Source organism: Diabrotica undecimpunctata, chromosome 9, assembly GCF_040954645.1.
Source record: "Diabrotica undecimpunctata isolate CICGRU chromosome 9, icDiaUnde3, whole genome shotgun sequence".
NCBI classification, from domain to species: Eukaryota; Metazoa; Arthropoda; class Insecta; order Coleoptera; family Chrysomelidae; genus Diabrotica; species Diabrotica undecimpunctata.
The window spans coordinates 110,644,863-110,776,297 of record NC_092811.1 but is presented as its reverse complement, the minus strand read 5'-3'; the positions used below and the strand labels follow the sequence as shown (position 1 = coordinate 110,776,297).

General features: G+C 33.2%; 2 protein-coding genes across 4 annotated transcripts in view; both read left to right on the top strand.

Annotated features, from left to right (window-relative positions):
* The window catches only part of LOC140450400 (glucose dehydrogenase [FAD, quinone]-like), a 115,339-nt gene extending 105,734 nt beyond the window's left edge, over positions 1-9,605 (top strand). For 2 of the 3 annotated variants that reach the window (XM_072544009.1, XM_072544007.1), the window contains exons 8-9: positions 1,263-1,479; positions 2,543-2,840. In XM_072544009.1, the coding sequence (XP_072400110.1) occupies positions 1,263-1,479; positions 2,543-2,820 (495 nt within the window). In that variant the 3' untranslated portion in view covers positions 2,821-2,840. Of the gene's footprint in view, positions 1-1,262; positions 1,480-2,542; positions 2,841-9,231 lie in introns of those variants that run through there. The other variant, XM_072544008.1, reaches the window with a different exon arrangement.
* A 32,191-nt stretch (positions 9,606-41,796) lies between these two features.
* LOC140450399 (glucose dehydrogenase [FAD, quinone]-like) lies at positions 41,797-130,002 on the top strand. The gene is made up of 9 exons (XM_072544006.1): positions 41,797-42,029; positions 69,544-69,632; positions 76,459-76,695; positions 95,144-95,478; positions 103,288-103,579; positions 117,862-118,038; positions 123,511-123,707; positions 127,699-127,915; positions 129,493-130,002. Coding segments are annotated over exons 1-9 (1,839 nt in total). The 5' UTR covers positions 41,797-42,027; the 3' UTR covers positions 129,786-130,002.
* Positions 130,003-131,435: the final 1,433 nt, after the last annotated feature.

The window sequence follows — 131,435 nt, the reverse complement described above, 5'->3', positions numbered from 1 at the left end:
AAGATATGATTTCTGCATAAAGATGTTTAATTATCGAGAAGTTTGTATTTGATTTGGGGTACTTTCTTAGTGTTACGTCAATGTAAGCGGGTTGTCCATGGAGGAAAAATTGCATTTGTATACAGCAATAAACTAAGTTAATTCAAGTTAAAATTTGTGACTTTAATTCTTTCTATTAGAGATATACAATTTGTTGTCTTTTTAACAGAGATAATGCCAGGGCGGAAAATTTAAGAGAAAAGAGGATGTTGGTTTTGAATTGAAATTTTGTCAATGTAGTTTAGTGATAATTGTTGTCGCCTTATGTTTAGAGGTAGCTCTTTAGCTAAAACTTGTAGACTACTAGTGGGACTAGTTCTAAATGCACCAAGTGCCAATCTCAAAGTTGTAGAGTGAATACTGTTAAGCTTTTTTAAGGTAGTTTTGCTTGCAGCGTATAAAAAATGCAATTGTAATCTAGTTTACTTCTAATGAGTGATTTATATAGTGTGATTACTATTTTAGTATCAGCGTCCCAAACTTTGTTTTGAGTATATTTAACCTAGATTGACAGGAACGTTGTAGTTTGTTGATATGCAAGTTCCAATTTAAGCTTTTGGTAAAAGTTAAACCTAGAACATTAACTTCTTCTGATTGTTTTAATCATAAATTATTTAAAGTTAGGTCAGTTGAATATCGAGATCTATTTTTATTAAAAATTATGCATTGTGTTTTTTCTGTAGAGAAGTTAAACTCAGTTTTAAACATCCAATGTTCAATGTCTGCATAGATGCACTGGCTTTACTAGGTGCACTAATTTAATGAATAACATTATTCATAACAACTAAGAATAATGTTGGACTTAGTATGGAATATTGAGGGATTCCATTATCTAATGTTCTTGTTGAGCTTTTTAGGCCATTTATCCTAATTTCTATTGATCGATTAATAAAAAAAATTGTTTACAAATGCTAGTATGTTACCTTGAATCCCGTTATCGCTTAGATTTTTCAAAATGCAGTGTCTCCAAATTCTCTCAAAAGCTATATCAAAAAATGCTGCAATCAATTTTTGGTTGTTTGCAAAAGCTTCATTAATTGAGGATTGTAAAGTAACGTGGTTATCTGACGTCGATCTGCCTCTTCGAAAGCCACTTTGATAACGAGAAAGGAGATTATTATTTTCCAATACAGAAGGATTGTAGTGTATTTAGGATTAGCCAATAACTATAAATATTTTTCCTAATTTGTCAAAATGATATATAGTTTTTTTTTTCATTTTAGTGTACTCCAGTATTACTTCATCCAAAATCATATGGTTCAATAAAACTAAGGTCGAACAATCCGTTTGATGCTCCGAAATTTTATGCTAACTATTTTTCAGATCCAGAAAATGAGGATATTAGACGGTTTATTGTAGGTATACGGGAGTTCCAAAGAGTTAACTCATACCCGGCTTTACAAAAAGTTGGTGCTAAATTGGTCGAGACGCCAGTACCAGGTAATATCATAAAATTAAAGTAGGTATGGTAGAAATATTAAGGTTTATAGTTTGTCAAAACAATGTAATTGGTCCACAACTGAGCATTACTACTGAGCGTACACCCTAAAGACTTTGTATACTTACTATTCCATTCGGACAGTACATCTTATTGAAGCTCAAAGTGTACATAAAACTGTACTGTACATAAAATATCGGAAAGCTTCCTAGTCATTAAAGGACTCAAACAGGAATGCAGAGTATCTCCAGTGCCAGTGTTATTTAAAATATAAATTGATGAAGCTTTGAGATGGTGAAAACAGAAATGTAAGAGAATGGGACTGCCGATAGGCGATAAAATACCGTACATACGCGTGTACACGCGTAATTACATTACGCTGGGTATAAAAAGTTATTGCACAGGACAAGTTCATATCAAAGTTTTTTGTTTGATCAGACAAATGTTAAGGGTAATAACAGAATAACGATTTCTGGTAAACTTTTACGTGAAACTTAAAAAAACCGCAATTAAAATACAGTTTTCTAAAAGAATTGAATACTATGAATGTTTTACGCGTGAATTTATTAAGTGGTTTTAGAGTTTTCAAGATAATTGCAAAAACGTTGAAACTGATTTAGGCCGTGGTTACTATTTCAAGTGTAATCACGATCTTACCATCGATTAAGTATTCGTGCGGTTGTTAGATGTATTTAAATTAAAATAGAACGTTCACTTTCGGTACTGTTTTTTTGGCGAAAACTATATAAAAATCTTATTGATAAAGTATTTTGGCCATCGACTTTTGTAGGGAGACAGTTTGCGTACCTATTCTTATAACCTTTTTTTAGACTGTGGTCGTAATCATCAGATTGCAGAATATACAAAACCCTGCTTAATTCCGTTCTCTTCCTGATTCTATTCCTATTGAAATCCTATTATCGAATTCCATGGCATTTATTTTATTTATCCACAATACAATTCTCTTCCTGATTCTATTCCTATTGAAACCCTATTATCGAACTCCATGGCATTTATTTTATTTATTCACAATACATATTAATTTAAAAAACATTTGTATTTAAGGCTGTGAAGGTATAGTTTTTAATACCGACCAATATTGGGAATGTGCATTGAGAACTATAATTGGAAGTTATTACCATATGGTAGCAACATGCAAAATGGGTCCTGAAACAGACAGTGAAGCTGTAGTTGATAATAAATTAAAGGTTTATGGAATAGACAAACTAAGAATAGTAGATACCAGTGTGATACCTATACCTCCGTCAGCTCATAACATGGGTCCAGGTTACGTCATCGGAGAAAAAGCAGCAATTATACTTAAAGAGTTTTATAATATTTAAGATTAAATTATTTATGATTTCTTGTTTCTTCCTCGTAATTTCTTAATTTTTTCTATCGCATCATATTTTAAAGTTTTGAAATCTATACAAAAATTATACAAACTCATCACACCTACTAGAAACTTTAAAATCATATACTATATACAATTCAGAGTATGTTTTTCATGGAAAATAATATATTACAAAAAAGAGAGATAGATATTGCAATATATTGTCTTACCTAAGTTTAATTCCAAGTTATTCAAAGGACTACAAAGTTAAACTCTCTAAAAAATTCACGCAAAGTAAAAAATCATCATTAAATATTAAAAATTAGGCCAGGTTGTAGCACTCAGTAAACCAAACTACTAGGAAGTAGGCTCAGGATACCTCAGGATCAGTTGCCTTCTAGACACAAGAAAAACTATATGGAAAGACTAATAAAGTAATAAGTATAAAAAAACGAAAGAAATTATAAACGTATTTACATATACCTTATAAACCTTTAATCATAATTAAGATAGAGATATACGAACATAAAATGACGTTTGGTAAACGTCATTTTATGATATTTAATAACTACATAGATTAAAATACACTAAATTGTAAAGATGAAGTCGTATAAAACATTTTGAATTTACAATTAAAAAAATAAGGGTTATTTTTTGATATAAATATCTTATCTCCTAAGTTGGACCAACAAATACACTTTCACAAAATTTTATTGCACTCGGTTTAGTGGTTTTTGAATATTAGCTTGGAAAAACATACTGACAGTGAAGATATATACAGGGTTGGCCACTCAAAAGAGTGTATCCTAATATGGTAAACAGGTCGTTTTTTATTTTAAAGGGGTCATTTTTAAAGATATAGTTATCTGTCAAGTGTCAGCCCTCTCCCTTCCAGCACCCACAAATCTTAAATATGGAATATATCATGAGTGGCATATTGTTAGACAAGTATTTTGTTGGACGATTCAGACATCCATATTTTTTGGACATTAACTCTATTCTTATGAAAAAATATCAGTTTATTGAAAGTGTTACACCTTTTAAAATCTAAACTTAACGCCTATGTTTTGGTAGTGTCAATTTTCGGTAATATCAAAAACTACATTAAAACGAAATGTGCAACATTAATAGGAAACTTTATTAAATGTAACGTACATAAAATTAACTAAATTTTAAATTAATAAATTCATAATTTCACACAGTTTACTAATCAACTCTTCAGCTATAACTATTTACTTAAATGTTCAAAATGATATCCACTAACGTTCATACAATTATAAACTCGCTGCTCAAAATTACGAAGAAAATTTCGAATCATTTTCGTTTTCTTAGTTCTTCCAATGAAGCTGGAATTGTAGGTATAAATCTTGCTTTTTAAAAAGCTCCATATGAAGAACTTCAGGAGAACTCAATCGGTGATGTTATTCCCTATTTAATAAGCCACCGATTGATGTTAATTAATAATAAAATTAAAATGCGTTAAAGATCCCGTTCATTTTTAGAATTTATTGTAAATAAAGGGCCTATTTTCCGATAATAATTCCAAATACTCCTAGTGTATTTTATTTTATTATTCACACAACAAGAAAAACATTTTTCCTATAAAAGTCAGTTTCTTATTTAGTTTTGAAGTTATAGTTCATATTAGTTTTAAATTAAATTAAATGAAATTAAATTAAAGTTAATTTAAATAAATTATTATAAAAAAAGTAAGCCTCATAAACATTTTTTATACAGGGAGTGATCCTGCACAAAAAATAATGACAATCTTTTCTAAATGATGCAAATATTGCTGAAGAAATTGACCAAGAGAATGAGGATGAAATTGGAAAAAAGTACTTTTGTGGGAAAGATCGATCAAAGTGGGCGGTAAATGAACCTGTAAGGAATGTGCGAACACCACAACATAATATAGTCATAACCCTATCAGGATTAAAAGGTCCTGCTCGTACTCTAGGAGATGAAGCCTCTCCAGAAGATATATGGAACCTTATGATCTCTAAAGCTATGATAAATATTAAAGTGCAGTATACAAATATAAAGATTGCCGAAATTCGAACAAGATTTGCTGTAGAGACACGAACAAATTTGAAAGATACGGATAGTACTGAAATATGAGCTTTGATGGGGCTACTAATATATACCGCGATCTATAAATCTAATGATGAAGATATTGACGCCATGTTTACTGCAGATGGAACCGGAAGATAGATTTTAAGGACTGTCATGAGCGGAAAACTATTTGGTGTTTTGATAAATTGCTTGAGGTTTGATGACACCACATCTAGGAAAGAAAGACTAAAAGAAATACCAGCGGCTTATATTAATCAAATTTTTGAAATGTTTTTTGAAAATTCTTAAGATATATTTACCATTGAAAAAATTGCGTGCATTGATGAAATGTTAATCTGGTTTAGGGACCGGTGCAAGTTCCGGATGTACATACCAAATAAGCCACGAAAATATGGCAAAAAACTGTTGATAACTGATGTTAAGACTTATTTTGCCTATAATGGGTCTATATATATATATATATATATATATATATATACATAAATATATGTGTATATATATATATATATATATATATATATATATATATATATATATATATATATATATACGTCTATTTCCCTCAAGTTACTGAAAAACTTATTAAACTGTACAAACATAATAACGTGCCAGAACACCCTTGTCCCTTTTGGAACAAGTCAATGTCATCTATCACATACCTTGTGCTGAGTGTGACTCGTGTTACATCGGTCAGACAGGGAGATCACTGAGGGGGCATCTTACGACACACCGCAGTGATATTAACCTATCCAAGCATACTTCTGCTCTTGCTCAGCATGCTATTAACACAAATCACAACGTAACGAAAATGATCATATAAGCCGAATGAAAACAAATATAGTAGTAAAGACGGAAAGAGACGGTTTCCCAATAGGAAGACGATCAGTAAGAAGACCACGAAAAGAATGGAACGACAACTTACTGGAGGCACATTGAAAAACAGACACAGTCATATCTATATAAAAAGAAGAAGAAGCAAAAGAAGTTGTGTCAATGCATTTGTCATGTCTAATTGTTTTAAAAATGATGAAAATAAATCCCGAATCAAATTCATTAAGGCACTAGCAAAAAGCCTGGCAGGATCTTTTATTAGGAAACGATCATAGAATTAGCTTAGATATAAGAAACTCGACAAGAAGAATACTTGCACTCGAAGAACGAGTAAAATTTCCACCCGAAGAAAAATTAGAGATTCGAAAGATATTTTACTTATGCTATGCTATTATAAAATAATCGTAACGAATATAAATGTTGTTTAAAATAAATGTAGTTTACCTGTGGTCAGAATTTTTTTACTGAATAAATTTGTTTTTGCATAAAAATTATTTAAAAACATTTAATTTTTTTACTGAATAAATTTGTTTTTGCATAAAAATTATTTATTAGTATTCCCTTAAACCACATATATTCTAAACTTCGCAGACAAAAACACATTCTAAAGGTTTGTTATAATAACGAGAAATTTCAGTACTATTTTAAAATAAAGGTATTTTAATAACTTTCGTTTATATAATACTTACCTATATACCTATGAGCAAATAAAGTTCATTCAGTTGTAACTTATTCCAGTGAAACTTTTTTAAATACCTAATTTTTTTTATTTTTTAAAAAGGAGTCCGTGGGACCCCACATCATACTCAATGTAACTGAACCTCACTGGTTACGGGTTAAGAGGTACTTATTTATCGTTTTTGCCATACAATCAAGAATTGCATATTTATGGCCTCATTTTTGAACGAAACTTCTATACTGGCGTTGTATTAATTTTCTCTATAGTAAAATGCATGGGCAAGCGCCACGGAAGTAGCATCACGACACAGTATCACGAAAGTAGCGCCATAAAATGAGTTTCACATGAAAAATGCGGTGTAAACAGTTGAAACAGTCTATTTACACGGGGAGTCCGTTGTGTGTCGGACTTTAGTTTCTTTTTCAAAATTATGAATTTGGAAACGTGCCGTCCTACACATCTAATATACGGCATAGGAATCTCAATTAGCAAGAACATGGTATCGGAATGATAGTTCTTAATATTCTTGTGTATTTTGATCAACATCATCAAAGCTACCTCTGTGCAACATTTCAGTAAATTTAACTAAAACCACTTTCGCATAAGTAAATACGAAATACACCAGAAATATTTGCACAAATACGACAACCAATGAGGCTAAGAGTTGAATCTTGTGTCACGTTTCAGAGAGATCATTTTGAACATTTTTTGTGGCTTATTTCAACTTTTATTGGTGATACTTTCTGTTGTTCTGATCTAATGATATTAAATTAGATATTTCTTGAGAATCTATTTAAGAAATAAAAAATTCTCATTATTTTTTTTGCATAGAAACGGCGCCCCATATGAAAAAAATTTGAAAATAATTTTTAATTTGAAATATATCAGTAGCGTAAAAATTTTTTCTTAAAAAAAGTTAAGACCATTACCCGTATGCGCGCCAATGATAGAAATATAAAATTCTTAGTTGTATGGCAAAAAAATTAGCAACAGCTACCCCTTAAAACCCACCAAATTTACATTTAGACATCTCAACCAGTCTCAAAGCGTCAGTTTGTAATCAAACTTTCAACTCCCCGTATTTCGGAAGACGAAGCATTTGCGGATATACGTTTATATAGCAAACTGGGGTTTTTTATGCAGGATCACTCCCTACAGTTTGTTTTACTTATTTACTAACACCCTGTATATTTTTCAAATATGTATTATTCAAATGCACTAAACTAAAACAATTGATTTCTTAGTCTTGGGGCACTGAGAACTTTGATCAGCATGACCAAAACTACCTCTCTGTAAAGTTTCTGCTAAGTAAGTTTTTATGAATAAAAGACTTACAGAAAGGCAAGATAATACTGAAGAAAACGATACATTGCTTGTTATACATGTGACGTTTTGGTTGCCATAGTAAATCTGTAACATTTAAGGCAGCTGAAAACAATTTTGACATTTCAAATGATGGATTTTTGGGTGTATTCCAAAGGAATCATGGCCAGTGGTCTAATTCAGTTCGTTACTGTTTACTGTTGGTCCATTGTCGTACGGTCGGACCATCCTCCGAGGTATTCGGAGATTCTTGATGACTTCCTACCGCCACTCTGGATAAGGAACGAAGGTTTTTCGCCTCCATTTTCTTGCTCGTGGAGTTTGTGTGTACTTGATTCCCACTCGGCGAGAAGCTCACCGGAGGCTCTGTGGTCAGCAAGGTGCCACCGGCAATGCAGAATACTTTAAACAGTTCGAGTTTTCTTACATGAATAATATATATTTGTCTTACATTAATATGTCTAGTATTCTGAGCCCGGTGGATGCCTTGGATCTCACAGAGAGAGAGATATATAGGAACGTCGGCGGAGTGTTGACTGTTCGACGGCCCTTCACTCCGTACCGCCACCTATCGCGAATTAATTTTAAGCTCCGTAGGGATCTTCAAAGCGAAGTCTTCTTAATTGGAAGAAATATTCACTCAGGTAATAATAAAGGCAGTAATAATTGAAAAGGCACTCGGCCAACAAGGTATGGCTGGGCCAAGATGTAGACCGACTTGATCCCGATCGGAAAATGCGCTGTTTGCAACTCCGCAGCGATCTTCCGTCGGAAGGTCAATAATAACGTAGGTAATAAACCGTTTGTTATTGGCCGGCCAGAGTGACAATCTTTGGTCTGATTGGCCGCTCTGGCGACACCATCTAAGTGCTTCATTAGTCAAAATTAACCCATGCACCACTTATGAATATATTATGTTCGCCAATTCCTCTAGTATTATCTCGAGTTTCCAGAATTTATTTTTCTCTGTTATGATAATGAGAATTTGAATGTAGATTGAATATCTTAATCATTTCTAAGAAACTTGGTGCTTTTTAATAAAAATGTACCCTAAAGCTAACGACACGAACGCCTGTAGGAAGAAAAAGCATAGACCGACCGCGAACTCGATGGTTATATCGAGTTGAGACCGACTTAGGAATACTAGAGATCATAACATGGCAACAACTTGCCATAAACCAAACAGAATGTACAAGAATCTTGAAGCAGGCCAAGATCCACAGAGGATTTTCGAGCCAGAGATGATGATAATGGTACATGTACCGACAATATCGGTTTATTTTATGCATTATTGGTTGTGTATTATCAGCAATGCATAAAAATTGTAATATTAGTAATTTTCAATCGGATTATAGTAACATTGGTAAAAATAACATATATTATTATCTCGATTGATTTAATTATATGATCTAATAAAATATTAATTATTTTAAAAAAAATATTGGTTAATGTGGTGGCGGTTGAGACCAAAATTTTAATTATTAAAAATATTCTACTCATTTATTTATATTTAAGGTTGTGAAAAAGAGACATTTAATACGGACAAATATTGGGAATGTGCACTAAGAACAGTAATAGCCAGTTATTACCATATGGTAGCAACATGCAAAATGGGTCCTGAAACAGACAGCGAAGCAGTAGTCGATAGTCAACTTAGGGTTTATGGAGTAAAGAAATTAAGAGTAATTGATACCAGTGTGATACCTATACCACCGTCGACTCATAATATGGCACCAGGTTATGTCATCGGGGAAAAAGGAGCTGTAATACTTAAAAAATTTTATAACATCTAAGATTACATAGTTTAAGACATTACTTTAATTGCCATTTTATGTAAAAGACATGTAATACGTAATAAATAAGTGTAAATATATTTTTTATAAAAATTACAGAGCGTTATTATTTCCCGCTAAAGAAGATAAAAGAATGGCTAGTACGAATGCAGTCGATAAAGATTATATTTATGGACCTTACCAGGACCTATCACAATGTTTCCGCATATAAAATGTTAAATGTTTTGGATAAATCATAAAATATTGTTACAATAGTTAAAGCCACATAACAAATATACATAAATACAACTTCGTATAATAAATTTGGTGACATACTGAACAGCTCATTTAAAATATCTAACGGGCTACAGTGGTATTATAATAATCTCCTATTATGATTAACATTGGATAAATCACTCTTCTAGTGGTGACGGAAATGCAATATGTGGAAATTAATAGATCGATGATCACAACATATATGTTATACTTAAACTCCGAATTCGGACAATGTTCCAAATTTTTACTCACTTCGCGATGTGGACAAGGTGAATTGCCCACGTCGCGAAGTGAGCATTTTATTAGGACATTGGCCGAAGCGAAATACCCAGAACGCGTTGTGTTGTGTTAACACATACTTTTGCTCGCTGTTTATAGTATAAATGTGATATGATCCTGAGGTCGTTGTAGTCAATCTTCTTTGATTTCAGGACATTCAATATTTATTCATGTCGTACTTTATCGAATGCTTTATTATAGTCAATAAAACATGCGTGTATATATTGATTAACGTCCAGGCATCTTGGTATCAGTATATTAAGTGAAAAAAGAGCTTCCCGCGTTCGTATACCTTTGCGAAAACCAAATTGTGTGTCATTAGCGTCTATATCCAGTTTGTGATATATTTGGTTATGAATGACTTTTAGTAGTAACTTTAGCACATGAGACATCAAGCTAATGGTGTGACAATCGCTGCATTCTCTTACATTTTTCTTTTTGGGGAGACAAATAAAAATCGACAGGAACCACTCTTTGGGTACCTGAACACCTGAACTATAAATTTGGTTCAAGGGTGTCACTAAAACATCAATGTGCTTCTCATCTAGAATTTTTTCATAGGAAGCATGCCAGGTGCAAGGCTTTTCCCACTCTTCATTGTTTTTAATGCGTGTAATATTTCTTCTTTTGTAATATATGAACCTATTTCTTCTGACGTAAGTTCTATGTGCTCCAGATCTCCTCTTACATCATCGAACAGTTCGTCGATATATTCTGCCCATCTTTGTACTTTCTCGTCCTTCGATCTCTTTACATTTATCTTCAAAGTATTTTCCTTTTACCTACTTTATCATCTTCCTGATCTCGTGGTTTATCTCTTTGTATATATTGTCTTTGTTTTTAAATGGTCTCCGTTGTTCCATCAATTTGAGTATCTCGTCATTCGTCCATTCTTCTTTTCTCCTTGTGGAAGTCTTTAGTATTTCTTTACAGGGTTCCAGTAGACAATGTTTTAGTCGATCCCAGTACTCGTCCATATCATTGGTGTTTGTTTTCAATTTGCTGCAGTTCACATGCAGTTCATGTTTGAGGCATTCTTTTACCTTAGGTTCTTTAAGTTTTCTTGTGTCTATTGTAGGGATTCTTTGATGTCTTTTAATATTCTTAAGAGTAAGTGTAATCTTGGCGATAAGTGGATTGTGATCTGAGGCCACGTCTGATCCGGGATATGCTTTCACGGCTTTAACAGCATTAAACGACGTAAGTAATCTATTTTACCCACGTTGGGTTGTGGGTGTTTGTAATTTGCGCAAGCGCCATAAAGCCTCCAAACATAACCATGCCCTACACTAATTCCATAATAACAAGTAAAATAAAATAAAATTTTCCTTGAAATTCCACTTATTTGAATTAAAAAAAAACTAAACAGTAGAATACAAGTATCTTATTATTAAAAATAGAAAAAAAATATTAACTGTTTTCATACATTATATACGTCTTTTATATGTGTCTTTTTCATACATGTACTTCAATGTTTATTACAGTTCTTTTTAGAAAATATTCACTGTATTTGTTAGCACAAGAAGTGTTACCGTTACATTTAGTTGCGTTTTATGTTTGATTTTACACATTTGCAAGATTTGCCCGAACAATTCTTTCTGCATCCACATCTGATGAAACCTTGTTTAGACCCAGATGACATCATTGCTTCTATACAGACATTGAGCTGTTCATTAGGTACATCGATGTTATTAATAAATTCAAAAGGAATTACCTGGAACTGGTTTCTAGAAAACTGTTTTTTAAAAACTCCATGCTTTGTACCAAGAGTATAGTAATCATCTTTCTTATGTATTACAACAGCCATTACATTTCTTGGAGCTAGTCGACCCCGTTCGACATCAGGAATGTTTACCAAAACGTTATCGCCGACTGAAACTGAGGTTGATTTTCTTTTAGTAAAGAAGCTGTAGAGAAATGTAACGAAAAAGAAAGACTACAAGCCAAGCATGACAATTTTAATGTACACAAAAAGGTAAAAGAAATAACGTGTACTTTCAAAAAGCGAACACAAATGAAACTCATAGACACCAATGGAAAATTAATCATTGACACCCAAGAGATGAAAGACAAATGGAGAATATATTTGGAGACACTTTTTCAAGATCAAAGAACGGATTATAGGCATCCATTTCCAGAGAGGATGACGGGCCCGGACATACTTAAATCCGAGGTAGAAGAAGCAATAAAACGGATGAAAAGCAAGAAAGCTGTAGGGCCTGATAATAACGAAGCTGAATTTTTAAAACTCTTGGAGAAAGAAGGAATAAATTGGATCACGGCTGTCTTCAATAAAATATACAATACAGGAATCATCCCTGATAAATGGCTAGAATCAGAATTCATAGCGATACCTAAAAAACAGGGGGCTAAAAAGTGCGAAGAATATCGAACAATAAGCCTAACGAGCCACATGTTGAAACTGTTTCTTAGAGTCATCCATGGAAGAATTTATAAGAAGTGCGAGGAACAAATATCGGACAGACAGTTCGGCTTCATTAACGCAGTGGGTACCAGAGAAGCACTTTTCGGAGTACAGGTACTGATTCAAAGATGCAGGGACATTAACTGCGACGTACACGCGTGCTTGATCGACTATGAAAAGGCATTTGACAGAGTTTAACATCAAAAGATGATAAACATTTTAAAAGAAGCAGACCTGGATGACAAAGACCTCAGAATAAATTCAGAACTATACTGGAATCAGACCGCATACATGAAAATTAACGGAGAAGAAACAGATCACATAAAAATACTACGTGGAGTTAGACAGGGATGTATCCTATCGCCGTTGATATTTAATATGTACTCAGAGAAAATTTTTAACGAGGCTCTTTACGGAATAGACGAAGGCATCCTTCTAAATGGTGAAAGAGTAAACAATGTTAGATATGCCGACGACACCATGGTGATAGCAGATAGTTTAGAGGGACTTCAGAGGCTAATGGACAGAATAAACGAGTACAGTCAACAGTACGGACTAAACATTAATACCCACAAAACGAAACAAATGATTATCAGCAAGGTGAATGTAAATGGAGCTCATCTATACATTAATGGGACGCAGATAGAGCGAGTAAAACAGTATTGCTACCTGGGAACTATTATAAACGAACAGTGAAGCAATGTACAGGAAATAAATATGAAAGGCAAGAACGGTCTTTAACAAAATGAGCACCATCTTCAAAAGTCACAACATATCCCTAGATACAAAAATGAGACATTTGAGATGCTATGTTTTCTCTGTGTTGTTGTACGGGGCGGAGGCATGGACGCTTACAGACACCACTAATAAAAAACTTGAAGCATTTGAGATGTGGCTTTATAGAAGAATGCTGAGAATATCATGGACAGCAAGGATCACGAACAAGGAAGTTCTAGAAAAAATGAAGAAGGAACCAGAGATTGTGTTTACGATCAAACGCATAAAATTGCAATATCTGGGACACGTTATGAGAAATCAGCTCCGTTACTCCCTGCTGCAGTCTATATTGCAAGGTAAAGTCAAAGGTAAGCGAGGACCCGGTAGAAGGCGAATATCATGTCTGCGGAATATAAGAACATGGTTTAAGAAAACCTCAACGCAGCTGTTTCGAGCCGCAGCGAGCAAGGTCATGATTGCCAATATGATTTCCAACATCTGAAACGGATAGGAACCATAAGAACAAGAAGTTTTAAAATTTTGGCTACCTGACTTTTTAATGCAGTTACACAGTTTTCTCGTGTTGTGTATATGACAGATTTTCTTAAACAAAGAGTGCACAAAGGTACGTCTAAGTCTCCGTTATTTGAAACCATCATAAATGTGCTGACCACATTCAAAACAGCTGTTTGCTTTGTCACAATCAATATCACAGAGTGTTAACTTATCGCTGGACATAGTTTCTTTTTCTACGTGATTATTGTTTTCCACAGCCCTTATCACCGTCAAAATCTCCAAAGCACCTTCATCCACAGCATTTATTTCTTCGTTATCTTCTTCAATAAAACTTCTTATAAGCTTAGAGAACTCTCCTTCTAGTTCTTTCTCAGTAGTTATTTTTGTACGACGTCGGCTGTCAAAAAGAAATCTAATAATCCATTTTTCTGCGGTGAAGCATTCATTGCCTCATAAGGAGTTCTTCTGATCCCACTGTGGTAACTGTTGTTGTTAGTATTCTGAATGATCCTGAGACTATTTGTCCATCCTGAGGTGTTGTTATCAGACATCCAAGCCACAAGTCTAACTCGAACGTCTCGACCTGCACGTCTGAACCGTGAGAAGCGGATTTCGGCGTTTGCGCAAACTAGAAATGCCCACAACCCGACGTGGGTAAAATAGATTACCCACGTCGGGCTATTGGAATTATGGTTTTGCTCAATCTCCGGTGAATGTCTTTATTTTGGCAATTGAGTAATTTCGTGTACCCAGAATGCGGTCTGGGTATTTCGCTTCGGGCAATGTTCGAATAAAATGCTCACTCCGCGACGTGGGTAACTCACGTTGTACACATCGCGAATTGAGTAAAAATTTCGGACATTGTCTGAATTCGGAGTTTGAGCGTTACATATACACTCTATATTATGCTGACCATCAGAGTATTTTTGCTCAGGTATATGATTAAATGGCATGTAGTAGTTAATGTTACTAAAACTGAATATTTACGTAAAAGTCCAATCACAATGATTGTGAATTTAGTTTTGAATTTACTTTTTATGGACTTCTCCTTCTGACTTGACGCTTACTCAAAAAAAAATCTACTGAAAATGCTTGAAAGAAAAGTTCTAAGAGTATGGGGCCATAAATGACAGAAGGAAATGATTTTTTTTTAGGTATACTACTTATACCAAAAACCAAATATAAAAACGATTAAAATCAACAGATTAAGAAGGGTAGGCCTTGTCTGAAGGATGAAATATAAACAACAAGTCCAAAAATTAATGTTTGAAAAACCTGTGAGAAACAGACAACGGGAAAGACCAAAAAATCGCTTTCTGAACAATATAAGTGCAGATCTTTTAGATCCATCAAGGTATGTAAAGCTAAAAAAACAAAGTTTTAAAGGGATGTTTTAATGTTATGAAAAGTGGAAATGATAATGCTCATATGGATGAGTGGAGAGCCAAATAAGGATAAAATTAGGGATAAATGCAACGAAGATGATTATGAAGAGACTCTTTTACCGGTACACCTCCTTTCCTCATGATGCGTTACCATTTAATTGAATTCATTAATTAATTGGTCATTTATTTGCAATATCTTACCAGATTCCCTATTCGAAGATGTATAAAATAACACAATGTTGCTCCAATAAAGTAAACAACAAAGTTCTTGGAAGCGATAATCGAATTTATCTTAGTTACAATGTAGCTCAGACTAGAATATCAATAAATGAAAAGATTATTACGAAAATATGTTAAATGGTTGTGGTTACTATTATTTAAAAACCGTCACTACAAATTCGTGTAATGAAGCTGTTTTTTTTTTCTAACTTACAAATAATTTACTAAAACGAACACAATAATATATGGAGAGCATTTCGTTCCAATATGGACCTGCAAAGCCTCGTACTATTAACAAAGATTTGATTTTTACGTGGATCTGAGATAAGGCAGTTAAAACTTAGCCTACCGAGTCAAAAAATTTGTAAAACTATCCCAAGACTTTGTCATGAGGGAGGTGTTTTTGAAGAGAGGTGACTTTGTCATGAAGGAGAGAGACGATGCAGTAACCAGAGAAAAAGATGCGAAGAGTTAATACGGTTGAGAATAATATGAGCTAGGTACCTTAATTGTAATTAATGAAGTGAAGGAGTATGCTGAAAAAAGGAGTATGGTAGGTACATAAGCAAAAAAAACCATGGTAAGTACATAAGCAAAAGCAGATATGAAAGGTTATTGAGTAAAATTAAGAATGTGTGGAGGTTACGAAAACTACTGTCGATGGATGGGAACAAAGTTACGGTTGAGTGAAGTCTGTCAATTGACACAGTTGGGACTGTTTTTCATGTCCTTCTGTCAATGTTTTCTAAATCTTTATACAGGTCTAAACGTAATAAGTTTATTTGTTGAATATTATGAATTAATTAGACCCTTTCAGGAATCTTATGTTGATGTTTGTTGACTTTTGAGTGGTGTGAAAAGGTAGATGTGGACTCTCTCTTTGAGTGTTCGGAGGATCTGGTGAATAAAGATCTGAAAGTTCTACCAATATACAGTGTAGGTAAAAGTTTATGGTCGGTATGTACTTTATGTGAGATGGAGTGAGAAACACCTATTTAAAAAGAGAGAGGTATATTAGGTCAGCCCATTATATCGTCGAAATAGCATTAGTGGGACTAAGAAAAGAGGAGAAGTTCAACGTTGCCAAACTTATTGGTTTTATTTGACCTGTTGTCTTTTTAGCATTTTTTCAATTCAATTTTTCAAAAATATTTGTTAGTTTTTTCAGGATTCGAAAAAAATGAATACATTTAAAAAGCATTGGCCTTAAATTTTGCGCCTACGTTCTTATCGCAACTAAACCGATTTTCGTAAACAATAACTATGATTGTTTGGCAGTAGTTTCAAGTGAGAGAGTACCTACATAAACAAACATAATGGCTATTATCGTTTATGTGTATATTTATTGAAGTGAAAGAAACTAATGAAGAATATATTTATTTTAACTTGAAAAATAAACTAAACAATACAACCCGATATCAGTAACTGTACTACGTCGGATACTATGGATGTAAGGTTACCGTTTGCTAAAATTTTATTGCAAGATTCTTGAAGGCAGCGTACCATAACAATCACTGAACTACCCTTCAAGTATTTTTGGCCACTCATGTTCTTGTTATTTCTTTAAAAGGCCGTAAAATTTGGGAAAATTGAGAACAAATAATCCAGTCTTCATTATTTAGATTTGGTCCAAGTCTAAGTCTGTATTAACTAATACAAAAGTGGAACGGATTGCCTCTTCTAACTCGGTCATTCTTTTTAACATGTAATAGGTGAAGTTCTACTTAGTTTCCACGTCTTGGATTGGCCGTTTGGGAACTTTGTTATGTTGTAATTGATACTTTAAAAGCCTTTCTAAAGATAAGGTACTTTTTTTGAAATGTGTTTTTTTAGAAACTGAAATTTGAAATTAGTGAAATAATTTCACTAATTTCAAAAGCGATCTTTTCTGAATTATGGTTTCCAGAAAAATGGCAGCAGCCTAATAAAATCGTTTTAAATTCTAAATTTTCGGTTAAATATTGTCCTGTTAATGCGATGTAACTCTCGGTTACTCCATATGTCCAAAGGTCAGTAGTAATACAGATATTTTCTACTTCTTTAACAACTTGTGATCTAATAATTTGCTTAGTTTTGGTATAACATTCCTGAAGTAATGAGCCTGACGTAATGAACAAGTTTTTCTTGTTGGTGGTTTGTATCCAGGAATCCACCCTGCAAACTTTTTAAAAGCTCGTTCTTCAACTATGGAAAACGGATGAAACGAGTCTTTGCATAGGTTTATTAAATCCATATCTATTTGTTTCTTTTGTTCTAAACTAATATTTTTATTAATGGAAGTATCCATCACCTTTTGACGCTTGGGTGGCGGTGGCAGTATGTCAGTACTTGTAGTAGAAGTAGTCGAAACGGACAGAAATGCGTCAGGAGAAGTTTCAATCATTGCAATATTCAGAAAGTGGACCATAAAAGCTGCATCTTCTACAAATGCGCATTTTTTGAAAATAAAATTATTATTCTTATACTAGGTCAATCATTTTGACTAAGAAAAATAATTCATAATTGAATATTTACAATAAATAAATCCTTTGACGAACTATCAATAAAGATTTGAAATCGAAAATGCAGATCAATCGTAAATCGAAACTCATTCATTAATCCGAATACCTAGTTATAAAAAACAAAAGAAAGAGTTAAGAAGCTGGTTACTTCTATAAAAAAAGAAAAAGAAGATTGTACTAGTGAAAATCAACCAGTACAAGAAAAAGAAACTGATAAAGATGACTTAAGTCCATGGTGTATTTTTGATGAATTTATTAGACATGACTCATCTAAACATACACCTGTATCTAGAGATATAAAAGAAGTCGACATGTATTTGTTTGATGATATTACCCACAAAAAATTTCGAACGGTAATTGTAACTGTCCATTACAGTGGTGGAAAAACCATCGCCATGTATATCCTAACTTAACCACTATATTCATAAAATATTGTAGTATTGTAACAAAATCTGTTCATTGTGAACACATGTTCAAAATCTGGTTTAATTTTAAACAAAAGAAGAAACAACAAGAAAAGTGGAAAAACGTATGTTTTTAAATGTCAATTTAGACGATTCGCGATTTAATAATGTGTCATGTAAATGTAAGTACTATTTGTATTGTCTAATTTATTTTTTAAGTTATAATAAATATATCCTTCGTTAGTTTCTTTCAATATAATAGCCAATATGTTTTCTGTGTACTCGCTTATTTGAAACTACTGATAAACAATCAACTAGTTACAGTTTACGAAAAACGGTTCCGATAAAAATGTCAACGACCCACCTCTAGTTTCTTAGGATAGGAACCAGAGATATGTATATCTCAGATCGGAACTAATCGGAACTAATCGAAACTAATCGGAACTAATCGTCTTACTACTTGGCAATGGGCAGCAATAAGAAATATAGAAATATGGAGGGGAGACCAAGGGGAAATATGATTGTTATCTTTGTCTGTTCGCTGAAAATATGATTTTATATCTGCGTTAGATATCCTGTTAAATTTTATCATACCGACCATAAACTTTTACTTACACTGTATGTAGCATCGCAATCTGAACAAAAGAGTTTGTATACACCACTGTGGTTATTGTAATGTATTGGATCCTTAGTATTGGTTAAACTCTTATTGAGGGTGTTATTAACTTTAAATGAAATTCTGATGTTGTCAGAAGAAGTAATGATGATTTGTTAGATTCTTTCGGATAGTTTGGTATAATGGAACGGTAAAGAAGCATAAATGGGAGAAACATTGGAAATTAAGAGAAAGACAGATTGTTGGACGAGTCTAAGCTCTGTTTTGGGTTGGAGTGTATCTATAATAGATAGATCATAATCACTGTTAACTGCAATTTGTTTAAGTGTGTGTAATTCTGTATTAAACTCAGAACTAAAGAAAGTGGTATAGAATGTATTCTATGAATAACACTGCGAAAAGTAGAGAGCTTGTGTTACATTGGATCGTTTGAGGAGAAGTGGATAACGGGATCTGTTTGTGTACGTTTACAGTAGATACAATAGGTGAAGTAGTCATGTAGTCTGGTAATGGATAAGTCAAGAAAGTTAATAGAGTTAGAAGTTTCTAGTTTCTAAAAGTAATTTTAGGATGGATTTTATTGATTTTATGAAATAACTTGTGGACTGATACGGAGTTACCTAAAATGAAGTCTAAGTAGTCATTTACGTATCGGAACCGGTGTAGAATCTCAGGATTTTTTGTGACATGATTGGGCTCTAAATTATACAAAAAGACATCAGCTAAGAACAGGGATAAGCAACTACCCATTGCTAAACCATCAGGTTGTTGATAAAAGTTGTTATTGAAAATAAAGTAATCTTGAGACAGACAAATTTTTCGAATATTTAAAATTTATAAAATATTGATAGGAGAGATAGATTTATTTTTAAGGATTGTGTTAACCAGACTAATAGATTTATGTTTGGGTAGTGAAGTGAATAAATTGCTAATATCTAACGATAGCATAGCAATATTAGAATTAAGATTGATAAGTTGAAGTTTTTCAACTAATTGGTGAGAGTTAGAAATTGTGAATTGGAGGGTGAAGTTTTTTAGGGTAATAAGAATAAATTTAGATCAAATAGAAACTGGAGCATTGATGAAACTGACAACTTGGCGAACAGGAACGTCAACTTTGTGAATCTTAAGTAAACCATACAGTCTGGGAATGAGCGGATTACTGGGGATTTTATGGTACGGTGCTTCTTGTTCAGAAAAGAAATTCGAGAATTGTTTTATTTTGTTTTTGATTTTGGAAATGAAAGATGTAGATGGATCAACTGGGAGTAGGGTGATGTTGTTGTTGTCCAAGAAAGAAGTGACTCTATCAATATAAAGTTGTTGTTTTAAAATAGCAAGACAATTGCCTTTATTAGCTTTGCTGAAAATGCGATGATGATTTTTGATTGAATTTAAAGTGATGAGATGAGACTTTTTTTATTAAGAGACATATTGGGGAATATCAAGATTGAAGATGTATTGTTAATAGAAGTAGAAGGTAAAAAGGACGAAGGAGATGCACTGTTACTGGACATTAGATTAAGAGGAAAGCTTGGTTTTGAATCTGCTAATTGTTTGAATGCATTAGTTTCTTATTAAAGTTTTTTGTGTGAGAGAACACAATGAATCCATACTGGACCAGCTAAACATAAAGAAAAGACTAAGAACACAAATATCAGAACAAATAATAAGCTATTTTGGACATGTGCTTTGAAGAAATGGTCTTGAAAAACTCACCATCCAGGGAAAAGTAGAAGGCAAAAGAAATAGAGGTAGATCTCCCACACGATATACGGACCATATTGTTGCTACCATTGGCGCTCCATTGTCAGAATGTGCTAGAATGGCATAAGATAGAAAAACGTGGAGAAACATTGGGAAATTTAGCTAATAGCTTCATGATATCACGATACCTGCATCAGGTTAATGACTAAAAAGAAGAAGAAGTGTGAGAGAAATGGACAAATTTTTTATGACAGTATCTGTCTCAATTGAGAGGCTCTCTATATTTTTAATACATAATGTAGTAGGGACGGAGTGTTTGAGACCAAGGTTTAGCAGTGTTAGTTCTTCCGTAGAAAATTGAACATTCGAAAGATTTTTGATCCCGTGATGAAATCGAAAATTAAATTTTATTATAACTTTTCTTGAATTTTTCAGTGATTTCATCTGTTATTTATTTATTTTATTGGAAAACTTTTTTTGCTTCTTAACTGCCAAACCTGGTTTGTGAATAAAATTTGTGTTTAACATATTTAAGTGTATTTATTTAGAACGGACACGTAACATAAATATTTTTCTAATATCCACTTCAATTGTTGAGCAGTGTATTTACGCTTGGTAAAGAATACATTTATTGATGCCAAATGTAATTTTCATAAAAAACATGATCTTTCAACAATGTTGGTCTTTTAATTTTTAGCTGTTTTCGAGAAATTCAAGAAATAATTTATTTTCTTTTATATATCATAATAGATCCACTGTAACTGTTATGTGATAAATGAAAAATTCTCACTCATACAGCATCATAATTGTATTACTTCTGATCTTTCAACTATGTAACCTATGGTTAAGAAATATAAGAGAAAGTAGCGTGTCCGCCTCATATTAAACATATTTTGGTTTTGAGTTTACGTAATACTGAGATGTCAATTGATAATTCCTTCCTATAGAAATATAATGGTATGCAGGAAGTGAATTAATTAATTTTTGTGTATTAAATACATAATATTTTGGTGTTGTGTAAAACTAGGTTAATATTGTATATATTTACAAAACATGTATTAGCTAAATAACAAGAGCCATTTGTGTATGTTACATTTTTTTATACATTTATCCCTTTTTACATCCTTATCTTTATCAATAATTATTGGAGTATTAAACTTTAAAAAGTAATATTTAAAGTTAAATTAAAATTATCCTGAAGTAAAATTAGCCCGAACTAGTAGATCTGGATTATCTAGCTACGGAAAGCTCGAAACTGAAGTGGAAGATCAACTGAAGAGAGCAAACGAAGCCGCAGGTGGCCTGATTGAAACAATGTGGAGAAATAAAAATATCGGGACCGAAATGAAAGGCCGAATTTACAAAACGGTCATCAGACTACTAATGACATAAGCGACAGAAACACGATCTGATACGGAGAGGACAAAAAGGGTGTTAGAAACATCAGAGATAAAAACACATGGGTAAGACACTATGGGACAGATCTAGAACTACAGATATACGACGCAGATGCAAAGTGGAAAACATTAAGAATTTGGTAAGAAATAGAAAAGTAGAATGGAACGATCATATAAGCCAAATAACAATTCCCAATATAAAACGATCAGTGCGAATAGTACGAAAACCATGAAACGACAACGTACTGGGGGCACATTGACAAACAGATGGAACAAATGATCAACTAAAAATTGATGTAAAGAACATAAGATACTCTCGAAAGTCAATCACAGCATCATTAATAACGTTACAACTTTTAGTCTTTGCCATGTTTATTATTGCTTTTCATGTTTGTCGGTCCTGTGCCACTATTTCTCATTACCCTACTACCATTTTCTACAGATCCCCCTGACTGCATTTTACCACCTTTTTCTAGGCCCTCCTACAGACCTTCTCCCATCTGGCCTTTCCCAAAACACATTTATTTAATAACGGGATAACCGCAATAACAGTAAAAATGCAAGCGCACGAGGTGACGTAAGTTTTTTGGTGGCAGAATTGGTCGATAATAAATTAATAATAAAATAGGAATTTTAAGAAAATAATTAATTGATTTAAACTGATACGAATAAAAAATATATATAAGAAGTCAAGGGAAAAAACAATCATAGTCCACTTTTGGCCGAAATTGAAATGACGAAGTTTTCTAGTGATGAATACATATTACTTTCGGATGGTATGTAGTAAAAGGGAAAGACATTCACAGTCCTTTTATTACAAATGTTAAATGAAACGGTGTACTGAGAAAGAATCATCGTAGTCCGCGCGCTGCGAGGGAATAACCGTCAGGGTCCGAAGGCGCCTCCTCTCTGTCTCAAAAGGTCGGATCGGTTGCAACATTACTGTGATTCTCTTTCTTAGTTTAGCGACTTTGTTGGTGTGTTCTAGTTTGCCAGTTTATTCTATTTGAACAATAGTAAAGTAGTAAGCACATATTGATTAAAATGGAAAGTAGTGGTAGCGATTGTAGTGATGTAGATGTGGGGACTACTGCTAAAAAAGAAGAAGAACAGACTTCTGTGAGCCACTACTCACGAGGTAGGGTCATATTGCAAGCGCCACCATTTTCGTTGTTTTGGGAACGTCAATGAAGCCGAAAGGCAACGTATTTTGACTCAATTCAATGAGCCTGCTAAGTATGACGATCAGAATTCTTTTCGATTAGCCAATCCTTGATTTGCCTTTTGTTCCACAATTTTTTTTGGAAAATCAAATTTGCTTTAGTGAGTGGTATGACGCGTTATCCAAAACGACAACGTTTTCTTTGTCTTTCTGCAAGTTTGGAATTAACGTCTTCTCAAACCATTCTTCATACAGATCCCTGTCTATTTCATCGTGGTAATCAGCGGTTCCCTTCTTGGCCAAGAAAGTTAATTCGGTCTATGCTACAAAATCAGTTTCGCTTCTAGCATGAAGAAGAATAAACCGAGGACCTCTTTGGGTTGGAACTTTCAATCCAGAAAAAAAAATAAAATAATCCAGCAGTAGCATTTTGGAAAATTTAAGTCCGCTTCCGAAACCCCCCCCCCAAACAAAAAAGACTTGTCGAAAAAATCAAAAATCTCAGATATTAACAGAAAGGCCTAACAGAGAAAAACTTAAGATGTAATTTAAAACAAGAAAAGAAAGGTAATATTGTTTAAACAAGCGTTAAAATGGACAAAGGAGAAAAGAGAAAACCACGAAATTGAATGGATGATCTCGTGTCAAATGAAGATGACTTCTGTTTATTATGTGGTGATGGTAGCAAAAAAGACGAGGTATGGTGTGTTATGTGTACAGCAGAGTTCTCAAACAAAAGTTCTCAAAGTTTTATGTCGACGAATTCAAGTGCGTACAGGGACACCCAATCTTGCTTCTTATTCCTATCGTGATATGAGTGGCCCTGATGGAGACTTTCGTTATGTGCAAGTAGGTTTCAAAGCATTTTTATCCATTTATGGAATTTCTGCTTTCCGAGTGCAAAGAATTCGAGAATCACTGACCTCAACCGGTATTGTACCATTAGACGCTAGAGGAAAACACGGAAAGAGGCCCCACAAAGTTTGTGAAGATACTATCGTCAAAGTGATAGAATTTATTGGTTCCTTGAAATAAAGAAAATCGCATTACACCCGAAAAAAAGTAAGAAAACTTATCTCCCAGAAGAACTCAACATAATCAAGTCATACATACTATGTACTTAAAAACAATCCCGATAATAAATTATCGTATGACAAGTTTCGCAAAATTTTTGACACAAAGTTTAATATTGCATTCGGTTTTTTCTTAGAAAAGACACCTGTATAAACGCGGAAATATCTGCCCTTTCGCAGAAACTAGATGCCAGCAGTGATGAATATTAAACCCAAATCTTGGAGAAATTACAAGAAAAAAACAACGAGAAACAAGTTCATCTTGCGAGAAGTGAAAAATTTTATTCTGTGAAAAGAAAATATCGAAAATTAGCCTCAAAAGCAATCGATACCGAAACCATAACCATAGACTTCCAAAAAATTTTACCAACCCCTAATGTAACCTCAAACGATGTCTACTATAAACGGCAACTTAATTTTATAAGTTTTAATGTACATGTATTGGCCGATTCTACCTCTGTTTTCTATACTTATGACAAATTGGTAGCAAACAAGGGGGTTGACGATGTATGTTCGATGATTCATCACTTTGTGTATAACATATTGTCATCTCAGATTCAAAATTTGATAATATTTTGCTCTTGTGGAGGGCAAAATAAAAATTACACAGTTTTCCGGTTCCTTCATTATCTAGTTCAGACAGAAAGACGGTTTGAGTTTGTGAAAGTAATTTTTTCCATCTAGACTCAATTTATCTTTCACAAGACTATTTATTCTGGGCCATTTTCAAGCTTGCTGTTTGAATTCAAAGTTAAACGAAACCCGAAAAGAAAGTTAAGGAAAGCCCATAATATCACAACTCCGGAAGTTACTAGCCACAATCATCCCGAAGCTTTGTACAGCGGCCCACTTCCGGTCAAAGCTGCTAAGTTACAAGATCTTCTCCACTTGACCAAACATTTGGAAAACGTAAAGTCTAGAAATATCTACACTAATTTACAGGGTACTGAACAGGAGGAAAGTTCGGAGGAAGAAACATTTTGTGACGCAGAAGCTTAAAGGTACTGGGGAAGAACGTTCATGGTCCAAGCCGGCACACTCAATTTTTTGTATGATGTTTCGCAAATAAAATATTTTTTGTCTTCTCTTGATTTTTGCTCTGTAAACATGTCAACGTATCACTTAAAAAATTTACCTATTTATACGGTTGAGTTAAAACAATTTGTTTTAATTTAAAACATTAAATTACGATTTCCATGAAAACTGTTTTTGTGGACTCAGATTGTTTTTCCCCCTGATTCTTTATAGATATATACTAAAAAAATAAGGCTAATAAAATATACAAATTTGTAGTGGAAATGATTTTTTGTAAAATCCTCTATAATAAAACTTTGACATTACTTTGTTTTAAAATGACTAGAAAAAATGTTAAGGACCAAATGAAAATTTGTTCAAAAATTTTTGGTTATTTTTGTTAATAACTTTTTTATTTACGATTTTACCATAAAAAGTAGTAAAAATAATTTTTAGACAATTTAATTTCCTACAAATAATTTTTAATAACATTTTTGTAGGGTTGTTAGTTTAGAAGATACAGCGCGAAAACCCTTTCCCCACTTTTTTTAAGATGGCGGCCGGGGGACAAGGTTGGCGCTCCTACAAGCTTGAACTTAAGCTAATACTTACTCTCCCAATATATTAAAAAAAATAAAATTATTGCGTCCTTTAAGAATGTTGTATAACTCCACAGTACAATGTCACTTTCATCGGCACAGTATAACACTAATATCATTATACACTAGTATAACACTAATGTCATTAATACCTACAAAATATCAGACCGTAGATGTCAAACCACAAGATTCAACCACAATCAATTCCACAAGATTGGTTAACGTCTACGTTTGTGACTATACCCAAATCAAAATACGCAAAAAAATGTAACGACTTTCGATTAATAAGTCTCATGCCCCATATTCTGAAGCTATTTCTAAAAATTATCCATAACTAAATTTACAAAAAATGCGAAGAAGATATGGGTCCGGAACAATTTGGCTTTCGAAACGGTATGGGAACTCGAGAAGCTTTGTTCAGTTTCATTGTTCTCATGCAAAAGTGTCGGGATCAACAAAAAATGTCTACTTGTACTTTATAGATTATGAAAAGGCTTTTGAGAAAGTCAAACACGATCAGCTAATAGAATGCTTACAAAAAACGAATCTGGATCCAAACGACATTAATACAATACGTGAACTCTACTGGAACCAAAACGCCGCTGTCAGAACTGAATTGGGTGATACTGAAACCATAAACATCCAAAGAGGAGTTAGACAAGGTTGTATACTATCACCATTATTATTCAACTTTTACTCAGAGGACATCTGCTCTAGATGAAGCACAAGAAGGAATAAAAGTCAAAGGAAAAATCGGGAACAATATCAGGAATGCCGATGATACAGTACTGATTGCTGGCCATGAAGAAGAACTACAAATTCTGTTAACCAAAGTAGTGCGAGAAGGAGAACTATACGGCCTTAAGGTGAATGTAAAAAAACCAAAACAATGGTAATTTCAAAAAAACACACACCAGTTATAAACATACTAGTCAACAACAATCTAGTTGAACAAGTGAAAAAGTTTAAGTATCTAGGCTGTTGGATACATGAAACCTTAGACCAAGAACAAGAGGTTAAATGTAGAATAGAACAGGCAAGAAACACCTTCTTAAATATGCAACAGTTACTCACTACCCGTTATCTTGATTTGTCCCTACGATACTGCATGATAAAGTGTTATGTATATAGTGTAGTATTACACGACGTGGAAGCTTGAACGTTAACAGTCAGCTCGTTACGACGTTTAGAGAGCTTTGAGATGTGGGTATTTCGTCGTAGACTGAAAATTCCATGGACCGACCGCGTTAGAAATGAAGAAGTTTTTAGACGTATGAATAGAGAACGTGAACTCACAGAAATTGTCAAGAAGCGTAAAACTTCTTATCTTGGACACATATTTAGACACGACAGGTATAACTTCCTTGTAGCCTTTAGCTGTATCTTGAGTATAATGTTTATATCTTACAAATAAAGACATCTCATCTGAAGGCAAGTTTTGGTATCCTGTAACTTTACAGATAAGCATAAAAAATATCATTTACAAGGAGTAGCATATTAGTCTACTTCCGACAGGGAATAATATGTATAACAAAAAGATAAGAAAATTAAAGGCATTTATAAATAAATACAACATTGTTTTAAATTCAGATCAACAAGAAGTTATTATTATTTACTATGTTAAAGAAACAATAATTAAAATATTAAGACATTCATCCATTATTTTAAATCATTTTCCTTAATCATATGTTGCTTTCTGTGAGGACTTTCACACGAATTTAAATAAAAATTATGAAACAGCTTATTTAAGGCCAATGATTTTCACAACATTCTTATAAAAGAATACCACTCGCATACACTACTATATCAATAGGTGTTTTATTTATAACGAGCAGCTACTATGCGTGTTTTACATAATAAGAAATCAATATTTGCAGTTATAATCAATTATTTATTAGACAATAAAATATGTGCTTATGATTCGCAGCATTATTTAAACTTTAAGACCATAATCGATGAGTAGGGGAGACCGGGGAGAGTTCGGACCATTTTTAAAAATTAATTTTTATTAGAAAAGTGTATTGATATATTTACCTTTTAAAGTAGTTAACTTAAGCTTCCAAGGTTCAGGCATAACCAATCAAGAGCAGAATATATCAAATCAATAAATTAACAACAAAAATAAAAAAATATTGCAGGGGGTCATTTGTCCGAAGTCTCCCCAGAAACGGGGAGACTTCGGACTAGGAACTGGGAGACTTCGGACAGTACTGGGAGACTTCGGACAGTACAACATATGTTACTTATAAAAATGTATTTAAAAAAAATAGACATGTTTAGATATTAAAAAATTAATGCAATGAATAATCTTCTAAATCTGTATTAAAATAGATCATATTTTCATATCTTTGACGTGTATCTTTCAAGGGCTTCGGTAAAATACATTTTATGTCTTCAAATATAACAAAAGCATCTTCTTCAGTGGAGATAAACCGATTAGAAGTGGCATGTTTTTTATAAAATTTTACGTCGTATCCTTTTATCTGTTTTTCCTGAATTTCTGCAACATAGTGCCGAAATGTAGCTGGTGTTTTTCCATAAACTCTGGCAATTATAAACTGACCATTTGCAATATTTGTTTCTTCTGTATCCACTTCGTCATCTTGCTCTATGAAGTCAGAGGATTTTTCATTGCTCATTATGTCTTCAGAGGAAGAAGAAGAAGATGTTTCAACAATTTTTTTAGTGACTTTCTGTCTTTTTTTAGGATTTACTTTCCTTGTAACAGATCGTTTTAGTTTCCTGTTGGCAATTTCGTCTTTTTCTGGAGTATCCGTGGCAATGATACATTTGCCCTTAGGCCTCCCTCTATTTGATGTTTTACGTTCTGGCGCCTTGGGAAACGGTCTAACCATTTCTGGAGAAATGATGTTTGGAGAAGTTGAGTGACTCGGAGAAACTAAAACTTTGCTTGGCCCCGGTTTGGACAAGCTATCAAAATCTCTTTTTCCGAGTTCCGGTTCTGTAGTAGGCATTGGTCTATCTGTCACGTAAGAAGATAAGAACTCTTCTTCTCCGAATATATTCCTGTCAAAAGGCCAAATACCTGTACACTTGAAACCACTTTTAATATTAACTGGATTGGCAGCTCTGTCCCAAGCAGAAGAACAAATAGCAGGCAAGTCATATATAGAAAGTGTCTGACCAGGATTAGACAACATCCAGGAATTAGCACCATCATTAAAAAACTTTTTGAAAGGACCAAACACTGTTCGGTCCAAAGGTTGTAACTTATTAGAAGTATGAGGTGGTAGTGTCAAAACAGTAATTCCATTTTCTTTGCAGTAATCAAGTCCCTCCACTGAGAGATGGGACTCGTGGTTATCCATGATTAGTAAAATTTTATTAGTATCAGAGCAGAGTGTATTTTTGACAACATGTTTAAGTACTTTCAAAAAATTATCACTTGTCATCCATCCTGAAGGAGATACTAATCCTAAAGCAACTTGAGGAACCCCTTTTATCATGCGGTTTTCATCAAAACGTTGCCGTGGGAATACCCATATAGGAGGCAATGCTTTTCCATCAGCAGAAATTATGCCCACTTGTGTAACTAATTCTCCACGTTCACGTGAGGTCACCTGCCCTATTTGATGTTGACCTTTTCTTCCAATTATTTTAGGTACACGCTGAACTGTAGTAACCCCAGTCTAAAAAATAAGTGATATTAATTATCAAAATAACTAAACAAAATTGTTAATTGACTCACTTCATCTAAATTGAAAATCGCTGAAGATCCAAAAGAATGACGACGTAAAACTTCTTCTAATTTATTTTGAAACGTCTCAACAGTAACTTTGTTAAAACTCGTCATTCTAGCGAGACTAGTGGCTTCAGGTGTTCTAATAGATAGTACAGGATGACGTTTCATGAAACCTGAAAACCAGTCTGTTCCAGCTTCTTCATTTTCGCTCCATGTAGTAGGCATTTTAACATGGTTTTTCTTGGCAAATTCAAAAGCTAAACGTCTTGCAGCTTTAGGCGTTAGTCCATGAAACATGGAAGAACAATCTAATAAATATTTTTCAAGCATTTTTTCCATTATATCGGTAAACACTTGAGATTGCTTGAAATTTGGAGAGAATGTTACGTTGTCTATACCCACAGCTCTAGCTTTCTTTATGTAATCTAGAAGACTAGATTTAGGAACGCCGTAGGTTTTGGCGCTATTCCGAATGCTCAATTTGCCGTCAAGCACCTCTGATGTGGCATTTTTCATAGTGTCTGCAGAAAATTGTCGTTCTGTTACCCTTGTATATGTACGGGGCATTATGAGCTGTAAGAGAAAAATAGAATAACTACAGATCAGGGGAGACTTCGGACACACAGGGGAGAGTTCGGACACTGTGTCCGAACTCTCCCCTAATGCAAACATTGGTAATACAATGGGTTTATAAAAAAACTTACCTAAATATTGCAACAACATAAACGCAAATTAATGAAATAAGTATAGTAGATTACAGCACCAAAGTTTTATACGTGGTAAGTCTATGTATTTTAAAATATATCTTCTGGATTGCACCGATATTTTTAGAACAAAACTCGACAAAACACTTCACAATAGATAACTCTGTGACTACGACCGAAATCACAGCTGTCAATACATAACCTATAATTATGTACAAATAAGGTTGTGTTTACCAAATGACAACAGTGCATCTTCAAAAATGTGCGAAATTCAAATGTGTCCGATGTCTCCCTGTGTCCGAACTCTCCCCGGTCTCCCCTACCAGAAATGAATGAGCTCTAATAAAGGCCACATAAACGCGTGATTGATGCATTGCATGCACTATCTACACAAATTATATTCAAATTTATTGGGTGATTAATATTAGCTACTATATTTACCTTACCCTCTACACAAGTCAAAGAGAAAACCAAACGAACTTGGAAGCGGCCGCATAACGCAAAATCATCAACCAGGGTTCAGAGCTCATGTCAGAGATCACACTAAGCGAAATCCAAGACGCAATGAAAAAGATGAAAAACAACATAGCACCAGGAGAAGATGGAATCGTAATGGAAGCTATAACGATGGGCGGACGTGCCCTTCTCAACCAAATAAAAATTGTTTTCAACCTTTATCTAACAGATTGTTGCATACCGGAAACATGGAACAATGCAGTAACAATTTTACTACACAAGAAAGAGACAAGGCGCACCTAGAAAACTATAGACCAATCTGCTTATTGAACCACATCTATAAAATGTTTACCTGAATAATTACGACAAGACTAGAAAAAAATTTGGATTTCTACCAGCCTCGAGAAAAAGCTGGCTTCCTCTCAAAATTCGGAACAAACGATTACCTATAAACAGTAAAAACCTTAATAGAAAAATCGATAGAATATAACAGATCACTGGTACTTATGGGAATTGGACATTATTGTGATTATTGTGAACAATTGGATATTATGGAATTAGACAGCATTATAACTGCTCTAAACAATAGTAGAATAGACTACTGGCTTACAAAGCCAGTACAAACATTGTACACACAAACAACAACTACATTATACTACCAGAGAAATTCATATAAAGCGAGGTGTGAGACAGGGCGACACTCTCTCACCTAAATTATTTATAATGGTACTCGAATACGCCTTTAAAATGTTAAAGTGGGAAAATAGAGGAATAAAACTAGACGGGGAAATGCTCAATCATCTGCGTTTTGCCGACGGTATAGTACTTATTACCGAAGATTTGCGTGAAGTACAACAAATTCTACAAGAACTAATAAACGTATTTTCAACAATCGGTCTAAAAATGAACATCAGTAAGACCAAATTTATGACAAATTTGGTTCCCAGCGAACACCTAATCATCCAAAATCAAGTGGTAGAATTGACAGAAAAGTACAAATATCTCGGTCATGAAATCAAAATAAGCAAGAATAATCAGACCTGTGAATTTCAACGACGAATAGAACAGGTACCACAAGACCTAAGGAAAAGAACAGGTACCACTGATGTCGTCGAACGTATAGCCGACCTGAAATGTAATTGGGCAGGTCACACAGCAAGGCTAAAAGACTCAAGATGGACCAGAAAACTAATTGACTGTCGCCCAATAGAAGACAAAGGCAGCAGAGGATAACCACCAACACGCTGGTTACACGACATGAAACGAATATCCAAGAAATGGTATCAAGACGCACAGAACCATGATAAGTGGCGAAAAAAGGGAGAGACCTATGTTCCGCAGTGGACAGAAGAGGTTGCATGATGATAATGATGATGACTATATTTACCAATTAGCTTGTTATCTCATTTATACACGCTCTTTATGAGAACAATTACTAACAGACTGGGACATGAGCTGGATTTTCACCAACTACTAGAGCAAGCCGGAGTTAGGAGTGGTTTTAGAATGAATGCCGACCTACAAGTTATGATAAAGTGCAAGTAATAACAACTGTTCGTAGAACATCATACGATAAGGTAGATATTCTTGTCGTATAAGCCAGTCGTGACATCTCTGAGGGTTCTCATCTGCGTGGTACGGAAGGTCGGAAATATTTATATAAATCGAATCTTACATCTTTTATTGTTACATCTCACTATTTACAGATTCATGATTGATTAACAGCATACTTAGTTGACGATGATACGCGGTTAACTTTGAATTCGTCTGGTGTGACTATTCACTACACGTAACCGGGATAACATCGATTTAATTACAATTAACGATTGACTAATCATCTATTATTATTGACCTCGATTCCTTGTCTAGCTACTTTTATATTATATCAATCTGTGAGTCCCAGTAACCAGCCCCATTAACGAGTCGCCTCGTTACTGGGGCAACTGTCGTTAATATTATTATGCTTAACTTGCAAGGTTTCGCTTTGCTGCAACCAATGTGTTTTATAACAGACAAGCATATTTTATATAATGTGTGTGCTCTAGATTTCTAATTGTCCTAATTAAAATAGTCAACAACTATTTCATTTTTTTAAGTATTTTTAAATCGTTGTATTGGTTTCGATACTTCTAGTTTAGAAGCTCTAGAGTTTCTGCAAAAAGTCGCTCTGATGAGTCCTGTTAGGATGAAATATATATTTCACTATACGTGAAATCAAACCTTAACTGTCTTTCTTTTAAAAGTAATTACGTTTAGATTACTCATATTAACAAACTGTATTTAGATTTTATAAGTAGGTACAAAAGAACATCTTACTCTTCGGCTTTCAAAATACTACTGTCCGTTAGTGGACTACTGTAGCAAGCTGTAGTTTGGAAATTAAGAAAGAAATTATACTGCATACTTACATGTGATTTGGAGTAAAACAAAACTCCAAATGAGGCTAGCACGGAAGCGGACCGACAGTGGTAGTGGCGACGATACGACACGCACCAGCCGAAGTGAATGGAAGGAAATTGACAGACAATCAACGACCCACTGATGATTTTAAAGCCAAAAGAAGAAGAAGACTAATGTATGAAATAAACACATTTTCTAATAACGCGCGGAATGCGTTCATAAAATATTAAGAAAAAAAGTTGAATATTAATTGACAACTAATAGTTACTTTTGCGTTCAAATATATATTTTGCGGTACTGACAATAGTGGAAAAGTAGTTTAAAACTCTAAGAAATGACTATATTAATAATAATAGAAAGTACAGAAAGAAAAAGTAAATACATTTTTGATTACCAATATTTCTTGTGATTTATCTCAAAATTAAATAGCACATTTGGCATATATACAAAAAAAAAACAAGAAAAATAAAAACTGTATGCATATTTTTTATCTTAAGTCGAAAATTCTTGTAATAAAATACTTAACAAATTTAAAAACAAAAAAAAATTAAAATGTTTAATTTTCATAATTAAATCACTACCTATTTGCACTGGATAGATTTTCTTTAAATGACTCCATAAATGCATTAGCCAAATTGAACATTCGTACTCACATAAGGGTCGACGATCTGAAAAATACACTGTGGTAGCCTTGAAGTTCTCGTTAGTAGTGGACTAGAGATAATTGCGAATGATAAAACATGTCTTCTGTTACAGAATACAAAAACGATAAAAGCGAATCAGTGCCGGTACAAAAAAAAAAAACAAACAAACATATAGTGTCCTATGGAAAAATATATTAAAAAAGTTTATAAACTATTCAATCATTTTTAGGATTTACATGTCTAATTCAGTAGGGCACATTGTTTTAGTTATACGGATATACGAGCAAACATTTCTCGATCCAACGTTTTTACCTTGTTTAGGCTATCGCGCCTCTTCAAGGGCAGTGGCCATTTGTTGGTTAAAACGTGATTCTCATGTTGCCGCTCTCCGAGACAGGGCGTGGCAGTAGCTATAAAGCAGGAGTGTCAGAAGAATTTCCACCTTTTGGATGCCGTATGGATCAAGCCCGCTACCAAGTATAAGTTTCATGGGAAAACAGTCCTTTTCAGATTGTTGTTTTGTTTGGTTTTAAAAGCGTGGAGGATAGCTGTGGCTATGTCCTCGCCTAGGATTAGGTATCGTTGTGCAATGAGATTGGGAAACCACAGAAAATAAATCTCCCCCTGTCCTTGTGATTTGAATTCGACTCTTAAGGAGTTTGTGGTTTGATGTTTGATATTATGGATATGTGTGTTTACGAAATTTTTGGTATAGTTTGTGTAGTTATTGGTTGTGTGTTGATGGCTTTTTCTTGAGGTGTTTATGTGTTTATGATTGTGAGCTTGGTGGAGGTAAAGTGTGTATGTGGGTAAATGATAAGTATATATTTGGATGATGTGTGTGGGTAAATGATAAGTGTGTATCGGAGTGCATGTGAGTGTTGTGTTGTGTGTTTATGTGCGGAGTTGGGTGAAGGTTTGGTTTATTGAGTTATTATAACAGGAGGTAGATATGGCGTACACATACAGTTGGGACATCTTGGATTAGATATTTCGGAGCATGCATTAGATCTGTTTTGTTGTCCACAGAATGGACAGATAAATGATTTTTCTGTGTATTTGTTGCTTAACATTTCTCGAATGTTTCTCCCTCAAATCTGCACTAATATTATACTATCATCACGTGACATTATACCGTTATAAACTTTACATGTTTGTCATTTTTATTCAAATAAGTATTTTTTTAAATTTCGTTAGATTTTATTTATTGGTTAACTTTCTGTATATATAGAAAGTCTTGAGATAGTTTGGAAACTTTACCTACTGAAAATGGATTAATCTCTCCTACACTATTGCGGATCACCCTGATTAGTTCAAGCAGTTATATTTTTGACCTTTCAAAACATCAAATTGATGGAATATCAGCTATTCAGTCCTAATTTTAAAAAATAATTCTTTTTATTCTCACCCATTAAAAATAAATTGCCTGTCTACGATTCTCGAGCGGTTGACGTTCCACACATCAACATGTGCCCCTTTTCGGAAAAACGAACAATAAGGGTTTAGATCTGAAATATCATATACGGAAGTTTTATTTATTATGCGACAAATATTGGAAATATCTATTAAATATAATAGACCAGCATCTATCAAATATATCAGATCTGTGCTACAGGGGAATTTCGCAAAATTTAATTAAAACAATCAAATATACTCATAAAAATATACAATTAGAAAGCAAGTAATCGGTGAACTTACAAAAGTATACTTCTTCTTAACGTGCCCTATCAAGTCCCCTTGACGTTGGCGATTACCATGGCGAAACTGTCTCTGTCTTGAGCTATTCTAAAGAGTTGCTCAGCTTTCCTCATTCCTGTCCACTCCCTGATATTCTTCAACCAAGAGGCCTGCTTTCTACCAATTCCTCTGCGTCCTTCGATTTTACCCATCATAATAAGAATATTATATCGGTCTCCCCTTACTACGTGTCCAAAATAGGCCATCTTTTTACATTTGATATTATCAAGCAGCTCGCGAGCAGCATTTGCTCTCTCAAGGACTGCCACATTTGTCAACATAGCCGTCCATGGAATTTTTAGTATACGTCTGTGCAGCCACATTTCAAAGGCATCCAGACGATTAATGGTGGATATTTTTAATGTCCATGCTTCGATACCATATAAGAGGACTGACCAAATGTAGCATTTAACCATGCGATTTCGAAGTTGAAGTTGCAAGTTATCATTACAGAAGAATGACATCATTTTTCAAAATGTCGTGGGGGCTATCTCGATTCTACGTTTTATCTCTTGATCTGGATCTAGTTGTTGAGTAATATGGCAACCAAGATAATTAAAACTGGACACTCTTTGAATTATATGACCATCAACATATAATCGTGCATCTTGATGTGCTAAACGGCTAAACACCATGTGTTTTGTTTTTGAACAGTTTATGTTTAGGCCAAACTCTCTTCCCACTGTATCAATGGCATTTAAAAGGCATTGTAATCCATTCATGTCATCACTTAAAATAACTGTATCGTCTTCATATCTGATTGTATTTATCAGAATTCCATTAACTTTCACGCCCCATTCCAAATTATGCAGCGCTTCTTTATATATTCTATCTGAATATAGATTAAATAACAGTGGGGATAGTATACAACCCTGTCTGACACCTCTTTGTATTTTACATATTTCTGTTGATTTTCCGTTTATGCGAGCTGTCGCTGTTTGACGCCAGTATAACTTTTCTATGAATCGTATGTCTTGACTATCAATTCTTTTACCAACGACTTTATCTTTTAATATTGTAATTAATTTGTGATGCTGTACTCGATCAAAGGCCTTTTCATAGTCAATAAATACAGCAAAGACGTCTTTCCTTAGATCTCGACATTTCTGCAGTAATACATTTAGTGCAAAGAGGGCGTCCCGAGTTCCCAGTCCATTTCTGAAGCCAAATTGTGTTTCATCCTGGTCTTCATCACATTTATCTCTGATTCTACTGTGGATGATGCGTAGAAATATTTTCAAAGTGTGGCTCATAAGGCTTATCATTCTATAATCGCTACAGTTTTTCGGTCGTTGTTTTTTTTGGTAGTGTTATGAATTCGGACTTTAACCAATCTTCAGGGATATCACCAGTCGAACAAACATCATTGAAAAGCTTGACCAGTATTCCAATGTTTTCCTCATTTATAAGCTTTAACATCCCTGTCGGTATGTTATCAGGGCCAACGGCTTTCTTGTTCTTTGCTAACTTTAGAGCATGCAGTATTTCTGATTTTAGTATTTCTGGTCCTTCACCTTCAACTAAAGTCTCCAGTTCTTCGGGTCTATCATCATTATACAGTTCACTTATATAATTACACCAGGTTGTTCGAATTTCATATTCGTCTATTATCATTTTTCCCGACGAATCGGTTATAGTATGTGGAGTTTTCTTATGATAAAGACCAGCTACTTCTCTAACTTTTTTAAACATATTAAACGTATCATGTTTTTCATTCAACTTTTCTACTTCCTTGCATTTATCCTCCATCCATTTTTCTTTAGCCACCTTTATTTTTTGTTTAATTGGTTTCTGTTTTTCCTTATATTCTGTCTTGTTACCTTTCAGTTTCCTTCTTTGCTCCATTAATTCCAGAATTTCATCAGTCATCCATTGTTGTTTTTTGTGTCTGTGTAACGTTGTTGAATATTTTTCTATTACTTTCAAGGTAAGATCTTTAAATGTGTTCCATATTTCTGTGTTGTTTTTTATTGATTGGTTTCTTTAGCTCATTGTTTAAGTCATTTTCTATTAACGTTTTGTTGGATTGAGATATTTAATTTGGGTGTTTTGGGGCTTTCTTGGACTTTTTTGAGCTTCACTTTGATGTCAGTTATTACAGGGTTATGGTCTGAACCGATATCTGCACCAGGATATGTCGTTACTCTGGTGACGCCATTCTTAAACCTCTTGTTTACCAGAATATAGTCTATCTGATTTCTAATATGTAGTGAATTATTACAAAAGTATACAGTGGTATAAAAAAAAATAATAATAATTTTTGATCCTTCTACTATCGTCTCTATGATCTATCCTCTTGGTCCTCTTCTTCATCGTCTTGTAATAAAGCTTCTTCTGAAATCTGCGGGCCCAAATCGTCATCGCCTTCCAGCAGACTAGAATCAATCAATTGATCTTCATCAACATCTGACAGCATCACAGTTTTAGTTGTTGTAGTGGAACTGCTGCTCCTTTGTCTCTTTAATTGTTTATTATTCTTCTTCTTTTAAGGATACCTCTATGTTCCGAACGTTGGCGATCATTTTGGCTATGATGACTTTGTTGGATGCTATACAAAATAGCTGTGTTAAGGTATTTCTATACCATGCTCTCAGGTTAGCTAGTGTTTGTTATTGATCCATGTTATCGATAAGGTCCGATCCTGGAAATGCTTTTCTTTAAGTAGTGTCATTTCGGCGTCTTTTCTAGTTTTGTAGGTTAGTGTTATACTAGCAAGTGAATTATCCACCTTATAATCCACAACTTTGCTATATTGCTGAAAGTGATTCAATACGCCCTCTTGTTCATCAGCTTCATATCCAGATACAAGCTATCTTGTCGGTCAATGATCTACAGTGTGTTTTTGGAAAGTAGCAACAGATGCAGGTGGTACTACGATCCCACGTACCCACAGGTCGAGGTTTTAAATTATTCTTAGACCACAAATGTCTTCCAGGTGTATATCTTCTGGCAATACCTCGTTCTCTGGTGAGTTTCAAGTTGGCGACACGTGCTCTAAGTTCTAACATTTTCTTTTGAATTTCAGATGCCTTCTTGTTGTTTATTATCAAATCAAACTTGGTATCAAGCAATTTCTTCTGAGTTTTTATTTTGGTTTTTTTTGGGTGGCGTGCTCTTAATACATAAGGCAGCAACCTCAAGATCTTTCTTAATTTCCGCCATTGTTTTTTGTGTTTTTTAATGGTTTTTTAATATCTCGCTGAGGACCAATAGGAAGTTTTTCTAGTTTCTCTATTATAACCTTCTTCTGCGACAATTGTTTCTCAAACAAATCCTGTTTCTTTTTTCTTAAGTCGCTCTGAATTTTTAAACGTTGCTTTCTTTAAACTTCTTGGTTCTTCTTGACCTTCTCCTGAGTAGCGATCAATTCCTGGTTTTTCTTAATGACTTCCACGGCTTGTAATTTGCTTTCTTCCTTAGTTGTAGGTTTCTTTTCTTCTTCGGCAGAGGGAGTTGTTTGATTAGAACAATCAAATATACTCATAAAAATACACAATTAGAAAGAGAGTAATCGATGAACTTACAAAAATATACAGTGGTATTAGTGTTAATACTGATATCCAGACGATGTTTGCCTGGTAACGAGAACTGGTAACTGAAGACGATTTTCAAGGGCTCTTATAGAATTGGACACAAAAAGGAAAAGACAAACTTAAATAAGGCAATAACACTCTAAAAAACAAAATGTATGACTGCTTAATATACGGTATAAAAATTGGGGAGGGAAAATGATAGAACAAACAATGAATGTTTTCTTTTGTCTTAAAATATTTGCTACCCCCTTCCCTTTTCAACGAAACCTCTTACGTCACGATCCGGGACGTGCCCCGCCCACCGGCACATCTGTCGGCATATCCAAGGATGCTGATTTTTCCCACGGTCGGCAAAATTTTCCTAGGCCCAACCATCATATCTCTTACTATCAAAATCGGACAAATACCAACGAAGATACGATATAGTGCCTTTTTGGCAATGTCGTTGTGTTTTTTGTCCCAAAATATTTGCTACCCCCTTCCTTTTCCAACAAAACCTCTTACTTCACGATCCAGAACGTGCCCCGCCCACCGGCACATTCAAGGATGCTGCTTTTTCCCACGGTCGGCAAAATTTTCCTAGGCCCAACCATCACATCTCTGGCTGCTATTAAAATCGGACAAATACCAACGAAGATACGATTTAGTGCCTTTTTGGCAATGTCGTTGGATTTTTTGTCTCAAAATATTTGCTACCTTCTTCCTTTTCCCACAAGATATCTTTTGTCGGGATTCCGACACGTGCCTCGCCCACCGGCCACACCTATTACCACACGGTCGGTAATATTTTCTCATGAAAAAACACTAAAAATTACAAAAAAAAATATTAAAAAAAAGCTTTTTTGTGATTTTGTTTTTCGTACTTCGTGAAAAAAATATTTATTGTATTTAATCATCACACAAAATTTCAATAAAATCGATGAGATGATTTTGACACAATAATTTTGCAATCTAAATTTTTTGAAAAAAGTAAATAATTTTCAAAATTATGCAAATACAAAAGAGAAATTTTCAGATAGCAGAAAATTTTATGACATTTAGAAGGGCATTTAAGCTTTCAAATTCATTTTAAAAAATTAAAATTTGTTTATTACGAAGCCCAGAAACATTCGTTAATAATAATTGAATTTTTGAGCCAATGCACAATTAGAATAACTTTTTAAACTGTTGACCAAATGATAAATGTATTAAACAAAACAGTCCTTATATCCTTATACTATATATATGAATCGGTTTTAAAACGTCTTGCGACGTTGTCCGATGCCTAATTTCCATGATACTCTATCATCCCATTGACTCTCTCTAAGATCTCTTGCGCTCATTGCCTTCGTTACTCCCTCTCTCCAAGATTTCTTGGGTCTTCCTCTCTTTCTGCGGTTTGGTGGTATCCATTGCATAATTATTTTTGGGAGTCTTGAGTTATCCATCCTCTGGACGTGTCCGTACCATATCAGTTGTTTTCTTTCTATGTCTGTTGTTAGAGAGCCGTCAACCCCCATTCGCTGTCTTATCTCATCATTACGTATTCTCTCTCTGCGTGACACTCCTACTGATCTTCTAAAACGTTCATTTCTCCTGTCTCCAGTTTTCTTATGTTGTTTTCGGTTATTTGCCAAGTTTCCGCTCCGTACAATAGACTGCTTTTAATAAGAGATTCGTAGATATTGTGTTTATTTCTTTTTCCTATTTCATGATTCCACAGTACGCTGTTTAGACAACCTATTGTTTTTCTGGATTGTGTTATTCTTCTCTTTATTTCTTCATCATCTTTCCCCGTTGTGTCAAAGACGATTCCTAGGTATGTGTAATGGTCGCAGGGCATGATGATTTCGTTATTTTCTAATGTGATGTTCGATAGTTCGGAACCTATTGGTAGGTATTTTGTTTTTTCTGTCTTAATTTCTAGTCCCCACTTTCTATATTCTTCTTGTAATTTCCTTGCCATGTACTCCAGATCATCTTTATCGTTTGCTATAACAACCTGGTCATCAGCAAACTGCAATGTATACAAGCAAATCTCTCCAAGGTCTCCGCCCATGCCTCTGCATTTTCGTTTCCACTCTTTCAATGCTTTTGCAACATATATTTTACACAAGGTCGGTGATACACAACACTCCTGACGTAGACCTTTATTAACCAGGAAGCTTTGCGATAGTCTGTTTCCATTTTTTATTTGTGATGTTGACCCTTCATACAAATTTCTTAAGGCTTTTATTAAGGTGACACTAATATTCGTCTGTCGTAACACGTTATAGAGTTTGTTTACAGGAACTGTATCGTACGCCTTCTGCAAGTCAATAAACATGAGGTGGGTTTCTTGAATTTTGCTCATTTTTTTTTCTATTAGTTGTTTGAGGCAGGAGATATTATTATGATAATATCCTTATACTACTATTGTAAATAGCGGTCAACTTTGATGGATCATAACTAACAAACCAATCACCTGTTTTCTTAAAAGAAACGTCTTTTAAAGTACTTTCAAATGTCTGTACGCTTCAGAAGTACGCTTTTTTCATTACTTTTTTGATTTCGCATTTAGTGATTTCAGATTCTAGAGGATAAAATATTATTCCTGTAATTTGTATAATTTCTTTTATGTTTTTTTTTCTATCTAATTTTTTATTTTACCCCCATTTCAGTTTCCAAAGAATTACTTACGTGTTTACTTTATCAAAACAATAACAACATATTTCTGATCCCATTTGTGTGACGGATAATTCATCAATCGACTTCAATTAACACACTTGGTTATGTGAATGGTAGTTCTCCTTTCTTTTTTATAATCAAAATGCCTAAACGAAATACAGTAATAACACTCCTATCATTATGCAACGTAGCATAGAGAGTGAAGGTACGCACATTTCAGTTGCTAGTCAATGAATACCGTACCGAAGACTGACCACCCGTTTTCATTATGGTTTCCAAAGCCGCGCTACTGGATTTTCGTATTTTAAACCAGTATTTTTGTCCATCAAGATCATCAACCGCGATAACTCATATGGTGTAAACAGTTATTTTGGTGTGATTTTTAGTTTAGAAGTTTGTGATATTAGTTTTAAGTGAATCACAGAGATGTAAGTACAAAAAAAAGATGAAGACTATTTAATCGCTTTCAGTATAATCATTTTGACAGTTTTCTACTAAAAAGATATTTGCACAATTTTTAAAATATTTATGCTTTTGGAGACGTTTTATCACGATTTATAAAATATTCGAAAATTTCTTGTGTTAGTAATAGTTTTATAGGTCTTCTTCTTCTATCATTTTTAGCTAGGTAGTTTATATAAATTTCTTGCTACTATTTGTGAAAGCTATAACGTAATCTTTTATCAGACCTCCAATAATTATACGGACCACAGATATTTTCTCGTACCATCTTCACTAACTCAGTTTTCAGTTTTTCCACATATTTATATATTATAGTGGTACTTTTGTAGCCTAAAAATGCAAAGTGTGGTTTCGCATTATTATCATTAATTACTATTTAAATGGGAATAAGCCACAATTAAAGGTTAAAATACGTTTATTGACGTTTCAATTTCCACTTCGGAAATCGTTCTCAAAATATTTTTTGTATTTTGAGAACGATTTCCGAAGTGGAAATTGAAACGTCAATAAACGTATTTTAACCTTTAATTGTGGCTTATTCTCATTTAAATAGTAATTAATTTAAAAAGCCACAAGAAAATAGCTTCAGAACAATATTAAGAAACGCATTATTATCGTGGTCTTCTCGATGTATACGAAGTCCAGGAATTTAGTATACATATTAGACAATATACTAGATTTTGTAGGGTTGATCCGTTTTTGCGAAATCCACTTTGTTCGTAAATTATTAACTTATTCTTTTTAAGAACTACAATAACCTTTTCTTGTAAGTAGTAAGTGAAATTGTACTATATGACGCCGGATCAGTTCGTGATTTGCTTGGTTTAATAAGGGAATAATTGTAGCCTTCGTCCATTTTGAGGGACATTCATGGCTGCTCCACATTTTGTTATAGAGGTTAAGTAGATATGGAACCAGAGAAAACTTATGGGAATATCATCGGGTCATTGTGGTTAAGAGAATTATCTTCTATAGCGCTGAAATCTGTTACATGTTTTTCTCTATGTTTACATTTTGTTATAGAGGTTAAGTAGATATGAGAAAAGAGAAAACTTATGGGAATATCATCGGGTCATCGTGGTTAAGAGAATTATCTTCTATAGCGCTGAAATCTGTTACATGTTTTTCTCTATGTTTATATACCTAAAAAAAATTTGAAATAGCTATTGTCACTAGAGTGTTTTTCGAAATGGATTTCAAATAACTCAACAATATCAATATTAGATGATAATATATATTTAGTTCTGTATAAGATGGTACTTTCTTATAACTTTTGCATTCAGATCTTTTCCTAACATTCCCACATACAGTGCTTATAGACATAGAGTTAGTGATATTAGACAGAAATGATTGCCAGGATTTTTTCTGCTTGCTTTTGTAATATATTTAGCTTGAGCTCGTAATTTCTTATATTATTTAATAATTTTTAATAATAATTTTATTTACACTCAGCCTTCCACCATAGAAGCGAAGTTCTTTTAAAAATATTTGTTTTGTCTATGTGATTTATAGCAGCGGTATATATTATTGATAAGAATGAGTTTAGTAATTAATCGATATAATGATCTGCTGTGGTTTCTCTTAAGGTTTGGCAATTCCTTTGGATATATTCTTTAAATAAAGAACAATCGGCAATCTTTAAGTTCTGTTCTTTGTCATACGCTTGTTTGAAATTTACAAAAACATGATGTATTGAAATTGCAGTACTGTTTGAAGTTCTTAATTTTTTTCTTTTAAATATCTGTTTTTGGTTGGTTCTGTTATCTCTTTAATAGTTGTGTCGTTTTGTCTTCCATTTTCATGTTTTGTTTTTCCAGTAGATCTGAGAATTTTAGTGTATGGTCACCTTTATTATAGCGAACCGTAATTACTGTTTTAAACAAAAACGCTACTTACAATATAAAAAGTTAATGTATTAAAATTGATTATACATACTAAAAACTTTTACTATAATTTTAAATAATAATTTAATAGTTTTGAACTTGTTCCTGTATTATACGAATGGAATTATATTTCTCTTATAACTAGTTTGTACAACTTTTGTTAGTCTATAGTCGTATAACCTAAAGCGATTGGTAGATAGTAGTTACAGCGACTGTCTTGATAAATCTCATTTTGCTGGTCTAACAGATTAACATAATAAGACGATACCTACCACTCAAATTATTATATCCTTTATTTATTTTTCAAATATAAAGTACTTTTATTCGGTCATATTCTAATTTTAACATTAAATATTTTACTTAGAGGAGAAATAAAGAGAAACGAGAGGCCTACACGAAGTAAAAAACATTAAATACTACAGAATCCCGAGACACCTGTAGAAGAATACGAAATGAAACAAAGCCGTTGGTAAGAAAAACAAAAAAATTACACTGGGAACAGTTTACAAAAAGGATGGAAAGCGACTTCTACGGTACACAAAAACAAATATGGAGATTCATAAGAAACCAATGGAAAGAAATGGCAGAATTGAAGGAATACAATAACATAGCAGCAAACGAATGGGAAAGATACCTGACGGAACTGTTTAAAGCAAAGGAATAATAATCCACAGAATAACGTACCTGAATTAGGAACACGAAATAGAAATCAGTTTAAAGGAAGTAGAAATAGCCATAAATTCACTCAAAAATAGAAAGTCGCCAGGACCAGACGAAATAACCAACGAGCTTCTAAAACACGGTGGAGAAAGTATAACCCTAGAGATGACAAAACTTATACAAAAACTAATATTGCACTGAAGATACCAAACTCATGGAGAAACAGCATAATGATACCAATGTTCAAGAAAGGAGATAAAGAAGACCCCAACAATTATAGAGGTATAAATCTACTGAACACCGCACTTAAGCTTACCACAAAAGTCCTAACCAACAAAATCAATAAACTAACAACTTTATCAGATGAACAACAAGGATTCAGATCTGGAAGATCCTGCGTAGACGCCATATTTGTACAAATACAAATCACAAAAAAGGCCATCGAGTACAATAAACCAGCATATATATGTTTTATAGACCTGACAAAGTCGAAGACGTCTTACACCTACTGTATAAAAGAAACATACCAATCAATATTATACAAACCATCGAAAACATCTACTTGGATAATCGAATACAGGCAAAGGTAAATAGAAAACTAACACAGTGTACACCAGTACAAAGCGAAGTCAGGCAGGGTGACTCGTTAAGCCCACTTCTCTTTAATATAATAATGGACGAAATAATACAAGCAGTACGTAAAGGTCATGGCTATAGAATGGGGAACAAAGAAATGAAAATATTATGTTATGCAGACGCCGCCGCATTAATCGCCGAGACAGAAGACGAACTTCAAAGATTAACACACATCTTCAATATAAGACCTGACACATCTAAAACGAGACGACTACTAGAAACAACAGAGATGAAAATACTCCGACGAATATCAGGGAAAAGTCTGTTGGATAGGGAGAGAAGCGAAAACATAAGAAGAGCATGTAATATAGAAGACATAAATGGATGGGTAAAAAAACGGAAACAGGAGTGGAACGAACATATTAGTAGAATGGCAGAGGATATAGGATAGTACGAATAGCACGAGATAAGTCATCAAATGGACGAAGAAGTATTGGCAGACCAAGAAAAAGATGGTGCGACAATTTAAACAATTTGGGAGGCTAATATTGAAGAAGAAACAGGCTTTAAAGCCTACATACAAGAAGGAAAAAGAAGAAGAAGAGAAATAATTAAATTATTTTGGACTTTTTTATATAATTATCTCAACCACAGAATATATTTAATTAAAGTAAAAACAGAAAGTGAGGTCATGATCTTTTTCGTTACAATTTTAATTTATTCCCAAGTATATCGATACCCACTTTGAAACAATTGTCTTATCCATCATGGTTATTTAAATATTTAACGAAATCCTTTTTGGATGATATCCATAATGTCACTTGCTTACAAATTAAGTGAAATAATACATGTATTCATGCTCTGAATAATATTTGCAACACACTGACGACAACATAATAATACAAGAACAGTGTTGGAATTATAATGAAAATTTAGTCTTACATACATATGGTTACATTAGGACCATCATATCTGATGGAGATAAATATTATGAACAATTATTTATTGATATACATATGGCTTATTACATTCTTGTCTGTCCGGCAAGGTATTATCTGATTATGAAGTTTAAAGTATTTATTTTTATATTTTTTATGATTTCATCTAGCATTAAATTCTTAAATGTCCCATATTTTGCTTTTCTTCTTCAACTTTCCCTCCTACCGGTTATTGGAAATCATTATTTATGGAGTTTATGAAATTCCTTGTGCAGACTGTCCCCGATCCTATATAGGCCAAACAAATCGTAGAATCCAAAATAGGATTTATGAACATTCCATTTCTATTTGCAATTCCGATTCAGTGTTAGCTCTAGGTCAACACCATCTTCATACAGGTCATACAATTTATTTTGAAAACTCCAGAACCATAGCCCCCATCCGCTTCTATAAACTAAGAATTATCCGAGAAGCCATAGAAACTGAAAAAAGGTCAAATTGTCTCATTAAAAAAGATGAAGGCAAACGGTTACCTACGACATGGAGATCTCTCATAAAGAAAATGTCGTCTGCTCCACCCGCCAATCCCCACGCTAACCTAATGCCAACCTTCACCCAAACCACTAGTGGTGTGCTTAGTGGTTATTTTTGAAAAATCGTTATAACCGTGGTAGTTATTTTCGGGTAACTGTTATTTTAAATAGTTACCAGTTATTTAAGAAATTCAAGTCAAAGTCTGAGCAAATTTAAAGCTGGATTTATAGTTTGACAGACTGTAAACGTAGATGCACTGGAAAAGATCAACATAGAATTTTGTGTACTCTTATTTATAAATGAACGGAAACGCTTGACGGAACGTAGGTGAGACGCACTGCAACGGAAGTGCAGGAAGGGTTTGGAAGAGTTGGCCAACTTTCATCTCTAAAACAGTGCGTTACTTGCATCTGGCCAATCATGGGGAAGAATTTTCTGCTGTCAATCAAAGTGTCCCGCCCTCCATTTTGTAAAGTTGTTTATCAACATATTCGAATTTTGTTGATTATTTGTAACAATAGACGGTAAATTAATAATTTATAAAATATTAATAATAAATAATAAAAGGATATCATAGTATCATGGTCACCAGCTCTAGCCACTGTTTCTACTCATGCGCAAAAATTCCACTCCGTCGATTTATAAATTGAGATAATTTTTACAATCCGTTTGTTACGTCTCCAGTGCGTCTACGTCTACAGTCCGTCAAACTATAAATCCAGTTTAAGTTAAAATATTTTGGCATAATCTAGAAAAATAAATGGGATTCTAATAATTTAAATATTAAAACATTATCGTCAGATTAAGAAATATATCGATTAGGTCAATCAACTAACAATAAAATCGAGATGTAACACCACTCACAAAAGTAACAGACAATCAAGATATTTAACCTTTAAAGAACTTGTAATGAATTGTGGATATAATACCAATTTGTTGACATACTCGCTATCTACATGCCCAACTGAACCCCCCTGGACAATTAATACTCCTACTATTAATACATCTCTAGTAGCTTACCCAAAGAATACCACAAATCTTACTCTCGTTCGTACATTATATAAAGAAATTCTATCAAAATATGACAATTATGTTAAGATTTTCACCGATACATCAAAAACCAAAAATGGCTGTGCCGCAGCCTTTTTAACAGATGATATCGAATATGCTATACGAATACCTACTTTGTGCAGCGTATTTACTGGTGAAGCTATTGCAATTTTAAAAGCACTTGGATTTTGTCAAAAATATACAGATACTAATCTTTTGTTTATCTCAGATTCATTATCTGTACTCCAAAGCATCAAACAAGTCTATCCAACACATAAAATCATCCAAAACATAAAATCGATGCTTCATTACTTACAAAACAAAAATGTAAACATTCACTTCCTCTGGAGACCATCACATATAGGTATTTCAGGTAATGAAAAGGTTGACGCCTTAGCGGTTAAAGCAACCTCAAATGAAAGCATCGATATTGTCAAACAAATTCCAGTCACAGATATCTACCTTAATATCAAACAATACTGTACAGAAGTTTGGCAGCGATGCTGGGATTTAAATAACTCAAATTTTAAAGTAATTAAACGCTCTATCGGTGTCCGGCTTCAACTTCCAGAAAAAAGGCGAGAACAGGTGGTTATAAATCGCCTAAGAATTGGTCATACAACATTAACCCATCAAAACTTATTAACGAAGCAGCTACCACCAGAATGCACATAATGTAGATGCCAAAAAACAGTCCAACACATACTTACAGACTGTCCACTTTACTCATATGAACAAAGCACCAACAACATTTCTGAAGAACCAGGTCAACTTAAAAATATATTAAACTGTAACTTAACTCAAATATCTTAAGGACATTAATCTATTTCATAAAATGTAATTTTTCTTTTAGTTGGTAAATTTTTATGTTATCTAACCTTATAATACGTACACTACCATATATATTGTAATAAACTTCCGCTAATAACCTTTTACGGTTGATGTGGCTTTTTGAAAATAAAAAAAAATCGAGATGTCATTTATTCTTATTATAATTATCATCATTTTTTAATAACAGAATTGGAGCCTAAAAAAATTAGTTTTTGCACCCTTGTTGAACTAAGTCTGCTTCGTCTATTAGCCAACAATTGACTGGCTTTTGAAAATAAGCCTTCACAGGGCACCGATGTAGCAATAGCACAACATTTTTCCAGAACCATCTTGCTAATGTAAGGGTAGTTGAATTTATTATCACCCCACTAGTTTAAAGGGGTTTGCTGTCTAGGCAAAATGTCTGCTTCCAAATAACGTTGAACTACGATAATAGTTGCCATACCTTTCGGGTTGATTCGCGGCAACTATTTTTTTAAATGGTGTCCAAACTGAGGTTTCATCATCATCTTCACTATTTTTCCGTTCCATTTCTTTCTCACGAGGCTGGTTTAATTCATGAACTTCTTAAGATATAAGTTTTGTTGTATATTCTGTAACTTTTTTTTAATTTTCCCCATAATTTTGGTTAAAGAATACTATAATATTGAAAAGGGGGTCCAAAAAGGTACATATAGCTAATGTTTGGCTATTTTTAATATGTTCAAATCGTTCTCTTTATCGCCTCTCTTCATATATATTTAATCGTTGTTCTCTCCGCGTTGCTTTAACGAGCTTAGTGGAGTTTTAGACTCGGAGAATAACTTTCCAATGGTGTTAGTATTTTTTAGGAATATTTTGACGGGTAAGTTTTTGAATAGTTTAGTAAGCTTGTTCGTAATTTGTGGGAAATAGGGAAGAGAAGCATATTTTGTGGCTGGTTTTGGGGTTAACAGGAATTGTTCGTCTGTATGCTATTGGATATGGAGGATAGTATTGCACCGTTAGGTGCTTCTGAAATAGAATGACCATAGCTTTTAGAGAAAAGATATCTGTTGATGATGGATATGGGGTAAGAGTTCTCAATGAGAATGGATTTGAGTAAATCCAAAGATTCCCTCTTGTACCACGTATGGGTCAACGTGTGTACTCTAAAGCTAAGAGCTTTATATATATATATATATATATATATATATATATATATATATATATATATATATATATATATATATATATATATATATATGTATGTATATATATATATATATATATGTATATATATATATATATATATATATATATATATATATGTATATATATATATATATATATATATATATATATATATATATATATATAAATATATAACTGTTTTGGATGGGTTGGAGTCAATAATAGGGCTATTGGTTAACTATTTTTTTATTCTCGAGCTTTCAATTGTGTTTACAATTATTATCAAGAGCTAAAAAAGACAAAATACTTACAAGGTTGAACTAAAAAGAAAAAACAATTTTTGTTAACTTACCAAATAAAAATTAGTTTGGTAAGTAAAAATCACTGCTTACATGTTCAAAATATTTAATAAAAAAATGTTTTTATCTAATAAATGTTTCTCTGAAAAATTTTTTTATTTATAAATTCAATTATTCTTATATTAAAAAAAAAATGTTTTCAAAATTATAAAATTTTTTCAGAGAAACATTTATTAGATAAAAACATTTTTGTATTACATATTTTGAACATGTAAGCAGTGATTTTTACTTACCAAACTAATTTTTATTTGGTAAGTTAACAAAAATTGTTTTTTCTTTTTAGTTCAACCTTGTAAGTATTTTGTCTTTTTTAGCTCTTGATAATAATTGTAAACACAATTGAAAGCTCGAGAATAAAAAAATAGTTAACCAATAGCCCTATTATTGACTCCAACCCATCCAAAACAGTTATATATTTGTTCCAAACGAGTCACAAGTACTTCTTTTTTCTTATATATATATATATATATATATATATATATATATATATATATATATATATATATATATATATATACATAAAAAGGTTTTAGACTATTTTTTTTAAATTGTGTTTTAAAGAAATCAGATAATTAGGTACAATCAAGTTATTTTGAATTAAATTTTTGTGTAGGAGTGACTAGCCACGCGAAAGAAGGAAGGCTTATTGAAAGTCCTACTTTAATTAAGTTTTTGTTAATGACTGGTAAGCGGTATTCAAAGAATAATCCCTTTATTTTTTGTTTTTAATGGGAATCATTACTGAACCAAAATCAGATATGAGTAATAAAATATCAGCCTCTTGAAAAATTGTCGCTAATACAAATTTTGATACTTCTACACTTTTCTACGGAAAACAATAATAATTGAATTAAAAAAAATGTATAAACCAAGTTCAGTCAAAATATTTTACAAAGATATCAATTTCTGTAAAAATATATTTTCAGCTATTCGACAAATTCATTTTTTGCAAAAAAAATTGAAAAACACATTTTTTATATAAGTTTTTTTTGTAAAAGTTATAAATCTCCTACCTTAATACAAACATCGTATTATAATTAGTAGATCATTAACCAGGTGTAAAGTAGCTTACCTGAAACAAAATAGTACTAATTAGTAACCACATAGATAGCTACAAATGAAATAATAATGTAAGGTATGATCGACCAGTGCATGGACGTGTTTATACGTCCATGGTATTTACTAATGTTTTTCAGTCCTTCAGGATAAAACTCATTATGGATAAACCCACTGCTTAAAACTAACTTATAACAAATATTTACAAATCTATGTACAGGGCGTTGCAAATTTATGTGCCCGCGTTCTATAACAAAATAAAATTTTTATTCTCTTTGATATAAAATTTTAAGAGATAAAATTTTAAGATTTCAATAAAATATATATTACATGTGGAACTAGATTTTATTTTCCATAGCAATCAACGTTTCGGCAGGAAACCCTTGCCTTTGTCAAGATTCAAAACGTAAAACGGGACACAGACATTAATGAACTCTGTTAATGAATAAAGTTGTAGACTACTCAAATAGACTGGCAGGATGTCTAAATAACACTATATGGCGAAACAGACTCACTAACACTGAGATGAAGTCAAGAATTTATAAGGCCAGTGTAAGACCAATAATGACATATGCCTTAGAAGCAAAACTCAATACAGCCACAACGCAAAGACTGCTGGAAACAGCAGAGATGAGAGTACTGAGAAGAATTACATGAAATACACTGAGAGATGGAAAGAGAAGTGAAGACATTAGAAGAAAATGTAACGTACGAAGAATGGAGGAGAAATATCGGACGACTGCGCAAAAGATGGAGACTTCCATAGAGGTATTAACTCGCCATTAGACCGGAAACAAAAAATGACAATGAAAAGTTCTTAATTATTAGGCTGCACTATAAGATCTTCGGTAATTTATCTAAACAGAGAAAAATATGCAAGTTTTCGTCCTGTGGGACTATAACATTTTCTCTCCTGTTTTAAGAATTACTTTCCTAAAAAAACAAATATCTTGAAATCGCCTTACACACTATGCTACATGCAACAAAAATTGTTGCTAATGCATTACAATGTCATAACAAATATTATTTTAAAGTTTGTTTAAAAGTTTTGTATCGATAAAGTTAAAAGAATTGAAGCCGTGTATATAATTATTATGACTATACTTGTTTCATTAAAACTGGTTAATCTTCGGTGAAAGTTAATGGTATCTAATTTTTATTTAACACATAATAAGCGAAGAAAAAGTGCTGCATGTTAATTATATATGTATATACGCAGTGCCCACGTACATAAATAAAAAATCACTAATTTTTCAGTTGAATATGTAATGTGACTGTCATAATTCATTTTTTATTGATTGCAATCGTAATAATCATAGAAAAGGTGAGTGTTAATTGTAAACGTAAACACAAATTAAACAAATAATCACCATCCTTCATCACCAATCCGTATATACTCATCTTAAACAAAAAGGCTAAATATTATTTTATATTCTCAAAACTTTTAACTGTAAAAAATACTTTATTATATCTAAATAGCTGGTCTTTGATAAAGAAAAATTTTGAATATTTAAAAAATTTTTGTTGATAGGTTCATTGACCCAGGATGGTAATGACTGTGAATATATAATTAAATGAAATCATTGGAATCGAAGTTTAATAACAGCAATTATTACATAAAATATATTTTTTTTAATTATATTTTAATTTTTTGGTATGATTATATTTTTGGGAGAGGATTTTGTATAATCGAATCATCCTGAAATACTTCACACCTAAGAGAGCGGCGCCAACACAAACAAAAATCAAAGTCGAAGGACTAAATACGGAGTCCACGGAATACTTATACAGAAAAAGAATGACGGAAAAAACTCAAAAATAACATAATTAACGCAGCAACAAAATCACTTGAAGAGAGGAAAGAAACGAACACTGACATATCAAACAAGAAGATGGTTTAGAGAGGAAATGAAGACAAAATGTAAAGAAAAGAAGAAAACCTTTTTATAATACAGAACACAACAAACACAATAGGCATATAACCACTACAAACGAATCAGAAATGAAACGAATACTTTAGTTACACAAATAAAAAGGGAACACTGGCAGAGCTTCTCAAAACAGATGGAACACTACTTCTTCTTCTTCTTCCTTTGCCCTATCCGTTTCGGACGTTGGCTATTAACAAGGCTATTTTGACTTTGTTTACGGCACCTCTGAACAGTTCGGTCGATGTTAGTCCGAACCATTGTCGCAGGTTATGCATCCATGAGTGTCGTCTTCTTCCCGGTCCCCTCCTACTGTCGATTCTTCCTTGGACTATTAACTGTAGCAGACGGTACTTAGTATGCCTCATGACATGTTTGAAGTACTCAAGCTTCCGTTTCTCTACGGTGAAGATTATTTCTTTGCTTTTGCCTATTCTCTGCATTACTTCCACGTTAGTGATGTGGTCTGTCCAGGATATCCGAAGAATACGGCGATATATCCATAGCTCAAAGGATTCTAGTTTCTTCAGGGTGGCTTCCGTTGTGGTCCATGCCTCTGCTCCATAGAACAAGACCGGGAAGACATAACACTTGACCAGTCTTAATTTTAGTTCCATTGAGATTTTGCTTGTGAACCACTTTTTCGTATTGTTGAACGCGTTTCGCGATTTTTCAATTCGTGATCTTATTTCTGTTGACTGATCCCATTTTGTGTTGACTGTGGTTCCAAGGTATGTGTATGTCTCCACTTGTTCTATTTTTCGGTTGTTTAATGTCAATTGCATCGGAGGTTGTTGTGTTCTGCTAATGAGCATGCATTTAGTTTTGGTTGTATTGAGTTCTAAACCATATTCTTGACTTGCTGTGTGTATGCTTTGCATGAGTCTTTGGAGCTCGTTGCAGTCATTTGCGATAATAACTGTGTCGTCAGCATATCTAATATTATTGATTACCTCTCCGTTTACTTTGATACCCTCCGAAACTTCTCCCAGTGCTTCTCTGAAGATTTGTTCAGAGTATATATTGAACAGGAGCGGCGAGAGGACGCATCCCTGTCGTACACCCTTTTTAATATCTATCTTCCCACTGTGTAAGTTGCCCATCTTTATCTCAGCACTTTGGTTCCAATAGAGACTGGTTATTATGCGCAGATCCTTGCCATCAATATGCATCTTCCTGAGCATTTCCATGAGTTTATCATGTTTGACCTTGTCAAACGCCTTGGAGAAGTCGATGAAGCACAAGTGGACGTCCTTGTGCATGTCTCTGCATCTTTGAATTAAAACTTGCAGACTGAAGATCGCCTCTCTTGTGCCCAATGCGCTTCGGAATCCGAACTGTGACTCCGATATATTTGCTTCGCATTTGTTATATATTCTATTGTGTATGATTTTGGTGAAAACTTTGGTAATGTGATTTATCAAGCTTATTAAGCGGTGTTGATCACAGTGTTTTGCACTTGGTGTTTTAGGTATGGCTACAAAGGTCGATCGAAGCCATTCCTCAGGAATCTCCCCTTTGTCGTAAAAGGTGTTAAAAAGGCCTGTCAGAAAATCGAGGAAGTGGTCATCCGTTTCGCATAGGAGTTTTATGATCTCGCCCTGTATGTTGTCGGGACCTGGTGTTTTGTCGTTTTTTAGCGATGAAATGGCTTTTTCCACTTCAGACCTTAGTATTTCGGGTCCAGTCATGTCGTCATCTTGGTCCACTGTCGCTCTGCGTTTATCGTTAAAAAGTCGTTCTACGTAATCTTTCCATATGTCAATGAGCTTCAAGTCGTCTGATATAAGGTTACCGTCTGCGTCTATTAGTGTCGGGTGGGGATTATTGGTTTTCTTTTTAGTTGTTAATTCTTTGATCTTTTTGTGCATGTTGTGGTAGTCATATCTTCTGTCGCACTCTTCGATTTCATCGCATTTCTCCTTCAGCCAGCGTTCCTTCGCTTCCTTTATCTTTGATTTTATATTGTGACTTGTTTCTTGATACTTCACTTGATTTTTGCATTTGTGTTGTCTTCTTTTTTCCATCATATCAAGGATTTCATCCGTCATCCATTCTTTCTTCTTTACGCGCTCCTGTAACAGAAGTGTCTTGTTTGTCATTTCAACAGCTCTTTTTATTTCTTCCCATTTAGCAACTGCGTCTTGTGCTGGTTCACTCAAGTTTCCAATGTTTCTTCTTAAGGATTCCTGTACTTGTTGTTTAATGTTGGGATCCTTTAATTTCCTAATATTTATCTTGGTTTTGTTAGGCTTCCCTTCTATACGTTTTAGTTTGATTCCCAGTTAACCCACCAATGGGTTGTGATCCGATTGAGCGTCAGCCCTGGGATAGGTTTTCACTGATGTGATTGAGTTTCTGAATCTTTCTGGTATGGCAATGAAGTCGATCTGGTTTCTTACATTTGTTTCTTTCGAGTCTGCTGGCGACTTCCAGGTGTAAAGTCTGCGAGGGGGCAGTTTAAAAAAAGTATTAGTTATCAATAGTTTTTGTTCCTGACAGAAGCGTATGAGACGTTCCCCTCTCTTGTTTCTAGTTCCTAATCCGTGACCGCCCACAACGTTTGACACCTTACCTCTGCCGACCTTTGCATTGAAGTCGCCCATTATTAGTGTCACTTCGTTTTTCTTGGTCATTCTCATCAGGGTCTCCAGTTGTTGGTAAAATTCTTCCACAATCTCGTCATCTTTGTCTGCTGTTGGTGCGTATACTTGTATGATATTTAGATCGAGTGGATACTACTTCTATGGAATACAAAAAGAAATATGGAGAATGATCAGAGGACAAAGAAATGAGATAAACGAACTAATAAAAACGAAACACATTCAGAAGGAAACATGGGTAGACTACTTTCGATCCCTATTTGCTAAAGGTGACGATAATGAACCTACAACACCAGAGGTGACGACAAACGAAGAAATAAATATTGAGGAGGAAGGAAGGAAATTAAAAAATTGAAAATCACCAGGAGAGGACAGAATACCGAACGAAAGTTCGGAGGACCAGACCTGACTAAACAACTATTAAAACTAATCCAAAAAATAATAGAACAAAACAGAATTCTTCAAGAATGGAGATCAAGCATCCTAATACCTCTCTTTAAAAAGGGAGACAAATCGGGCACGGAAACTTACAGAAGAATTAAAGTGATAACAAATAAACTGAATGAAATTATAACACTAGCAGAAGAACAACAAGGTTTTAGGTCGGGAAGATTATGCACCGAAGCTATATTTATAATAAGGCAAGTGCAAGAAAAGTCTTTCAAATACAACAAACCGACATATCTATGTTTCGTGGACCTTAAGAAGGCATTTGACCGGGTCAAATTAAAGGACGTTATCCACTTACGGTACTTAAGAGAGATACCTCTAGGAATAATTAAAACGATTGAAGATATCTACCAAAACAACACAATAAAAGTAAAAGTATAAGAAGAACTAATCGACCATATTGAGGCTGACAATGGGATGAAACAGGGAGATTCTTTGAGTCCTTTATTGTTCAACCTGATTATCCATGTAATAATAAAAATTAAGAACTGAAAAAGGATGCCAAATGGGAGAAAAACAACTTAAAATATTCTGCTATGAAGACGAAGCAATACTACTCTCTCAAACTGAAGACGATTTACAACGTATGCTGCAAAAATTTAATATAACCGCCAGAAAATTTAACATGTTAATTTCCCTAAAAAAGACAAAATGCATGGTTACAACAGCAAATTTAGTAAGATGTAAATTGAAGCTAGAAGGTCAAATAATAGAACAAGTAATGGAGTTTAAATATCTAGGCATCACAATAGCTAGCTACGGAAAGCTCGACACTGAAGTGAAAGATCAAGTGAATAGAGCAAACAGAGTCGCAGGTTGCCTGGATAAAACAGTAAGGAAAAATAAAAAGATCGAGAAAGAATTCATCAGTATGGTCATCAGACCAATATTGACATATGCGACAAAAACACGAGTTAACACAGAGAGAATAAAAAGGATGTTAGAAACAGCAGAACTAAAAACAGAAAAATTGATGGTAAGACACTATGGGACAGAGCTAGAAGTACAGATATACGACGTAGATGCAAGGTAGAGAACATCAAGAACTAGGTAAGAAATAGAAGAGTAGAATGGAACGATCACATAAGCCGAACGACAACAAATAGAGTAGTAAAGACGGCAAGAGACGGTTTCTCAATAGGAAGACGATCAGTAGAAAGACCACGAAAACGATGGAATGACGACTTACTGGGGGCACATTGAAAAACAGGCAGAGTCATGTCATACATAAAAAGAAGAATAAGATTTTGTATAAATAAAACTCGTAGTCATACTGTGAAAGGCCTAACAGAAATAACATAATAGTATATCCCTATCATAGTTAACATAAGTAGCCTATTAAAAAGGAATGACCGAATGATCCTTTTATTTTTTTGCTAATATCCATTTCACACGAATCATAATATGTCACTAATAAAGTTATACAATTTAGTAGATTCAGTAAATTACAAATTTCAAATAATTTTTTTTAGATTAATGTTTTAGTTCATGAAAAACTGGAACTATGATTTTTATCTAAACTTAAACAATTGTTCTTGGAAAGTTTTTGGATCGAGCTTGATAATAAAATAACGGTTACATAAGACAAAACTATAAATTTCCCCTAACGTCCCCCTGAGCGTCAAGGTCAGATATTTCCTCTTCGTTTATTTTACTGACTTCCGATAAGTACACGTGCTTATTAAATGTTTTCCCAGAATATCCTATCGACCGTCTTATGATCCGGCCCTTTACCTTAATTTCATATGTAATGTATCGGTGGTAGCTGAATAATTGATCGTCGAGGACGTCCCAGTTTTGTATTCGTCTAAATAGCCCTTCACTTGCGAAAGTTACGTCAATATGTCTTTAGCTGGCCCCTCTTATAAAAGTTAGTTTATTATTGAGAAGTACCTAGAGGGCAGCCTGGGCTATCCGTTCGTTCCATATCTCCTCCTTTTCGTCATTTGCGGGAGAGTCCCATTGTCGAGATTTAGCATTTATGTCCCCGGAGATCATAATTTGTTTTTCGCTAATGGCGGTGTTCATTATTTCGTCTAATATATTCTTGTATTCTCTAATCCTAATATTTGGAGATATGTAGTATGCCAATAGGCTAAAAATCCTTCACTTTTATGAGTATGTGATTCCCACCGATGAGGCATTTCAAGATCTTTATTTCGGAACAACACCAACACATTTTTATTGGTGTCTTGCTCCCAGCCACCCTCCCATGTAATTTCTTTGTTCGGTTCGGAGACAATGAGCAGGTCTGTTTCCAACATGCAGTCTTTTGCATGGATAAGATCGTGAGCTGTTTTCGCTCTGTCCACGTTCACCTGCAATATCCTTATACCAGGTTGATCTTTGAGGTCCATTTTAGGTTCAGTTCCCTAGAGATTCGACCTTACATCGGTGTTTCTGTTTATATGATCCTAAATTAGCTAAAATAAACAAATAAATATAAATAAATAAATAACTAATAAGCGTATAGATAAAAAGGTGATTGTATAATTAATATGGAAGGCACATGAAAAGTTAAAAGGATGAAATATATGTACAGAAAAGATAAAAACACCTAGGTAAAATTAGGACATACAACATGGAGAATAAATGAAAACAAGATGTGTGAGACATTTAAACTTATGCAACATGCATAGAACTGATGACTGGAAGATAAAGGGCAAGAGTTTGTACACATTGGTGGGTTGTAGAGGGGTCCACCAATTATACCTGGATATCTATCTAATACTATTTGTATGCCTATATTTATTATACTTGCCCTTTCTTCTTCACCCCCCATATACCAGGGCTCTGTAGGCCTCTGGACAGGCCATCTTGTCCATCATATGGCCTTACTTTTTACATACCATACAGTATGCGTCATTGGGACAGCTTTCCACTCTATGCCCATCTTTCAAACAATTATAGTATAATATTGCCCTATCTATACCCTTACATTCGAACGTATTATGTCCGAATTCTAAGTATTTAAAGCAACGTGTTGGGGTATATCGCTCCATTATTTGGCACCATACCCACCCTATATTGATCGGTATCTTCTCATTTGTTTGGCTCTGGCTAACCTCACCGCGATTGTTGCCACCTGTTGACCCCATTTATTTTCTCTGAGCGCTCTAGCCTATACGTCGTCTTCGGGGATGCCTGTCCATTTCTGGATGACTCTTTTTAGGATACTTTCATTTACGGATGGGTCAATGTTGGTAACCGTAAAGAGGTTTTTTTCTCTTCTTACGGTCATGCTTATGCCGCCAACTAACTTTGTCATTTAGTTCCTGCTTGAGCTTCGCAGTCGCCCCTTTCCCTGTTAATTTTACCAGCATATCTCCCTCGTTGGTTTTTTTATCTGATCTACTTTCAGGCTAGTTTTTGTCACGTCCACCTTGCATTCATTATCTTAAGGACGTCTGTGTATGAGATACCACCAGTACATATCAAGAGGGCTTCTTCCGCTTCCTTTATTTTGCACGCTTCCATTCCCCTAACCAAAATCCCTTATGTGATCTCTTCTCTTCTCCCTACAAATTCTAGGGCCTTTCTCGTTCTTTCCTTTTCTACACTATTACTCAAGACCACTTGTACTTGTTTAATTTTTTTCTCCCCTTGTCTGACAATTTTTATAATCTTTTCTGCCAGATTATATTTTTCCACGCCATTCTCTCCGTTATAGTTTCCCAATTTGGTGACAAAGGAATATCATTTTTTCTCTATTAGGAGGTTCTTATTCTGTTTTCGATAAATTCAACCTATCCCTCTTCATATCCCTCCATTATCTCCGCCAGTTCGTTCCTGAGTTTTTTTATGACATGTTCGACTCCCCCTGCATTCTCTTCTTTTTATTGTTATTATTAAACAATCGGTCTTTTCAACAGTTTTCTGTAGACCTGCTTGTTCTCATTTTATTTTTTGGTATACTTCTTCTTCCCACAGAGCAGCTTCCCACCTCAACATCGATGTAGGTGGATGAAGTTTTAACAAGCAATCTGCGGAGAATTAAGAAAGCCGAAAAAAAAATTGGCATAAAGTATTTTCACTTAAAACACAACCGTTTTAAAGATATTTGAATTAAACTGATGTTAGGAATCTTTAAAGAGTTCTAGCTCCCTTAAAAAGCGATTCGTTTGTACATAGACCTTGTATACGTAACCGAATAGACGTAAATTTTAATAATCGGTTATTGAGGGCTATGATGTATCATTTATGTGAAATAATTACATGGTGTAAACTCCGATTTTAACACATTTATGTAAAAATTTCCAAATCGGTATGATATAAGAACTACGTATAACGGGTTGCCTATCTTGATATGTAATTTATCTATATGTAAATGTAATTTTTAAGCTGCCTAAAATTACGTCCGTTTTAAGTTAGGTCATGTTATTGTATGTAATTTGTGGAGACAATTTACTATTTTTTTATAATTATAATAAAATGAACTAATGGCTTCAATTAAAACGAAGACAACAAGAAAATAATTGGAAGTGATGTTAGACTTCATAAAAATAAATAGTGCTTACTGGCAAAATAGTCAAGGAAGGCTAAGAAAGTAGCCCAATTGTGAGAGGAATTTGCTATCATGGTAAATACAGTAGATGGTGGCCCTAAAAAACAGCAGAACGATGAAGACATGTAAGAAAATTAATTTCTGTTACTATCAAATTTAATAAATGCTAAATTTTTAGGTGTTCAATGAGTGGAAGATTTTGCAACTCATTTCAAAGATTCATCTTGGGGAGCCCCAGATTATAAATACATTTAATTTTAAAGGTAAAGATTAATGATTGATGTATTATGTTTATTATGGTGTATAATATTTTTCAGAAGGAAAAGGAAATCAACCTGTGAAAATTAAAAAGGCAATAGTTTTATTTAATATTCTATAAACATATCCATTATAAAATTATATCTCAATTATGGAATAAACTGAATATAAACATTTTTATTTAACAATTTTATAACTAAAATTTTTTAGCCGCTTTGTAATATGTTTCAGATTTTTTGTTTTGTCTTGATCTTTGTGTTATTCTTTTTGATTTTGTAACTAATTGTAACATAAATACCTACATATCATTATGAAATATACTAATTATAAACACTTTTATTTAACAATTTGTTTTTATTTTACAACACGAAGTTTGCAGCAATAATACTTCTTCATATTCTCTAACGGTTATGACCACATTTGGACCATTTTGTAATATATTTTAGTTTGTTTTACCATTATCATTAGTCAACATCAATGCATCACAAGAATATATGTTTCCAGCTTTAACAGGGCTGTAATGTAATACCCTGTGCTTGTGCAAATAATTCTTTGGGACAATCCTCCATTCACCCCTGTGTCTACCAACTCTTCTCTAGATTTTAAATCATCCTCTAAATTGTCTTGATACCTAAATCTTGTGTCTTCTTCTGGTTTATTGTCCCATCAGCCCTCTTCTGTTAAAAACCTTTCCGACTGTTGCACCTACCTCTTGCCTGATGAAATGCTCTATCCATGTAAGGTATGCTATAATATATACCTTAATTAATTTATACTTATACCTTAATTAATTTTATGTCAGGTTCCACAAAGGTTCTATACAACCCAAAGTTGTAATACCTGTGCCACAAACCTTGTTCTTTGTAGTAGTATATTTTAGGTGTATTTGCAGGTTTACTTTGTAGTATATTTTAGGTTTGTTTTAGTTTTTGAAATTGTATTCTTTACTTGTATGTTTTAATTTTCCAAGGGTTTTAACAAATTTTGGACTAATTTGTAATATATTTTAAATTTGTTTGTTTTTAACTTTTTGCAATTAATTGTAACATACAGGTTTTATGTTTTTAAACATTTTTATTTAACAATTTTATAACACAAAGTTTATATATATATATATATATATATATATATATATATATATATATATATATATATATAATTATATCTCATATAATCATATAATTATAAAATAAACTGAGGATAAACATTTTTATTTAAATATTTTATAACATAACATTTTCAGCGATACCACTTCTTTATATTCTCTAAGGGTTTTCAAAACATTTGAGCAAGGTTGTAATATATTTTTTATTTTGTTAGTGTTATGTCATTTTTGTAATTAATTGTAACATACATGAATTATGTTTTTGTTTTTAACAATATATAAACATTTTTAATTTAATATGTTATAATACAGTTTGCAGCAATATAATATCTTCGTATTATCTAAACATTTTAGAACATTTTGAGCCACTTAGTAATATGTTTTAGATTGTTTGTTTTGAGCTTTTTGTAATTGATTGAAATATTAATATTTATATCACTAAACTATACTAGATTATAAAACTCTATCATATATATTATAAAATGATGAAATATCACTAAATGGTAAAATTATATTACTATATTTGATTATAAAACTATATCACTATCATTGTGAAATAAATAAAGTATGAAAATATTAATAAGTTTTTGTTTCACTACACAAAGATTGCAGCAATAACACTTCTTATTCTCTGGGCTCCCAACACCCAACCATTTGTTCTGATTTGCCTCCTTTGGAATCATTTCTATGAGAACTACAGGCTGTACTTCATCTTTTTCGCCATTTTGGCACCAAGTGTTCCACTATCCCTACAGTTATTTCTGTTAATACTTTACTAAATGTACTTTGTTCCATTGAAAATAATAGGTTGTTACCAGAACATTTTTGGTAACTTCCATTTCCTACAAAATTAAGTAGGGAGAGACCCTTTAATTCTATTGCAATTTAGTTAGAGCAGAGCTGGTAATCTATTTCAAATGGATTACTGGTGTCCCGTAACTGACGTTGCTCTACATTTACATAATTTCTTTCTACCAGATTATTCAATTCATTGAGTAATAACAAATTTACAAAATCCATTTTTTCAAAAACAAACAAGAAGCCAAAAGTTAGGTTAATTTGAATTATCTGACAGATCTTCAGGATATGACAGAACCGAAAATAACGTTTTATGTAATTTTCTGCTGTGGCTTGGCCATTTTACGCATAGCAATACAGGGCATGATACATCATACCGTTTTTACACATTATGTTTTGAGAACTGTAATCTGATGTACGTTTTCTGAATTTTACACTAGTATGTAATTATTTACGTAAATGATACATCATAGCCCCCATTGTCTAAGATATGTAATGTTTGGCAGCCTCATACAACGCTGGTCCGATTTTTTTAATTATACCTATAAAATCTAATTCATTTAGGTCGATCATTTTTTAAAAATCAAGGTAAAGTGAATGTATTAGATTTATTTATAATATTTAAAAAAATCATTGACAAAATCCTTGACAAAATCCCTGTTAAAGTAGATCTAAATTTTACAATAGTTGTTTAATATTTAACATATTAATTACTAACCAATATCATATTAATATAATTAGTTAATATTCAATTATTTCACAATATTTTACAGGCAGAATTTATCAAACAAATTATATTTATGCACAATCTTGGGTGTATATGCAGTAAATGATGACGATTTTTTTTTGAGAAATTGAATTTAGAGGTTGCAAAAGTCGGCACATCTCGAGAAATTATTATCTTGGGAGACTTAAACAGCAGAACTGAAAAAAAAACCATAACGCAGTTATAGGTCAATTCGGAGAGGACCACGTAAATGATAATGGTACCAGACTAATATCATTATGCGAACAAATGAAATGAAAATTGCAAACGGATTTTTTCCACACAAAGACATACACAAATTCACATGGACGCAAAATACGAGAGGGTTAAAATCAATCATAGACTACACAATTATACGATAAAAGACAAATATGATTGTACAAGATGTAAGAGTATTGAGAAGAGCTACCTGTGGAAGCGATCATCACTTATTAAAAGCTAAGATCACATTTGGCGTAAATAAACCTAAAGAAGAAAAAGAAAGAAATGAAAGGAAGAAAGAAATACAGAAGAGTAATAACCTAATCAGCTTAGAACAAGAAAGCGTGAGTGAATTATAGAGAAATAGATTAAATTAAAAGTTGAAAAATAAACAATTTAATAATAATTAAGAACATTACACTCACATAAAAAGGTGTCTCCAGGAGACAGCAACAGAAGCCATTGGATACCAAATCCAGAATCAAAGAGAACTTCCATATTGGTTTGACGAAGAAATAAACAAGAAATAAAGAAGAAAAGAGACCAATATCAAAAATTCTTAAATACAAAGAATAAAACGGATAAAATAATCTACAAGGAGTCTCAAGCTAAAGTACGAAAAATGATGTCGGAAGAAAAATGAAGCATGACAACAAAAGTGTAACATGATAAATTCACATCTAGGAGGACAAAGAAGAACAGAAAGTTGGAGAGTCTTAAAATCTTTACGACAAGATAAGAAAAGAGACATAGTGTCAACAATAACAATGGATGACTGGGACCAATATTTTAAGAAACTCCTAAGGGAAGATAGATCACAATTTAAAGACAGCAACGAAACACAAAATATAAATATTTTAACTTCGCCCATACGAATAACAACGAAAGAAGTGGAAGATGTATGTAGATCTCTCTATAAAATAACAAAGCACCGGGTCCAGGTAACATCGCTGCAGAGTTAATTAAATACGGTACAATCAAACTATATACAAGTTTAGCCAAACTGTTCCAAAACTGCATTAATGGAATGACAACCCCAGAGCAGTGGAAGACATCATTCATATCCACTATACACAAAAAAGGCAGAAGGGATGAATGTGACAATTACAGAGTCATTGCCGTGACAAACTTAATCAGTAGAATATACGGAAAAGTAATTAAAAACAGAATAGAAAGCGAATATAAAGACTTAGAGGCTGAGGAAGAAGCAGGATTTAGGGCAGGTAGATCTACTGTTGACCATTTGTTTTGCATTACACAGATTATTGAAGAAAATAGCCGTTAATCAAGAAGTACATTAAGTAATAAAGCGTTAGAGAAAATAAACATAAGCATGAATTTAATAAAGGCGACGAAGGAACTATACGCAAATGCTAACTCAAAGGTAAAGGTTGGAAATAATCTGTCAAGTGAATTCCAAATCAATAAAGGCCTTAAGCAGGGCTGCTGTCTCTCCCCGATATTATTTCAAACTTATCTAGAACAAGCTCTAAAACTGTGGAAGCGCAAATGTAGAAATATGGGAATGCCGATTAAGAACAATAGCATATACACTTACGTCATTTGCAGATGATCATCACAAAAGAAGGCAACGTGGACGACACAATTGAGGAGAAAAACAACCAAACAAGAAAAGCAATTTCCCTTCTCAATACTATCCTTTGGGATCAATCAATCTCTAATAATAACAAGCACAAGATATATAACACAATCTTTAAAAGTATAATTACCTACAGTAGTGAAGTATGACAAATAAAGGAAAGATACAAGAGAAAACTTGAGGCAACGGAAATGGATTTCTGGAGACGTTCAGCTGGAAAATCTAGACTAGAAAGAGTAACAAACAACATAATAAGAGAAATTATGAAATTTAAACATACAAATGTCTGAAGAACGTCTCCTAAAACAAGTTTTAATGTGGACCCCTCACGGTAGAAAAAAGAGGAAGACCCCGCCTTAGTTGGAGAGAAGGTATCAATAGAGAAATTAAAGACAGATACATGTAAGAAAACTTATGGAAGAATCGAGAGAAGTGGCAACTGGGGATCGGAAGACGTACGTTTTAAACCGATCTATATATATATATATATATATATATATATATATATATATATATATATATATATATATATATATATATATATATATATACATATATTTTCCGAGATAAGGGGTGTTGAATGTTTTTTTTAACAAGCTGACCATTTATTTACTTCTCTGCAACTGGTTGAGATATTCAACCCAAATTTAGTGGGTTTTCGGTCGTTCCTTTGGATTTTCTTTCATTTACTTTGCTTATTTTACATAGATGATATAAAGAGTACTTGTAAATACTTTGCATTCAGTTTTCTAAATCTCTCTTTTTGAATGCAGGTTTTACTTTAAATATCTAGACTACTAATAAAATCTATTATCTACTAACGAACTAGGTTTTTTATCTGGACAGGTTTTAAAAGACCTACTATAAAAAGTTATTTGAGGTGTTAAACGCAATAGTGGCCCAAGCCTGTAATATTTAATTCGGGGAAAATCTAGGATAAAGTTTCCTTTGTTTTTAAGAATTATTTTTAACTGCTCAAACTGGATTTACTTTAATATTTTCTTTTATGTATATGCATTTGGGTACTAAGGAATACTGAAATGAGTCTTTTTGCTAATGTTTGCCGCAAATAAGAGTTTTATTGTGAGATATGCCACTTTTGCATTTATCTATTTCGGGATATTTTCAGATATTAAATGGCCCATTCTCACAGCAATTAAATTGCGGATGATTTCAAACTCAAAAACTTATTCAAAAATACTTTGTATCAGTCAAAAATACCTCCATTAAAAATAGGTATTAATTATTATCTTCATCAACATTTTCTTCCTCTGAAAAAAAAAGGCATCATCTTCAGCTTGTATGTTATGTACAAGATTCAAATAAAAACTAATTAGAAATATGATTAACAGGAGGAATGCAATCAAGCAATGACAGTAGATCGTTGTATTTAGCTTATTGTATGATTTTTCTCCCACGAAAAAGTGGATTTAGTACAGCTAATTCCGTGAAGGTTTCAGATTTCTTCTTATTATAGCGAGGCAAGAGCTCCTCTATGACCTCTTGATTAGATACCTGTATTCCCTGTAGTAAGTAGGCTGACCAGTTCCTTGGCTTTGTTGAAGAGACGCCGAGTCTACCTGCGCTGTCTTTTTACCTGAGGTGTCCACCAAGGAATAGCAGAACCAGCAGTCCTCTGCTCTACAATAGGGCAGCTAGCTTCATATGCCGGGGTCACGGCTTCGGATAAGTGATTCAAAGAGATCCCTATCTCAACAGCTCCGCCTCGACACAGGGGAAGACTCACGAGGTTATAACTAAGCTCCTCCCGAAGGAGTTCTCAGTCTGTAGCTCGTAGATTCATATATGAAATATTCTGGAGCTTAAGAGCCTTCAGCTTGATGAAAATGTGCCTGCAATCTGACAGCGAGATCTCCTCAGACACGACCCGATCCGAAACCAGTCTCACTAATGCTCTAGAGCATAAAGTGAGGTCGATAATCTGACTTCTTCTAGACATCATAAACGCAGGTACAGAGCCTTAGAATTACTAAGCTGTTTCCCGAGAGGTACTGCAGCAGGACGGTAACTCGGGAATTAATATCCGATATTTTTCAAGTTATGTGGTGGGAGTTGAGTTACCTACTTTAAAACAAGGCAATAAAAATTTATTGTAACTAACGCATATTTATTTATTAATTCATATTCACATGCTATATTGCTATATTACCAGCCATTTTGATTAAAGAATTATCACATATTTTGGAAAACAGAATTTTTAAAAGATTTCTCCATTTCTAAAAATGACATATTCACTAGTTAACACTTGAAGAAAATCATTTACACTCAAACAGTTCCTTTGGCAGACAAAATTACTTTTTTATAAACATCACAAAAACTTACGGATGTGATAAAGCATCACTTCAAATGAAGAATATCTATTGATCTAATCTACTGATAATACGTTTACAGTTATAGAAGTGACAAAAAGTATGCATTTAATAATCAGAGTAATATTCATAGTCAGATACCATTCTAAATAAACTTAACACGAAAAGAGTGTTAGAACACAGTTACAAAAGTGGCCCAAAGTGTTTTGGGTTTGTTTTGCACTATGAATCATTTAAATGATATAAATGCAAAAGTGAAGTGCACTGAATCTCTCGGCTGGGGAACTAAATTAGGGTTCGGTTGTTAGTGTGGTTTAAACTTCCGAATATTTATAGGCCGTTTCTGCTGAAAAGTGAGATTCTAAAAATTTGTGAGTTGCCACTATTGCCTTCAACGTCTTATTTATTGCGCTGACAAACGATTGTTCTGGAGATCAAGATGTTCCTATGTCTAAGTTCCTATGTATCTTCTTCTTCTTCTTCGTCTAGCCATTCACGTCCACATCTGAACATAAGCCTCTTCAAGTCTTCCTTTCCATTGTAGCCAATTTTTCCCGGCAGTCCTTTTCAGATCATCTGTCCATCTCATAGGAGGTCTGCCTCTGGGTCTTTTGTGTTAGTATGGTCTCCAGGTTAAAATTAATCTGTGCCATTTGTTTAGATCGCTCCTAGCTACATGTCCAGCGTATTCTCATTTCAACTTTAATGATTTTTGCACCACATCGGTGACTTTGGTTTTCTGTCTTATCCATGTGTTTGTTTTGTTTGTTTTCCAAGTTCCTATGTATAAGATGATACAATTCTTCTGCATGCTCCTATGTCCACTTTGCACATTTTATAGAGATCATAAAGAAAACACCTGTGAAAATACTTCAGTTCAGTTCTAAGTTCTGAGTTCAGTTTTCTAAAGTACTAAGAGTATTGTTTCGTAGAGAGCAAAATGTTGTAGAGATCTTTTTGTCTGCTTCGAGAATGGCATCTTTTCCTAGTAGGCTCTATTAACGTCGTTTTTCCATTTTTGGCTACATTCTATGATGTGGCTTTTTAAGAAACCGTACAATGATTCTGGCTGGCATAATTACTTTGTTGTCTTTCGCTAGTTATTTAAGGAAATATTTGTAGATTCCTTCATTCCCAACGGATATTTGTCGGTTGATTTGTCCTATATAGGTTGGGTCACAAGTTCCCAGGTGCTGCACACTCCTGGGTATTATGTAGTAAGTGTGCGGTTTCTATGTTGATTTTAGTAAGACCCTTTTAATTATGTCTATAGTTACCATGATATACGGTAGGAAAGATTTTGACTTAAATTAACTAAACCCTTTTTAACGCTGTTATTATACTTTTTGTATGATGTTTTTTTTAATCGAAAGAATCACATATATAATTGGATGGATCTTATTACATTATAATCAATAGAAATTGTTACCAAAAACGTACAGGAGAAATCAAGTAACGAATTTTGTAGGTTTAGGAGATAAGCAAATCTCGTCAGCTCTATTTCCACACAAACATACCACGGGACACACTATAAACCTTAGCTCGTGTAAACATTGTGCAACCATCATATTCTCCAAAACAATAACAATAAAAGAAGCGGTAGAAACGCAAACACATAAGAAACCCCAATAGTAGAGACGACATCTTAAACTTACCCACAATGTGAAAGTCACTAGTAAAAAAATACAACAGCCTGATTCAAAATGAACCTTTTCAGTACTTATAATGAATTCAACGAATTCCTTCTTAATTAGCTTCTCAACATATTCCCAGTATATTTGTTTATATGGTATTTATATGAAGAGATTAATTTGATAAATTTGTAAGAAAGTAGTTGTATTAACATAATCTACATAATATACAATCAGATCATTGATTAATTGACTTTTTTATTGCAGGTATTATCTAATCATAATAGGAGTACTTTGGCAGATTTTTTTTGTTTCAACACTTATTCCTCCATCTTACATTAACGTGCAAATTGACAGTAAGTTCATAAAAAGTTTAAAACAATATAGTGATATTCAGTATAAATAGTATATTTTTCATAAAATATTATTTGAAACCATTTTCTTGTTTGATATTGATCCCTTCATCCGTTTTCAAGATAAAGGGCGTTGAAGAAAAAAAATATTGCATGTTGAATTGTCATGTCATGGCATGTCTTTTCTGTAGTTTAGGTTTATCTTTTTGTTTATGCATTTTGCTTGGTGTTTTATTGGAAGTTCCCATTTAAAAGTTAAAAATTCCCCTTCCAAGCCTACGTTTTAGAGATAATCTCTATCTTCTTCTTTTGGTGCCTATCCTCTGTGGATGTTGGCAATCACGTTGGTCCATACAACTTGCTCTAAATAGATGTATGGTATGGTCATTCCTGCCCACTGTCTGATGTTCTTCAACCACGATGTCCTTCTGCGCCCTTGAGATCTTTTGCCTTCTATCTTGCCTTGTAAAATTAGTTGAATTAATTGATACTTCTCATTGCGCATCACATGCCCTAAGTATGTCATCTTTTTGATTTTCACGCATAATTTCCAGATCTTTATTCATACATTGCATCACGGTGTTGTTTGTAATATGATGGATATAGGAAATTCTGAGCATGCGGAGGTAGCACCACATTTCGAAGGCTTCCACATATCGGAAAACCGTATCGTCCACATATCTTAAATTGTTTATGATTTCACCATTTTTATACCTTCTCTTAAACCATCAATAGCTTCCCCGAACAGCATTTCCGAGTAAGTATTGAACAACTTCGGTGATAAAATGCAGCCATGACGTACTCCCCGTTTTATCGTGAATTCTTGTGAGGTTTCGTTGTCTACTCGTACAGTTGCCCTTTGCTGTAAGTATAAATTTTTAATTAGGCGTAAATTTTTGTCATCTATACTAGATTCTTTCAGTATCTGAAATAATTTCTGATGTTGCACCTTGTCAAATGCTTTTTCAAAGTCTATAAAGCATGAGTAGACTTCGCAATTTACGTCTCGAGCTCTTTGTATCAATACTTGTATGGAAAATAGGGCCTCTCGCGTTCCCAGTCCGCTTCTAAACCCAAACTGAACACTGCTTATGTTTTCTTCAAGTTTTCTATATATGCGAGAATGAATAACAGAAAGACGGATTTTGAGTGCATGGCTCAGTAAGCTTATAATTCTGTAATCAGAGCATCTGGTGGCATTTGCCTTTTTGGGGAGAGGGATGAAGGTGGAAACTAGCCAATCTGTAGGAAATTCTGCAGTTTCATAGATTTTGTTCAGTAGACTCCTTAGAAGTTTGAGTTGGTTGTTTTCAAATAGTTTCAATATTTGAGCTTGTATGTTATCAGGTCCAGGTCTTTGTTAGTTTTTAGTCTTTTTATTGCATATGTTACTTCACTGAGCGTTATTTCTGGTTCTGAACATCCAGAAACACTGACTTTTGTCTCTTGCTCTTCCTTGAATAATTCTTCTATGTATAGCCTCCATGTCTCAAGTATTCTCTCATTTTCGTAGAGCAAATTATTGTGCTCGTCTAGTATTAAGTTATGACTTCGTGATCCGTTTCCTTCCGTTAAGTTTTTGATATTTTTATGTTCTAGGGATTCTATTTCTATGCATTGATCTTGTAGCCAATATTTTTTGCTTCTTTAACCTTTTTCTTGATGATTTTGTTTATTTTTTTGTACCTTTCCTTATTCTTATTTCTGTTTTTTTCGTTCTTTCATTAGCTCTAATATTTCTTGTATTATCCATGGCTGTTTCTTTATATTGTTTTCTAGTTTAAGTTTATTATCTACCACTGAATTACAGATATTTTTGATTTTATTCCACATATCATCCACACTTATGCTGTTTATTTTGTTAATTACTATTTAAATGGGAATAAGCCACAATTAAAGGTTAAAATACGTTTATTGACGTTTCAATTTCCACTTCGGAAATCGTTCTCAAAATAGCTTGAGAACGATTTCCGAAGTGGAAATTGAAACGTCAATAAACGTATTTTAACCTTTAATTGTGGCTTATTCCCATTTAAATAGTAATTAATTTAAAATGCCACAAGAAAATAGCTTCAGAACAATGTTTATTTTGTTGTTGATCTCCTCTTTTACTTCTTTTCTTGTGGTTTTATCTTTCAACTTCTGGATGTCCGGACGTTTTTGTGCTTTTCTTTTATGTACTTTTTTCATGTGGAGTTTAAAACGTCCTAGTAAAAGATTATGTCTGATGGAACATCTGCTCCCGGATATGTTTTTGCGGATTTTATGGAATTCTGAAATCGTTTGTTGATGATGATGTAGTCAATCTGGTTTGTAATCATTTTTTTTTTGGACATCTGGAGATTTCCAGGTGTAGAGTCTTCGAGGTGGTAATTGGTAAAGGTGTTCATTATTGCACTATCCGTTTCCTGGCAGAACTGAACAAGGCGATCTGCTCTATCATTCCGCGTTCCTAGTCCAAAGTGTCCCACAGTATTGCCAACAACTCCTTTGCCTACTTTGGCTTTGAAATCTCCTAGCAGGATATTCACTTCTTGTTTTTTGGTATGTTTTGGGGATTCTTTCAATTGTTCATAGAATATTTCTATTTCGTGCTCTGAGCTTTCCGAAGTTGAAGCATATGCTTGAATAATGTTCACGTTTAGCATTAATTTTGAGTACTGCAACTCTATCTGATATTCCTATAAAACAAAGTACACATTTGTTAACTTCTTTATTTACTATTATAGCCACTCCGTTTTTATTTCTTGTTGTAGTATCTCCACAGCAGTATATTGTGTGGTTTTCTATTTCGCACTGGCCTAAATTGGGCCATCTAACTTCACTGCATCCAAGTATGTCAATGTTGAGAATTCGCATTTCTTTAATTACGTTATTCACTTTTCCGGCCTGGAATGAACTTCGTACATTCCATGTACCAATCTTCTTATCATGCTTAAATCTAAATATTTGTGGCAATAAAATAATCTTTCTACGAATGCAAAAAGCGGTAGTTTTTGCGACGTCCAGATGCGTATAAATATTTTGAGAAATACCCCATAGTACCAGGTTACTTATGGCTCAATACCACGGAAAGTACCTACGGAAAATATATTTACGGGAGTACTGGTTGTAAATATATCAGTATATTTAAACAAATAACTAAGGCTATAGCGGGATAAGATGGTCAAAATTGCACCATGCTCGATTCAGTTTTGGGTCTGGCCATTCGAAAGGACATAATTAAAAACTCACTCAGTTAAATTTTCAAGTTCCTAAGTGCCTCTGGGGGTTCGCTATGAGAAAAAACGTATTTAAAAAAAATAATTTTTTTTTAGACGCTGTATTGCTGCAAAAAATCTGAAAAAATTCATGAAATTCATGAAAGCGTATTTTAATAATACAAAACTGCCTGATTTTTTTCAGATTTTTAGCTTAAAAATTGAGCCCAGGAAAAATATTTGAAATTTTCAGTAATATTTTAGGTTATGTCGGAAATTTTTGGCCAACTTTAAAATAATGATTTTTTATGAGTTTTTTCCCGTTCTTTCGAATGGCATAGGTATTATTATCATTTTCAACGTGGAATATGCCTAAAATTCGAAAAAACTGCATTTTTGGCATTTTTCTGAAGTTTTTGACTCATAACCTCAAAAACATACACATAAATTATTAATAATTCATATTTTTATATGTATTCTTATCTTTGTAATGGAAATAAGCTATTAAAACTATTATTTTTTTCCTACAGCATGCTCTAAAAACCGAAAAACCCCGTTTTTTCGGCGTTGTTTTTAAGCTTTCGCTATATAACCTCTAAATTCAGTATCTAAATGAATGATAAGTAACATTTTCACATGCATCTTTCCCTCTACAATCATAATCAGCTATTGAAAGCATTAGTTTTATCTCACAACATTCTCAAAAATCGAAAAACCCCATTTTCTCCATGTTTTTACTACATAACCTCAAAAGACTCTGAAAAATGAACCATATTTTTGATATCTTTTAAATAATTATTACAGCTGATCGTACGCAGGAAAACAAAATATTTTTTTTAGAAGTAAATAAAATTCATATATTGTCTACAATATATATTTATCAACAATCTATATTTACAATATTCTATTTAATCTAGATACATTGAATGACAGAATAATTACATTTTATTAATCTTCCTCACTATCCTCGTCGATTACCGGATCAATCTCCGTTTCACCAAATATTTCTGAAAGAAATTTAGCTGGTCTAATAATGTCCGATTTGTATCTAGCATTGCTTAAATAATATACAATAGCAGCAACATGTGAGCAGGATCCAACAGTTCTTAATCCATTAGCACAATCACACGAGTAAAATTGCATTGTAGCCAATAGATTCTGGCTTATACTCAATGTAACATTTAAAAAAAATTTTTTTGATATGTCTGGATTGTATCAAAACCTTGATAATATTCGGTTTCATTCGGATGCATTCTTAATTAATTTCGTTTCTATCGTTCAATAACTCAACAATAACAATAAGGTAGCTAGGTAACATACAGCTTGACCTAACTGGTGCGTACCCGAAAAGAATATTTTGAGATCTCTCTCGGTCATCTCTGGAAAATCAAGAATTTCTCGCGATGTTATCTTGGTTGTCGTCGTACTTCGTCTAGACCACCTTGCTGTTTCAGCTTATTTAGCCAATGTGTTATCCACTTTACTCTAATTCAACATTCTCTGTATTATTAATTTTTTTAATTCTTCATCTTCTTCTTCATCGCTCTTCTTCTTCTTCTTCTTAGCCTTCTGTCGTCCATGTTTGGATATAGGCCTCTCCCAACTCCTTCCATCGGTCTCTATCCTGAGCAACATATTTCCAATTTGTTCCGGCTATTCTTTTAATGTCATCAATCCATTTCATATGTGGTCTTCCTCTTGGTCGTTTACTTTCGTAAGGTCTCCTTCTTCATCGCTATAGAATCTTTTTCCATAACGGTTATTAAGAAAACATGCAATTCTGCAATATGCTCCAGCTTTTGGTAACAATTTATTATCCAATTGTTGATGGAGCAGCTTATATTTTTTTCCAAGAATGCCGTGGGCAGCTTCTACTACCCATCTTAGTTTCGTAACATAACGAGATTCGTTAGCTTCAGCTGTGGATAAACTTGGTCTTTTTCCTTTTAATGCAGGCATCAGAACCTTGAAGCCAAGATATTCTAAATAGGATACGACGTCTCTAAAGCCCCTATATACAATACAAACATCACCTTTTTTCATAAGTGACCTTATTCCATTTGGATCTTCCAGAACATTCTTCATGATGCTTGCATCATTTTCTGTAGCTAAGAATGGACCGGGTAGATATACAACAAACCCGTCTATTGTGCAGATGGTAAACGGCTTGCACAACGGTTTTATCTTCTGTCCCGAATATGATTTTCTTTGATACCAATTATTTCTGCTTTTTTGGTGAGCTAAATAAGCTCCATCGAAAATTAATGTGAGCTGATCATCCGTCAAATTAAATAACGTTATGGCATAAACAGAAGTATGGTTACGGATTAAGTCGTCTCTCACGAGACTTTTTACTCCAAAATATTGTGGCAATACATCTCTCTCGAATGAATTGATTACAGACTCGCAAAAATCAGATACTTTGATCTCATTATCTATCCCGAAAACTGATGAAATAAAATTATTTGATGATCGAGTTCTTAATTTAACAATAATACTGGTTATTGTTGCCTGTTATTTTAAACACGACACAATTCTGCTGTCAAATTCAAAATCAATTCAAAATAAACACAAAAACAGAGAGCCATTGAACATTTGAGGAAAAGTCCCGCCGAAAAGATAAAGGCCCTAACACGCAAACTGACTAAGAGCGATAAAGAGGATATGGCCCTACACACGCAAACGCACTAAGAGCGATATAGAATGAGAGCCCGATTATAACAGATATACATGGCGTTGGTAGGTGTGCCGCGTAATGTCAACTACCGTGCGGCGCAACTACCAACGCCATGTTTTCTGTTACAATCAGGCTCCCTGGATATACGGGATGTAAGCTAAGACATGAACACCAAAACAATTAAGTAAATATAAAATATAAAATAAAAGAATAATGTTATAAGCATGGGTATAACGCTCTTGTATCTAAGCGGAAGAGTAAGGCATGGACGAGCATGGTACGAGATTATGAATGTATATAACAAGAATCTCAAAAGTCATGGAACTATATAGATATGCGTCTGTGTATAAATGTATGTACATTGTGATATAATATCACGTATATAGATATATTGGCTAGCTTAAAATTCCACAACTTTTGAGTGTACAAGTGCGTTCTAATTCACGATTCATTTTTTGGAATCTTTTGAGGTTATGTAGTAAAAACATGGAGAAAACGGGGTTTTTTCGATTTTTTGGCATTTTCCACGTTGAAAATGATAAAAATACCTATGCCATTCGAAAGAACGGGAAAAACCCATAAAAAATCATTGTTTTAAAGTTGGCCAAAAATTTCCGACATAACCTAAAATATTACTGAAAATTTCGAATATTTTTCCTGGGCTCAATTTTCAAGCTAAAAATCTGAAAAAAATCAGGCGGTTTTGTATTATTAAAATACGCTTTCATAAATTTTCTCAGATTTTTTGCAGCAATACAGCGTCTAAAAAAAAATTTTTTTTTAAATACGTTTTTTCCCATAGCGAACCCCCAGAGGCACTTAGGAACTTGAAAATTTAACTAAGTGAGTTTTTAATTATATCCTTTCGAATGGCCAGACCCAAAACTGAATCGAGCATGGTGCAATTTTGACTATCTTATCCCGCTATAGCCTTTATTATAAATAATTTTAGATGAATTTTCCAAATCCATTACAAACCAAACATTTGACTTTATCGTGATTGGTTCGGGACCTACAGGATCAGTGATCGCAAATAGATTATCAGAGGTACCAGAATGGAACGTACTATTGATCGAAGCAGGTTCAATACCAAGTGCAATATCCGACATTCCTGCCATTTGTGGACACTTTCAATTTACCGGATACGACTGGGGTTACAGAACCGAGAGGCAAAACGGATTTTGTAAAGGTAAGTTAAAATTGAAATAGTTGCCCAGTATCAACTTCGTAGATTGAATTTTTAAATCTTGTTTAATATTTTGTATGGTCAAATCCTTAGTTTATCTAACTTCTTTGTGTTTAGACGGTTTCCATTCTCCACATATACTAAATATTCAACATTTAATTTAATTTACTTCCTACGTAGATCGAACCAATTTAGTTTATATTCTCCTGGATTATACTTTACTTTAAAATTATATTGAGATAAGTAGAATGTCAAGTATCCCAATTCTTCATCAGTTCTAAGTTGTATGTTTAAATTTTCAAAAGGTTTGTAATCTAAGTATACTAAGAACTCTCTTCCAAGATGTAAATGATAATATTTTACAGCTTCTTTGTTTATTATCACTCGCTAATGTCTTCACGATAAACTAATCTTAGTTTTGCCACTTGAATTTAAATTATAAGCAAAAATGTTCTTTTGTAATAATGTTTGTTTCTTCAATCAGCAAAATTTCATTAATAAATCTCAATTGCGTTTCTTGCAAAAAAAACAACTTTATTATTACTCGTAGTTGTACAATATTAAATTAAAATTGCATTACCTGCAAAAAAAAACATTTGAAGGTTGTAACTAAATATTAAAATGACGTCTCTTACGGTAATAATAAATATTAATAATGACAAGACTCAATGTCACTGTCAAAAGCTAAATAATATATATATATATATATATATATATATATATATATATATATATATATATATATATATATATATATATATATATATATATATATATATTGTTATGATGTATTGTTTGTGAATGATGAGCAATGAGTATTTTTGATAATATAATATATAGGGTTTTTATCGCGGTTCTCAAAGAATTAGTTTGTAAGTACTTTTTGTAAATATATTGTATAAAAATAAATAATTTACTTATTATTTTTTTAAATTTAATTTTGGGGTATTGAGATGATTGGTGTTTAAAGAAAATAATTTATAAATTATATACTAGATAATATTAGATATAAAAAGTATTTGGTTATTTTAAGAAGTTATATACTAGAGAATTTAATAAAAACTATTTATGTGAGGGCATTTTTAAGAAATTAGCATGTAATGAGTGTAAGAAGTTTTTTTTTAGTAATTATAATGTTGTAGATATATTTAAGTGAGCCATGTGATTAGGCAACCAAAAATACTCTATAAAGTGACGTTTAAGGAATGGTTGCGAATATAAAGTGGGGTTATAATAATATGTTGTTTAAAATGTGTAGTTTATTAAATTAGAATGTTAAGTTACTGATTTAAGTATATATTCTGATCTGAAAAGCCTAAATGTCGACAAAATTCTCGATAAAAAAGTAAGGAATTCTCTAGATCACCAAATATGGCCTTGTTGCGAAATGGATTGTTCCAGAAAATTCAAACATTCATATATAGAACAAAATCGAATATGATTTATTGCCAGATGGTTCTGGAACATTGAAAAGGTATAAATACTCGGTGATTTGGATTCAAGATGGCCAGTTTTAGTATGAAAGTTAGTTAGAGTCAGTCAATCAGTAAGTCAGAAGGTCCAATTGTTCAATATAGTGAGTTAAATGAAGATTAAGAAACAGTATAAAGAAAATATTATTGAAGATTAAAAATTATGTTATGTATAAATGGTGATTGGATAATGCAAGAAGTATTAATTGAAAATTAAATTTATATAATATATTTGGTGATTGGATATTGGTATACTGAAAAGAAGAATAAATATAAATGCTGTTTGCTGGTTTGCTTGGTGGTTTATAAATGCTGGTGAAGAAAAATATCTTAAATTGGTGGAAGCTGATAATTGGAAAAAGTAATTTCACAAAAACAAGGATAACCGAAGCTGAAAAGAAGACATTGAGTGGTGATTATAATCTATATAGTGGAAAACAGTTCATTTAGGCATTCAGTGACAGAAAGGTACAAAATTTTGTTAATATAATTTAGTTAGTGTCATAACAATTTCAATTTTGAAGATAGTTTGTTTAAATTTTACATTGTCTATAGAATTTAATGAGTTTCATAAGAATTTCAATTTAAAGATAGTTTATTTTAAATTTACATTGGCTAGGTTAGGTATATATGTGTGTTTCATAATAGATATAATAAAGATAATTTAAAAAAGTACTTACAAACTAATTCTTTGAGAACCGCGATAAAAACCCTATATATTATATTATCAAAAATACTCATTGCTCATCATTCACAAACAATACATCATAACAATTTGGCGCCCACCGCGGGGCTCTCTATTTAAAAGAATTAGTTTGGGAAGATAAGTGCTCTCATATAATTAAATTAATTATCAGTAGAAAGAAAAAATTATAGATTTTATTTTTAATTATATTTGAACAAGTAAAGTCTCAAAATGTCTCAAGGAAAGAAAGGTACAAGAAGCAAAAAGAATGAAGAAGATGTTGAAGTAGAAACACAACCTGTACAAGAGGAGATTTTAGTTCAAGCTCCACAAGATACTGCAGAAATGAATCCAAAAAGAGAGGAAAATGTCAATATGGCAGCTTTGATGTCATTAATGATGCAGATGAACAAGAAAATGGAAGAGAATACAAAAAAATGGAAGAGAATTCAAAAGAAATCAAAGAAGACATAAAAAAATTTGAAGAGAAATAAAAAGAAGTCAAAGAAGACATGAAAAAATTGGAAGAGAATTCCAAAGAAGTCAAAGAAGACATGTAGGAGATGGAACAAAATCGAACATGATTTCTTGCTAGATAATTCTGGAACATGGAAAAAGATATAAATACCCGGTGATTTGGATTCAAGGCATCAGTTATGAGTTACAGTTACTATGAGGCGAGTTTTAGTATGAAAGTTAGTTAGAGTCAGTCAATCAGTTACAATTGTTCAATATAGTGAGTTAAATCAAGATTAAGAAACAGTATAAAGAAAATATTATTGAAGATTAAAAATTATGTTATGTATAAATGATGATTGGATAATGGAAGAAGTATTAATTGAATATTAAAATTAAATAATATATTTGGTGATTGGATATTGGTATATTGAAAAGAAGAATAAATATAAATGCTGTTTGCTGGTTTGCTTGGTGGTTTATAAATGCTTAAGAAGAAATATATTTTAAATTGGTGGAAGCTGATAATTGGAAAAAGTAATTTCACAAAAACAAGGATAACCGAAGCACGAAGACATTGAGTAGTGATTAGAATCTATATAGTGGAAAACAGTTCATTTAGGCATTCAGTGACAGAAAGGTACAAAATTTTGTTAATATAATTTAGTTAGTGTCATAACAATTTCAATTTTGAAGATAGTTTGTTTAAATTTTACATTGTCTATAGAATTTAATTAGTTTCATAGGAATTTCAATTTAAAGATAGTTTATTTTAAATTTACATTGGCTAGGTTAGATATATACGTGTGTTTCATAATAGATATAATAAAGATAATTCCAAAAAGTGCTTACAAACTAATTCTTTGAGAACCGCGATAAAAACCCTATATTATTAAAAATACTCATTGCTCATCATTCACAAATAATACATCATAACAATATGTATTGTGATGATGTATTATTTGTGAATGACGGTTTAATGAGCAATGAGTGTTTTTTAATAATATATATATATATATATATATATATATATATATATATATATATATATATATATATATATATATATATATATATATATATATATATATATATATATATATACATATATATATACATATATATATATATATATATATATATATATATATATATATATATATATATATATATATATATATATATATATATATATGTTCGGAAAGATTTCCGCGGTTAGTACAATTAAACTTAGAGCTAAGATTAATATTATTATAAAAATTAATATTAAACTCACCAGTCTTCCGGGTTGAACCGCGTCGATATCCATTTTGCCGAGCTTTCGACATCCTCTCTGATGTCTTCTTCAGGGCTTCCGAGGTCTCAGTCTCCCGAGCCCCCAGACACTACTACACTCACTAGTCACTTCTAGTTCACTCACTAGTTCACTACTACGACTGGGACCAGGGGACGGTTCATTTATACCGTCGATGGTGACGTGGCCTAGGTGGGGGTTAGGGTGGGGATTGGCGCGAGAGTTGGCGCGAACATTTCCGACAGTGGGATTTTGATTCGAAGATGGAGGGGGAGATATTTTGTTTATGAGAGGTCTCCATGTAGAAGGTAACCGTATGGCGTCATCTCTTTTATTAAGGCAATTTGGTCTTTTTTCTATTTCTATGGCTTCTCGGATAATTCTTGGTTTATAAAAGCGGATGGGGGCTATGGTTCTGGAGTTTTCGAAATCAATTTTGTGACCTGTATGAAGATGGTGTTGACCGAGAGCTGAAATTGAATCGGAATTGCGAACAGAAATGGAATGTTCATAAATCCTATTTTGAATTCTACGATTTGTTTGGCCTATATAGGATCGGGGACAGTCTGCACAAGGAATTTCATAAACTCCGTGCTGTTCGTTTGGAATATTGTCTTTGATTGATCGAACAAGAGATGAAAGTTTTTGTTGGGGGGTAAATATTGTTTTTATTCCTCTTGGTTTAAGAATTTTGTCGATTTTGTCAGTGACACCTTTGATGTAAGGAAGAAACGCTTTCGTATGATAAGGGTCTGAGTCTTTGGATTGAGATTGAGTGGGAGATTGATGTCTGTGGATGCTCCTATTGATGTGATTTTCGCGGTAGCCATTTTGGATGAGGGCTTGTTTTAAACAAGAAAGCTCAGCGGATCTGCTTGCATCATCGGAAAGGCGTATTGATCTGGATACAAGAGTATTAATGACTGAATTAATTTGTGAAGGTGGGTGGTGAGAGTTGGCATGCAAGTAACGATTGGTATGTGTGGGTTTTCGATAGACAGAGTAATGAAAACCTTGGGATTGGTGTTTCTTTATGAAAACATCGAGAAACGGTAGGGATGAATCAGTTTCTACCTCCATCGTGAACTGGATACTAGGATGTATACCATTCAGATGGGTTTGGAAAGACACCAAAGTATCCCTGCCATGGGGCCAAATGACGAATGTATCGTCAACATATCGTAGCCAACATGTGGGTTTGAGCATTGATGTGGATAGTGCTCGGGTCTCGAAGTCTTCCATAAAGATATTGGCAATCACTGGAGATAGAGGGGAGCCCATTGGGGCACCATTTATTTGTCTGTAGAATTGATTTTGGAAGATGAAATAGGTGTTGGACATACAATGTTTAATGAGAGATAAGTGGTCTTGTTGGATACTGTACTTAGTTTTCAGAATGTTTAGAGTTTCATCTATAGGAATGTTTGTAAAAAGTGAGACAATATCGAAACTTACTAGAATGTCTGACGGTGATATAGGGTACTGTTTTGTCGGAAATGTTCGCGCCAACTCTCGCGCCAATCTTCACCCTAACCCCCACCTAGGCCACGTCACCATCGACGGTATAAATGAACCGTCCCCTGGTCCCAGTCGTAGTAGTGAACTAGTGAGTGAACTAGAAGTGACTAGTGAGTGTAGTAGTGTCTGGGGGCTCGGGAGACTGAGACCTCGGAAGCCCTGAAGAAGACATCAGAGAGGATGTCGAAAGCTCGGCAAAATGGATATCGACGCGGTTCAACCCGGAAGACTGGTGAGTTTAATATTAATTTTTATAATAATATTAATCTTAGCTCTAAGAATATATATATATATATATATATATATATATATATATATATATATATAGGGTTTTTATCGCGGTTCACAAAGAATTAGTTTGTAAGCACTTTTTGGAATTATCTTTATTATATCTATTATGAAGCACACATATATATTTAACATAGCCAATGTAAATTTAAAATAAACTATCTTTAAATTGAAATTCTTATGAAACTAATTAAATTATATAGACAATGTAAAATTTAAACAAACTATCTTTAAAATTGAAATTGTTATGACACTAACTAAATTATATTAACAAAATGTTGTACCTTTCTGTCACTGAATGCCTAAATGAAACTGTTCTCCACTATATAGATTTTAATCACCATTCAATGTCTTCGTTCTCAGCCTCGGTTATCCTTGTTTTTGTGAAATTCCTTTTTCCAATTATCAGCTTCCACCAATTTAAAATATTTTTCTTCTTAATAGCATTTATATTTATTCTTCGTTTTAGTATACCAATATCCAATCACCAAATATATTATATAATTTTAATTTTCAATTAATACTTTCTTCCATTATCCAATCACCATTTATACATAACATAATTTTTTATCTTCAATAATATTCTTCTAATATACTTTCCAATACTATCAAATTTTAATACTAAATCACTGATTATTGCATACTTTATACTTTCTTCCTAATCACTAACTGTAACTAACTGTGTCTGTCTTCTTAATAACTAATTGTCTGACTGTTTACTGACTGACTGACCGACTGGCTGACTGACTGGCTGACTGACCTTTTGAATCCAAATCACCGAGTATTTATACCTTTTCAATGTTCCAGAACCATCTGGCAAGAAATCCTATTCGAATTGTTCTATTTCCTCAATATATGAATTTTCTGGAATAGTCTATCTCGCAAACAGGGTTAACTCTAGTGTTCTAGAGAATTCTTTTCTTTTCTATCGAAAATTTTGTTGACATTTAGGCTTTTCAGATTAGAATATAAACTTATATGTAATTTAAACAACCTAAAATAATAAACTACACTACTTCAAATCAGTAACTATATACAAACTAAACATTTTAAATTAAGAAATATCCCCACTTTTACATTCGCAACCATTATTTAAAATAATGTATGTATAGTATGTATATCTGGTTGCCTATGCACATGGCTCACTTAAATATATTTACAATATTATAATTATTAAAAAAAAAACTTTTTACACTTATTATATGCTAATTTCTTAAAAATGCCCTCACATAAATAATTTTTATAATATTCCCTAGTATATAACTTATTATAATAACCAAATACTTTTTAGATATAACATTATCTAGTGTGTAACTTATAAATTATTTTTAATCACTATTTTTCTTTCTCCTATATTCTATTTGATTTCAGTATATTATGTAAGTGTGTGTAATCTATATAAATAATATACATAATGTTGTGTTAATAAATTTAGTAATATTTTCGTGACAATCTCAAATTGGACATATAAAACGAATATTGGTGCATTTCTGTTTGGTTTTCACAAAATAAAATAAACAATGGCTTTATATACAATGATTAATTAAATAATGAAATTTATACTATCTGCTAAAATGTTCCGATTAAAATATTATTAGTTAATTTATTTGTTTTAGTAGAATTTGATTAAAGATTAGCAATAAACAATTTATGAATATATATACTAAACATATTAAATTACTAGGATTTAAAATCCGTGAATTATTTAGCTAATTTTTTATAAATCTATTTATTCTCTATTTATCCATCAATTCATTTATGTGAAAATATTTTGCGTTTTTATACTTTTCGATATGATTTATTACTGAAAAAAAAATCAAAAACCGACTTAATATGCGATTTATTTCTCAACATAGTCTTCTTTTAGCTCGATACACTTGATCCAGCGATACTTTAAACCATCTGAAATATACGATGGCGGCGATGATCTCCTCATTCGAATCACATTTCTGATCGGCGAGTGACTTTTTCAAGTTTGGAACCAAAAAGAAATCACACGGGGCTAAATCTGACGTATGCGGTAAATGGGACAGATCGATGTCCTATCATTACCTTGCCATTTTGCTAAGTCAATGTGGCATTAAGTTCTTTGCATAACAGTTTCAAAACAACACTTTCCGGTAGTCGTGTTCATTGTGAGGCATTGGATTATTTTTGATAATGTAACGAATGTGGATTTTAGCCAGTTTGATGGTATTGTACCTGTGTCATTATCTTATTGAATATTGCTGTTATTAGTCTATGCCAAAGTCTAGGCTTTTACTGTCGTTGTCTGCAATTATTTAAATATTTCGACATTGATATTGTCTGGACCGGTGGCTTCTCCGTTCTTCTGAGCTTTTACTGCATAAATATATTCTTCTTTTCTTATTTCTGGACATTTTTAATTTATTTGATCATTTGTGGATGGTGGAGAAGAAAATCTATCATCGTCAAAAAGTATCTGAATGTATTCGTTCCATTTATTCAGTTTGTCTTCTAGATATCTGGATATCTAAGGGTATGATATGTTAAAAAAATGTTATAAGGTTTGAACAGTCAGACCTCTTGTTGTTTTAAGATGTTGCTGTCGTAGTTACCCAACTTTTTTCTTATTCGACGATGTTCCTTTAAAATAAAAATCATCGGTTTCCTCTTCGCAGTCGTCTTCATCGCGTACTTTTTAAAGCTGAGTCTGTTATCGCAGGTCTTAGTGATTTTTGACAACCCCATTTCGTATCATCCATATCATGCTCTAGCCAGACTAAATTTTATTTTATTGACGATCTGTCATATTGGCCCCCTCCGAATTTTTTTCCGCAGGTTAGTGATTTCCTCATCTCTTTTGACTTGAAAGAATCGATCTGTCAGGTAGAATCTTAAAAGTGAATTTATGGGATGAGGAAATATGGATTTAATTTTGGAGATAAGACATACATTCCAAACTTTGTCGAATGCTCGAGAGACATCTAGAAATGCAGCAGTATAGTAATTTCTGTGCTCGAGCGAATTTCTGATAATCTTTACCACCCTATGAATTTGCTCGATGGTACCATGTTGTTTCCTAAACCCAAACTAATAATTTGGTAAAACATTACTGACATATAAAATAAGTTCCAGCCTTCTCAGAAAACGCCGTTCAGATACTTTGGATATATAGGCAACAAGCTAATTGGGCGATATGATACTTCTATGTGATCCTTATTAATAAGCTCCAGCTTTCTAAGAAAAATCCGTTCAAATACTTTGGATATAATAGGCAACAAGCTAACTGGGCGATATGAAGAAACTTTCGTGTGATCCTTATTAGGTTTTGGAATAAGAAGAATTTGAGCAACTTTAAATTACAGTGGAAAATAACCTGTTTTTAATATTAAATTAAATATATAAGTAATTAAACTTACGCCTTCATTGGGTAGATTTTTTAGTACTAAACTAGAGTTTAAGTCATATCCAGGTGACTTTTTAATATCCAGATTATCAATTATTTCTTTGATTTCAGATTTCTTTACAGATTTAATAGGTCGAGCCCTTTGATATGGTGCATTTACGACTTCATGAATCTTCAACTCTTCTTCAACTCAGACTTCCCTTTGATGCGGTTGATATACCTCGCATAGATGATTTGCAAAAGTATATGCTTTATTTATGTCAGTTTTAGCTTAAGTGCCATTTTCTTTCCTGATTGTCATATTCATTTGTTCGTTGTGTTTAAGTTTTTTTGTTAGTTTCCACAGTGAATAGTTTGTATCATCTGCAGGTGGGAGGTTCTTTAAATATATGTTGATTCCATTGTCTTTATGTTGGATCAGCTTTTCTTTTAAATAGTCTGCAAGCTCTATTAAGATTTGCTTTATCTTCTGGATGCCTAGTGAGCTGCCACCTCTTTCGTAGTTTTCTTTTTTCCAATATGAGTGTATTTATGTGAGTAGGATAGGACTCGGAGTTGTGTTTGTAAGTAATTTCTGGGGTGGACGTCCAAGCAGCTTGCTGAATAACTGTAGTTAAGTGAGCAACTGCATTTTCTATGTCGCTATCACTTTTAAGAGGCATGTTTAGGTTAATAGATATTTTTATTTCTTCTCTACATCTGTTTCGGTTTGTTCTTTTATTAGAGAGTGTTAAATGTTTAGGACAGTTACGAATTTTTCTTTGTATATCTATGAAGAAAGGGAAATGATCTGATGAGAGGTCAAATGAAGGAGAAATTTGGAGGTAGGTATGTGATATTCCTTTTACTATAGCAAAATCAATAAGATCAGAAATTTTTTGTCTATCAGTGGGACAATAAGTAGGCTCACCAGTAAAACGAAAAATTAAATTATTCTCATTAGTACTTTTTAATAATTCTCGTCCACGTGAGGTTTTGTTTTGATTCTGGAGCTCCATTTATGATGTTTGGCATTATAATCTCCAGCAGTAATGAAACGGTGTCCGAGCATCTTAAAGTATTCAGTAAAATGATCAGCTTTAATTATTTTATTCGGTGGGCCATAAACAGCAGATAAAATAATCGGGCCTTGTGAATCTTCGACCTACACTGATGTGGCTTGGATGTTAACTTTACTAATTTTATTTATTTCATGATGCTTAATGTTATTTCTTATAATAATTACCGTACCTCCGTGGGCTTTACCTAATGGATGTTAAGTTACATAGGTTAAATATTTGGGAATATAGAGTCATATGTAAACTCAATGACATTAGAAGTGTTACACCTAGAAGGAATAAATTCTTGAACTTTATTTTTTGGCAACAGAATGACTACATTTAAAACATGCTATGATAACAATATCAAAGTTTTATCTTTTCTATTTTTTTTTTTAAATAAAGTTTTACCTTTAAATTTTTTTGTGAAGATACCGATTTTTAAAAACCGGTTTGTATAGAAATTTTTAGTTATTATTCCTCAGTCTAATTGTATTCAGTGTAATAAAATGCCTCGAGTTCAAAGACATCAAAATTACCACCATGTAAGCGATTTTGACAGGGGCAGAATTATTGCGTATAGAGATATGGGTTTGTCGTATCGCAAAATAGGCCGTCGCGTTAATTGTACGGCAATGACGGTTATGCTTGTCTGTCGTATGTGGACAAACGAAGGTAGAGGAACACGAAGAAGACCAACTGGTCAACCGAGGCGTACCACAGAGCGTCAAGATAGGCGCTTTAGATTACTTGCTCTGCGAGACCGTTTTGCTACTACGCGACAAATTGCTGACCAATGGTTTGGAGTAGTAGGTAGACCTGTTAGTATGCGTACACTATATCGTCGCATTCGAGCCTTTGGACTGGTGTCATTCCGCCCACGACTAGTGCTTCCTTTGACTGCGGTTCACTGTCATCAACGTTTAAATTGGTGCAGAGAACGGCAGCATTGGGTGGCAGAATGGCGTAATGTAGCATTCAGCGATGAATCAAGATTCTGTTAAGAAATGTATGATGGTCGTAGGATTATAAGACGCCGCCGTGGATAGCGACGAGATATCGGGTTTGCTGTTGAGAGACATGTACACAGGACAGTTGGAGTAATGGTTTGGAGGGCTATTGCCTATGGTAGCCGATCATCACTTGTGTTTATTCGAGGCAATATGACAGCTGCGCGATATGTTGATGACATCTTATAAACCACTTTACTGCCTTATCTTGACGGCCGTCGAGACGTCCTTTTTCAGCAAGACAACGCGCGTCCCCATATTGCTCGTCAAACTATGAACTTTCTTCAAGAAGCTATCGTTAATGTTTTGCCGTGGTCACCCCGTGCTCCGGATTTAAATCTTATCGAACATGTATGGGATATGCACATTGCACCATCCTCCACATACTCTGACACAGTTAATACATGAAGTTTTAAGTTGCTTGGAACGAGGTGCCTTAAGCAGACATCGATAATCTCATTTTGTCAATGCCTAGACGTATACAGGAGTATATTCAGTTACGGGGTCGCCAAACACATTATTAATTTTTTTTTATTACTTGTTAATAAAAATTCTTGACATCGTTATCGTTTCATTCTTGATGTAAATCTACCATGTTGCCAAAAAATTAAGTTCAAGAAATTATTCCCTCTGGGTGTAACACTTCTAATGTCACTGAGTATATATTAGTCATGTGTGCTTCGGAAATAAACATAACATCCAGATTATGAGAGTAAATAAATGCTTTAACTTCGTGGAAATGAGTGGTTAAGCCATTGGCATTCCAACAGCACATATTTAGTTTAGTGTTGAAGGTTAAGCTTAGATATCAGAGACATTATGAGATCAAAAATCTTATCCATTCTTTACATTAACTTATGTACTAGTAGTTCTAGATTATTTTTTATCTGTTAAGGAGTTTTTGTTTCTATTACTGATTGAAGGATGTACTGCAAGAGGTGGTTGACTTGCGTTTTTTTCTCGAAGTGTTGGAAATTTTTTTTCTGCAGCTCTTTGTATATTGAACATCCCTTATAGCTGGCATCGTCCGAATAAGGCAATGAAAAACCGTTCTCCAGCTGTTATTAATACATGTTTTTTGACTTTGTTTTCTCGGAATAAATTCAGACCTCTTTAAAAATCTTCATTTTCATATCATATTTTCATATCAGCATTTAAGAATTTTATATTGCCGACATTGAATATAGAGGATATCGTGTAGATCTACTTAAGGCGTGCAAGAATAATATACGATGAGCAACCGCCAAGAGATTTTTTAAAGAATCTAGGAATTCACTGCTACAAAAAACGAAAATTCTTTTTCTGTACATATGAAACAGTAGTTTTTAAACTCGAATGTTGCTGATACTTGTAATTCAACTATAGCGATAGCGTTGATGTTGTTAATAATGATGATAATCGGGATGCATCAGTGCTTCTTCTATGTGATAATTCCGCTAGCCTCTTGTTCGCATAACTTTTTTGGCTCCCTGGATGCATGACCATGCTGTAAACATTTTACAAGTATACATGTGTTTTGTTACCCCACGAATATTTTTTTTTATTTATATAAAGTCGCATCCACCCAAAGGTTATTAGCGACATTCCTGTAACATTTGTAATAATATTAAATTTAACATTTGTAACAATCAATCATTGTAACAATTAATTACAATTTGTGAACAATTGAACATTTGTAACAATTAATTAAGTTAAATTTTGTGTAACATATTTATACATTTTAAGTAACCTAATAAATTGTTCAGAACTAAACTTTTGTTGAGGAGTGCTTTCAGGTTATTTGGCAAATTGTAAGACTGTCTTTGATTTACATGTTTAGGACAGTCTATCAAGAAGTGCTTTATACTGTCTACTGTATTGCATGTTTCGCATTTTGGAGGTTCACTATTTGAGAAAAGATGAGTATACCTACATTGTCCAAGTCGTAGACGTGTAATAATAGTTTGGAATCTTCTACTTCTGGCTGTGGACTTCCATGAAAAAATATCACTTTTGATGGTTCTGAGTTTCGAACTAGAGTCATTCCACTCCCGATTCCACGCACTTAACACCTTATTTTTGAAATAAACTTTTAGATCGCCTGCGACACTCCGACACTCTGTTTCTGATGTGTCACTGGTGATCTACTTCTTTATTCCCTTCTATGCCTATATGAGATGGTATCCATAGGAAGTGGACTTTTCTGAAATTTTCTTGAGCTTTCATTAATTTGGCCCTGATAATTTTCTCAATGGGGTGATTAGGGTATACATTTTGCATAGCTTTGACTGCACTGAGAGAGTCAGAAAGGACTAGACAGGAGATGTTTTTAATTAAAGTTGGCTTAACTGAGATGTGTCACTTTCCGCTTCCGATGCCTTGCTGTTAATATAATTAAGGATTTTTTTCCTTATGGACGTGAATTTACGTTTTATGGATCTTTCCTTTAAATGGGGATAAACTTGACTGAGCATATGGAACAAAGCTGGTAGGTCTGTGGTATATTCTTGAATTGTGGTTATAGGATCTGCTGAACCCGTGATATTCATTAGGAGCATGTTAAGTTGATCAACGTTTAGAGGGAAAGGTAGAGGGTGATTTTCTATGAAGTTTTTAGCAGGGTCAAGTAAGAGAGAAAATGAGCATTCAGAAGTGCTTGCTGAACTAATTTTAGCTTTTTTAGATTTTGCTTGGACTTTAGGTGGTAAAAAAATGTTACATTCTTTTGAAGATGGATATGCTTCAGGTGAAATAATTTCATCAAAGTTTCTTTTTGGTTGATTAATTATGTGACTGTCCTTATTTGATGCATCTACTTTGTTCGGTATCTCCGGAATATTAGAAATAGACATTTGTTCACACTGAGAAAAGTTTGTGTCATTGGATGCTTGCAAGGATATATTTGTTGCGCTAGATACCGATGCTTCATTGTTTTGGTTGGGGTTTAGTTGAGCTAGTGGTTCGGAGCACTGTGAAGCGATGTGTACTGGTTTCTTGCATCTAAAGCAAACTAAACTGTCTTGAGAAATGAATATTCTATATGTCGTGTTGTCAAAAACAAGAGTAAATGACTCTGGTAGTGTTAGATTGTGAGGACTGATATAGATTTGTCTTCGAAAACTAAGGATGTGATTGTACTCAAGCATAGAAGCACTTATTTTGAGGAAGGTCATGGGGGGACAGGAACTATGCCGATTTTTTGTAACTCATTGATTAGCAAGTCGTGCGGTATTGAAGGACATACGCCGGAGAGCACAAGTCGTTCCGCTGGTGTAACTAACCTTCTTGCTCTGACAATTTCACCTTGTATTTCTATTTGACCATGATTATTCATAAAATCGTCCACTATTTGTTTATTGGATAAATACATACATATGCGATTATTAGATAATCTAGAAGAGAAGATTATATTTTTCGGTTGAATTATATTTCCAAGTGGGAGAAGGTAGTCTTGAAGTTTGGTGTTTTCTAAGGCACTACAGATAATTGCTTGGGACTTTAAAGGAAATTGCACTCTCGACGCTGCCGAACAGTATGACTGTGATGTGTTTATTTGATTTTGATGGTCTTGTATTGTAGAACTGTTGTGTGATTTCATGTTTGAATTAATTTCGATAAACGTTTGTGAAAAGTAAGTTCGACCCTGTACACCAGCTAAAACAGGTATATCGGTCTTTACTAAAAGCGGTTATTTGCTGGTAAAACTGGATTTGTTTATTGACAACAATAAAAAATAATTGCAATTTGCTGACTTTAATGCTAATTTAACTGGATATTATGTAAAGAGTTTGTACACCTACAGTTTATTTCAATTTATCATTAAGATTCACAATTTATAACTTACATTAAACTTTTTTAATGTTAAAAATATTCGGAGCCCATATTGAATACAACATTATAGTTATCGATGCAGAACCGAACTCCCCCCACGAATATTGCTTGATGATAAATGAGTTTGAACACCACGTTTTTTAACTCAAGCAACATTATTGGACGTGTACGAACTCATCACTATATAGCCCCCCATAAAATTATTAGACCCTCGGAGATATAGTAAACTGATCACTGGCATCCTTTGGAGATTGGTAAACTCATCACCGCAGATAGGTAAACTGATCACCGGGATTTTTGCCTGGTTTCTAATGCGAAAGATTGCCTCTTACCTGTTATACTTCTCGTTTATGTGATAATTTAATAAATACAGAAATTATTTTAAGCAAATTGCTTTAAAATTTAACTGAGATATTAATATGTCTCACGGTGTGGCCTATTAGACGTATCTGCCAATCTAAATGGTTTTGAGATCTAAAAATTTAGTTGCATAGGATTTCGATAGTGAACTTTAAATTGAAAATATTTGTCAAAATGTGTTATTTTTGTTTATATCGGAGGTAGTCCCCAAATTCGTTATTTGATTTTCTTTGCATTTTTATATTTCTTATTGAATTCTCGAGATAATTTGTTAAGCATTTCGGTCTAAATCTTACCGTTTTTGCGTTATTTGACTATCTTAAAAATAATAACGATTTTGGACAGTTAGTAAATATAAAATATCTAAAAAATAGGAAAAGCTGAAAACTTAAGTGTGCTATTAGTGCATAGAAGTCGAAGTAAAATTTAATTTTTGACACGTGCAAAGCTTTACATTTTATGGAATTATTGGCGGATTTTTAAATTTAAAGTAATTAGCAATGCATTTATTGTGACAGAATGCATCAAAATACAGTTTGCTGTACTTTATGTTTAAATAACTTGTACAAAGATCCCAAAACTACAGTGCTTGTAAAAGCAATTTTTTTACATTTTTTGGTTAGTTTTCGCCATTATTTGTAGGAGTCAGATGAGTTGTTTAATTCATTTTATAAACATCATGACAACTAACCTCAATTAGTGTAAGATACAAAATAATTTTTATTCTGTAATTTGTACTAATTTTGTTTATTGTAGAACCCTGATGATGCAAATAAAGATTTGCGAAAGCTTGGTAGACTAAAAAGAGTACTTATTTGTCCTATGTTCGGCTGCACACCCAAATAGTCGTGTTTTGTAGTCTAACTGATCAGCGTTGACTACAAGCGTTTATTGCTTTTTCAGTATATATATATATATATATATATATATATATATATATATATATATATATATATATATATATATATATATAAGGAGTCCAATTCAGTCGGTACCATATGGAAAAAAATTTTATTTTTAGTTTTATGAAAAAAAATTTAATCTCTAGTTCTGAATGATCTAGAAATTCAATCATCAGAAATTAGTATTCTTCAGTCATTTAGGCAGTTCGGTAAACAACATGAATTTTATTAAGACTTGAGAATATCCACAATTCATTTTTTTTTTGACAAACCGCGTATACAACTAAAAAAAATTTAATATCTGATCATTGTATTCTAGGTTTTAGATAATTCAAAACTTTTTATGTAACACAATTATTTCAAATTCATAAAACTAAAAATAAAAAGGTTTCACATATGGTGCCGACTTAATTGGATACCCTATATATATATATATATATATATATATATATATATATATATATATATAAATGTGATTTTAACAATTTAATCAGAAATCTTAAAATGTAATAAATATCAGAGAAGGCAATTTACAGCAACAAAGTAATATTATGCCTTACCTACAAGAAACATCTTCTACAGTTAACTTAAAGAACTAAATTACGCTGATTTTTTTCTGTTTGATCAGGATGATTCGCGAAAACCAGTGCGAAACAACTAAACAAAAACGGTATAAAATTTCTACTCACCAGTTGTATGACATTTAGCCTTACACCCTTTCGTCGCACAAGTCCACAAAAGGCAATTCGATTTTTTTAGAGTCTTTCGCAATTGAAATTTGAAATTATTCATAACCATCATTTTTTGTCCGCGTTCGCTCAGAACGTAATCAATTAGCAGTTCACTATCCATGTTGAAGAAACAAGGGCAAATGAAGAGAAATTTTTCTTTTCGCATGATTTTAGGTAGCTATTAATAGAATTTTGTGGGCTCATAAAATAAAAATCAATAAATTGCAGTTGCATTTAAGACATCTGGATTTGGATTATTCTGCGAAATTACCAGAAACTAGCCGTTTGCAAGGATTTTATGGTCTATACCTGATCCGGGGTGCAGGTACGCCAGTGATCAGTTTACCTATCTCTTAGGGTCTATTTTGAAAAACCTACTTTTATGGCGGTGATGAGTTTGTACTATGTACGAGGGTATTTATGGTAATTGGTGATGAGTTTACGTGTACCCACATTATTCTCGGTTGTAGCTTTTTCACACACAAAACACTGCTCCATTTTGATGCCAATACGTTTACTCTAAAGAGTGTCAATTAACAAACTGATTATTTGTTCACAAGACATGTTTGTTTCTGTTTATGGCCTGCTGATAATGACATCATTGCCTAGGTTTCGTGAATTTCTTGTATCCTGTAAGGCTTGTCATAGGCATAGGACCTTAAATGTTGATTGTAACACAAAAAATCAAAAAAATTAAAATTGTATAAAATATAATTTTTCCCATTTTTTATGTAAATTTATGTCGTAAAATTAATAATAGATGAGATATTTCAATATTACACTTAGTCACTATTTTCCTACTTAACTCAGAAAATATTGACCATACTGAGGTTAAAATATTAAAATTACGGGTAGCTTACCATGCGAGGTGAGGCCTTTTTTGTCTAACCTTACTGGACTAGTTGGTAATGTCTAAAGCAACTATTTGTAAATATAATTTTATACACCTACCACGTTATAAACCCCTAAAGTTCATAAGAAACATAACATATACCTTTTACTTGACAAACTCAGCTGTGAGTCCGTATCTGAATAATAATCACTCCATAATTATATTGTATCGTGGCTTCTGTGGAATCTACACTGAGTTTTTAAATAAAGAGATCCAATTTCGATAAAATGGCTAAGTTTAAATTATATAAAAGCCTGTCAAAAGTTTTTAGAATTACTGATGATATAAATGGGAGAATTCGATAGACTGTCACGTTGTTTATTTTTCTTTGATAATATTTCTAAGACTGTTTGACTTTTGTTTTAACCAACGATCATAAAAAATTTCTAAACAATAAACTTTTCAATTTATAGGAATTCACAGACACACTGACATTTTAATTGCATCGAATATTCATTCTAAAATAATAAATACATCAATCTTTCTCATTATTTTTACTTCTAGGTTAGGTTAGGTTAGGTTAGAATATTTATTCTAAAATGCTGAATAGTGCATATTTTAGCGTAGTTTATACACATCTTTATTTTAAAAAATACATCAATCTTTCTCATTATTTTTACTTCTAGGTTGCATAAAAAATTCTTTAAAATACGGCCATGGAAAGGTGCTTGGTGGGACATCTATAATAAACTTTATGATTCACGTACGGGGAAACCGTCGGGATTATGACCGCTGGGCAAAAATGGGTAGTCCAGGATGGTCCTACCAAGAAGTCCTGCCATATTTTCTTAAGTCTGAAGATGCTCACATTGCGAAGGCCGATGCGGGTTATCACAAAAAAGGTGGATACTTAACAATAAGCGATGTACCTTTCAGAACTAAGATGGTAGATGCTTTGGTTCAAAGTGCGCAAGAATGCGGACATCCGTATGTTGATTATAATGGTAAAGAACAACTGGGGGTAAGTCTTGTTTTCTTTTTTTATGTTTTTTTTTAACGTAGTTTAGCAACTGGCTGCAGAACAAATTATGAAAATTTCAGAAAAGTAAATAGTAGATCTATTAGTTTAGGGTAATCTAAACTGCGTATCCGTTCCAGCTTGCGTGAAGGAAGAGAGTTATGAATTAACTACTCTTCTGTACTTCGCGGAAGACCGATAGACAAAAAAAACTTCAAACTCGGCACGGCGCGTCCTAGTGGCTGATGAAGAAACTCCTACAGATATGTAGGATAGGTGTGAATAATTGTATGTACTTTTTGCTAGTTCACTGTATTAAAATTGAAATAGTCTGAACAGTCTGAATAGTAGAAGTCTGAACGTGCCCTGCTTTTGAAGGGTAGCTTCAAAAACAAATAAAATAAAGAAATATTAAAACAAATGGATACACAATAAAAAAATTAACACACAAATAATTGTCGACAATTAGTTATATTATCTTGCATTGGTAAAGGTTACAAATGTCTCACTGAACTAGTAACTGATCCTTTTGTGGTGGTTAAGACGGAGATATACATGCCTGTTACTAGCACAATGGCATACCAATACCTAGCGAGCACCAGCTACTGTCCCCAAAATGGCAAGGCTGTACGTTAACTGGCATGCTAGGTAATCGCAAAGAATTTGATTTTTCTTGCTAGTAGCATGCTGTAAGATGCAAGGCGCATGCATGGGGAGTGTCACTGACATGTATGAACGCTCGCTACCGCTACGGGCATACCAGTATCTAGCAGAGAATTGTCAGATTTGTTGTGTTGGTGATAAAAATTAATTGTTTTATTTTTAAACTTGTTAATTTAAAAAATGCTTCGTTGGGGTGAAGAAAAAGAAAATCAAATTTATTGCTATATATGGAGAATTAGAGTGTCTTTTTAATTCTAAATCATCTCTATATAAAAATAAAATAGCCCGTGACAATGCTTACACAAAAATTCAACAGAAAATGGGTGAAGGTATTACTATAAAGGATATAAAAACCAAAATAAAAAATTGCTCCAAAGATTTCTACCAATCCAATTTCTCACCCAAATTTGTCTCTTTTTTGAGTTTCGCTTCGGGTTCATTAAAAAATTTCTAACAATATCTGTGCTCATCAGCAATATTTGCTTGTTGAATTCATTCCGAATACCTTCCATGGATCCCCGTTTTTTTGTTGGAAAGTCAAAAATTTTTAATTACAAAATAAGTACTTTGATGCATCAAAAAACAATGAATATAAAGTAAAGCATTTAAGACAACTTTACGAGGAGTATATATCTGATTAACAATAGTAAGATTATTTTGAAATTGTAACCACGTCTGTTGTAAGTCCAAACGAATCGGAGTGTACCAAGAAATATGAAGAGTCCATAATTGTTGAATAAACATTTCTGCAATAATAATCGAAGAACAAAAAAATGTTCTTCTAAGGAATCGTCAAAACATTTTATAGAAGAAATTGGTTTTCTGTTTAATTTTCTAGCTTGATTCCATAAGCTTGCTAATGGTATATTTTTATTCAACTTTGAGCACCAATCAATCCAGCTCTTTTTGGCTTTATTTTTTAGAAATATTTTGGATTCTGATACAAGTTTTTGGCATTGTATGTAATTGGCCATTGTAGATTTCTTATATAATTTAATAGCTTGTCTTCTGTTATTCACAACATTACTACATTCATTATCCCACCAAGGAGGCGGAAGATGATTTTTGCTAGTGAAAGGTTTAAAAGCAGGTATTGCCTTTTCTGCAGCGTCATTTATGCTATTAATAAGAAAGCAATACTTTCCGCCAGTATTTTCAAATTCCGTATTATTCTCAAAGAGAGAATCTACAACATCTGTATACAGTTTCCAGTTTGCTTTTTTAATATTTCATTTACTTTTAGGTAAATTTTTTTCATTTGAATGGGATACGTTGGCAACTGTTATTAAAATAGGGTAATGGTTCGAACCAAGTGTATCTAAGAAAACAGACCATGTAATTTTTTTTGCGACGAAATCGAAGGACTTAATAGACCTTAACCAGAGGGTCATATATCTGCGCAATAATAGATAGAATGTGCCTCTTAGAAAATATTTCTTGATTACGTAATTTTCTTTTGTTAAAGGTAAATGAATCTGAAGAGTTTAACCACTGGACCACTAATGCCCTATAACTATCGTGATCTTCCAAATTTAATACTGAATACGTTTATTGACGTTTCAATTTCCACTTTGGAAATGTTCTCAAAATACAAACATTAGTAAATTATTATATAATTATTATTAAATAATTTACTAATGTTTGTATTTTGAGAACGATTTCCGAAGTGGAAATTGAAACGTTAATAAACGTACTTTAACCTTTAATTGTGGCTTATTCCCATTTAAATATTAATACTGAATGTAAGACATTGGATCCTTTTTGATCATTGGAGATCCATTTTCTTAGAACAAAATAACCTGACTTTGGCTAATGGAAACTTGTCCAAATTTTCTACCGCTAATGTTCTAATACACTTAATTGCTAAATAAAGTGCAGAACCAGTGCCATATGTGTCAGTATTAAGTTGATAAATAGACAATTATTGGATATAATCTTCACGCCAGAGAATTTGTTGTAAATATTTATGATCTGGATATATGAGTATCTGCCTATACATTTTAGAAATGTCTGCTGATGCAACAAATCTATAAATTCCAAATCTTAACAAGATGCTTAAAATGTTCTTTTGCTCTTTAAATTTTTACATACTGAAGGTCATTAAGTGACTGTCCTGATGAACTTTGGCAGTTCCCATCAAAAACAGTTCTGGTTTTGTAGTAACACTACATTCTTTTAATATGCCGTGATGTGGAAAAAAAAATAGGAATGCTCTCAATTAATAGAAATTTTCATGAATAAAATCAAAATATAGTTGTTTAGAATAGGAATTGGAAAATTTCGATTATAATGATTTGAATCGTTTAATCGATGTGTCCTTTGAGTTATCTAATAAACTAGGACAGTATTTCAAAAGAAATTTCAGAACGGATTGTCCATTCTCATCAAGAGATGTGTCCTGGTTGAATAAGGATTCGCAACTGAGATCGCAACTGTGACAGAAATTTATTCTTAGGTTGAACATCTTTCAGTTCCCAAAAATTTTTTAGCCAATTATCCTCAGGGATATGTACATTAAGGAAATGGCACATATTATATATTTCAATTAATTGGAACTGTACCTGGTGCAACTCAACCCAGACGAGTATTGACTAGCACTGACAAGATTTTTACCTAATGAGATTTTATCGTGCAATGTAAGATCCCAAAAAATGTGAGCACCTAGTAACAAATCTATTTCTTTGGGATAGCAGAATTCTGGATCTGCTAACTTTATATTGTGAGGTAATTAAATATTATTCATATCAATAAGCAGGTAATCTACTTGATATGACTGGCACTACAAGACATGATAACAAGGCTCGGAACTTATAAAAATTTCCTGCTTCATCTTTACGTGACTGGTGTCACGAATTGGAACTTGCGTATAACCTTTATGGAGCAAAGTATTATATTTATGCATTTTACAAAGAGGATATGGACCAAATTTACAGTGAGTCTTATCATGACATTTTGGAAAAACTTAAAAATAAACCAATGACTCAGATCGGCACCTCGAATATTAGAAGCATGTTCACGGCATAAACAATTTACAACTCACAACAATCCAAATGAACAGGTTAAAAATGTCCTCGGAATAAGCGAGATGAGATGGCCTTATTCAAGGAAATATACACATTGAGAAGGAGATAATATATGACTCAGGTAATAACCAAAAACAGCACTGGAATATTGGAATCATGGTAAGTGAAGATATAGAAAAAAGCTTTAAAAACGTGTTCTAGCACTCAGATCGTATGCTACTTCTACAACTGCAAGTAATCCCAAACAAGATTAATATTATAGTCTATGCTTCAACAATGGATAAACCCGATACTGAGATTAAACAGTGCTATAGAAATATGAAATAGAAATTTAATGCAGTGCACGCAAAAAAAAACATAAAATAACGATAATAATGAAAGATATCAATGCAAAAGTGGAAAAAAAAATTTGGGACATCTATTTTAAAAATGGACTGGGACTACGGAATGAAAGAGGCGACATGACTGTTACGGATACATGGTTCAAACTAGCAACTGGCAGTTTATACACGTGGAAATCGCCAGGAGCCAATTCAGAAAATTGCAACAGAAATCAGATATACTACATAATAATTAATCTAAGATTCCGAAATAGTATTATAAGTGTAAAAACTTTGCCCGGAGCAGATGTTTCCGCCGACCACATCTTGTTTTTAACCAAATTAAAAAAAATCAAACCTAAAAGAAAGAACCAAATCCAGACATGTGTATACTGAATAAAGAAGAAACGAAGTAAAATAAAGACAAAAAATAAAAAAGACAACGTAAAAGACACAAATTAACAACCAAAAAACCATTGATGGCTGATAAAATTTTAGAAATGATGAATTTGAGAAGACAACACAAGAATAGCTCAAGATAACAATAAATATAAAGAAATTCACTAACAAATAAGAAGAAAGATAGTGAAGGCATGGAGTAACGTGAACAAATAGAATAATTACAAAAAAAAAGATGACTAACTTCTCCACAAGAAAAAAAGGAACTAACTGGAAATATTCCATAAAAACATCCGATATAACGACAATAAAATATCGACTTCCGGTTCCACTTCCGGTCAGCTTGGGTAAAAACCTAGGACCTACACAGTCCAATTGCTTGTTTCAATTGGTGTTCACTATCAGATTACACGAACTTTTCAAAATAACATACCTTGATGCTTAGTGAATGCTAATAATGTGGTGTAAATGGGAAATAATAAAAAGGATTTAAATCAAAATGAGATATATGTAGTAGAGTTAGAACGAAGTGTATATGTTACGGTCAATGTGATAAGTCCGGTCTGTATTAATAATAACCGGTAAATATTAATAATAACCTTACAAGTTGGTCAATGTGATTAATAATGCCTTTATAGTTAGATTGACCAGTTAATATTAATACTATCCTAACAGCTCTGGTAAATGTAATAAAAACGTATTTTGGGCTTCGCTACTGTTTATTTATGAAACTTGGTAATAAAGTTAAACACTTAAACAGAACTTATTAATCAAAAAACCTAACTAGACATGTAATAAGTAAAAACAGACTCGAATTTGGTAATAAAGTTAAACACCTAAACATAATTTACAATCAAAAAAACCTAACTAGAATTGTATTTTTTAACAAACAAGTAAAAATAGATTTGTATTTGGTAACAAAGTTAAAACACTTAAACAGAACTTATCAATAAAAAAAACATAACTAGACATGCAATAAGTAAAAACAAACTCGTACTATTACAGCATTAGCTGTAAGTTACCAGACTATAATTACTTGTTTTTGCAGGACAGGTTCTTGTGGCACTTAGAATTACACAGAACACTTGCTTTTTTACACCTGCAGCGATTTAAGTTGCATTGGCCACTACAATTGCAGTGACGGAATCCTTGACCACCTAAATTCGGATCTTTACGGGCGCATTCCCTGAGACTTATTTCAGTAGCAGGCCCATCATTGACTGAAATAAGTGTTTTCTTGCAGGTGGTAAATTCGTTTTTTGCATAAAGTTGGTTTAAAATACCATGTTTGGTGCCTAGCTTATACAGCCTTTCATCTTTAACAGAAATAATAATGGCAATAATATTTCGGCTATCGGCCTTAGCTTTATCAACTTCTGGAATTTGCACTCTAACACTTTCACCTACTTTTGCAACAGGGAATCTATCATTAGAATGCTTTAACATTCTGTCAGCTTATTTTATAAGTGACTGTTTAGCAAGATCTCAAATCTCTTGAATTTTCTTTGAAGTTTTCTCAACTTCAGTGCCATCTTCTTCGTGTCCCTCATTTTCTTCAACTCCAATTGTCTTGCCTTCTCCATTGTCATTGCCTTCCCCATTGACAGCACTTATTGCACATGCATTATATTCTATTGGGCAGTTAGCGTTACCGGGATATTCAACATTCGCTAATTGTAAATCCTCGGTTGTACTGTAACATCAAAATTACCACGGTGCTTTGCTCCATCATCAGCATCATCGGACTCACCTGCTAGTATTGCTTCTAAATCTTCTTCGCTTCTAATTTCAGTTAAAGTACCAGTAGGTAAGGATGTTTTTATTTATACTTTAATCTTACAACCGAATAGTGCTTCGTATGGACTACAGCTAATGCTGGAATGGTAAGCTCTGTTTTTCATAAATTTGATGAACTTTATGCCTTCCGACCACTGACTCGTTTTGTTTGTTTCCAGCCATGTGGCCAACATTTTTTCAATATCTTGGTTCGCTCTCTCTACCAAACCTTGCGACTGGCTGTGTCTGGGTTTTCCGTGGACAATTTTCAGTTCGTCCCACATACTGTAGACTTCTTCAATAATCTTATTTGCGAATTCTCGACCGTTATCACTGTGTAAAATATGTGGAGCTCCCAATATGGTAAACACTTCCAACAAATGGTACGCAACTTCTTCGGCAAGCTTGGTTTTTAATGCTCTGATCTGGACAAATTTGGTAAGATGGTCTTGATAGACCATAATAAATTTATAGTCACCATCCGCTTGTGACTGCATGTCAATAAGATCGACTTGACATCTCGAATTAAATGCACTACTTAGATTGGCTTCACAACGAGTCCTTTTTTGGAATACTCATTTTCTTTTGACACGGTACACAAAGATTTAAGTAAACCTTGACAAACTCCACAGTGATGTTCTTATATTTCGTCTTAAGTTCTTTCATCATTCTGTTGCGGCCCCCATGTCTAATTAAAATATGAGTCTCGTGAATGATATCGAAAGTTTCCTCCATAAATACATAATAAACAATAGGATCTCTGTCGTTTTTTACTGACACAACGAGTTTCTCGACATTACCAATTTTTACAATATCATACCGTGATAACCTTTGATATTCTTCAGGTGTTTTGTGAGAAGTCTTGTCTTTGGCTGTTTTAACTTTCATTAAACATGCATAATACTCATATTTAATGAATAACTGATAATTGTTTCTTTTTCCAGATTTAAGCGTATCAATTTGATCGCTAAATCGTGCTTTCATGGACTCAAAATCACTCATTGTAAAATAAGTTAGTAGGTATGTACAAAACACTCAAAACTTCACACCGCTTGTTTAACTAAACAAAAATGTTTTACAACGACACAGAACCGCTTCCGACCACAGATTTACTATCACTCTAGTAATAAGCGCGCCTTATTTTAACACTGGTATGTCGCAGTGACTAATACACTTACTTCCCTCCACCCCGCAAGCTTCTAAGAACTTATTGGTATTCAACATTTATCACATTTACCGTTTGAATACGGGATTTATTAATAATAACCGGTCAATGTGATTATTTCTGGTATATTTATTACTTTTACCTAGCTATTCAGGTTGTATTAATAGTAACCGGTAATTATTAATAATTCCCATTTAATCATATTTAACGTAACATATACAATAAAATTGGGTGAGTGATCTGTTTTGCGGCAGAAATAATCCAATGAAACTAAAAGACCACATCGCCTCTTTCTTATTTGTAATTACTTATCGTATTTTCCTGATTGCCTTCCAAACAATACTCTTATAGACGATAAAGTCACATACCTTACGGTGCTACCAAATTAAAATGTTTAAGTTGAAAATAGTTTAGATATTTTTAAGTTCGAAAACAACTAAAATATCTACACGTGTTTTCTCTACAGGTTTCGTACGTACAAACACATACACGGAATGGAAGACGATGTAGTGCCGAGAAGGCATTCCTACGACCAGTTGCGCAAAGGTCAAATTTGAAAATACTTACAAATAGCAGAGTAGTAAAAATTCTAATCGATCCTACTACAAAGAGCGCTTATGGTGTACAATATGCCAGAAAGAAGAAGTATTACAACGCCTTTGCTAGTAAAGAAGTTATTGTCAGTGCTGGTGGACTGAATTCCCCCCAACTTTTGATGCTCTCTGGTATAGGACCAAAGGAACATTTACAAGAATTTGGTAAGTATTATTTACTACGATCAAAATTTTTTTGATTGATAATTCTAGATCAAGGATCAAAGTCCCGAAATTGTCGTATATGACGTTTAGTTTTTAATTCTTTAATTATTATGCCGTAAAATTTATTCTGTATTGTATCAAATTTCTTAACGAAAATATTTACTTACAGGCATTACTGTTAACTGTTAACTGCACTAAAACTTTAAGTTGTAGAAAAATTAAAATTTATTGATTTTGATTTGTTTTGATTATTAAATCAGGACTAATTTACAATGTGGTGTACCGTTCAATATCGGGACCGGATTACAAATTTTTTTTCTTTAACTACACTTTAATACAAAGGCTATAGCGGGAGAAGATGGTCAAAAGTGCCACCGCACCAATCAGCACCGCGACTTATGTTTTCAATAAATCATATAAAAAACATGACTTCATGCAAATTTTTAGCTTCCCCGAGCCTCATCTAAGGGGTTAAATCTAAAAAAGAAGCTTTTTTGGACTTTATTTTTTTCTGGACGCAATTTTGCTTTAAAAAATCTGAAAAAATTAATGAAGATGTATCTTTTGAATGCAAAATATCCTGATTTTTTTCAAATTTTTATATTGAAAATTGAGCTCAGGAAAAATCATTGAAATTTTCAAAATTTCTTAGGCTATGTTAATAATTTTTGGCTAACTTTTAAATAGTAATTTTTAATGTATTTTTTTTTGTTCTTTTAAATGGCCAAGGCAGAATTTTCAATTTCTGAGCGGAAAGTATTGAAAAATCAAAAAAACCGTTTTTTTACTTATTTATTTGCACATAACCTCAAAACTCAGTTGATAATTTAACATTTTTTCTTCCACATTATCACATTCTTTTGTAAAAGTCCCCATTTAACTCTTTCATAAAGATAAAATTCGAAAATACCACGTTTTTTATCCCTTTCGCACTTTTTTTTACCTTACCTCAAAATCAAATAGTTAGATGAATGCTTTTCCATCTATTTTCTTACGAGCTATAAATCATCATTGTTAAAATAATCATTTTTAACTGACAAATTCTCAAATTGCGAAAAAATCGTGCTTCTCTAATATTTTCCCACTTAATTGACTCATAACCCTAAGGCTTATCCTCGAAAATCTTAACGGTAAAATTCAGTGCAATATCTATTTCAAAAATATCTTTCTTTACAAAAGCAAAATAAATTCACGAAGAATAGTCTAAACGTTTATAGAAGACGAAATTTATGAGAATATCGAAAACTCAAAGAAATAACGAGAATCTTCTAATAAACGAAACCAACGTCGAACAAGTGGACAAATATGCATACCTGGGAACAATGATTAACTCCATAAATGATTACAATCAGGAGATAAAAATAAGAATAGAAAAGGCTAGAGCAAATTTCAACAAAATGAGAAGAGTTCTATGTACCAGGGATTTAAAACTGGAACTAAGAGTTAGGTTGGCGAGGTGCTATGTTTTTTCGACCTTATTTTATGGAATGGAATCTTGGACCTTGAATGCTACATCAATGAAAAAACTGGAATCATTTGAGCTGTGGGTGTACAGAAGAATTCTGAAAATATCATGGACAGAACACGTCACAAACAAAGAGGTTCTGAGAAGGATGAACAAAGAAATGGAAATTTTAAATTCAATAAAAACAAAAAAATTGGAATATCTCGGACATATTACACGTGGAGAGAAATACACCTTGCTCCAACTCATCATGCAGGGAAAGATCCAAGGAAAGAGAAGCATAGGGAGGCGTAGAATGTCATGGCTGCGCAACCTGAGAGAGTGGTACGGATGTACATCAAATGAACTTTTCAGAGCAGCCGTCTCAAAAGTTCGAATAGCTATGATAATTGCCGACCTCCGCCGCGGAGATGGCACTTGAAGAAGAAGAGTCTAAACGTCATCTTGTACTAAAGTTGGGCTTTTTACCTACTTACAACCGGACACCCACCCCCTGTAGTGAAAAGTCTTGGGTCTATACAATAAAGCGAGCGGGAGGTCTTCTATTCAGTGCGGTTATGGTGTAATTAGAATAATAGGAGTATACCAGAGTAATATTATTTATTAAATAATTAATTCACAACTTAGCAAAGGTACATACAGGTATGTATAACAAGATATTTTGAGGTCACAGTATTGCTGAATTCGTTTTTTTTATGTCTTATATTTTCTTTTGTTTTTTTTTGTTACTTTTTTACTGACAAATTGGCTTTTAACGTAGAATTACAGTTTGATGATAAATATTCTGAAATGGAAAATATTGAGATGTGGCGAATAAAAACATTCATGAAATTAAAATGAAAGGATTTACGTCTATTAATAGTGCGATTTATAAAATTAGTACTTGAAGCCCAAATCGCGGGAGGAATATGTGCATCAGTTTTCAAATATTTATTATTTACTATATAATTTCTAAATTGAACCACTTTCACTTCTTTAGGTAATAATGTATCTGTTTTGACAACTAAATTTCAAAGTAATTAGACAAAATAATGAGTATTATTTTGAAATTATTAATTTCAAAACAGGAGTTTAAAGAATTAGGAGGTAGTCCGGGCCCAGTTGAACGGTCAAGCTTATTCCAGTGGAATAAGTAGGAAGTGCCAAAACTAAATTATCTACATATCTTTTAATAAAAGGAATGAAAAAAGTGCAATTGTTGATACAATCACTGATAACATCATCCATGACATAGCTACTTAGAATGGGTGAAAGAATAGATCCCATAATTTAAACAAAAGGTCAGAAATTCAAAATCTAAGCAAAATTTATAATTATATTATTTCTATGTAGTTTATATATGAAACCAGTAAAATATCACATTTTGATTTAATTTTCCATGTATTTGTTACATTTTTTCAGGCATCTATCAATGGTGAATTAATCTTCTTCTTTTTTGTTACTAAACAAAAAAGAATTTTTATACAAAATTTTATTTTTGGCAATATAATTGTCAAAAATAAAAATTTTAAGTTGGTATTTATGACATCGAGGCTTAATTGTAATTGTCACTATTCAAATTTATTTATAAATTCAATTGTTTTTATGTTAAGAAACTTTTTCAAAATTATATTAAATTTTCAGAGAAGCATTTATTAGATTATAGCATTTTTGTATTAATATTTTTTGAAATATGTTATTAGCATTTCTATATACTAAACTAATTTTATTTAGTAAGTTAACAAAAATTTTTTCTTTCTAGTTCAAAGATATTTTGTATTTTTTAGCAGCTCTTGATAATAATTGTAAACACAATTGAAAGCTCGAGTAAAAAATAGTTAACAAATAGCCCCTTTTTTTGACTCCAACCCATCCAAAACAGTTTTATATTTTTTCCAAACGAGTCACAAGTACTTCTTTTTCTTACTCTTATACACACATATATATATATATATATATATATATATATATATATATATATATATATATATACATATATATATATATATATATATATATATATATATATATATATATATATATATAGAATATTATATACACGATATTGAAGGAGGTTCCAACATAGACAATCAACAAAATCTACATCGTCAACTACACAGTGAAAACCCAACAATAATAAAAGTGTCAAATGCCGTCTTCAAACTCAACGACAATAGAGCCCCAGGAATCGATTAAATCTGTTGGGAATTGTATAAAAAAAGGTGGTGATCAACTTTTTGCAGTAATCCATAAACTAATTGTGGCTAAAAGAAATAATATGCGTTGCATAAAAAGGGCATCAACTGGATTGTAAGAACTATAGAGACATTACTCTGTTAGCATCTGCGTATAAAATCTTTGGCAATGTATTGTTTAAAAGACTTAAACATTTTACAAAGAATATTATTGGTCAATACCAATGCGGATTTACTGCTGCAAAATCAACTATACATCAAATTCAAGCACATGGGCAGATTCTAGAAAAGTCACTAGAATATAACATAGATACACACTATCTCTTCGTCGGCTTCAAAGGAGCCTATGACAGTGTTAAAAGAACTGCATTATATAATGCAATGATAGACTTTGTTGTAGATAGACTAGATCCGGAGATATAGAAAATTTTATTAGTTTAAAATTGTTTGTTCGGTATTTAAACGCCATGGATTTGTGGGTTCTTCCTAGTCACTATTTGAACTACATTTTTGAAAATTCGTAGAGGGTCCTCTAAAGGTACTGTTTATTGTTGTAGTGGACTGTATTCATTGAAATTAATTAATAGTCTAAAATACTGCATTTATTTATGAATTTGCACAAAAATATGAAAACAATAACAAATAGTTCTATGCTTCTCAACGGCTGGTGATGGAATGTCATTCTGTTATCTGTCCCGACTAGCTGGCTGGCGGGCTGCAGTGGCGGACCGTTCAAATACAAAATGGGTTGTCGTCGACATACTCCCGGCCTTGAAAGATCCTGAATCTTTCAATTTAATGGAAGGAGAGGACATATTTTGGAGAATGACCTCGTGATGATACCTTCTTGAGTCTTTATTTTTGCAACTCTAGCGGTATTCTGCGATCCGTCATGTATGTGAGTTATTCTGCCTAGTTTCCACTTTGCTGGTGGCAGACAGTCATCTTTGATAAGGACCAAAGTTCCTTCTACTAATTCTCCCTTGGATATTTGCCACTTAGAACGTCTCTGTAGCTCGACGACGTATTCGGAAGACCATCTCTTCCAGAAACTTTGGAAAATTTGTTAGATGCGTTGAAATCTATTGAGTCGTTGTGGAATCTCTTGGAGTAGATCTGGTTCTGGAGCTAGCGTTGGCATTCTACCGATGAGGAAATGAGCGGGACAGAGTGGTGTTAAATCATTAGGATCAGGACTAATAGGACACAAAGGTCTGGAGTTGAGTACTGCTTCTATTTGTGATAGTATTGTTGCAAACTCCTCAAATGTAAGATTTGTATTTTTAAGTGAACGTTTTAAGTGAAATTTACAAGATTTTACTCCGGATTCCCAGAGTCCCCCGAAATGTGGAGAATATGGCGGAATTAAATGCCATTCAATACAATGAATCTTGTATGTGTGCATTGTTAATTTTTAAAAATCCTTTAAGTTCAGACATGGCACCTACGAAGTTTCTACCATTATCTGAGTACAATTTGGCTGGCTTTCCTCTACGAGCGATAAAGCGGCGCAAGGCAAGCATGAATGTTTGAGTGCTCAAATCGGTTACGAGCTCAAGATGAATCGCCTTTGTAGCAAAACATATGAATAATGAAATATAGCATTTATTTAATTTGGCACCTCTGCCCTTATTTTTATACAAAAACGGACCGGCGTAGTCAATACCAGTGATGGCAAAGGGAAATGTGTATAGTAATCGGTCACGTGGTAAATCACCCATGATTGGTTGTATAGGTTTAGGATTAAATCGTAAACAAGTAGTACATTGTTTAACAGTCAACCTAGATAGGTTTCTGCCTGATATAGGCCAATATGTCTCCCGAATAGTAGATAGAAGCAGCTGAGGGCCTGCATGATATAGACGCAGGTGTTCATGACGGAAAAATAATATCGTGAAATGATGTTTTGAATCCAAGACAATGGGATGTTTTTTGTCATATAGAAAATCCGAGTTAGCCAAGCGACCACCAACACGTATTAAACCATCCTGGTCAATAAATGGGTTTAAAGAGAAGAGCTTGCTGTTGGAACTAACGCTTTTTTGTTTTGACAGCTGATCATACTCTTCGCGAAAAGAGTGTAGTTGTATGATCTTCAATAAATAACGACGAGCGTCATTAATATTGGTTAATGTTAGAGAGCCACACTCTCTAAGAATTTTGGGTGTTAATAAATTATTTTTAAATCTAAGGATGTATGCAAATGCGCGCAGTAAACGCGAATATTGTGAAAAGGCCTTGAATGGAAACCATTGTTCTTGCTGAGAATAGGAAACAAAATTGAGAATAGTTTGAGATTTTATTTCGGGTAGAATGTCTATCTTTGGATTTAAAAGGGGCCAAAATTCTTCCCTTAAAGACAACCATGACGGACCGTCCCACCATAGTGAAGAATTTAGTATTTGAGAAGGAGATAATCCCCTTGATAGATGGTCTGCAGGATTATCTTGTGTGGGTACATACTTCCATGTATAGGACTTTGTTAAGACCTGAATTTCGGAGACTCTGTTAGCTACGAAGGTTTGAAGATTGTTAGGAGAAGTATTGATCCAAGCAAGGGTTATTGTGGAATCTGACCATAAATAACATTTATTGAGGTCTATATTAATGGATTCAATTACCTTAGTTAAAAGACGTGAAAGTAATACAGCTGCGCAAAGCTCTAGGCGTGGAATGCTTAGAGTTTTGATAGGGGCAACCTTTGATTTAGCACATAGAATTTTAACCGAGATATTTCCCTTGTCATCAGTACTTCTTAAATAGATACAAGCACCGTAGGCTTGTTGTGATGCGTCCGAAAAACCGTGTATTTCTATATCTTTAGCATTATTGCACACTGCATGACGTGGTATACTTAATTGTTTCAGATTGGCAAGATCATTTTTCAATCTATTCCAAGTATTTAGTGATGAACCGCTTAATTTTTCATCCCAATTCAGTTTTTCAGTCCATAGCCTTTGCATTAGAATCTTCGCAAGTATGATACAAGGACCTACTAAGCCTAGTGGATCGTATATTCTTGCAATTAAAGAAAGAACATCTCTTTTGGTACAAGTTTCCTTGTAATTGTTATATTGTACATTGTATAATAGTGAATCACGTTGGGATGACCAAATAAGTCCTAAAGTTTTTGTGACTCCATCTTTAGAGAGGTTTAGAATTCCAAAGGAATCATCTTGATTATTTACCCTTTCTAAAACTCTTGGGTCATTTGAAATCCATTTTCTGAGTGGAAAACAACCTGTAAGTAAAATACGTGAGACTTCACGGCAAATGTTCGAAGCTTCAGTAATAGTATCCGCACCGGTTAACAAGTCATCTACGTAGAAATCCTGACGTAATATCTTCGCGATTTCTGGTTGCGACAATTGGCATTCGTTAGCTAACTCGAAAAGGCATCGGATAGCAAGAAAACTAGCTGATGCTTGGCCATAAGTAACCGTATTTAAAGCAAAATGTTGTAATGGATCTGAAGGACTTTCCCTCCAGACTATTTTTTGAAGACTGCGTTGGCTGGGATGAATTAACACCTGCCTGTACATTTTGGTTACGTCTGAGCTTATGATGAATTTGTGTTTTCTGAATCGGATGAGAATTGAGAATAGATCTTGTTGTATACTGGGTCCGACGCATTGAATATTGTTTAATGATAACCCGTTGCTTGTTGGTGAAGATGCGTCAAACACGACACGAAGTTTTGTTGTAAGACTGTCCTCCTTTAGGACACCATGATGTGGCATGTAGTAGTCGACAGTAGAGTTTTCAGAGATATCTGCTAACGACATGTGGTTTAGCTCCTGATATTCGCGCATGAATTGTATATATTGTTCGCGAAGAGGATTGTTTTGTGCTAATCTTTTTTCTAGATGATGAAATCTTCTTTCAGCTTGTATCCTTGAATCACCCAACACATGCGGATATTGTTTTAATGGCATCATAACTATGAATCTACCATTTGGATCACGTGTAGTAGTTTTTTGAAAATTGTCCTCGCACAATTGCTCTTCTTCAGATAGATGAGGAATATTTGGCAATTCCTCTACTTCCCAAAATTGCTGAAGAAGTTTAGTTAGTTCCAGATTTGTGCTAAGATTGCAAGATATTGTATTGTGGGGAACCGATCCCAGCGGGCCAGAAATTATCCACCCAAATATTGTTTCTGTTAAAATAGGACCTTGATCTAAAGATATGCGACCTTTACAAATCAAATGCCAAAAAATATCTGCGCCGATAAGAATGTCAATAGATCCAGCATTGCCAAAATTAGGATCTGCTAACCGAATTGTATTAGGAATGTTTATAGCGCTTACATCAATGTTTGTATGAGGAAGAATATTTGTTATTTTTGGCAATACAAAACAGTTGATTATTTTTACAAATTTATTATTAGATGTGCAAATCTCTAACTGACATTGACCTGTAATAGTTGATAGTTTGTTGCCTATGCCCAAAAGATTTAAGCTGACATCTTGTGGTTTGATTCCTAGTTTGTTACACATGTTTGTTGTGATAAATGAAGATTGAGACCCGCAATCCAATAGTGCACGAGCCCTTTGCATTTTACCATTCATATCTTTAACACTTAAGATTGCTGTTGAGAGAAAAACATAGCCTGTATCAGAACAAGAAAGCATGCTGTTACCACAAAATGTATTGTTACTTGTTACTGGATTTATTGGCTCACTTGTACTTTGTGATGGATTTGTATTAATACTGCTATTGGATATATTCGAATTTCTATTGAACTTGCCCGAATTATTTTGGCTTATAATGATGCTCCTATCATTTGTATTATTGTGTAAAAGTGAGTTGTGACGTGCTTTGCACTTGCGACATGGCCCGAGTTTGCACTGTTTATTGGAGTGACCCGATCGCAAGCAGTTTGTACACAATGATTTTGATCTAATAAAATTCCACCTTTCGTTTATTGGATAATTTAAAAATGTTTCGCAAGTGTAAATGCTATGGTCGCCTTGACAAGAGACGCATGTATAGTTTGTTTTTGTTGCTAAGAATCCCCTAGTCGTCCTGTTCTCCTTACTTTTATTTTTTGTTTCAATGTTCATTTCAATTGCCTCTAGAAAATCTGCTCTTGATTTTAAAAATCCTTTTAGATCGGATAAAGTTGGTAGTTCCGTTTGAGTAGCAATATGCTTTTCCCATTCCCTAATAGTAGTTTCGTCTAGTTTTGATGTTATAATGAATATAAGTAAGGCATCCCATTGTTCACACGGCTGATTTAATTGTTGAAGTGACTTTAAATGTTTTGAAAAATCATCTACTAATTTACGAAATTTTACAAAAGATTCTTTGTGAATAGATTCCAATGAAAATAAAGCTTTAATATGATTGTGTATTAAGAGTTTTTTATTATTGTATCGATCACATACAGAGTCCCATGCCAAATTGTACCCGTTTGCGGAAAATTCGATAGGTTTTATGACTGCGGCGGCATTTCCTTGTAATGATGCCCGAAGATAATGATACTTCTGAATATTTGTAATACTATCATTTGTATGAATGAGTGACTCAAAAGTGTCTCGAAATTCTAGCCAAAATTCGTACGTGCCGTCGAACTTTGGAATTTGTATTGTTGGCAGTTTTACACCTTGTAAACGATAAGCCCCGTCAGAAATAGAAGTGTTATGCTCGCTTGTCACCGACTTTTTATCATCAATATCCGAAATGAATTTATTTAACAATGCTTTGGCATTAGCCGATAGTGAATAAAAATTGTTTTCAAGTTCTTCCCTTATCACAAAGTGTGGTTCGGGATCGTCTGCCAATTCTTCTATTTCTGATTGGATAATTTTAATTTCTAAAAATGTATTTTCTAGTTTATTTATTCTGTCGCTTAGTTCGATTTTTTCAACATCATGTAATTCTAATTTGCATTTAATAGACTCTAGAAATTTGGAGAAAATTGTAAATGAAGTTTTATGACCAGCGCGTTTTCTAATTAATCTTTTTAAGTGTTCGTCCGACATTGTTTATTAATCAAATAGATTCCAATTGAATTTAAATAGATATATAGATTGTAAATAGTTTTATGCAACTTACACAAACAAAAACAGTATAAATAGGTAAAGGAATCAGATGGGAACTCACCGGTATTCTTGGCTGTATATTGTTCGGCAATCCCACGTGTTCTTTCACTTGACCGTTAACTGTGAATCACTTTTAGCACTGATTTTATCACAAATATCGGGTCGAATGGACCAATGTTTATTGTTGTAGTGGACTGTATTCATTGAAATTAATTAATAGTCTAAAATACTGCATTTATTTATGAATTTGCACAAAAATATGAAAACAATAACAAATAGTTCTATGCTTCTCAACGGCTGGTGATGGAATGTCATTCTGTTATCTGTCCCGACTAGCTGGCTGGCGGGCTGCAGTGGCGGACCGTTCAAATACAAAATGGGTTGTCGTCGACAGGTACAATGTTTGTGCAAATTTTTTAACAAAAAATACAAATCCCATTCTTTAACATGGCATCAATAAGGTTCCTTAATTATTATAATCAAATTAGCTGTGAATTAAAAAAAAACATGGCTAACTTTGGCCCAAATTAACCTAGGCCAAATTTTTTTATTTGAAAATTCGGGTGAAAATACTAGCTTTTCGAATGTAAAAAAAGATTTTTTCTAGGGACAATGTTTTTTAAGTTATTCTAAATGTTTATAAACTACATAATTTCAAAAATTTGATATCAGGATTTTTGACTATAATAAATTATTCTTTTATTTTTTTTAATGCATATTGATAGTATAAGTCTTTTGCTTTCATTTGTCACCCACAGAATTACCCTATCTTTATTATTTTCTATCTCTGTTGTTATTGTAAAAAAAAGGTCTCTGAGATAAACAAATACAATAACTTTTAAACTAATTAATATATCGGTCCCAAATTTTGAGGGTTTGTTAAGTACCCCAATACCCAACTTTGGGTGGAACTCTAAAGTTTAAAGTTTAATTTTACTAAAAGTTTTTAACAAATATCAATTGTCACTTATTTTGCAGTTTGCGAAGCAACAAATTGACTTTTCAACTTTCAAAAATCGGCATTTTGAAGCTTTGTCAATATTCTAAAAAATAAAATTTTGTAATTTTATGTCAATTATTTATCTTTCTAATGGAGTGCAAAAAATAGAAAAAATCGCGTTTTTTGCATTAAATTGTTAATCATTAAAAAACGGCTCCGAACTTTAGGCAGGAAACAGATAGGTTTTCTTCTTATAGGTCTACAATAACTAAAAAAGTTGTCAGCTACCTGGATTATTGAGTGTCACAAGAAAATCCTTATTACCCTGGACTAATATGACTGGACAAGCAAGTGACGAAACAAACTTCATATATTATGTAAACTTTACTAACAAAAACGTTTAAAATTAAATATTCCAATAACTATAAATAATCAAATTCCATATTCAAATACTGCAAAATATTTGGGTATTGTCCAATAAATATAAATAATCAAATTCCATATTCAAATACTGCAAAATATTTAATCTTTAATAAGCCCTAATAATGTTATTCAACATTATTTATGAGAGAGTGTATATTTCTTACCTACCTTTCGGCGAGAATCCAGAAGCTATCGACAAAGACAGCCTGTACTGACCGAGAGAGAGTAACATTTAGCAGAACTTTGAGATTTTTTAAAAAGTTTATATCAAATAGCTGCTTTGTGTTACACTTTATGTTAAAAATAAAAACAGATTCGGAAAGTGGGTCAAATTCTGTAGTGCCCTATTTCAAAAAAAAAAATTTACGTTTATTTTAACCAAAAATATTTGAAAAAAAAATATTGTTTAAACAATTTATTAAGTTACAACCAAATAGTGCACTAGAACTTTTTAAGACTTTTCATATAAAAAAAGAATCATCTCAATATCTGCCATAGTTTTTGCGTTATTTGATATAAACTTTTACATTGGAATTTAGCTATGCCCAGAATCGCGAGGAACGGCCTTAAAATCTAGTAGCTAAATGATCGAATTTCTGCGTATTTTTGATCGCACCCTTCATTTTATTATACTACTTGTCTTTTTTTTTCTTCAATAGTCAAAACCTGAAAAAACTGTTTCTAAGCATTATTTCTATTTTTGATTCGTTAATTGTATAAAGTGATATATCTTAAGGATCACATCGATATTACAAGAATATTATTATTATTTTTTAAATATTTTTTTAACATTGTAAAAATTGTTTTATAAATTTATTTGGATATAAACGAGGACATATATAAAATATTTGGTTGCAAAAATATTTATTATTATGAAATTGTTATAAAATAGGTTATTTAAATTAACAGTTTAAACATTCAATTACATTTTAGTCCTCATCATTATTCTCATCTATGACTGATTCAACATCAGATGTAAAAATTTCTGATAGAATTTTTGCTGGTCTTATGATTCTCGATTTATATCTTGAATTACTGAGATAATATATGAGAACACGAACCCACAGTGCGTAACCCATTTGCACAGTCACATACTTGGCGCAAAATTCCACCATATCCAATTGAATCAGGTTTATACTCAATGTAGCATTTATAGGTCTTACTGCTTATATGCCTGGATCTTATCAGTACTTTAATAATATTTAGTTTCATTGTAATATACTTCAAATTGATGATATTACTATCATCCATCAACTCAGCCAAATAGCAAATCGCAAACTTCAAATTTTTTTTTTTTGGAGATAGGTTCCCGAAAAAAAATTTTTGAGGTCCCTTTCAGTCATCTCTGGAAAGTTAATTATTTCTTGCGATGTCAGCTTGGTCGTAGTAGGACGTCTAAACACTAAAACTCAAATTCTTGATCTTGTGATAACAAAAACAATATATAATTACATGCTCTTACATAGGCTAGGGTAGCGCCTTATACTTACTGCAATTGATATTAGTAAGTAAGCACAATTTAACTTTCACAAATTAACGTCTGATGATATCTCAAAATTCAAATCTACTATGATGCATAATAGTAAATGCGACACTCTTCGTTTCCTTAGTGAATTAATAAATCACTCGATCGATACAAAATATTGATACATATCGCACTTTGATAATTTGAATTCGAGGATATCATAACTGATGGCGTACGCACACGCGCGCCTATGTGATAACTTTAATATACTCGATTCTTTCGATACTTTTCCATGTCATTGATAGTTTTAAAGATCCTCGATAATATTGCAACGGATTTTAGAAGAGGATTATTTGATAATAAGGCTAAGACAGTCAAAGCGATACGAAGGCGACGGCGGCACGAAGGCGATACGAAGGCGACACCAAGGCGAAAGCAGTGACGACAGAAACAATGTCTGCAACGCGCATACTCCCATTGTCGTTGTCATGGTTACGAATCATGCGCGTAGCAGACATTGTTGTTGTCGCCACTGCTTTCGTCTTAGAGAGTACCATAGAGTACGATACACGCACCTATAGCATATTTTACATTCGTGGCAATAAATGGTATTTATAATATTCAGCTCTAAACTTCTATTTGACAAACTACTTCGAGAATTTCAATACGACTCGAGATTTTCGATATTAACTCGCAACGGATTTTAGGACAAAGGGATGATATATCCCATAGGCGTGCTCTATAATTATCTAGTAACTTATTTATTTTGATAAACATTTGGCACTGCAATATAATATGTAGGCAGTTTGCATTATCATCTAAGGCTTGCGCACCAAAAGTGATATGCGATTAAAAGCGATAAAAACAATTGTTGAGGAAGGGTCAATCATAAAGCTATATGTTTTTTTCGAGTTTTGACTATTTAAGAAAAAAACCACAAGTGGTATAACAAAATTGAAGGGTGCGGTCAAAAATACGCGGAAATTCGATCATTTAGCTACTAGATTTTAAGGTTTTGAGCCAATAAAGTGGGAACATATTAAAAAAACACGATTTTTTCGAAAAGTGATTATTTTAACAATGATGATTCATAGCCCGTAAGAAAATAGATGGAAAAGCATACTATTTGATATTGAGGTAAGGTAAAAAAAAGTGCGAAAAGGATAAAAACGTGATATTTTCGAATTTTATCTTTATGAAAGAGTTAAATGAAGACTTTTACAAAAGAGTGTGATAATTTGGAGGAAAAAATGTTGAATTATCAACTGGGTTTTGAGGTTATGTGCAAATAAATGAGTTAAAAAAAGTTTTATTGATTTTTCGATACTTTCCGCTCAGAAATTGAAAATTTTGCTTGGCCATTTAAAAAAACGAAAAAAAATACATAAAAAATTACTATTTTAAAGTTAGCCAAAAATTATTACCATAACCTAAGAAATTTTTGAAAATTTCAATGAATTTTCCTGAGCTTAATTTTCAATATAAAAATTTGAAAAAAATCAAACTATTTTGTATTCAAAAGATACATCTTCATGAATTTTTTCAGATTTTTTAGATTAAAATTACGTCCAGAAAAAAAAAGTCGAAAAAAGCTTCTTTTTTAGATTTAAGAGGTTCTATGGTCTCCGGGAAAATAAAAATTTATATGAAGTCATGTTTTCATATGCTTTATTGAAAGCACAAGTCGCGGTGTTGATCGGTGCGGGGACACTTTTGACCATCTTATCCCGCTATAGCCTTTTTAAAATAAAAATTATTCATATTCTAGATATACCTGTTATTGCAAATTTACCAGTTGGTAAGAAGATGTATGATCATCCCAGTTTTATGGGAATGGGTTTTGAAATAGACGAAGATATTGTTTTGAGACAAGATCCAATTTTAACTAACGTTACGGAAATTCTAACATTTCTAAAACGTGGAAATGGATCTATGACCAGTATAGGTAAGAAAATCACAAGTATACTTCTTAAAACATTTGTTTATTTCGCAATTTAAAAGATATCGTTGGTTTTGAATAATAAATATTTAAACAAAATTAAAATTAAGTACTTTGCTATGAGCGTACTATGGTGGTCCTAATCCTAAAGATCAAATAAACCGAATGACCAGAAAAGCCGTGTTTTAATAGAAATTGTAAATGGCCGAAATTATTTTTACCTTTTGTATTTTATGCAATATTAAAAAATGAAGAAACAAACAGCTTTTGAGACAAATAAGGATATACATAAATAAATGTATGTACAAACAACGAGAAATATCAGATCCATTATCGATTACATAATTGTCAACAATAGTATTACTATCAATATTAAAAATACACGAGTAAAGAAAGAAGCCGAATGTGACACCGACTACCGATTAACAGTTTCAAAAATGGGGTTTCCCCTACAAGTTGAACGCTCAAGCTCGAAAGAAGGAGAAACACGAAGTAAAAATGAAGGCAAAGAAGAATAAACGAATTTTAACATACCTTTAATGCAAAGACGAAACTATAAGCGACCTTTACCAGAGGAGATTAAACCATAAATGACGGGAAATTGGTTTCAGAAACTTCTGCAGTACATACAAAGGCAGCATTAGAAGCTTTGGGAGAACTCGAGAAAATAAATATCTACTGCAAATTAAAAATATACGAAAGAACCAAAAAACGTATTGAAGAAAAAGAAATTCTATATATGAAAAGTATGAACACCCAAACTCCAGAAGATATACAGAAGTACAAAGTAAAAAACAGAGAAATAAAACGAAGAAGGGTAAAAGAAAAGAATGAAGAAAGTGAAGAAAAATTAAACAAATTGAACAATAGGTACATATTAGGAATAAGAAAATCTGAAACTGGAAAATATCAAAAATCAAAAAAATACCAATGGGAAAGTCCAAATACAATACTTTACTTATTCTTCTTATAGTGCCGTGCACCTATAGTGCGTTGGCGAATTATCTTAAGGCCAGACGTCTGTCTTTTGCGGCATGCAAAAGATCGCCAGTGTTATTTATGCCTGTCCAGTTCTTTATGTTCCGTAGCCACGACATTTGTTTGAGACCTACTCCTCTCTTGCCTTCAATCTTACAAGAAGTTACATACCTATTACAAGAAGTTAAAAGTCAGGCCATTGAGTTTAAATGTCCACATTTTAAAAATGACTGGCACTCCAGGGTTCATGCTATGGCATGCTGTACGAGTCATACAGTATGCAGTCAACACTCTGAGGTATAAGCGGAAACACAAGGTGTATCAATACATACTCTGATAAAAACGTACATGACTGATCATAAGGGCCTTCACATTTTACTCTTTTTTAACTTGTCTTGGATGAAATGTCTTTAATCTTTTCTATCAGCCTCACTTGGCTAACTCTTGTTTCTTCCGACCCCGAATGGCTATTAGGTTTCCGAGGGAGACGGGTATATTTCCTTATACTACACACTCTAGGAAGGTAACGGGAAACTACCTAGAACCTAACTTTTCCAAGAAACAACCATGGAAATGGGTGAAAAATACAACGGCCCCGAGTACGGGCGCTTCTTGAATGGAGCAGGGGTGCTAAGAATCTCCCGATCAGTTAGAAGCATGAATACATTCTCCGATTAAAGGAAAATAGGTACATGTAATTTAAGAAGTATGTATGAACTAAGAACGGTTTACAACACTATAAAAGAAATGAAGAGCTTAATTATAAGTATACTTGGAATAAGTGAAATGAGATGGTCAGTGTCTGACAAAGTGACTATAGATGATCAAATTGTATACTATTCAGGAGAAAACAGTTCAAAACAGAAAAATAATGTAGCAATAATTGTAATGAAGAAAACAAATAAAGCTGTAAAAAACGTCGTCCTATTCTCATACAGGATACTAATGTTACAAATACAAACAAAAACCATAAATGTGAATATATTACAAGCATATGCACCCACATAAGACTATAAATAAGAAGAAATTTAAAAATTCTGCATTATTTAGAAAAAGTATTAGCATTTACAAAGAAACACGAACTCAATATTATCATGGGAGATTTTAATGCAAAGATTGGCAAATGAGAACATGAAGATTTCATAGGAAAATATGGTCTGGGAATATGAAAGAGGAAAATGAAAGAGGAGATATTTTGGCATATTTTTGTGTAGAAAAATAAGTAGTAATAAGAAACACAATTCTCAAACGTTCAGACACCTGAACGTGTGGTTCGATATCAAATAGACGAGACAATATACGAAAAATACTAAAAGAAAAACTGGAAAAATTGGAAAAATCTCATATTAAGTCATAGATAATCACGTAGGATTTACGGACGGGAAGGTCCTGCATTGACCAAAATCTACACTACTACACTCTAACAATTAATTAAGAAAATAACGACAAACAATAAACTGGTACACATGGCAGTTATCGATTTAAAAAAGGCGTATGACACAGTTCCCAAAAAACACCTATGGAAATGATGAAAGAAATCGGGATAACTCAGAAGCTGTAAAATGTCGTAGAGGTCATTTTAAACTCTTAAAATTTATTAACACCCTTTGTACAGATGTGTTAATGGACAACATGACTTACCAAACTCATTTTACCTCCATTTTTCAACAACAAACATTTGCATCAGTGGATGCCCCTATAATAGCATCTTTAATAGTATAGTAGATATCTGATAAGCGAAGCCAAATAATCTCAACATCATACAGGTTTATGCACCAACTACAGACGCATCAGATGAAGTAGTGGAAAACTTTTATAGTGAAATCAAAGAACTACTTAAATTGACAAAGAAACATGATGTCAACATAATTATGGGAGATTTTAATTCCAAAATAGGGAAGGGCAGCTTTGAAGACGTAGTTGGACCCTATGGTCTTGGAACAAGGAACGAAAGGGGCGACCGACTTATACAATTTTGTCAAGAAGAAAACATGAGAGTTACCAACACATGGTTCCAACTCCACCCCCGTCGCCTTTATACTTGGAAATCTCCAGCCGATAGAGCTTAGAACATAATAAGAAATCAAATAGACTTCATTCTTATCAACGGTAGATTCAGCACAACTGTCAAAAGAGCTTGCACATACCCTGGAGCAGATGTCCCTTCTGACCACGTACTATTAGTGGCCGTCATAAAGATCGCTCTTGCATGCAAGAACAAGCCTGAAACTCAACAACATATAGCACTGGACAAACTGAAAGACCCAATGATACAAGCAGAAATAAGCAATGAAATAAACGCACAAATTCAAATATTGACGACAAACATTGCCGAAGATCTAACACCAACATGGAATACGATTACAAGTGCTGTAACAGACATCATGAAAAACAACTTAGGGTACAAACGAAATAACAAGAGGCTAAAATGGATGACAGACGAAATACTATTACTAATGGAAGAACGACGAAGACACAAGAATAAACAAGATGGCAGCAATATGTATGAAAACATTAACAAGCAAATAAAAGCAAAAATAAGAATAGCAAAAAATGAATGGCTTAAGCAACAATGTATCGATCTAGAACATTTACAACGACAGCACGACGACCGTAATTTACATAAAAAGCTTAAGGAGACTGCTGGAATATACAGAAAACGAAGACCAACCACCATAGTTAATCAGGATAACCAAATAGTGCTGGGTAAAAAGGAAAAAATTGATATATGGGAAAATTATATCCAGGAGCTCTTCCATGACGAAAGACCCATGAGTGAAGTTTATACAGACCACCAGCTGACTGGCCCTTCAATCACCAAAGAGGAGATAGAAAAGGCAATATTCAATTCAAAAAACAATAAGGCACCTGGACCAGATGAACTCCCGTCAGAAATACTCAAATTACTGGATGAAAGTCAATGCAAAAAGATGTGAGGATTACAGACTCATTAGCCTGATGAGTCACACTTTAAAGATATTCTTAAAAATACTACATCAAAGAGTATACAAAAAATGTGAATGGGACATCAGTGACTCCCAGTTCGGGTTTAGGCAAGGTTTAGGAACACGAGAAGCAATAGTAGCAACACAGGTGCTGGTCCAAAATTGTTACGATCAGAAGAAGGATGTGTTCCTATGCTTTTTAGATTACCAAAAAGCGTTTGATCGTGTCCAACACCACAAGTTAATGCAGATCCTCAAGAAAGTTGATATAGACCAAAAAGACATAAGATGCATTGAAAACTTGTACTGGCATCAAACGGCACAGTTAAAAATAGACAATTCTATATCCAAACTCATACATATAAGAAGGGGCGTTCGACAGGGATGTGTGCTTTCCCCTCTTTTATTTAACATTTATTCGGAAGCCATATTTCAAGAGTCTCTGGAGGTTGCAAAGATGGGAATCAAAGTGAATGGAGTACTGATCAACAACATACGATATGCTGATGATGGTGTCTTAATTTGTGACAACATAGTCGATCTTTAACATCTTGTCACTATAATCGGAGAATACAGTAAGCGAATGGGATTAGAGATTAATACCAAAAAAACCAAATTTATGATCATCTCCAGAAACTTGGATGCACTTGAAAACTCCACCATAACACTGAATACTAAGTCCATTGAAAGAGTGAGTAAATTTAAATACCTGGGATCGTGGCTTTTTGAAGACTGGGCATCGGACAGGGAAGTAAAATGTCGCATTGAGCAAGCTCGACAAGTTTTCGTAAAATTCAAGAAGGTACTGACTTGTTCAGAGTTCGATCTTCAACTGAGACTAAGGTTTACTAAGTGCTACGTGTGGTCAGTGCTGCTATATGGCGTAGAGGGCTGGACACTCAAAACGAGGGATATAAACAGATTAGAAGCTTTCGAAATGTGGCTCTATCGCCGTATCCTAATAATACCATGGACAGCGAAAATCACAAATATAGATGTCCTTAAAAGAATAAACCAAGAACGCCAACTTTTCGAAACCATCAAGAAAAGGAAAACGGCGTATCTAGGTCACATCATGCGAAATGAAAAATACCAGTTCCTCCAAATTATAATCGAGGGTAAAATTGAAGGCAAGAGAGGAATGGGACGCAAGAAAATGTCCTGGCTCCGAAACATAAGGCAATGGACAGGGATTAACGACATACAATCTCTGATACATATTGCAAGAAATAGAGAATTAATGGAAAATGTGATCGCTAACATCCATTAGTGGATTTGCATCTAAAGAAGAAGAAGAAGATATCTGATGTACCTACAATACATCAGATATTTACTGAGATATAGTTCACTGGAAATACGAATAAACAATGAATGAACTTTACTAAACAATGAATTAATATCTGAAGACATATTCATTATATGAAAAAGTCACAATAAATAAAATGCCATGCATAAGTAAATACAACAAAATATGGTTTAAAATGTGTGTCCATTTATTGTGTAAAGCATATTTTTAAAAAATTAGGTATAAAAAATAATCTATATATTATTTTAGGTGGCGTAGAAGGTTTAATATATATGAAAAGTGAAGTTTCAACGGATCCAGATCCATTATATCCCGACATGGAATTGATTTTGCTTGGTGGTAATTTAGCAAGTGACAATGGTCATCTATTTCGACAAATGTTTAATATCCCACGTGACATATACGAGAAAGTTTGGAAGATTTATGAAACCAAGCCAATGTACCAAGTAACATGAAAATATTTAATATTAATTTTAGTGCTTTTCAACAATATGCTTACATAAATTAATTTTCTTCTACCGTTTTTTTATAAACCACTTTAACTATAACTATTTTCATCACATTATCATTAAGCCATTATCTTCTTGTTAACTTTCTTGTCATCATTTTAGGAGTCGGCCAAAATAGTTTTTCCATGTGGTGTACTATGTTTCACTATATAGACACTGACACTAAATGTCATTTTTGTTTATTTTTGGACAAATAGAACATTGATTAATAAAGCCTTAGGTAAAATATAAACTAAAAAGACAATAATTAATAAACAGTAGTGCTTGTTTTTAGTTTGTATTAATATTGCAGCGTATATAACAACAACAAAAAAACCTAAAAATTAATTTTGAACTGACGTTGCCTTTAAGTGTATAAGGCGAAAAAATTTTATAAATAAATAAAGTAGCTGACTTCTTTTATGTATAGAGAGAGAGAGACAGAAAGAAAATCACTTCATCAATCACCAAATCCAAGTGAAGATAAAAGAAAAACTTTTAATGTTGACTGCAAATGGAATCTTCCAGGAAGAAGCATTTATTCCTTTTCATCAATAATAAAATATCAACGAAAATGCATTAAATGTGAGAATAACACATGAAAAAATTAAATTAAGTTTTACCTCAATGATACAGTGCTAGTGACAGACAACACAATGATGTGAATCTTACAAGAAAACATGGGCATTTAGGAGAAATACGCAAAATATTTGGAGCGGTTTCTAAAATTGAAATACGGAGACATGGATATAACTTTAAAATAGAGAATATATTCAAGCAGAACCGTTTGCAATGGACAGGATCCGGGAAGGGTCTTGGTCCCGAAATCGAACGTAATAAAAAATATTTTAACACCGCAGCCAGTGGGAACAAGAAGACAGGACAAACCAAAGCTGAGGTGAATAAATGGAGTAATATAGGATGTTGAGAAGATTGGTGTTGCCAGTCTTCTCTTATTTTACCTTTGTAACTAACACAAATGGCCTTTTACTTATTCATAACAGCGCGTCACAATCGGCAAATTTTCCAAATATGGAGAATATCATTGCCTAAATTTGCAGAAGGTACTATTATATTCCTCTCGCTTTTATATTATTATCGATTCCTTTTCTCCAACTTAATCTCGGTCTGCCCTTCTTTCGTCTTTCCCGCGTTGTCCAGTTTAATATTTTTTGAGATTCTGCTATCATCCATTCTTTGTACGTACCATCTTAGTTAGCTGAGTCTGATATCCTCTGTTATTTCATTTCTTATTCCATCTAGTCTTGATTTCCCGGCCGATCTCATACAATTTAAACTGCCTTGATTAAAGTTACGTTAATTTTTGTTTTTTTTTTAAAGCTTCCCATAGTATTTGTTGTGGTACACTGTCGTATGCTTTTCGAAGATTAACGTATATGGAGGTGTATTGCTTGGTTTCGTGCCGTTTTTTCTATAAGTTTAGTAATTGTAAAGAGGTAGTCAATAGTTGATCTACCTGTTCTTAAGCCAACCTGTTCTTCGGCCTCCATATTACTGTATTCTCCATCTATTCTCTTTTTTTTTATTAATTTTACGTAAGCCCTCGAAATAGTGCCTGTTATTTCCCGGTAGTTTGCCATATATGTGTGTAGCTCCTTTTTTATGTCTTCTTCTTCTTCAGCCTGTTTGCATCCACTCCTAATCCCCATCAGTTCTCCTCTCTTATTTGTTTTGTGCTATTTGGTTTCAGTTTCGTCCTACTTTTGCTTTGATGTCGTCTATCCACCGCTTTTGTGGTATTCCTCAACTTTCCTACCCAGCTCCATTTAATTTGCGCAATTCTTCCAATTCCATCTTCCACCTTTGTCATACTTCGAACGTTCTTATTTTTGTTACATGCTGGTTCTCTGCCTGTATAGTTTATCGGTTCCTTATTTTAGTAGTTCGGGTAGTATTACCTGGACCTGATTCTGTTCTTTTCTGCGTCTGCGAGATAATATCTTCAGTCTTTTTTTTTTTGAAGAGATTTAAGTACCTTCTAGATTTCGGTCCTTCTGCTACCTCCCAAATAAGTATTAACTCTGGAGCAGTTTTTCTCCCTGAATTGGTATTTCTTTTTAGTTATTGCCCTTCGCACCTCTCTTTGAACTGATACGTTAGTACTCGTGTTTACTTTGATCCAGTTTTACGTCCAGAAATGTGTTGTATACCAATAGGGCTGTCTTTGTACTATTTTTTTATACTTGCTCAACACTTCTTCCGCTGCATCTTTTAAACCTTTTATATAGTGCTATTGGTCCTCTACACCATTAAAGTCTTTGCATTAAACAAGTTTTTCATCTAGTCGTTTTTTTCCGCAGTATTTTTAGGGTTTCGTTGTTAAAGGTTTACAAGTTGTAACTAATTTTCACAGTTGTTTTGTTCTGCTCCTCTACATATTCTTTTTCTTGGCTAGTCAAAGGGAAATTATTTTAGATTCGTCCAAGTGGTAATCACTTCCACATGTGCTTCCTCTGTTTACTCGAACATCTGGTACTTTGAGCTTTATATTATATTGAGTTGTCCCCTAATCGATGAAAGTTTCTTGTTTGTTATATAAACTAAATTTATGTATTTCTCGATGTTGAAAAACACCACATAGGATTCGTAAGTGGTTTTGATCACATAATGTTAATTAACCTTTTATCATTTATGTATCATTTAGAATGTCTTCCCGGAATTGGGCAACTATATTATATTTATACTTTTTTCCTGTCCGATTTAGGTTTCCTACCAGAATGATTTTTTTCTCATCTTCATCTCATCTTTATCTCTTACTAGAGAATTTTCGGCGTAAACTCCTATAATGGTGACTTTATTCCTAGCAACAACCTTGGACACATACTAAGAAATGATAAATATAGTCTTCTGCAGGTCATCATGCAGGGTAGAGTCGATGGCAAAAAGGGAATAGGTTGAAAGAGGAAGTCATGGCTGCGAAATATTCGAGACTGGACAAACATAACTGTAGACGAATTATTCCACGTTACAAAAGACAGAGAAACTTTTAAAAATGTGGTCGCCAACCTCCGTTAATGGAGACGGCATAGGAAGAAGAAGATTCCTGGCAAATTTAGATTTTGTGATCCATGGCCATAGCCAGATCGTCAACAGCCAAACTCACAAAAATTTGATGGCGCATAGATGGCTATCGCCACCTATGCTTCAGAAACTTAGACCATAAAAAAAAGCCGATTAAAAGCGTCTAATGGGATTTGAATTGTGGGTCTACCGGAGAATACTGCGCATACCATGGGCCGCCCATCGCACAAATAACTCAATTCTAGTAGAACTTAACATAAAAACTAGACTCATCACAACTATCAACCAAAATATACTGAGATATTTTGGACATATAACTAGAAGAAGAGAAGGCATGGAGAGAATAATAGTTGAAGGTAACGTAGCGGATAAAAGATTTAGAGGAAAATCTCCAGTACGATGCTCGGATCAAATAAAGGACATGACTGGTTACTCATTCTCCGAAGCAAAACAACACGCATGGGAGAGAGATAATTGGACAGAAATAGTTAAACAAATTACATGACGCCATTACATAATTACGAAGGACAAAGATAGAGGAGAAGGGACTTTAGATTTAGTTTAATAATATGCTGGCTCATTGCTTTCCAGAATGTTATGTATATTCGTAGACTTTTTGGAATAAGTATGCTTCTTGCTTGGTTCTTTTATCTTTGCGTATTATGTATTCTCCTAGATTATCTGACCGTGCCCCTTCTTTTTGGTCTCATTAAGTAATAGAATATCCATGTTAGTTTTTTTTGTTTCTGAAATTGTGTCGTTAATATTTTTTGGGAGATATATTGTACGTTTCATGTACCGATACAAGTTCTTGGGTTTGTGTTTAAATAATAACATAAAAAATTTAAATTAACTTTTAAATAAACTTTTGATTTTATATGATAATTCACTAATATTTCAATTTTAGATAATGCCGATGTTAGTTCATCCAAAATCAGTAGGATATGTAAAGTTAGCTTCTAAGAATCCATTCCACTTTCCCAAATTTTATGCTAACTTTTTCACAGATCCCGAAAACCAAGACATTAAAACTTTTATAGCCGCTCTAAGAGAGGTGCAACGGATGAGCCAGAGTCCTACAATGAAAAAATTAGGAGCAAGATTAATTCAAACACCGATACCAGGTAACGATTATTCGATTATTCTTGTTTTATAACTACTGTCATTTAAGTATTATAATATTCTTATTGGGCATACAAAAAGTATTATTTTAAAAATAGACTCTTAGATAATTATTTATATAAAACCCTTTCAGTCATCCCATCTTCTTAAAATTACCCATCTAAATTTCCATGTTTTTAAGAGTTTTATGTAAATTTCCATATTTACCACATAGAAAAAGAGGTCTCAGCAAGGATAGCTGCGGGAAATAAAGCATTATACTCCCTTTTAACATTATTAAGATCGCAACTGCTAAAGAGAAAATCTAAATTAACACTGTACAAGTTGATTATTCGCCCAATTATTACATGAAACATGGACTCTCAACCAGCGGGAAATGAATAAGCTTCTAGTATTTAAAAGAAAGGTTCTCACAATAATATTTGGCTCTCAAAGAGATGAATTCACAGGGGATTGGAGAAGACGCCGCAATGCTGAATTGGTGACTCTGCATGGAACTGAAAACATAGTTAGACATATCAAGGCAAACCGAATAAGATGGGCAGGACACGTGGTATGATCAGAGGATGACAGATTGTTAAAAACAGTGTTTTTTTGAAAGACCAAATGATAGAAGATCAGTAGACTGACCGAGAAAAAGATGGAAGAATGATGTTGAAGCCGATTTATCTAGAATTGGGGTACAACCATGAGAAATAGAAGCGCATGATCGTAGAGGATGGAGGGCGATAGTGGATGCGGTGAAGATTCACCCCGAGTTGTAAATCCAGTGAAAAAGAAGAATTTCCATGTTTTTATCGACATCCCTGCGACTCTACGTTGAACAAGCCCGAACCATTCTAAATTACGCTCTCTCATTTTACCTTTCTATATATGGTTCCACAGTAGAAGAATTATTTCGCGCAGCAGCCGACAGAGAAAGGTTTCAGGAAATTGTAAACATGATGACGTCCAACGTCTGAATACGGACACGGCACCCAAAGAAGAAGATTTTACCTTTAATTGATACCACGAAGTTAATAGAAAAACCTAATTATCTACACTACTTCATATAACATTGCAAAATTAGAAGAATCCAAAAATGTAAAAATATACAGGCCGTCAAGTGGTATTTAAGGCATGTAAGAGATTAAAGGTTAAAATTTCAGATGACATTCCCTTAAAAAAAAAGACGAGTTTGCTCCAACCTGTAAATAATGTCGGCGTTGTATATTTGAAAATTTATGATCCCACTTACGCTTCAACTTTTACCTAAATATTTTTGTTGCATTAATTAATATTTAAATGGGAATAAGCCACAATTAAAGGTTAAAATACATTTATTGACGTTTCAATTTCCACTTCGGAAATCGTTCTCAAAAATGTCCGAAGTGGAAATTGAAACGTCAATAAATGTATTTTAACCTTTAATTGTGGCTTATTCCCATTTAAATATTAATTAATTTAAAATGCCACAAGAAAATAGCTTCAGAACAATATTTTTGTTGCATATCTCCTACAACAAATGAGTAATTTTACATCTCTATATTATTTTTTTTTTCTTTTGCTTGGCTTTAAAAATTGTTATTGTTTTGTTTAGGTTGTGAGACAATACCATTTGATAGCGACGAATACTGGGAGTGCGCTCTGCGATCTTTAACAAGCAGTCTGTGGCACCAAGTAGCGACATGTAAGATGGGTCCAAAATCTGACCCAGAAGCAGTAGTCGATAATACAGGAAAGGTTCATGGTTTAAAGCATCTTCGGGTTGCTGATACAAGTATTATACCAATGCCATTGACTGCACATACTGCAGGACCGTCATACATGGTAGGAGAAAAGATTTCTGACTTTATTAAAGAAGAATGGAGAGCTAACAATTATTTTAAATGATATTAATGATAATGTTTATCGACTGAATAGAATATAAGTTTAATAAAATTAGATTTGCCATTTAAAAAATAATGTAATTTTAAGTATAGGTAAAAAATTTAAAGGTTCGTCGACCTTTGGTATGTAATGTTGAGCTCCAATGGAGTAAACTAAATTTAAACACAAACGTTATTAGTCGATTTTTTTAATAAATTTAACGACGCCAATAAAAGGTTTTAATTTATTTTAAACGTTTTTGTGTGTTTTCTTTTCCTCGTCCTCGACAATTTTTATTAGGATATTAAATGAATATTAAATCTGCGCTGATAGTACTATTATTTTATAAGTTTGTTGATAGCTTAGTCAAATATAGAGAGGTATAGGTAATGGATTTTAAGAAGAAGTATGCGCCATACCGATGACTAGATGGGCTATAACAAAAGGGCTTATTATTTACTTTAAAGCTTACAGGCAAATAATGTATTGTTTGCGGTTAAAAGAGAAATCCTTTAATTACAGTTTGATCAATGCACATGCCCCAACTGATGACTAACCCAAAAAAATAAAAGAACAGTCTTGGAAAGACCTAGAGCAAGCCTACAGAAATGACATTAAGATTGTATTCTTCTTCTTCTTCAAGTTCCGCTCCTATCGAAGATTGGAAATCATTCTGGCAATTATAATTTTGTTGGTTATGCGCCTGATTAGTTCAATTGAACTACATCCAAACCATTCACGGAGATTGCGTAGCCACGAGATTTTACGTCTTCCTACGCTTCTTCTGCCTTTGATTTTACCCTGCATTATATTCCTTAGTAGTTCGTATTTTTCACCTCTCATGATGTGCCCTAAGTATTCCAATTTTCTGATTTTTATGGAATTTAAAACTTCGCATTGTTTTACTAGTTGTTCGAGAACTTATTCGTTTGTTTTGCGATCCATCCTTAATATTTTCAAAATACGTCGGTAACACCACATTTCGAATGCTTCTAGGTTTTTATTGTTGGATTTTTTAAGTGTCCAAGCTTCAACCCCATACAAAAGTGTAGAGAAAATATAACATCGAAGCATTCTTATTCGGAGCGATATATTGATATCGCGATTACAAAAAAGTTTTCTCATTCTATTAAAAGTTGACCGTGCAATTTCAATGCGGCATCTTATTTCTTTTGTCTGATCAGTATCTTCTGTGATCCATGCTCCAAGGTATTTCTTCTTCTTCTTCAAGTGCCCTGTCCGTTGCGAACGTTGGCTATTAACATGGCAATTCTGATCTTGTTTGCGGCGCTTCTGAATAGTTCGACCGATGTGAGCCCGAACCACTTCCTCAGATTTTGGAGCCACGAGTGTCTTCTCCTACCTGGCCCTCGCTTACTGTCTATTTTTCCCTGGACAATCAATTGCAGTAGACGGTACTTATCGTGTCTCAATATGTGGCCTAGATATTCAAGCTTTCTTTGTTTAATTGTATTCACGATTTCTTTCTCCTTTCCGATTCTTTGGATTACCTCTATGTTGGTGACATGTTCGGTCCAGGATATACGAAGAATGCGTCGGTACACCCACATTTCGAATGCTTCTAGTTTTCTCGTGAGCGTCTCCGTCAGCCTCCAGGCCTTCACACCATACAGTGAGATCGGAAAAATGTAACATTTAACTAGACGTACTTTT

Bases quoted from the DNA above. Each gene is read 5' to 3' on its own strand.
- LOC140450399 (XM_072544006.1), top strand. The intron at 69,633-76,458 runs GTAAGTTCATAA...AAATAATTTTAG, and splicing joins CATTAACGTGCAAATTGACA to ATGAATTTTCCAAATCCATT. The intron at 123,708-127,698 runs GTAACATGAAAA...TTTCAATTTTAG, and splicing joins AAACCAAGCCAATGTACCAA to ATAATGCCGATGTTAGTTCA.